General features: G+C 41.6%; 3 protein-coding genes across 7 annotated transcripts; 2 read left to right on the top strand and 1 right to left on the bottom strand.

The window, feature by feature from the left end:
* The first annotated feature begins 8,808 nt into the window (after positions 1 to 8,808).
* On the top strand, positions 8,809 to 14,331 carry LOC124115859 (mucin-5AC-like). Of its 2 annotated transcripts, XM_046477013.2 has the most exons (5): positions 8,809 to 9,019; positions 11,221 to 12,411; positions 12,836 to 12,925; positions 13,696 to 13,780; positions 14,025 to 14,331. In XM_046477013.2, exons 1-5 carry the CDS (start codon positions 8,956 to 8,958, stop codon positions 14,080 to 14,082), a joined length of 1,488 nt encoding a protein of 495 aa, XP_046332969.2. In that variant the 5' UTR covers positions 8,809 to 8,955; the 3' UTR covers positions 14,083 to 14,331. The 2 variants fall into 2 exon arrangements, with proteins under 2 accessions (XP_046332969.2, XP_046332972.1); XM_046477016.2 differs by lacking the exon at positions 11,221 to 12,411 and having other exon boundaries at positions 8,814 to 9,019.
* Positions 14,332 to 20,295: 5,964 nt separating this feature from the next.
* Positions 20,296 to 35,929, bottom strand: LOC124115031 (3-hydroxyisobutyryl-CoA hydrolase, mitochondrial-like). The gene is made up of 13 exons (XM_048382454.1): positions 35,838 to 35,929; positions 33,107 to 33,127; positions 31,337 to 31,373; positions 29,788 to 29,922; positions 28,851 to 28,935; positions 27,751 to 27,831; positions 27,130 to 27,182; positions 25,788 to 25,866; positions 25,015 to 25,160; positions 24,054 to 24,140; positions 22,757 to 22,909; positions 21,725 to 21,863; positions 20,296 to 20,684 (listed from the first exon to the last, which is right to left on the bottom strand). Exons 1-13 carry the CDS (start codon positions 35,912 to 35,914, stop codon positions 20,566 to 20,568), a joined length of 1,212 nt encoding a protein of 403 aa, XP_048238411.1. The 5' UTR covers positions 35,915 to 35,929; the 3' UTR covers positions 20,296 to 20,565.
* Positions 35,930 to 39,123: 3,194 nt separating this feature from the next.
* Positions 39,124 to 114,520, top strand: LOC124115041 (macrophage mannose receptor 1-like). 4 transcript variants are annotated; one of them, XM_046475860.2, is made up of 44 exons: positions 39,124 to 39,562; positions 58,198 to 58,358; positions 59,085 to 59,224; positions 59,941 to 60,065; positions 62,465 to 62,561; positions 63,545 to 63,674; positions 64,052 to 64,140; positions 65,215 to 65,327; positions 66,915 to 67,044; positions 67,471 to 67,553; positions 70,535 to 70,657; positions 72,362 to 72,469; positions 73,897 to 74,055; positions 74,798 to 74,883; positions 76,353 to 76,506; positions 78,453 to 78,461; positions 79,505 to 79,546; positions 80,456 to 80,626; positions 82,316 to 82,432; positions 83,272 to 83,385; positions 83,520 to 83,573; positions 86,044 to 86,223; positions 86,857 to 87,102; positions 87,574 to 87,731; positions 88,612 to 88,731; positions 89,696 to 89,811; positions 90,384 to 90,529; positions 91,734 to 91,939; positions 93,420 to 93,550; positions 94,346 to 94,401; positions 94,721 to 94,933; positions 96,504 to 96,685; positions 97,163 to 97,227; positions 99,076 to 99,188; positions 101,099 to 101,233; positions 102,198 to 102,326; positions 102,819 to 102,991; positions 104,226 to 104,328; positions 105,269 to 105,510; positions 106,124 to 106,292; positions 107,220 to 107,507; positions 108,537 to 108,710; positions 110,135 to 110,317; positions 111,783 to 114,520. In XM_046475860.2, exons 1-44 carry the CDS (start codon positions 39,508 to 39,510, stop codon positions 112,022 to 112,024), a joined length of 6,030 nt encoding a protein of 2,009 aa, XP_046331816.2. In that variant the 5' UTR covers positions 39,124 to 39,507; the 3' UTR covers positions 112,025 to 114,520. The 4 variants fall into 4 exon arrangements, with proteins under 4 accessions (XP_046331816.2, XP_046331806.2, XP_046331824.2 ...); XM_046475850.2 differs by having other exon boundaries at positions 39,125 to 39,562; positions 108,534 to 108,710; XM_046475868.2 differs by lacking the exon at positions 78,453 to 78,461 and having other exon boundaries at positions 39,125 to 39,562; positions 108,534 to 108,710.
* The last annotated feature ends 1,157 nt before the right edge of the window (positions 114,521 to 115,677 follow it).

Here is a 115,677-nt window from a genome sequence, read left to right as displayed (position 1 = left end):
CCCTTACTCTATTGTTTATTGTTTAACGTCGCACTCAGTAAAAAAACAACTATTTGATGGCGGTTTTGAATTGATCGAATCTGGACCAGGCATATCGGTGCTTGATGTTGTGAGCCGTTGGGACACAGTGACAGGACATCAACCAGATCAGCCTCACATTTGTTCTTTCAATCGCCTCTTTCGTTGCTGTAACATATTCTAACACAGAAACCCCGCAGGGATTGACATGCATTCACTCATCTCAAGTAACCCCACCCATTTCAGTTTCAAATGTGAGTACTATTTTACAGAATCATGGCTGAACCCTGTCATAGCTCTGTGCTTAGCTCTTTTTTGAAAACACAGTATTTTTATCTCCTAATTACAACTGTGGCCATCACAGTAATGTGGTTATACAACATAGAATAAATAACATGGAACTGCAAGGGACATCTTAACGGATAGCCCCCTAAATAAGATATACATTCTTATATCACACAGTCAGATGTAATACGACTACAACGAACATCTTAAGGGGATTGCTATTCCATATCTTAGAGATTATTATATCATGATTGGTTGGTTGGTTGTTTAACGCCGCACTCAGCAATGTTCCAGCTATATGACGGCGGTCTGTATATAACCGAGTCTGGTGAGTGAGTGAGTGAGTGAGTGAGTGAGTGAGTGAGTGAGTGAGTGAGTGAGTGAGTGAGTGAGTGAGTGAGTGAGTGAGTGAGTGAGTGAGTGAGTGAGTGAGTGAGTTAATGCTTTACGTCACATCAGCAATATTTCAGTCATATCGTGACGAGAAATTATACATTTTCAAATACATATATTTTAACTAAATTAAAATCTATCATCGATCGCCAGCATTGAAGGTAGATCACCATGCTAGGGTCCATGGGGACTTACAGTACTTTTGCTACCTACATGGACCCCTCAGCTGTTGGCGATTATTGACAAATTTAGCCACAATTTAAAGGAACATATATACTACGATTATAAACATGGCAGAAATAAATATACTTTGAAATACGTGGTCTTACATATCCTCTCGGGGAGACAATAATTTTACACTACTTTAACCCCCTTCGAGGATATAGCCACTAACAATCTCAGTAATTGATTTATTTAACCAATTTTAAAATGAATTTATTTATCTACAAAACATAACAATCAAATATTTATGATTAAGTCAATTTCATTTAAAAAAGCAAGAATTAAATGAAAACTTACCTGATAAAAAAGATCCTTGAGCGATGAAACTTTGAAATATTTATCACTTGTGATGGAACAATCAATGCAGTCAAGCAGGACATGCTTGACCGTGATTCTTTCATCACAAGGGATTCAAAATGGAGGATCCTCACCTGTTAACAAATGTTCATGAGTATAACGTGAGTGACCAATACGACATTGTCTTAACACAACCCCTTCAAATCTGGAATGTGTGAAGCCCATTTCTGGTGTCCCCCGCCGTGACATTGCTGGAATATTGCTGGAATATTGCTAAAAGCGGCGTAAAACCATACTCACTCACTCAAATCTGGACTGACAACCCAAGTAGGTATAACCGATATCTGCTTTTTTTGCATGTAATTTTTTTATACCCACTTGGGTGTCCCACTTCTTCTGCATTAGATCTTTGATGTAATCACTGTATGGTTTAAGAAGTGGTTTCACATATTTGTCGAGTGCTGCTTTTGCAGCAGCAGCAGCCATTGTATTACCAACAATTCCAACATGGCTTGGTAACCAACAAAAGAAGATGTCGTATGGGCCAGTAGCAAGGTTATTATGTAGTTCTATGATGTCGAGTATAATTGGATGCTGACACGAAGTATTTTTAATAGCCTGATGACAGGAGAGAGAGTCTGAAAAACATATGGTTGGTTGGTTGGTTTGTTGTTTAACGCCGCACTCAGCAATATTCCAGCTATATGACGGTGGTCTGTAAATAATCGAGTCTGGACCAGACAATCCAGTGATTGATATCATGACCATCGATCCACGCAATTGGGATCGATGACATGCATCAACCAAGTCAGCGAGCCTGACCACCCGATCCCGTTAGTCGCCTTTTACGACAAGCATGGGTTGCTGAAGACCTATTCAATCCCGGAATCTTCACTGGTCGAAAAAAATATGAATTCCTTATGTTTAGTCTGTTTATTAATAAATTCTAAAGCAGTTAAAATAGCCTTTGATTCAGCTGTGAAAATGGTTGAGTTATCAGGTTATCGAGTTGATAAAGTTCTGGATCCAATGATAGTGGCGCTAGCAACAGCATCACCATCCTTGGATCCATCAGTAAAAATAGATTTGTTAGTATCATATTCATTTCTTAAATGATTATGTTCTTGTTTATATTGTAGTTGATTAGTGTCAGGTAATCGAGTCTGGACCAGACAATCCATTGATTGAAATCATGAGCATCGATCCACGCAATTGGGATCAATGACATGCATCAACCAAGTAAGCGAGCCTGACCACCGGATCATACGGCAAGTATGGGTTGCTGAAGACCTATTCTACCCCGGAATCTTCAAGGGTCAGCAACTCTTATAAAATAGACATTATTGTATCACACACGTACAGTCAGATGTAATACGACTTCAACGAACATGTTAAGGGGATAGCCATACTATGAGATAGGCATTATATGTTCTTACCTTTTGAAGTCAACTCATGCACGACGACAAACAGGCGCTTTTAGTTCATCATGACAGCATCCGCAATTGCACTTTCCGAATCACTGATTTCAATAGAAGATAGTCAGTTAGGTGTAAGCGTACTTAGAAGAGCTGGTGAGATAGCTTTTATTTTGTGCAGCAACAGCTGCCTGTGGTCAGCCTACAAACGTCAATGTATTTGGGGAGGCAAAGGTAAAATAAAATTTACAATTTTGAAATCACTGTCACTGTCAGTGACACGAATCACTGTCACTGTGATTGCATCAGGAACTCGGTTGTATAATTTGAACTGTAACAACTCTACCTCTCACTCTCCGTGGGGTATTTTGTTTTTGATAGTTCTTAAACAACTATAAACATGCAGAAAACTAACGCATCCACAAGTGACATTTAATGATGTACCGGCTGACGCATATTAGATATGACCAAGTCATCCGTGTGGTTCATTGTGGTGAAGACTGTGGAGACCTGTGTAAAGTGCTCGTGTTTATCTAACCGAATGCGCTGAATCCGCCTGTTTAACAACGTACAACAATGGGAGTTCATTTCGACTGCCAATGCACACCCATCTTTATGCTGCCACTGACGTCAAGATTTACAACAGATTTCCCGAGCAGCTCACCCTATCGCATTGCATTGTGAATGCCTAAACAAATTGCTTTCGTATTTGCTACCACTGGGAGTTAAACATCTTTGCATCTTCTTCATACACCTTTTCTCACTCTTCAGAAGCTGCAATCACATCTTGTAACTTCAAAGCCTATTGTTGATCTTCCAGCTGCTCGCACAATCAGTGCTGCCTTTTCCACCACCAGTTTAGACCTTGAACATGCTGTGCAACTTGACATACTAGCCTGACTCGCTGAATGTTTCGTTTTCACACAGTCATTTTACCAAATTTGAACATCTGCCTTAAACGTCTGTACACTGTCATCCATGCTCTTGATGTAAGTATACAGTAAGTATTTACCTCTGTGTCCTCCTGAAATAGAAGTAAATGTTCAATCTTCCCAGCTTACTTTTCATTAGAACATGACAAGCTTTCTAACCACATGTTGTGTCATTGTATTGCCCCCTGTATTTCTTCATTTGTTATGAAAATATTATTAAAATACTTACTAAATAGCGGAACAGATACACGTGTAAATAAATACACACTGTGGCCACATTACACATTTTCCGGATTTAGAAGTGAAGATCCCGGGGTGGAATAGGTCTTCAGCAACTCATGGTTGCCGTGAAAGGCGACTATGCTTGTCGTAAGAGGCGACTAATGGGATCGGGTGGTCAGGCTCGCTGACTTGGTTGATACATGTCATCGTATCCCAATTGCGTGAATCGATGCTCATGATGTCAATCACTGGATTGTCTGGTCCAGACTCGATTATTTACAGACCGCCGTCATATAACTGGAATATTGCTGAGTGCGGCGTTAAACAACAAACAAACAAGCAAACAAAACATTCCACCCAACAAATTTAAGTTTTGCTACTTCCTTTAATATTCATAAAACGTTTATACAGCTTTTGTTTGCATCAAATACTGCATACCTACATACTTTTGTCCCCCTTGTATCCCCACATTGACACATATAAGCCGACCGCAACGGAACTTCTTACCACGTTTTGTTCATGTCTGCACGAAGCCGTATCATCTACCTGACCATCCCATAACAAAAAGGCAACAACAAAAACTCATTGAATCGTACGTAAAATAACAACTTATTGCCCTTCGAAACGAATCTTACACAGTGCTGACCTTGTGACCGATGAAGAATTGTCGACCCTGATGGCACCACCGTCTCGACACAAACTGTCTTGGCAGATTCTGGCGACAACAAGTTGGTGTTCATGTATTTTCCCACTGATACAAAATATGTCAACTCTTCTACAGCGATACAATATGCAGTGTTTATATTCACCAAGAGATCGTCTTTACTTTTTTAATTTTGTTCTTCCAAACAACGAACCTACAGCAGCCTACAGCTTAATTTTCATTTGCTTGTTCAGACACATATGACGACAGTACTGTGCCTTTGACTTGTGTTTTGTGAGCGATTCAACTTTAAAAAATTCAAACTTCCCCGTCAGTACTGTACATCATCTCTATGGCGTCTTTTTCCAAGATGGGTGCACTTCCGGTTGTGATGCATGCTAGGATACTTCGGAACCTGAAGTGCCACAATCTCGGAAAGGACGCCCTAGGACGGTAAGATGGCGATCACGTCATATTGTCCTACAGAAACCCAGCTTCGTCTGGCCTTGTCAGTTGCAGCCAAGCCGTCTCCACTTGATATCCATTCAAGTGGAATTTTGACCCCGCGCAAAATCAATCCAGCTTGAAGAACCCAGGAAAGGAGCAGCAGAGGCGTTCTCTCCGCTCAACCGTGTCTGTCAGTGGATTCTCTTTTAAAAAAGAGAGAACAGGGCAAGGTCAGGGACAGTGTCATCATGAGGCGACCTAAGACAGGCAGCACTGCCACAATAATGGGCTCATCTTCGTTTAAGAAGACGTTTTCTCCTACATGGACACATCATTGATGTCTTCTCCAAAGTGGCTTGGGTTCAACCCATGAAGGCCAAGACCAGCAACATTTTGATGGAGGCATTTCAACGGATCGTGAAACAAGTCAAAGTGTGTGTCCCATCTCAATTACAGACCGACAAACGCACCGAATTTGTCAACACACCTTTTCAGGCCCTTATCAAGGAACCAAGGCATCAGTGGTTGAGCGTCTCCAAAGAACCTTGAAAACCCGTATGTGGCGATATTTCACAAAACATGGCACATGTCAATACTCCGGGTTTTACAACTGATCCATTCCTACAACCATCTGAAACATCGTACTATTGGGAATGATCCGTGGATGTCCATCCCAACACTCCCCTGGATGACATTCGTATCTTGGATCACATGGAACAACAACACCAACGCAAACAACAGCTGAAGTGAGTGAGTGAGTGAGTTGGGTTTAACGCCGCTTTTAACAGTATTCCAGTCATATCACGGCGTGTCAGCTTAATGTGGGAGGAAAGCCCGAAGTGATGCAGGTCTCAGACGTTTACCACTTCGGTGAAACCCTCGAGCACGGGTATGGTGCTGTCAAACCTACCTAGAAACATAATCGGGACGAACCGGGATTCAAACCCACAATCATAGGTTTCTGGCGTGCCCAAGGGACGCAACTCTGCACAGCGAATCGCGGCGCCTTAGACGACTGGGCCACCCGTGCCCCCCCCCCCCCCCCCCCCCCCCCCCCCCAACAGCTGAAGAGTAACAAGGCATCAAACAAACCTGACAGTGTCTCGTCCTCTCTCCACTACATCAATCGAATGCCAGACTGTTGACAAAGGTTTCCTCTGATCAACCATTTGAAACTGCATCTGTCAGTCAGCCAATAAACAGAAAGACAGATTATGTCTGTCTGTCTCATGAAGATTAAACTACAAACTTTGCAAATTTCTCTGTTCTGTTCTCTGTCGGCCCGTAAAAAGACTGGACTCGCCAAAGCAATGCTCGGCGGTTCTTATTCACGAAACGACAGTTACTCGTATGTTTTCCTCAACAAAGGTGCCACAGAAAATATCCTTAGTACATCATGAGAGATTGATCGCTCGAAACGTTTCGGGATGGTCATGGTTCTAGACAGCTAGTTGTACCTATGTAATATATTTTATATTCATTGATTTTGTGTGGTTATGTACTGATTTCACTATATAGTGACCGCCTCCGTGGTCGAGAGGACCCGTGAAGATTCCGGGGTAGAATAGGTTTTCAGCAACCCATGCTTGCCGTAAAAGGTGACTATGCTTGTCGTAAAAGGCGACTTACGGGATCGGGTGGTCAGGCTCGCTGACTTGGTTGATGCATGTCATCGATCCCAATTGCGTGGATCGATGCTCATGATATTAATCACTGGCTTGTCTGGTCCAGACTCGATTATTTACAGACCGCCGTCATATAGCTGGAATATTTCTGAGTGCGGCGTTAAACAACAAACCAACCAACCAACCGTGGTCGAGAGGTACAGCGTCTGCCCGCATATATATCCATAACATATAATTATAAGATAGCAACGTCAAAGGCGACATTGCTTGTCGTAAGAGGCGACAATGCTTGTCGTAAGAGGCGATTGTCGGGATCGGGTGGTCAGGCTCGCTGACTTGGTTGATGCATGTCATCGTATCCCAATATGGCTGAAATAATGCCGATGCGACGTTAAATTTTAACTCACTCACTCACCCCAATTGCGTTGATCGATGCTCATGGTGTCAATAACTGGATTATCTGGTCCAGACTCGATTATTTACAGACCGCCGCCATACAGCTTGAATATTGCTGGAGTGTATTACGAAGTATCGATATATCCCGAAAGGTAACCCTTCCATATTTCACACAAGGCAGCGACAAGGTATTATCATAGGACAATGTATCTATTACACGTTCGTCAGGTGATTCTCTGTTTATCATTGCTTGAGTACTCCCAAAATCTATATTGGGTGAGGTGAGGTGAAATGGGGATTAACATTGCGTGCAAGCTAGCCCACTGAAATACCATGCTGCAGTTGAAAATCCAAATCAGACACATTACATTGACGCTTAGACGACCAGTCTTTGATTAAGCCTCTTAATGCTTAGTGCCAGGCAGGGTAACAACAGGTACCATCTTTCAACGTCTTTCGATATGACGCGGCAGCGAATGTTACCCCGTACCGTCCACTCTCCGGGAGGTCTGTACCACTAGACCACGGAGGCGGTCGTCGGAGAGCGGAAGGTCGGTGGTTTGATCCCCTGGCCGCGTCATATCAAAAGGTGTTGAAGGATGGCGCGTCTGCCTGGCACTCAGCAATCGGGGTATAAAAGATTTAGTAAACTATGGCATGATATCTCAGTGGGCTAGCACTATAAAAGCTTGTGTAAGTCCGGACCAGTAGCAGCAACACACACAAACACGCGTATGCACGTCGCTATTTTAGTGCATTAATTGTGAATGCGACCTTAATCCCCATGCACGTGTAAATAAATACACACTGTGGCCACATTACACATTTTCCGGTTTTTAACATAAAACTGTCTACCTCACTTTCAACAAGTCAAATTCCACAAGTTAAATTCCACATTCCACCTATACCCGTGAAGATCCGGGGTGGAACAGGTCTTCAGCAACCCGTGCTTGCTGTAAAAGGCGACTATGCTTGTCGTGAGAGGCGACTAACGGGATCGGGTGGTCTGGCTCGCTGACTTGGTTGATGCATGCCATCGTATCCAAATTGCGTGGATCGATGCTCATGATGTCAATCCCAGGATTGTCTGGTCCAGATTCGATTATTTACAGACCGCCGTCATAAAGCTGGAATATTGCTGAGTGCGGCGTTAAACAACAAATAAACAAAAAAAACAAAAAACTTTCACCCCATTTCACCACCACGACATTACGGGAGATTTGTGTGTTTAGTCGTGAGTGTTAGAAATGTAACGTCTTCAGTGTATTGCCCTGTGTCTAATCAAACACGGGGCGGTCGGGTAGCCTAGTGGTTTAAGCGTTCGCTCGTCACGCCGAAGACCCGGGTTCGATTCCCGACATGGGTACAATGTGTGAAGCCCATTTCTGGTGTCCCCCGCCGTGATATTGCTGGAATATTGCTAAAAGCGGCGTAAAACCTCACTCACTCACTCACTCACTCTAATCAAACACATGGGAAGTGTGTCAATCGATATCGGCATCTGTATTACAGACTCTTATCACCACACCGCCCCTTCAGGTAAACAGAGCTCCACCCACCGTCCAGGGACTCGCTACTTTCCGCCGCCTCTTATCACAAAGGGTCATACAAGGCTCCCACTGATACCCCCATCATCTATTTACATATAAGTGCAGCGAGCTACGGTTTCAACACACATCCCCTACTGACTACCTACAGCCGACGTGACGATATATAGCTCGTTTCTGTTCAATGAAACATGACTGATACACACATGATGTAATAATGACCTACACGCAAGGGAAACGTGTACAATTCATTTACATAGCATCCCTTCCCATCGCGAGGTGTCCCACCGTTGCGTTACCCGGCTGCCAATAAACGGGTGCAGTGTTTGGTTAAGGCGAAGCTTCATCTTCAACGCATATTTGTAATGAAAGGGTCGGGACAAGCCTCTCTTCATCTTTCTATATCTCCTATTTACGATCATTGTGCACAAACTGTTATTTCACTAAATATAGCTGCATGAAGTCTGGGAAAATCAGCTTGTGTAATGGCGACCTGGCAAGGATAGGTACAAGATGGCTGTGCGACTGATGCTGATTTTTAACATCTTTTCTTGCACAGTGCTATCTCAAATTAACGGTAGGTTTTTATTGTTATGTTGTTACCGCTATGTCCACATGATCAGTATTTTGTATGTTTACGAGGTTGATATGGTCCCATATCTCAGAAATGGATATGTATTCGAGGCCTAGGTGGATATTGGTATGTCTACAACTTGTCATTGTTATGCTTGTATCTAGAAGGTTGATATTATCAAATGTCTAAGAAATCGATATTATTATCCACTAAAGGGATGGATATCAGAATGACTGTACATGTGTAGCTGGATGTAGTTATGCTTCAATGAGATTCATAAGTTATGCTTCAAGGAGATCAATATAGCTATGTTTCAACGAGATGGATATAGGTATGATTCAAGGAAATTTGTATAGTGATGCTTCAAGGCGATACATATACATGTAGCTATTAATGCTTCAAGGAGATGGATACAGTAATGCTTCAAGGAGATGGAAATAGCTATACTTCGTGGACATTGATATAGTTATGCTTCAATGTGAGGAATATAGATTCGAGAAGATTCATAGTTATGCTTCAAGATGGAAATAGCTATACTTCATGGACATTGATATAGTTATGCTTCAATGTGAGCAATATAGATTCGAGGAGATTCATAGTAATGCTTCAAGGAGATGGTAATAGCTATACTTCATGGACATTGATATAGTTATGCTTCAATGTGAGGAATATAGATTCGAGGAGATTCATAGTTATACTTCAAGGAGATGGAAATAGTGATGGTTCAAGGAAATGAATAGAGCTGTCAATAGATGAATATAGTAATTCTTCAGGGAGATTAACATAGTTATTCTTAAAGGAGACATATCTATTCTAGCGCTCTATTTCTATTTCTGTTTTTTACACGATGGATATTGTTGTCTACGAGAGCAATACATCGTATTATTGTTTGCTTACGAGGTTGAGGTCAAATATCTAAGAAATGGATATGGATTAGCCTTTGAGATGGTAATTGGTATGCTACAACGACATTGATATGGTTATGCTTCAATGAGAAGGATATTCCTATTCTTCAAGAGATGGATTTTGGTATATCTGTGAAATTGGAAATACATGTAGTTAAGCTTCACCTAGAGGGATATCGTTATGTTTCAGAGATAATATGGTTAAGAGATCGATATTGTATATATATATATATATATATATATATATATATATATATATATATATATATTGTGTATATATACAATATCGATCTCTTAACCATATCCAATATATCGATATTGTATATATATATATATATATATATTGTTTGTGTATATACAATATGGATCATTTAACCATATCCAACTACACAGGCATACCAATATCCATCTCTTTGCATATTATATCTATCTCCTTGAAGTATACCTAAATTGATCTCCTTGTAGCATAACTATTAAATCTCTCTGAAACATAACGATATCCCTCTAGGTGAGGCTTAACTACATGTATTTCCAATTTCACAGATATACCAATATATATAATTAATTTTTATATATATATATATATATATATATATGCGTCAAGGAGATCGGTATTGTATATATATATGCTTCAAGGAGATCGATATAGTTATGCTTCAAGAAGATTGATATTGTATATAGATGCTTCAAGGAGATGGATATAGTTAGGTTTCAAGGAGATTGATATTGTATATATATTCTTCAAGGATATGGATATTATAGGCTTCAAGGAGATGGATATAGTTATGCTTCAAGAAGATGGACATTATATATATATATATGCTTCAATGAGATTGATTTTGTTTATTTTTGCAATGTGTCGAAAGTGTTCTGCTTTCAGATATTTGCAGATTTTTTTATATTGTTTAAATTGCTGAGAAATCATTTATGGCTGTGGTTTATTTCCAACGTTATGGATTTCGCCATGCTCATCGAGATGAATATTGTTATTGAATTTAAAAGCCATGGGACTCTTGATTCTATACTACACACATATGCGGGGGCTTACATTTCTCCCCTTTGCTGAATGCATCGACTATAAATTTATAATGTCGTTCTGAATATTATTATTGGTGTTTAAATAAACAATATTTCTTAATGAAGTATACAAGATCAAACGTTTATGACATGGATTTTCCCTGAAGGGCGATACACGTGTTACAGAGGGCATACAATGTAGGTGTTCATATGTATTTAGTATCTCTCATACTTACTGCTACGGTACGGTAGTAATCGTTACTTTTCTATTACGCCTTCAAGGACAACATACGACAGCAGTTCTTCATCCCACGCCTACGACTTCAATTCCCATGGATAATACTTCAAGAAATGCTACTACAAGAATACCAGACTCTGTCTCAAAAGCGAAAGTCGAGCAAAATAATCGGCAACACAATGGTACCATCGGAGACAAGTTGTCATCTACAGCATCAGAAAGGTCGACTTCATCAACAACCACGAATGTTACTACTATGCCAGTGACTGTATCGACGTCTTCGGCAACCACTAATATTACTATGCCAGTGAGTGTGTCGACTTCTTCGGCAACCACGAATGTTACTACTATGCCAGTGAGTGTATCGACGTCTTCGGCAACCACTAATATTACTATGCCAGCGACTGTATCGGTTGCTTCGGCAACCACGAATGTTACTACTATGCCAGCGACTGTGTCGACTTCTTCGGCAACCACGAATATTACAATGCCAGCGACTGTGTCGACTTCTTCGGCAACCATGAATGTTCCTACTATGCCAGCGACTGTGTCGACGTCTTCGGCAACCACGAATGTTACTACTATGCCAGCGACTGTGTCCACTTCGGCAACCACGAATATTACTATGCCAGTGACTGTGCCCACTTCTTCGGCAACCACAAACATAACTGTGTCAGCTTCTTTAGCAACCACGAATGTTACAACTGTGCCAGCGACTGTGTTAAACATTCGAACCGAGTCATCCTCCGTGATTATGAAAGAAGAAACATCTACCGGTTCTCCTAGTTCTGCTCTACCAGTAAAAGCGACCCCTCTTCAAACATCTGTGAAACCCGATGTCTCAACTGAAGGAGCTACTTCCACAAGAACGATACAAAATGAAAACACATCACCATCGATGCCTGTTTCTGGAGAGACATTTGAAAAGGTCAGGATGTCTACATCAAGCAGAAATAACCTAGTACCAACTAATGAACCCTCCTCCTCCAGTAACAACCCTACACCAACATCACAGACCTCGGGGACAGCTACAAGCATGAGGCCAGCTACATTTCCTAATACTTCGCCATCGCAGCCTTACGCCTCTGCTCTGGAGGAAAGGACCACCACAGTAACCACGGGAACCACTGGAACCACAGTAACCACGGGAACCAGAGGTGCTGCAAGACCAAAAGCAAGGCCTGACACCAACACATTTCCAGATACAACGCAGCTGACTCAGTCAGTCAGAAACGGTAACCGTCTGAGATACGAACTGTGTAACCGGTGTCCACTTACAACTACCTGTGGGGATTCCGGGTTAAAATTGGTCCCCAGCAACCTATGCTTGTCGGAAGAGGCGACTCAATGGATTGGGTGCTCAGGCTCGGTGTCTTAGTTGATTCCGTGCCGTACACCGACGGCGTGGATTATTAGTTATAATATCCCTGGAATATCTGGCCACGCTCGATCATTTACAGGCCGCCGTCTTACAGCTGGTGACGTTGACAACAAAGTTGTCTTTAGTTCTTTATTTAGAAGCTACTAGATATATTGAGGGCAGAGTTCATAAAAGGTCCTCTTCGGTTTGAATATGTCCTTAACACCGTTACTATATTGATTCTTTGAATATCTCCAATAGTCAAAGTCGAAGAGTCTCATAGTAATTTCCTCTTCCAGACCGAGTCATGGCGGTCGTCGAAGAGAATGGCGTCAACGCCACTGCCAGCAAAATGTCAAAGGAAAGCGTTGAAGAGAAAGAAGACAGACGTAAGTGTACAACAATCTTATGACCTTTAAACACAATATAAATTGTCTGCATTTAGCGGATGTTCTCAAAATTATACTAACAAAACATATGAATCGACAGTTCTTTAATTTAGAAATTACAAAGTGACAAAGTATAGGCCGCAGCAATCTAGGATTGTCCTAGGAAGCGACTAAATCGAGCGGTTTGCGTGTCATCTTATCCCAGTTGCGTGGGTCGATGCTCAAATGTCAATCACTGGATTGTCTGGTCCAGGCTCGGTTATTTACAGACAGACGTCCTGTAGCTGGAATAACGCTGAGTGCAGCGTTAGACAACTAACAAACTAAATGTGTGTTATTAAGTGCAGGTTAGAAAACTTTCGGGTATATCGGGATAGAATTGGACCCGACAACCTGTTTGTCGTAAGAGGCGACTTAATGTATGGGGAGGTCAGGCCCTGGAACTTGGTTGATCGAACATATACTATATGTATCAATTTTGGCAATCATTATTAGCACCTGTCTTTGCTAAAAAAAGCACGGTATTTATCTTAAAGGTGAGCTACTCTCATGCATTCATGATTGCACACAGGCCGATTGCCCAAAAATATGCCCAATATTGAAATATACATGATTTGATTTGATGCTATATGGATCGATGCCCAAATCGTTACTGGATTGTCTGCTCCAGACTCAGTTATTTACAAGCCGCCGTCAAGTGACTGGAATACTGAGTGCGATGTAAAACGAGAAAACGTTAGAAAATACCTAATTTTGCGTTTTTCTTCCAGAATTGTTTTACATTGCTATGGGCATCCTGGGTGGTACAGCTGTACTTGTTCTGGCCGTGGCCGTCATAACCTACTTCACACACAGGTGCGTCTGTCCTTCGTCATCTATTTACTATTCCACTTACCTGTATACCTAATTCATCTATAATCGTTCTATGCCTGAACTTACCTACAGCACATTCCAACATTCAACGCACCCTCTCGGGGGTTTTAAATAAAACTGTTTGGCTATTTTGTTTACATACATCTATCAAAACCAACACTACAGTTCGTCGTGCCAGAGAAATAAGTTCTTGCTGTGCGTTAATATCATTAATATTTCATTTCAGGGAATTGCCTGCTCGAGTGGATATAAGAAAATTCACGTCTTATACGTCCAGTGCTTGACTGCTCTCCACAGGCATGGTCTATATTACACAATACATTACATTGTCAGGAGTGAGACAATGGGGATGGGTATTAAGTCGCGCCGTTCGGGGCACAAGACTTGTGTGTCGTTGACGGTTGTATCAGATATGTTATTTGCTAACAGTTCGCATCACATTTTCACGCAGAATCAACATTTAAAAGAATTAGTGTTGTGCGTTAGGATCAATCTCATTAAAATCAGATCTTAGTTCTCGCTACCGCTAAACAAAGATCTGAGGACATCCCATTAAGGGTCACGTCAGGACGACCTTTCATCCAACCAATCAGAGCGTCGCTTACCAGATCATGAAAGTGACAGTCGGAATGTGTTTTCTAATCATGCACCCACGAAATATTAAACACGGGGTATTCCGAATGACAGTTACGGGTTTAATGATTATATCCATACAATCTAGGCCATCTATATAAGCCATTCCAGAATGTCCTTCTTATCAGTTTTATTTTTTTTAATCGAGAATACGTCAAAATATACTTCGAAGCGTAGGCGCCAGTTTGAAACTAGTGTCGTTAAGCTCGAGAAAGCTGCCTTCTGATTGGCTAATGTCGATTTCTTGTCAGCCATTTCATTGGTCGGTCAAAATTCGCGAAAGGTCGTTCCGACGTGACCCGATATGGGATGTCCTTAGATCTTTGTTTAGCGGTAGCGAAAACCAAGATCTGAATTTAATGAGATTGGCGTTAGGATATAATTAATATATTTCATCTTTTCTTTGTTTTTTTAAGTTATTCATCTTTACAGCAACCTATTTTTGACACAGGAACGTGTTCTATAGGTTTTCGTCTGTGCTTGACATTCTGCCTTTGTAGAGTGAAATTTGTAGAGTGAGATGTCTTCGGGGTTCAGGGTTGAGTAAATGCAATTCAGAATGGAAAATCATACGGTATTTAGGATTTAGGGTAGAGGGGATGGTACCCTCACTTATGCATTGTACATATAGTAGCCGTGAAGTGCGTGGGTGGAACTGATATGGTATGTTCCTAATGTTGGTTGGTTGGTTTGTTGTTTTACGCCGCACTCAGCAATATTCAAGCTACATGACGTCGGTCTGTAAATAATCGAGTCTGGACCAGACAATCCAGTCATTGACATTATGAGCATCGATCCACACAATTTGGATCGATGAAATCCATCAACCAAGTCAGCAAGCCTGACCACCCGATCCCGTTAGTCGCCGACAAGCATAGTCGAATTTTACGGCAAGCATCGGTTGCTGAAGACCTATTCTAACCCGGATCTTCACGGGTCTGTTCATAATGTGCCTACATCCCAAAGTGCCCACACTCTTATCAAAACCATCTTCTAGAGACAAGGGAGTTCCCACTGGACTTTTATAGTCGGTTACCTCCCTTGCCTCGGGAAGATGATCAAAACAATTTATGGTTCGGTGGTTGAGCATCATTACCGATTTACCCACAAAATATGAACTTTTAAATTATTTCAACTCCCAATGTGCCTATACATCAAACAATTTCAATATATACTCACCAACAATAGAAACGCGAAAACCATGCATGTTGGTTAATATACACTACTCAAAAGACTCATCACGATATGGCTGAAATATTGCCGATGTGACGTAAAGCATTAACTCACTCACTCACTCACTCACTACTCAAAAGAAGTTAAGGGTCACCCGATTCTTTCATATTGGTAATGTTAATCTGTCATGGCATGAGAGATTAACTATTGTAATAAGGAAGAATCGGGTGATCCTTAACTTCTTTTGAGTAGTATTTATGAAGAATTACTCATATGCAAGAGATCTTCCATTGGTTCGATGCACAAAGCACAAACGAACATGCTGGTATGCTGTGTGAATAGATGCTCATAAATGCATCAAATGTGACGTCATAGAGCCATGACTCGAGATGCACTATTTGTCTTTGGTGCAGGATTAGCCTGTTAAGTTTGGAAATCACGTGCATCATATCCTGATAAGAATAAAGACACTTCATGGTAACACTTGACTTTAGACTTTTGAATAATGTCAATAATTGGTACACATTGGAAACATCTCTTAACTACATACTTCTGTGTTTGCATTTCTTTTGGCGAGTATATTTTATATTTTACTCAAAATGGCAAGTTGATAATATTCTGATCACCTCATTACCTCACTTGTACAATATATTCCTTATAGCATTTACTGAAACTGATCTAATAAAACAACAGTCTAGTCTGACTTCCTGTATTTCTTACCCATGTTCCTTCTTTGATGCATACAGGCAGCTGATTAACAATGAAAATATCTGTTGTGTCCTAATTGTCTTCTACAAGGCTTCTGCTCATTTCAACTAGGTCAGCAAGTTCTTCACAAAGGTTACCAATATCGACTAAATGTGTAGGAAATGTGCACAGAAGTGAGTGAGTGAGTGAGTTTGGTTTTACGCTGCTTTTAGCAATATTCCAGCAATATCACGGCGGGGAACACCAGAAATGGGCTTCACACATTGTACCAATGTCGGGATTCGAACCCGGGTCTTCAGCTTGATGAGTGAACGCTTTAACCACTTGGCTACCCGACCGCCCCTGTGCACAGAAGGGGTGCAAGGGTAAATGTAGCACTATTGCAGAACACATCACATCAGTTTAAGGCCACTGTCATCCACCTACAGAGCCTTGTCAACCTACTTTGTCCATAAACATTGTGTCAGTGCACTTTATGGAACTTTACAACTTGTGGAAACTGTGAATATGTGGAGCCTGTGTTGTTATCATATAAGTGGAATAAATTATTTTTTTTAATTCATTAGCATGTCCTACATGGAAAAGGTTGTATGCACATTGGCATGTTGGCACGATGATACTTAACCGTCGATATGATTTACACACATATCACCTACTTAGTTAATTTATCGAATTTAGTTATCGCTCTTTTTTACCACATTTTGACTTCTTATTATATTCGAAAACTCCTAGGACCCCAAACATACAATTTATAACCTTCAATTCATATTTATTACAGAGCTACATAGCAGCAAAACCTTGGACTCATTTTTCAGACTTATAACTGTTCATGTAATGATTGCAGTTTTTACATATAAGGTCTGATTAGTTGAAAGTAGACATGTATGCTGAAATATTTTGAAATACTGTTTTTATTACATTATGAACCAACGAGAGAAAAATAAGTTATTTTTTAACAGTCCGCACACATAGTGATTATAATACAGTAGTAAATTGACTTCAACATCTTTCTTAATGACATCAGAGTGCAATTGTACCCTTGCATCCATACAGTCACTTTTCTCCTGATGAGTCACAATGATGTCAGAGTACAATTGTCACAATTGTTCTTCCCTAAATGTGCTCCAGGTCTGAATGCAAATGCAAATGCAACACTGTTGTCATTCGAGGAACTTCAACAAGAAAACTGTTGTACATTGATCTTGGTGTTACAAAAGACTGTGATGGGATTAAAAAAATATACAAAACATCACACTTTCTAAGTTGTTTGTAGCATAAGGTTGTCCTAAAAAGTGAGTGAGTGAGTATGGTTTTATGCCGCTTTTAGCAATATTTCAGCAATATCACGGCAGGGGACACCAGAAATGGGCTTCACACATTGTACCCTTGTCAGAAATCGAACACGGGTCTTTGGCGTGACGAGCAAACGCTTTAACCACTAGGCTACCATACCACCCCTGTCCCAGAAAGATGACGTCAAAGATAGAAATTGAAACTTTTTCATTACGGATGACGGGAATTGAACCCACAATCTCCTGATCAGTAACCTAGCTACTAAACCACAGAACTGGTTAAAAACAAGTGCTTCATCAGAAGGTACCACGTTAAGTGTGTATTTTCTGGCCAGACATATTTTTCTAGCATTTCTTTAGGCTGTCGTAACACACTTTGAACATAATATTAAACATATATTAATAAATGTTGTTTCTTTGGTACATGAGTCAGAACATGCTTTTTGGTTTGGGCCGAAAATGGAAATCCTTCCACTTGGGTTTTACATTTCAACCATAACCTCAGAGGCATGTTACATGGAGACTGGAACTACGATTTGATAAGTTTTGAGAACTGTCATTGTCATCATAAGATACAGACCTACAAAAGACACTTGTTTACAAGACTGATTAGGCTTGATTGATTTCACATAATTCAGAGTATGGTTTTACAGCGCTTTTTGTAATGTTCCAGCAATATCATGGTAGTGGACATCAGCAAATGGCCTTCACACATTGTACCCATGCAGAGAACCGACCTCGTGTTTTCAGCATGATGAGCAATCGCTAAACCATAATCTGTACATAACAGAGTCTCGACCTGACAGTCGAATGATTAATATCATTGATGATGATCCAGTGATTAACACCATGGGCATCGATACAATGACTTGAAATCAACCAAGTCACCAAAACTAACCACCTGATCCATTTAGTCCAGACAATAGCATCCAACTAGAGGTGTTTCCATGTACCGTAAACTACGGTAAAATAAAGTCAAAGGGACCAATAATTTTAGTTCGTTATTATCGTAGTTCGTTATAGGCATACATACATCATATATACAGCAAATCACCGGTGCCAAAGGACCAGTTCGTTATATCCGTCGGTTCGTTATAAGCGTGTTCATTACAAATGTAGTTTACTGTACTTGAAAACACAGAAGCAGCCCCTCCACCACCATTCAAAATTCAAGTCCTAAAACGCCACCATTTACTTCCGGTGGAAAAAGATTACTTCCAGACCTTAACTTTATATCAAGACAGCTTTATAAGTTCCAACAATTGTCCAGGGAGCAGTTCCACAAAGCGATATTAACGCTAACTCCCATTCTTTATCACTGGCTTACGACAGAAGTAGTGCTAAGACCACTCTCTGGAATGAGGCCCAGTCTCAGGTTTGTACAAGTAAAAGTACAACAGTAACTGGCAATACAACCGTGTCTTACAATAAATTTAAAGATGACCTTGACCTTCGATAGACATAACACCAAGTGGAAGGACTTGAACAATACCTGCAAATATAAAGTTACACGGCCGTAGAGGTGACCATGCCTCAGAAACTCCAAAGGACATGACCATGTTTTATAAAACCCTTAACCCTGACAATGATCTTTAATTGTTTCTGACCAAAACCTTTGCAAAGCAGAGTCCCATTAAGAGAAGGTATGCAGGTAAGTTTAATGATAAATTCATAAATACTTAGTGTTGAGTGTTGCAGAAATGTTTCCAATCTTCTGACCTGTACCCTTGACGTTTTTAAGTCCCAAAGAATTCCCCAAACCCATTTGGAAGAGGTCTTTGGAAGAATGATCTCTAATATCAATAATCTTTGTGTAGTAGTCACTAGAAAATTCACTGGCTGTGGCAGTTAAATTCAAACAAAACCTTAAAACAGTCCCGTTTCACGAGGCTGCTTATTGGTTATCACATGACCAGCACTTCCCAGTAAAATATATCAGTTTAAAAGCTTTCCCAAAAGAACAAGAAAAAATTTAAATGCTTCTATATACGTGTGTACGCTCTTCATCTGTTGATGATGGTGATAACTATCACACATATTTTGTAGAACATACCAGATTACACACAACAGGAAAAATATGCTGATTACAATACACTGACTCTCTGAGACAATATGCCCACATTTAAAATCCGTGACCTACTTTCAAAAGTCTGACACCAATCACACAGAACAAAGTTTAATAAGATCACACACGCTTACAAAATCACACATTCTGTCACCCACGAGGAACTGGCCTCCAATCTGAAGTCAACCTACACCAATACAATTTCTTAGTTGAGTCTGTACATGGAGTAGAATCTGCATGGACATTTGTTATTTAATGGCACAGCCTTTAGTAATTGCATCTCAAGCTTGAGAGTGCACACATTTCCAGTCCGATTCATACTGGTGAACGTCTCTATACGAAGCACTAGCTCACAAGAAAGTGTGACAACCCTGAATACACATACCGTATTTGACGTAATAAGCACCCTGCTCTAACAAGCGCCCACGGCGATATTTGCTAATATATTGGCTAGTGAACAATCCCAATAAGTACCCCTTCCGATTGATCAATGTAAACAAGACTTATTTATTCGTGTATAATTCGCACTTGTGTGTTATATGCACCCTTAATTATGGGCAGTTAAATTCTGGAAAAAGTTATCTGTCGTGTATAATACGCACAGACTTTTCTTTTGTATCATTTCAGGCTGTCAGCATAAACCACGAAATTTACGATCTTTCTACTCTGTGTTGTTTTTTTCACCAAAATTCTATTCTAATAGAGTCCCTATTTCTAATTTTGAGAGCGCCCTGGGCGCTTATCATGTTAAATACGGTATACTCTCTTCAATACGTGATTTCCCTGGCCACATCTCCTCTTGTTCTGATGGCAGAGTTACCTTATGTTCTACAAACATACAACACTCTTCCTTCCTGCAGTCTAATGTATTAGGTTGTTTCCACCTATGATGACACTCATAGCACCAACTCTCTGTCTGGAGGTAGAGGTGAGAAGTACCAGTCCACCTTCTCCTGGCTCACTTCCTGGATGCTGGCGGGGTTCCATGCCGGACTGTTGTCCTTGTCCACCAAAACTGAGACAGGACAGAAGGCTCATGTGCAAAGGTTTGTTTGTTTGTTTGTTTGTTTGTTTGTTTAACGCCGCATTCAGCAATATTCCAGCTATATGAAGACGTAAATAATCGAGTCATGATATCATGAGCATTGATCCATGCAATTGGGATACGATGACATGCATCTGCCAAGTCAGCGAGCCTGACCACCTGATCCCGTTAGTCGCCTCTTATGACAATCATGAGTAGCTGAAGACCAATGGGTCATGTGCAAAGGTACATAAGTAAGGTGATTATCATAATACAGTGACCACATGTCCAGACATTGCTGAATGAAAACAGAATTACTTGGTTGGTTGGTTTGTTGTTTAATGCCGCACTCAGCAATATTGCAGCTATATGACGGCGGTCTGTAAATAATTGAGTCCGGACCAATCAATCCAGTGATTAATATCATGAGCATCGATCCGCCAAATTGGGATCGATGACTTGCATCAACCAAGTCAGCGAGCCTGACCACCCAATCCCGGAAAACAGAATTGGTGAGACAGAGATATTGGTTTTACGCTGTTTTGAAGTGTATGTCACTGGGTGTCATCTTGATGTGGGAGGAGAGCCCAAAGTGATGCAGGTCTTAGAAGTTAACCACTTTGGTGAAATCCAAAGGTAAGGTGGTGACAAAACTAGAAACATAATCAGGACAGTTCTGAGATTCAAACACATGTTCATAGGCTTCTGACACAGCCAAGGGATGCAACTCTGCACAGCAAATTGCAGCCTGTTAGAGCACTGGCCTCTCACAGTGGATGTATCTTCAACCTATAAGTTGATTTCTTCTCACATCAATAGTGTGAATTCGTTTAGTAGTGACAAAACAGTACATTGCAATACATTTGATGCAATGTATGTCAGCCCAAATGTGCCTGAAGATTTATTAGCCCCAAATTGCCAAACATTCCCCACCATTCCCCACCATATAGAGTTAAACCTTGTTTATCTAAACAGTTGCTGTTTTTAACCACATCCAAGTCATGCAAGACCATGAGTATCGTGAAGTCTACCTGCTCGGACTCCCTCATAGAAGTCCCGGTCCTCGAGACAGCGCTGGGACAACCTATACTCCATGTTCAGCACCTGCTGCAGCGTCATCGTGGCCCCTTCTCGCAGCTGCCTTAATGTCACCTTCATCGACGTTGGAGACTGGGAACAGAAAAGCATAAAACAAAGCCCTTCAGTTTCATTATCTGTGAACTACTTGCACTATAGCGACATTTCCACATGGATCCTTGTGCCGTTGTCAAGCAAGACTGAATAATGTGGGCATGGTACAGAATCATATGTAGTAGGTCAAGGATTAACAGTAACAACACTTTACATACATAAAAGAGAAATTATCATGAAAGTGATAAATAATAACAACAGAAGGATAAAAATACATATGCAGTCTTGCTTGACAAAGATACAAGGACCTATTGAAGTTGTCATCCATACTTGTGTCATCCGTCAGCTTCTAAGAAATACCTATCACACAGACTTTACCACATACAGAGAAAGCAGAAATAATTTTTCCTGCTGATTCAGAAATGTATTTTGTCCTGATGGGACTTCAATCAAACTTTAACCTTTATAGGATTCAAACTGTGATTCTCTGACTGTCAAGTCACTGACATTAATTACCATTTTTCATTCTCTTAATTATTCAAGGATGCATTCTGTGAGTGTATATTACGCCACAACATAGATATCAAAACAGCATTTTTCACTCTATTTATTATTTAAGGATGCATTTTGTGAGTGTATTTTATGTCCACAGATATCAAAGCAGACATGTTATGTCCACTTCAATTATTAACATGCTTAATGTCAGCTTTGTTGTAAACATCACGTTCAGTAAAAACTTCAGCCCTGTGGGATCTGGGTGAGAATAGGTCCCTAGCAGCCGATGATAGTTGTGAGAGATAACATAATGAATGGAGAGGTAAGACTCGGTCACTTGGTTGATTGCGGGTCATCATACGTGTGGATCGATCACTGGATTGTCTGATCCAACCTCAATTATGTACACACTGTTATAAAGGCCTGCTTCACCATACCATCTTCTTGAGGAGGCCGAGCTGCTTCAGGGCCCACTCCGATCCATCCTTCTCAAGGTTATGGAATATGTCTTCCAAGGTGTTGGCCGCGAACAGTGTGTCGATGCTGTCCAGGTGAGGCTTCAGCACAAAGGCCCTCTGGGGATCAGAGCTCTGCAGCGAGATCGATGGACCATTTGATAATGTTCTCATAATGTCTGACCTACTTACATACAGCATGTGCAGAGTTGAGACCCTAAGTTGTCCCATAACCTATGATTGTAGGTTCGAATCCTGGTTCTCCCCGATTATCTTTCCAGGTTAATCACCCTACACATGCTAGTTGGTTTCACAAGAGTGATAAAGGTCTAATACTTGCATCAAATTGGGCTTTACCCCCACATCAAGGTGACATTCGGTGATATAACTGAAATAGTTGAAAGATGTAGACCAACCACATGCTGTGCAGTGACTCTTTGTTTTTATTTGTCAGTGTACTTTGACTCCTACACTACAGTAGTTAAGTTGGTCTTGCAATACATCATGACACTGAATTGTCACACTAATTGGGATAACTGCCAATATAAGATGAAGATGGATTCTCTTGGTCAATATGCAAAAAGGCAGTAAAGGTGAATAAAGATAAAATAAATAATTAAAAATTACTTGAAAGACCTGATTTGTGGTTAAAATGAGTGACTTGGCTAAATTTTGTGACAACAGGTCGAGACAGTGAGGACGATTGCTCATGCTGTCAACCACTGGTTTGCATGGCCATAGATCAATAGGCTGGTGTGATATTGAAGGATATTAGCTGACTTAGGCATTATGTCTCTTATCATTCATATCATGTGATCATATAAGATAACACAAAATCAAGCTTTCGTCAAAATTGCTTCTGATGTATAGGCTTAAAAAATATTTAAAAAAGTGGTTCTCAGCTAATGGCTTTTGAAAATACTGTGCGGGCGGCTGTGGTTTGTTTGTTTTTTAGTGTGTAACCAAATAAACAGTTGAGTATGTAAGGATTTTCTTGTGTTGGAAAATAAATACGAAACATGCGGAGAACTTAATGATGATTTGGGCGGTCCCCGAGAACGAAGACTATTTATTTTTAGCCTTATCATAATGATCATACCTACTTACACACTGGATGTGAACAGTTGCATCCCTCAGAACAATATATAAAATGTAGATAGGGAAAATGAAAACTTGACAACCCCTCTACCACAATATTATTGACCATATTTGCGTTTTATCTCATTACTTAGTTTTGACTTCTCAATACACATCTGCAGGAATTTGTATCAGTACCAACCTGTTTATGGAACTTGTTGAGAACCTGTGAAATGTCGGATTTTTGGGGCTTCTGTAGTTCCATCAGGGCTTTTTCCAAGTCAGGTAGCTGAACATGAAAAGCACACAGCATGTCAATAGAGCCAGTGTCATGGTCACAATAGGCATCTGTAACTCAACTCATCCATAAGTAAACTCTCTGTCTGTTGTTCAATAAATATATTGCTAGTGATTCCTTGGCATTTCATTGGCTAAGCAAGCAATTTTTTTGTTTTTTTGTTCCGGTTTTATAACTAAATTTGTTTAGGCCACGCCCACAAACGAACTACTATTTCCTGACAAACTGATAATATTTGTTTGTTGTTTAACGCCGCACTCAGCAATATCCCAGCTATATGACAGCTACCTGTAAATAATCAAGTCTGGACCAGACAATCCAGTCATTGACATCATGAGCATCCCTCTACACAATTGGGATACGATGACATGCATCAACCAAGTCAGCGAGCCTGACCACCCGATTCCGTTAGCTGCCTCTTACAACAAGCATAGTCGCCTTAAACTGATAATAAAATTAGCAGAGCTTGTGTTTCATTATTGCGCATACTTAATGATAAGAATTGACTTCAATATGTGTCTGCATTAATGAGGTTACAAACATAATAGAATACACAAAGAGTGCACACCGATTTTGCGTTTGAACCTCATGAGTGAGTGAGTGAGTGAGTGAGGGAGCGAGCATGGTTTTACACCGCTTTAAGCAATATTACAGCAATATCACAGCGGGGGACGCCAGAAATGGGCTTCACACATTGTACCCATGTCGGGAATCGAACCTGGGTCTTTGGCGTGACGCACAAACACTTTAACCACTAGGCTTCCCGACTGGCCCCCTTACCTCATAAACGCAGAAACATACTGAAGTCATTTCTGTAATAAAAGATGTCACAAGTATATCAGTTAAACTAAAGAGTTTGAAATACCTGCTGTGAGTTTACGAAATGTGTGGCTACTCCAGCTGCATGCACATCCTGGCCCTTCAACCGGAATCCCGTCAGTGCCAGGAAGGTACCAATCTGTCCATGGAGGCGCGGCAGGAAGTGCCCTCCACCCACGTCAGGGAATAACCCTGGCACAACAGAAGAAAGATGGCACTGAGAAATACCATCACAGAAACCTAAATCTTCAGTCAGAGTAAGGGACGGAGTTGTCTTTTACGTTGCTGTGAACAACATTTTAGTCCTAAAGATGCATGTAATGGAGACGATTACCACTTTGGTGAAACCCACAGGTATGGTGCTGATGAACCGAAGGTCCTAATGAGGTTGAACCTGGGATTCAAACCCACGGTTGAGTCATTGAGTTTTATGCCTCTTGAATCACACTATAGAGGAAAACCAAGAGCGTGGAAACATAGTATCAAGGGAGACAACTATGTTATCGCCAGAGTTTCAGAGTGAGCGGGTATGGTTTTATGCCACTTTTAGCAATATTCCAGCAATATCATGGCAGGGGACACCAGAAATGGGCTTCACACATTGTACCCATGTGGGGAATCAAACCTGGGTTCTTCGGCGTGACGAGCAAACGCTTTAACCACTAGGCTACCCCACCGCTCCATGAGTTTCAGAAGAAGCTGAATGTTATTTGTGTAAGGTTGGAATGGGTCTCATGGATATCAATGGGGTTTACATAATCAATTCTTCTACACATATCTTTGTATTGTTAATCCTGCGTATTCTGCAGCTACTCTCACCTATAGCAGTCTCTGGCATGGCAAACATAGTCCTTTCCGTGGCCACCCGGAACATCCCATGGACAGACAGACCAACACCCTGTAACATTGTACCCAAGTCATGACACAACAGCAGGACCACAAACTTCTCCCATTAGGATGAATGTAGCAATCAAAATTAAAATGCTTGACAAATAGAGAATCTCACCCGAGTGTCTTTTGATATCAAATATATCAACACGAGTTGATAAAAGTGGAAAAATTCCGAGGCTTGATATCAAAAGACACGAGGGTGAGATTTTATTTATCATCCAACATCATTCTTCCAACTTTTTCAATTTGTAGACAATAATTAGCAGTGTCTTCAGTGTAAATAGTACTGCTAACAGTTTCAGTAGCAGAGCCATTAGTGATGTCATTTGATTATGACGTCATGGTAACCAGTGACGTCACAATGGTCTGCAAAGCATCATGATGTAATTTCATTGCAGCGATATCTACAGTGTAGACATTGCTTGATCTCCTCCAAGCGATATCTCCTGTGGGAGCCAGTTTTGGATGATAAATACTTTATTATACTATAACTATAACTATTTAACATTGCATCAAAGGTAATTGCACTAGCCAATTGATATACCATGCTACAGTTTCACATGGACACTCCACTCAGACACAGTATTCTGACTCCGAGCCGACCAGTCCTTGTTTTAGCCCCCCTTTAAGCCGAGCACCAGGCAGAGTAACAAGTACCATAGACCTCTGCTCTCCGGGCAGATGCTCTATCCACTAGACCACAGGGGTTGTTGAGTTGAGTAATAAATCACATGATATAAATCATAAATGACGCCATATTCAGCAAATTCCACTGCACCCTGCTGATTCAAGGTCAAACAAACAATGTCATCAGCATAAGAAAATATCCACGCTGTCACAAATACATAGTGTAACCACACATCAGATCTTACAAGTATGGAATCTCCACAGGGCAGGTGGTGTAGTCTAGGGGTTAAAGCATTTGTCGTTACACTGAAGACCTGGGTTCGATTCCCCACAAGGGTACAATGCAGGGGTCCGGAAAATGTAAAATCCCAATTGGACATTTGCATTTACGCCACGCCCCCTTCAAATAGCATATTTTAGTACGACTTTTCAAACACATTACAGGTTGTTACGTATACATAATATGATGAAATAAACAATATAAACACTGATATAATGTGTGAAGCCCATGTCTGGTGTCCCATTTCTGGTGCAGGGTAAAACCATATTCACTCTCTCTGTGTAATCTCCACTAATTGGGATTAAATTGTGATCGTGCCATGTCAAGGATGTCATGCAGAAAATTCTTATCCTGGGTACTCACCCCTCCCATCGTAATGCCATCAATCATGGCAATGTATGGCAGCTTGTAGGTACCTGGAAGGACAGAGCATCATCATTACATCAACGACACAGCATCTTCACAGACGTCTCACTGCACACAAACACGGAAGTGAGATGTCTCACTGCATACTTGCACAGAACTGAGATGTCACATTGCACATGGCACAGAAATGAGTGAGTGAGTATAGTTTTACGCCGCTTTTAGCAATATTCCAACAACATCACGGCATGGGACACCAGAAATGGGGTTCACACGGTGTACCCATGGGGGGAATTGAACCCCGGTCTTCCGTGTGATGCTTTAACCTGGCACAGAAGTGAGACGTCACATTGCACCTGGCACAGAGCTGAGTCGTCATATTAACAACAAATATAAAATGCTGATTTTGTCAGTTAACACAGTCCTATTCCTTTCTATAAATAACTAATAAGACACAAACATACAGAGACTTGTCCTCATGTAATATTTCAGATATACCACATCCTGTCTGATTAATGTTAAGAGACAAGCCCATAGTCATACAGGTTCAATAAACAGATTAAATGAGATCTCTTATCAATAACTGAACTGGGCCATCGACAGACTGGAAACAACACTTGCCAATATGATTATTCAATATGTACTCTTCAAAGAAGAAGTCCCTCGATAGACGATCTCCGGTCTTTCCTGCTTCAGTGATGGCTGAAAAGAGAAATACATTTATGCGAGACTGGGCCAGCTGCTACCTTGCAAGTGATGGAAATTTACCTTGAAACACTACCAGTCAGAATATGATAACCATTATCTAGCCAAAATCATGATCAGAACACCATCAACATTGAGAAAAATTGCTTTGGATTTGAGAGATGCTAATGCCTAAACCTGCCTGTCACCACCTGCTTGTATGTAGACATCCCTTACTCTCCCCACCCACACCTAGACCCTCCACACTCCCCTCCACCTACCTCGCAAGTCACCACCTGCTTGTATGTAGACATTCCTTACTCTCCCCACCCACACCTAGACCCTCCACACTCCCCCCACCTACCTCGCACATCACAACCTGCTTGTATGTAGACATCCCTTTCTCTCCCCACCCACACCTAGACCCTCCACACTCCCCCCACCTACCTCGCACATCACCACCTGCTTGTATGTAGACATCCCTTACTCTCCCCACCCACACCTAGACCCTCCACACTCCCCCCACCTACCTCGCACATCACCACCTGCTTGTATGTAGACATCCCTTACTCTCCCCACCCACACCTAGACTCTCCACACTCCCCTCCACCTACCTCGCACATCACCACCTGCTTGTATGTAGACATCCCTTACTCTCCCCACCCACACCTAGACTCTCCACACTCCCCCACCTACCTCGCACATCACCACCTGCTTGTATGTAGACATCCCTTACTCTCCCCACCCACACCTAGACTCTCCACACTCCCCCACCTACCTCGCACATCACCACCTGCTTGTATGTAGACATCCCTTACTCTCCCCACCCACACCTAGACCCTCCACACTCCCCCTACCTACCTCGCACGTCAACACTTGCTTGTATGTAGACATTCCTTACTCTCCCCACCCACATGTAGACCCTCCACACTCCCCCCTGTCCCTACAGCGCACGTCACCACCTGCTTGTATGTAGATATCCCTTACTCTCCCCACTCACACCTAGAACCTCCACACTCCCCCCCCACCCCACCTACCTCGCACGTCACCACCTGCACAGAAGGCTTTGTCACCTGTTCCTTTCATTATCACCATAGAGACGGCAGGATCTGACTCCCAGCTCTAAACAGGAGAGAGTAGAGCAATTAGAATGAACAGACACCTCAAGGACATAAGTCCTAATATTCATAATCTCGCATTCCACAATTTGCACCATATATTTTTTTCACTTTTACTTATGAAAAGCAGTGCTATAAGGGATGTAAACTATTCAATGAAACCATGTCTACTCAAACCATGTACTCAAATAAGAGACCTGTGAAGATGCAGGTACAGATAGGTTTTCAGCAACCAATGCTTGTCGTAAGAGGCAACTGCAACTAATAGGATCGGTTGGTCAGTCTTGCTGACTTGGTTGATACATGTCATTGAATCCCAACTGCGTGGATTGATGCTCATGATGTCAATCACTGGATTGTCTGGTCCAGACTCGATTATTTACAGATCGCCGCCATACAGCTAGAATATTGCTGGGTGCGGCATTAAACAACAACCAAACATAAGAAGAACTTTAAGAAAATCCCAATCTTGAATAAAATAACAATTTCTTTCACAGTTTGTCTGCCAGGGGCACTAAGTAATATTTTAGAATCCAGGATAAAGACCTGATACAAAGGTTGTGAAGTATTGACAATGAGTGAGTGAGTGAGTATGGTTTTATGCCGCTTTTAGCAATATTCCAGCAATATCACGGCGGGGGACACCAGAAATGGCTTCACACATTGTACCCATGTCGGGAATCACACCCGGATCTTCGGCGTGACGAGCGAACACTTTAATCACTAGGCTACCCGACCACCCCTATTGACAATGATCACAAGGTAGCTCCTGCTAAAACCTTGATAATTGTGATTTTTTTTTCTAAACTTTATTCACCAGCATACATTCATCCCATGGCTACTGATAGACACTCACCTTCATTTGGGAGTAGATCTTCCTGGCCATGGACAAGTTGAGTGAGTTGAGGGCCTTTGGCCGATTTAAAACAATCACACGCTTGTCGCCAACACACTCAAATAACACCTCATCTGTTGCACTTGAAAACATTTTCTGGAAGAAAAGAACAAATGTATGTAATTTTCCTTTATTAGGTGATTCACTCAAATATTGTATTTACACACAGTTACTGAAACTTCTTCATTGAGTGAAGTTAAGTCTTCAACACAGTTTGTTTGTTGTTTCACGCCACACTCAGCAATATTCCAGCTATATGACTGTGGTCTGCAGTCTGCAAAAGTCTGGACCAGACAATCAATCCAGTGATGGACATCATTAGCATCAGTCTACTCAATTGGGATTCAATGACATATATGAACCAAGTCGGCGAGCCTGACCCCTCAATCCCGTTAGTAGCTTCTTATGACAACATAATCACCTCTTACAGCAAACATGGGTAGCTGAAGACCTATTCTAACCCAGAACTTCACGGGCCTTTCAAACACTGATTATCATAAGAATAACCTCATATGATAAAGAGAGTAATACCCTTTTGTGTTTCCATATTGTAAATGTCATACATTAGAAAGAAAAATTATTTTCTAATTTATGTTCCTTATATACAGCAAATAATCTCTCGCCATCCCTGGATAAGTCTGCAATCAGAGTCTATCAAATATAGATTACCAGGCAGTGGCGGCAGGCAGGTAGTGGTATCAAATATAATGCAGCATTAGAAATTGGCACTAGTGCTATAATCCTTGAGTGAGTGAGTGAGTTTGATTTTACGCCGCTTGTTCCAGCAAAATCACGGCGGGGGACACCAGAAATGGGCTTCACACATTGTACCCATGTCAGGAATCAAACCTGGGTCTTTGGCGTGACGAGTGAACGCTTTAACCAGTAGGCTTCCCGACCGCCCCTCGTACCTCATAAACGCAGAAACATACTGAAGTCATTTCTGTAATAAAGGATGTCACAAGTATATCACTTAAATTAAAGAGTGTCTTCGGCGTGACAAGCGAACGCTTTAACCACTAGGCAACCCGACCACCCCTCTATAGTCCTTGCCAAACTGCCCAATAGGTAAGATATCATAAGTACTTGTAGAAATCTGCCATTTTTATGGGTTTTGCTAGATGCCATAAAAATAAAGACTAGTAGACTAAAACAGTTACATTTTTCTATCACTGTATTGTGAGGTGACATGTCTGTGATATCTTTCTTCTAAAGTCAAAACAAAAAACAAATCAAGTCTTTGAAAGGCATTTTGAAGTCAAACACATAAGGAAGAGAATTTATGGATGTCAACTTCTTTATTTTGAGAAACACAACATTTTGGAGCATATACTTACTCCATTCATCAGGTGAATAAATGCTATGAAGCAGAGAACATATATATGTACATGTAAGAACAACAAAAGTCATAACATAACAAAGGTTCACCTGATGAAGAAGTACATATTCCGAAACATTGTGTTTCAAGTTGACATAAACAAATTTTCCTCCCTAACAAACCAATCCTTACCACATGATTTAGAATCACACGCAGTCGTCGTACAGACCTACAAGAAAAAGACATAATCAGGATACTGACAACATTGAAGAAACATCAGAATCTATAATTTCACAAAGAATCATGTATAGCTGCAGTGTGTGTTCAGTGCCACCCTAGCAATATTCCAGCTATAGGACACCGACCTGAAAACATAAACCTGAATGTTATGACTAAAATGGTTGCCAATGCGAACTAAATTTCAATTTGTCAACTGTCTAAAATTCAGAGGTTCCCAAATGACTACCTTGAAAAATATCTTGTGGTGACTAAATTCTACTGCTACACATATGTAGACACAAAAATAGTTATGTCTGCTTCTAATTGTACTCGCAAATAACCACCTAAAGTCAACAATGAACTGAAATACATAAATATTAATGTAATTAGTATTTTATTTTAGTTGATAGTTTATTGGATAAACAAGGATATACCTATGTAATCTAGTAACATAAATTGCATCATTGTTCAAGTCACAAATAACAAAACTCAAGTAGTTTCCACTAATATACAGTTCCAAGAGTTGTGCTATGACTTGTACATATAATAGTTATTTGATAAAAGATTCAAATTTCAAATGCTTTTGGCTACCTAATACTTCTTGATTTTACCACTGGCTACCTGGAACAAACTACTTGTACATGTTGTAGCCATATAGCTACTTGGTAAAAATTTAAACTTTGAGGCCTGAAACATAATGGAGTCTAGAACAATCGAGTGATGGATATCATGTTTGTTTGTTGTTTAATGCCGCACTCAGCAATATTCCAGCTATATGACAGTGGCCTGTAAATTATTTGATTCTGGACCATACAATCCAGTAAATGATATCATGAGCATCGATCCACACAATGGGGATACAATGACATGCATCAACCAAGTCAGCGAGCTGGAGCACCCAATCCCGTTAGTCGCCTCTTACGGCAAGCATAGGTTGCTGAAGACCTATTTTCCCCGGATCTTCACGGGTTGATGGATATTAAGGGGCAACAATCCATGCTATGGGTTTTCACTGACACTTAATCCACCAAGTCACCTCTTATGACCACCATAGGTGGACCAATTCCTAACTGGAAACCCTACAGGGGATTATCAGGGACAGTGTTTTCTTTTTTAGGACCTATAATCCATACTGTGAGAAATAAAACAGTGGGCTCTATATTAAAATCTCATTTAAATCAGATCTTAGTTCTCGCTACCCCTAAACAAAGATCTGAGGACACCCATTACAGATCACGTGAGATCGACCTTGCGCGAACTTTGACCGACCAATGGAATGACTGACAAGAAGTCGATATTAGCCAATGAGAAGGCAGCTTTCTCAGGCTTTATGGCACTAATTACAAATTGGCGACTACACTTCGAAACATATTTTGACAAATTCTCGCTTAAAAATTTGAAACCTGAACAAAAGAACATTCTGGAATGGCTATTAGATGGTCTAGATTGTGTGGATTCAGTCTTTAAGCCCGTAACTATCGTTCGGAATACATGTACCTCATATAAAAGTTTTCGAGGTTGCATGATTAGAAATCACATTCCGACTGTCACATTCATGATCTGATTGGTGGGATGAAAGGTTCTGACATGACCCCTAATGGGATGTCCTCAGATCTTTGTTTAGCGGATGCAAGAACTAAGATCTGATTTTAATGAGATTGTATTAAAACATGTGTCTTGGTCTTGTGTAATGTATTTAACTGGTCGACTGCCACTGTGAACAAGGAAAATTAAACCACCTACCCTCTGAACATGGCTAGAGTTCTGCAACAGAGACAAATCAAACAATTAATCACCGTATAACCAAGACTGTAGTGGTGTAACGATACAGCGAAAGAAACTGTTGAACAACAAGCTTATACACATTCTCTAGTATTTCCCAGTTGGATATATAACGGCACAACATTCACACTGCTCTCAAGCCTATATATTCCTGCCTTATAATATCCCATCTTCTAACTGTGAAATAAAAAAACAAAACAATTCAGGGTTGTAATTCACCTGAGTGAGTAAGTGAGTTGGGTTTAACATCGCTTTTAACAGTATTCCAGTTATATCGCGGCATGTCAGCTTAATGTGGGAGGAAAGCCCAAAGTGATGCAGGTCTCAGACATTTACCACTTCAGTGAAACCCACGAGCAAGGAAGGGTATGGTGCTGACAAACCTAGAAACATATTCTGGGCGAACCGGGATTCAAACCCACAATCATAGGTTTCTGGTGTACCCAAGGGATGCAACTCTGCACAGCAGAATCGCGGCGCCTTAGACGACTGGGCCACCCGTGCCCCAATAATTCACCTGAAAAAAGAATGAATATCAACTTGCAAAATATGTAACTTATTGTGACCACCCCATATCGCCACACCTCTACTAGACTTAGTGTAATTGTCACATGAAAACATACATACACTTTGCAAATATTTTCATCATGTTCATAGGTAGATATAGTAAATGTAATTCACATATTAACTCTGATAAAGAACATCAAAGTTTTGTGTTGAATACTTAATTAATCTCATTCCATGATAATTGAAACTATTCATTGGTTGCAATGTGATAACGAATGTTTACATTGTGTAAATATGTATAAAAGTTGGTGTAAAATCAATCACCATACTGACCCGAGATCACTGCATCAACAAACACAGGAAAACTATTGAATAATCAAGTACAGTCTATCATCAGACCATCACTTTTTGTTTCTTTGTTGTTTCACTCCATACTCAGCATTATTGCAGCTATATGAAGGCGGTCTGTAAATAATCAAGTCTGGACCAGACAATTCAGTGATTGATATCATGACCATCGATCCACGCAATTGGGATTCGATGAGATGCATGAACCAAGTCAGCGAGCCTGACCACCTCATCCCGTTAGTCGCCTCTTACAACAAGCATAGTCACCTTTTACGGCAAGCATGGGTTGCTGAAGACCTATTCAACCCCGGATTTTCACGGGTCCAGACCATAACTAGTCCACAGGATACATTCAATGCAATCTAACAATAACATAATGCTGAATTTACATTCAGATACCTGAGCTAGCAGACAGCAAAAACATCAGTCATGCTGATAATGCATTATGTCAGGACACATGAGTACTCGTAATTCCTGCATAGTTAAGCAGATCATGACACTTATTGGCTCTGCCTGCAAGGCTCTCACTCACAATCCACTTCGATGCTTAGTTGTTTTAGCATTTGGGTAGGCTACCCCTAACTTTGTCCATAGCCTTCAGATCCTCTTTCTGATGAAGCACACCTTCATGATCCAGAGGGTTAGGTACCCCTTGAATGATGCTTAGGGTTAGTTGTGAGTTATGGCACAGGTTAGCTATCCAGGGGGTGAAATACCAAAATAGACATCATTTGTCAAAGGTGTGGTCAGTAGCAAATTTTATGTGGTCTAGTTTACTCTGACTAACTGACTTAACAATGCAGATTCAGAATTTCAGAGCAATAGCCTGCAACCTCAGGGTATCGCTGTACTTGTTTTGTACACTAAACAGAACAAAATGCACTCACTAACCTTAATGATTATTCGTGTTCTCTATACACTGCTATATCAGATGTCATTTATTTTTCCTAACTAGACAAAAATATTCGATTTATGTTTTGCAATTTTGGTTTACTTTATTACCTAAACGAATCAAATTTTGGGAAAAACAAACAAAACAAAGCATATTTATATGTAGTGATATTTAAAACTGGCTAGTAACTTTTAACGAAAGCTAGCCAACCTGGCCAGCAATACTTTGAGACTATTTCACACACTGTAACTATCTCACCTCTTTTTAACTCATTTTCCAATGTTATTTGAAGAGAGTGTGTACATTTTTTTATTACTTTTCATGGGGGAAAATGGCTACCACAAATCAGGGTAAACAATCAAGTACTAAATATTTGTGATAGCGTCCATGGTCCAGTGGTAAAGTGTTGGCTTATTAGATAACTCATTACATTAGGATGATTGGCAAAGCTGTGCTCTTCATCCTTACAACGCGTGTTTGATCCCCACGTGCAGCAATTTAAAATCCGATAAAACGCGCACCTTGTAAATTACAGTACTTCCGTAATTTCAGCTCGAGGTGACGTGTTTACATTGTTTACATTGTGCCACCGTCTTGACACGAAAATAGGTGACGTGTCTAATATCTGTCACCATTCTTGATTGAATGTTCCATGCTCTGACCATGTAACGCTTCTTTTCTTTAAACATTACATGGAGCTTCGAACGCAGGTTACCACGTCTATGAAATATGATCAGCTGATGAATTCGTCTCCGAATACTCAGCCTCATGTGGGCTACTGATGCGTGTTGATTAATATTTGGTAGATATTGCGAAAAGTTGTTGTCTACAGTTAATGACAACAACATACCTTCTAACTATGAAAGTAATTTAACAATTGCAGAGACATATTTTGTATCAAAGCGGCTTTGTTCCAACAGTACCATACAAATAACACTATCTCACCCAAAGTCCCTGACCGGCAAAGTAGAAACTCTTCTCTGTTGGAGGAGAGTTTTATCTGCACAGACTCGATTATCCATCCAGTGTAAAGCTGGTTATCCAAAATCACTATCATATCAGCGGCGTGTTTTGTTGTGTTCACATTTGGAAGAAAGACAAACATCACATCATCATCCACCAGTAGTGTATCACTATATGTTTCACCAACATTGCTTGTTACAGCTATTGTGAATAGGCCTGACCTGCACCTTCAAATGGAATGAAGCGGACCTAAAATCAGACGCGTCGTCAAGTTCTTGTAATGCTTCACGTGAAAAATATAGACTATATCCGACACGAGTCAAGTGCCTCTATGCGTTCTGCACTGATAAGAAACAATCATAACATTACCCGTATTGTAAAGTAAACAATTATATAAGACACAACACAAAACACAACCAATACCCGATACATCAAATCGCTTGTTTATTTTTGTTTCCATATTTCTAAACGCAAACGCATGTGTGGGATGAAGGCATACACTATTCTTTAAATATTTCTTAAAAGACAATATACGTTTTAAATTATTCGTTGAACAATAGATTTGCCTCAGTCAAAAAAGCAAAATGTATCAATTTAAATTAAAGGGAGGGGGAAATGCTCTATGGGCGTAATTTTCATCACTTAAAGGGGAATTGGTCTCCAGTCAAGCGGTTCGAGTCAAATCCTCCATAACCTACTTTTCACAGTTGAAATTGTATAATGCGTTTTGGCCCGGACACCTTCTTAGGATTGCCGACCTGGCCATGGTAACCTTGTAATCTGTGCTTTTCGTGAAATTGAAACGATGTAATGTAACAATGAGTAGTGTAAGGTAACACTATAATGTTCAATGTAATGTAGCAATATAATGTAACAATATAATGTAGTAATGTTATGTAACAATGTAATGTAAAATGTAATGTAGCAATATAATGTAACAATAAAATGGAAAAATGTAATGTAACAATATAATGTAGCAAAATACATGTAACGTCACAATATAATATAGCAATATAATGTAACAATAAAATTTAACGATACAATGTAACAATGTTATATGCAACAGTATTATGTAACAGTGTTATGCAACAATGTAATTTAACAATATAATGTAGCAATATAATGTAACAATAAAATTTAACGATACAATGTAACAATGTCATGCAACAATATAATGTAACACTGTTATGTAGCAATGTAATGTAACAATATAATGTAATGTAACAACATTATGTAGCAATATAACGTAACAATATAATGTAACAATGTTATGCAACAATATAATGTTACAATGTTATGCAACAATGTAATGTAACAATATAATGTAGCAATATAATGTAACAATAAAATGTAACAATACAATGTAACACTGTAATGTAACAATATAGTAATGTTATGTAACAATGTCATGTAAGTAAGGATAAGAATTTATGGATGAACAACTTCTTTATTACAATTAAGAGCGACGTTTATAGGTGCTGGGCCGTATTGTAGTGAACAGTGTCATTGGAGCAGACTAGGAGACGGGCTTTGACGGGGTCTTTGTGAATTTTTATGATTGCCCGGGTATAAGGTGGCTTAGGGTGAGGGGTGATGAGTTTTTTGTGGAGGGTGGGGCCGATTTCATTGCTGTCCAGAAGTTGGTTGAGTAAGGTCTTGTGCTCTTTCTGTAGGCTGTTGGTGGGGTCTTTCTTTAGCTGCTTATAGGTGGATTGATCGTTGAGGATGTTGTCGGTTAAGGTGTTGAAGTGGGTGGTGTCCATGACACTTGCTTGATAACGGTGTTAAAACCTACACCGAAACGTCGCTCTTAACTGTAATAAAGAAGTTGTTCATCCATAAATTCTTATCCTTACTTAGTACTCCAACTTCTAAATGCCTATCAAAGAAGTTAAAACAATGTAATGTATCAATGAAATCAAACAACATAATGTTGCAATATAATGTAACAATACAATGTGACAATATAATGTGACAATGTTATGCAACAATGTAAATAATGTAACAATGAGCAATGTAATGTAACAATATAATGTAACATTGTAATGTAACAATGAGCAATGTAATGTAACAATATAATGTAACAATGTCATGTAAAATATGATGTTACAATATAATGTATCAATATAATGTATCAATATAATGTAGCAATACAATGTAGCAATATAATGTAATAATGTAATAAGGGTAATCATTTATTGATATCGGTAAAAAAAATTGTAAAAGCTTGTTGGGGTGGGGAGGGGGCTGTTGTGGAGGGGGAGAGGTGGTTGTGGAGGAGGAGGTGGTGGTTGTGGAGGAGGAGGTGGTGGTTGTGGAGGAGGGGGTTGTTGTGGAGGGGGAGAGGTGGTTGTGGAGGAGGAGGTGGTGGTTTTGGAGGAGGAGGGGGTTGTTGTGGAGGGGGAGAGAGGGTTGTGGTGGAGGTTGTTGTGGAGGAAGAGGAGGTGGTTGTGGAGGAAGAGTAGGTGGTTGTGGAGGAAGAGGAGGTGGTTGTGGAGGAAGAGGAGGTGGTTGCGGATGGGGAGGAGGAGGTGGTATAAACCCTAACGCCGGACGCATTCGGCTCTTTGTATAACACCTAACGACTAAAAGCTACTTGTGCCCCGAGTGATACTGCTACAAGTTATATGATTCAGACTCCCTGATATAGAGAACACACCAAAAACATGATTAAGAAACGCATTGAAGTATACCAAATAGGATTGTTAAGAGTACTTTAGTTCGACATAGATCTGAGCTATACTTAAAGAAATATATTGTGCAATTAGGCTGGCGCGTTCTTTTGAGGGGTTCATAATCAATTTTAGAAGAGATTTTATTATTTAATTGTTAGTGTAAGATATGACGGCCCTTCCTGTCAGAGTTATAGATAGTTCACGTGGAACTAGATATTTTGTGAAAAAAACACCTTAACAAATACCTTTGATGTATTAATAGAACATATCCATTCTGACAATGCTGATTCTGACGTCCCTGGGAACAACATGCGCGGTGACGGCATACCAGCGTAGTTGGGAGACTTACACATTCCACCCTGTAGTTTTAAACTTGTTATTATTAGTCAAACGCTTTTTTAACAGTTTCTTCATAACAGTTTAGAGGTTACGATCGATTGTCGCCATTCGTTTCCAGAGAGAGAGAGAGAGAGAGAGAGAGAGAGAGAGAGAGAGAGAGAGAGAGAGAGAGAGAGATTACGCGACATTTAATGGGTGGTACGGAAGGCTTGTCACCGATGTTGCACTGTACGATAATATGCGCGTACCAGTCACATGTCAACAATCTGGAAACATGTTCAGCCTGGACCTCAGATAGTAAGACATAAAGTCAGCAGTACGTTGTGAACCAATCATCAAAAGACGTCCAAGACAAGTAGTTGAACTTCGTAATACATTATTCTGATAACACACCCCTTCCACCTCTTTCTCGGGATGTGATCATCGAAAGCCCCTTACAGCAGAGTCACTTTGACACAAGCACACGGAGAAACAATACAGCGTTATCGCAACCCTATCTGCGGTGTAGAAACGGACTTTGAGAACTTCTGAACTCGGCTGGACGGCTGCCGCGACACGAAGACGGAGGCCTAAGAACAGTCACTTTACACCACCTTCCGCCTGGGGCGTTCGCTTGGATCAATACTCTAACAGAAGCAATGTGCATTATTTTTACATTCTTCGGTTTATTATGTATTTCATCGATTCATATAGGTAAGTATATTTTGGAAGTTTTCTTTAGTATCTCGCGATAACAGCGTGAGGATCGTGAGATCGGTGATAGTAGATGATATCCACCCCCTACTTCAACACTTAAGTGTGAAGATAACCGCCCTCCTACACGTGTTACTTGTTAACTTAATTTAATTTATTTACAAATAGTTTACTAAGTCACGAGTTGTAAATTCATCTTTCATAATTTTCAACGTGTTTCTTTGAAAACAAAATGTATAAAATAGATGTAAGCTTATTGCTTCGGCAGTATCTTACGCCCTGTTAATGCTAAAACGTATATTAGTAAAGAAGGGGGTGTTTGACATCGTTATTGATGCTAAGATAACAGAGATATACCGAACTGACTACTGTAGTTCTTACCTGGATATTTCATATGGAAATAACTAGTTACCTCAACGAGAAACCTTGAAACAAAAAAACAACCCTTTCCATATTCAAAAGAAATATCTGCAATAAGCAGAGTCGATTGTACAGAGCATAATTATCGTGAGCAGGCGTCCGCGAATCACCTTCAAATTGTGATGATTGCAGGTCTTCGCGAATGTTTCAGATTGTTTTTTGCCTTACTTATTCCAACGTTTAAATATATGCAAAAAAATTAAACGCACTCAAAGCACTCGTGTATTAACAAGTTCACGCACTCCTCATTGTTGACATAATGCAATGTTGACGTCTGATGTTGTAATGTCAAAATATATGATGACATAACGTTTCATCATTGTTGTCGTAATTGTATCCTCATGACACGATATGAATAAAGACGACACAACTTCTTTACTACAGCTAATTATGAGATTATTTTGTAAATCTTTCTCTCTCTGGAAATTAATTACAGACATTCTAATTATGAAACGTTAATGCTAGATAATAATCGGTCTCAACTATCGCAAAAAACATATTTTTTATTCCATTGGGAGTAAAATGCAAAATAGCGATGAAAAGTTTATGAATGGATGACTGAAAATCAACGATAACACCAGGTGTTCGCGAAAAGGGCTAGCATGTCCTCCCCTACCGGTACTAAAATTCTTGACTAAAGTGCCAGTATGGCAACACACTGTTGTTACTGGACATACATATAAATACATGTACAAGTTCACCGGTCAGTCTGATCACGAGGCCTCGACAGTTGACAGACCACTTGTATATTGCTTGAAACGCGAGAAGCTGCCACTCCAAGTGCCACCATTTAAGTAGGATCCAAACAAACTTCGTCAAGTCAATTTTCATTCTTTAATTAATTGCACGATCGACAATACGAGTTGATAAACTTTGGCAATATTGACCTATTAGCTATTCTTAGAAGTAAAATAAGGGAAGAAGCATAATTGTAGAATATCAGTTTAGAATTGTATGAAGGCATTTAACAACACCGTGTGGCGTGTTGGTTTTTGGTGACAGATTACATTTTCTGAACGAATATGCGTTTGTGACACTTTGCATTACCTGGATGGAGACGCCAGGGCACGTGTTGCCCTTAAAGTCACGCTATTGTGTAGAGCATCGCCATTTCTACATCATAATTGACTGCCCTCAAATCTGTTTTACCCATGCTCAAACGCAACACTCACATCACATAATACATACCACCTAAACAACGTACACGTCACACATCGCATGACACATGCCTAAAAACATAACGTGCGCAACCCACATATCGCATAACACATGCCCAAAACCTAAGGTACACAACACACAGATCTCACAACACATGCAGGACACACAACGTACACAAAACACACACACACACAAAACACACACACACACACACACACACACACACACACACACACACACACACACACACACACACACACACACACACACACACACACACACACACACACACACACACACACACACACACACACACACCATATAACACATGCCCAAAACAAAACGTACACAACACACACATCACAAAAAATGCACAAGACACACTGTACACAACATACACATCACATAACTCTGGCACAAGACACAGCGTACACACACAACACACACATCACAAAACTCATGCACAAGACACACTGTACACAACACACACATCACATAACTCATGCACAAGACACAACGTACACCACATACACATTACATAACTCATGCACAAGACACAACGTACACAACACACACATCACATAACTCATGCACAAGACACAACGTACACAACACACACATCACATAACTCATGCACAAGACACACTGTACATAACACACACATCACATAACCAATGCACAAGACACAACGTACACAACACACACATCACATAACTCATGCACAAGACACAACGTACACAACACACACATCACATAACTCATGCACAAGACACAACGTATATAACACACACATCACATAACTCATGCACAAAACACACTGTACACAACATACACATCACATAACTCATGCACAAGACACAACGTACATAACATACACATCACATAACTCATGCACAAGACACAACGTACACAACATACACATCACATAACTCATGCACAAGACACACTGTACACAACATACACATCACATAACTCTTGCACAAGACACAGCGTACACACACAACACACACATCACAAAACTCATGCACAAGACACACTGTACACAACACACACATCACATAACTCATGCACAAGACACAACGTACACCATATACACATCACATAACTCATGCACAAGACACAACGTACACAACACACACATCACATAACTCATGCACAAGACACAACGCACACAACACACACATCACATAACTCATGCACAAGACACACTGTACATAACACACACATCACATAACCAATGCACAAGACAAAACGTACACAACACACACATCACATAACTCATGCACAAGACACAACGTACACAACACACACATCACATAACTCATGCACAAGACACAACGTATATAACACACACATCACATAACTCATGCACAAGACACACTGTACACAACATACACATCACATAACTCATTCACAAGACACAACGTACATAACATACACATCACATAACTCATGCACAAGACACAACGTACACAACATACACATCACATAACTCATGCACAAGACACAACGTACACAACACACACATCACATAACTCTTGCACAAGACACACTGTACACAACATACACATCACATAACTCATGCAGAAGACACAACGTACATAACATACACATCACATAACTCATGCACAAGACACAACGTACACAACATACACATCACATAACTCATGCACAAGACACAACGTACACAACACACACATCACATAACTCTTGTACAAGACACAGCGTACACACACAACACACATCACATAACTCATGCACAAGACACAACGTACATAACATACACACACATCAGATAACTCTTGCACAAGACACAGCGTACACACACAACACACACATCACATAACTCATGCACAAGACACAACGTACACAATATACACATCACATAACCAATGCACAAGACACAACGTACACAACACACACATCACATAACTCTTGCACAAGACACAGCGCACACACACAACACACACCACATAACTCATGCACAAGACACAACGTACATAACATACACACACACATCACATAACTCTTGCACAAGACACAGCGTACACACACAACACACACATCACATAACTCATGCACAAGACTGACCGTACACAACATACACATCACATAACTCATGCACAAGACACAACGTACACAACATACACATCACATAACTCATGCACAAAACACAACGTATATAACACACACATCACATAACTCATGCACAAGACTGACCGTACACAACATACACATCACATAACTCATGCACAAGACACAACGTACACAGCATACACATCACATAACTCATGCACAAGACACAACGTACACAACATACACATCACATAACTCATGCATAAGACTCAAAGTACACAACACACACATCACACAACTCATGCACAAGACACAACGTACACAACATACACATCACATAACTCATGCACAAGACACAACGTACACAACATACACATCACATAGCTCATGCACAAGACTCAAAGTACACAACACACACATCACATAACTCATGCACAAGACACAACGTACACAACATACACATCACATAACTCATGCACAAGACACACTGTACACAACATACACATCACATAGCTCATGCACAAGACTCAATGTACACAACATACACATCACATAACTCATGCACAAGACACAACGTACACAACACACACATCACATAACACATGCACAAGACACACTGTACACAACATACACATCACATAGTTCATTCACAAGACTCAACGTACACAACACACACATCACATAACTCATGCACAAGACACAACGTACACAACACACACATCACATAACTCATGCACAAGACTCAATGTACACAACATACACATCACATAACTCATGCACAAGACACAACGTACACAACACACACATCACATAACTCATGCACAAGACACACTGTACACAACATACACATCACATAACTCATGCACAAGACTCAATGTACACAGCATACACATCACATAACTCATGCAAAAGACACACTGTACACAACATACACATCACATAACTCATGCACAAGACTCACCGGACACAACACACACATCACATAACTCATGCACAAGACACAACGTACACAACACACACATCACATAGCTCATGCACAAGACACACTGTACACAACATACACACACATCACATCACCCATGCACAAGACACAACATACACACACATCACATAGCTCATGCACAAGACACACTGTACACAACATACACACACATCACATAGCTCATGCACAAGACACACTGTACACAACATACACACACATCACATAACCCATGCACAAGACACAACATACACACACATCACATTGCTCATGCACAAGACACACTGTACACAACACACACACACACATCACATAGCTCATGCACGAGACACACTGTACACAACATACACACACATCACATAACCCATGCACAAGACACAACATACACACACATCACATAGCTCATGTACAAGACACACTGTACATAACACACACATCACATAACTCATGCACAAGACACACTGTACACAACATACACACACATCACATAACCCATGCACAAGACACAACATACACACACATCACATAGCTCATGCACAAGACACACTGTACACAACATACACACACATCACATAGCTCATGCACAAGACACACTGTACACAACATACACACACATCACATAACCCATGCACAAGACACAAAATACACACACATCACATAGCTCATGCACAAGACACAACGTACACAACATACATGACGTCGCATGTTTAATTACACCATTAGTTCCAATCTCTTTGTTGCGTTTATCAAACAACTACAAATGATTTTAATTCCATTTTTAATTTGATTAATTGTGTTAATCATTTCCCCAAACGTCCTAATGATATACTGTACTAAAATACGACCGTTTAAAGGCATGCACATTCCTGGTGAAGTCGTATGTAGAGCATTCTATATATAGAACATCCGTCACGGCAGTGGGCGGAAGTGCTGTTACGTGAGGTTCCCTGGTAGGCGAGTTGCCTGGTCATCACAACTGGACGCTGTCACGCTTCCGGTGATTCAAAGTGCATGCAACATGGCACTACATCACAGAGAAGTCAGTTACACGTTCAAGGGAGTACCACGTACGGCGGTTCCTTTAGCTGAATTTAATGGTTTGGCAAATCGTTCTGCATGTGTCCTACTGATGCATGCAGATATCACATGCAATAAATAATAATAGTAGTGTACGTAAGTATTGAGGTGAGGTGAAATTGGGTTTAACGTCGCGTCCAAGATTATTGCACTTATATAGCGACGTGCATGCGCGTGTATGTGTGTGTGTGGCTGCTTGTACTAGTCCGGACTGATGCCGATTTATAGTGCTAGCTCACTGAGATACCATGCCGCAGTTTAACATGAATACCCCACTCAGACACAGTATACTGACTCCGAGCCGACCAGTCCTTGTTTTAGCCCCTTAATGCCGAGCGCCAGACAGGGTAACAACAAGTACAATCTTTTAACGTCTTTTTGTATGACGCGGCCCGGGATCGAACCCTGGACCTTCCGCTCTCCGGGCGGACGCTCTACCACAAGACCACGGAGGCGGTCTTGTAAGTATTGAGAGCATTGCAATGTGAATATAGGGAACTTTGTCTTGTCATATCATTTATAGCATAGCCAGCTTCACCATACTCCAAATGCAGAGTTGCTTCCCTTATCCGTGCCAGGATCCTATTTCCGTGGGTAGTCACAGATAACTATGTCAGCACTATACCATGCTCGTACATTTCACCAGAGTGGTAAACTCAGAATCTCAGAACTGTCCTGATTATGTTTCTAGTTTTGTCACCACCTTACCTTTGGATTTAACCAAAGTGGTTAACTTCCAAGACCTGCATCACTTCGGGCTTTCCCCCCACATCAAGCTGACACGCCGTGATATAACTAGAATACTGTTCAAATCAGCGCGAATCCCAACTCACTCAATACAATATCTTGATCAATGGGATTTGTATTTGGCTTGACATCCCATGTCAGCCGCCAGCGACCAGATGTCCTGTAATCAGTATAAGGTTGCCATACTCTAACCATCTTCCCGAGGCAAGGGAGTTAACTGCCTATAACAGTCCAGTTTCCACCCTTGCCGAACTAGGCTGCAATTATGGAGTTACATTTTGGCTGGACTAATGAGTCTATGCATAGTCCAATCAAAATCGCGTAAGGAACCTGACATCCGGTTCGTAAACAGCGAGCAGATTTCTGTCGACTGCAGGATTTACAAAGCATGTGTACCACCAGAATGAGAGTGTGAGTGAGAGTGTATGGTTTTACGCCACTTTTAGCAATATTCCAGCAATATTCCAGCAAAATCTCGACAGGGACACCAGAAAACCATGATTAAACATAGTGTGAGAGTGGTATTTCAAGCAAAAGAACAACTCATTGTTATATATATATTAAGAATATGTTGATACCAAAGTCGAATTCAGCGTGAATACGCCACTGGCTTCTATATACTACGCAGTACAGACCTGCCTGTGAAGTGTTGACAATGAATCGGACTTGGGTCTAGTGTTTAATTAACACCGACCTAAGACCTGCTTGCAGATTACGCCTGCTATGATGGTGCCCTATCGAAGTTATTATAACATAAACACACAGATAACCGATTAAACTTTGACAAAAGAAAAAAAAATGATTAGTTAGATCAATGTTCATCTGATTTTAGAATGAAGTTTGGCCTTGTTTATTTTCTGATACTCTGGTTGCTTGCAGTACTTCAAGGCTGCGGCGCTGTGTAGTTTATTTTTGTATCGCCCTGATCATCTTCATCACATCAATAATAATATAATAATCACAATTGACAATTTAATTCGCCGAATCCGGCCAGTGATGTAAGTCAACAACTCTACATTATTATTATATACCCCAGGTAATAGAAAAAGTGTGCACTCGAATTACATTCTTGAGTCCCTGGGGAGTAAACAGCCCAAGCTAGAAGGTTTAAATCCACATTGCCGTCTCATCGTATCGGGTACACCTTCATTGCTGGGTGAGCAGAGACTTCGAACAAATCTTCCTAAGGAGGCAAAACATGTAACATGAAATTAATTTTGATGCACGGCTAAAACTTTCTCAAACTTGTCGGACCAAGATGTTTAATGTAAACTTCAGGTATATCGATGATCTGATATCGTTCAATAACCATCAAATAGCCAACTTCCATTCTACAGAATTACCCATCTGAACTATAAATAATGGATACATGACATGATAATAACTTCTTTTATTCTTCTATAAGGTGAATTCTGAGTAAATGCATAATAAATAAATAAAAATGTATAAATAAAATCATGATATGTTTACACATCACAAGTGCGATGAATGTACAAAGATAACATTACAATGACAAAGTCTATTTAATCCTGTTAATCTTCGTCGTTATATTGTTATCGTTAACGTTCCTATCTCACTGGTTTTGTCATTATATTGTTATCTCTGTACATTCATCCCACCTTGTGTTGCTTAAACATATATATGTATTAACTCTATGCACTTGCTAAGCATTCACCTGATGAAGGAGCAAGAAGCAGCTTTGAAACGTCGTTTGAAAGTTTCCTGCAGCTCCATCCTTTCGAGCATGCTCTGTCTAGGAAGATTCCAAAGAGCGTCATACGAATCTTGCTCCAAATCTGTTTGATCAGTGCTACAGCTGGCCTCTGTAAAGCTTTGAAAACGTTTTCTAGCAGGAAGTTTTAAAACATTTCCAAATCTGACGCATCAGTAACAAAAAGATTATCCGATGCAATTACCTATTTTGACTTGTACCATGTGTTTTCTCATGTTAACAATTGACTTGACCTTGTATGTGTTTGCCACCGCTCTAGCAGGATACGCTCACGTTTTAGCGAACACCTTTTATCGTGATTGTGTTTTATAGTGATTCATAAACACATGCTTATGATATAGTTGGAATCCTACCATGGACTGTGATATTAGTACACATTTGTTGTGATTATGGAAATGGATTCTGTCCCTTTTATTTACCAGCTGTCTTGGTTGTGACTATGGCCATTGGTGTTGTTATCATACAACGACTCAGAATAGATATATGAGCACCACTGCCTTAACAATGCAGCGTAATCCACTGGCGCCAAGACACGAGCATTTATAGATCAGGGAAGTCTAAATGATGTCCTATATAAGCAGTGCATAAACATACTTGATATTTCAAGGCCAAGATGAAGAAAGACCGTGGCCGCGTGTGGGATATGTGAGATATCACATGCTAATGGTCATGTAACTGACAAGGTCACTGGTGATAAACTACATCCATCATATGATGTCGCTTATGAATGACTCTCATGATAGTCAAACCTGTACATTTAAGCATTGCATGAATGAGTTAACGCTGAACATGCACTCTAAGCTTATCTCACATGTTCATATTTTACTATGTAGCAATATATTGGATGTGAGTGAGTGAGTGAGTTGGGTTAAACGCCGGTTTTAACAGTATTCCAGTTATATCGCGGCGTGTGGGAGGAAAGCCCGAAGTGATGCAGGTCTTAGACGTTTACAACTTCGGTGAAACCCACAAGCACGGGTATGGTGCCGACAAACCTAGAAACATAATCGGGGCGAACCGGGATTCGAACTCACAATCATAGGTTTCTGGCGTGGCCAAGGGACGCAACTCTGCACAGCGAATTGCGGCGCCTTAGACGAATGGGCCACCCGTGCCCCCTCACCATAAGGTTATGACATTTATTGACTATTGTCACAACTTTAACCAAACTTTTTTACATCAACCAATAATTTCACATCATTTAAGGATACATGTCTAACCTCACTCACTCACTCACTCACTCACTCACTCACTCACTCACTCACTCACTCACGCACGCACCCACCCACCCACCCACCCACTCACTCACTCACTCACTCACTCACCCACCCACCCACCCACCCACCCACCCACCCACCCACTCACTCACTCACTCACTCACCCACCCACCAACCCACTCACCCACCCACTCACTCACTCACTCACTCACTCACTCACTCACTCACTCACCCAACCACCCACCCACCCACCCACCCACTCATCCACCCACCCACCAACTCACTCACTCACTCACTCACTCACTCACTCACTCACTCACTCACTCACCCACCCACCCACCCAACCCACTCACTCACTCACCCACCCACCCACCCACCCACTCACTCACCCAACCACCCACCCACCCACCCACCCACTCATCCACCCACCCACCAACTCACTCACTCACTCACTCACTCACTCACTCACTCACTCACTCACTCACCCAACCACCCACCCACCCACCCACTCACTCACTCACTCACTCACTCACTCACCCACCCACCCACCAACCCACTCACCCACCCACCCACCCACCCACCCACTCACCCACCCACCCACCCACCCACCCACTCACTCACTCACTCACTCACCCAACCACCCACCCACCCACCCACCCACCCACCCACCCACTCACTCACTCACTCACCCAACCACCCACCAACTCACTCACTCACCCAACCACCCACCAACTCACTCACTCACCCACCCACCCACCCACCCACTCACCCACCCACCCACCCACCCACCCACTCACTCACTCACTCACTCACCCAACCACCCACCCACCCACCCACCCACCCACCCACCCACCCACCCACCCACTCACTCACTCACTCACTCACCCAACCACCCACCCACCCACCCACCCACTCACCCACCCACCCACCAACTCACTCACTCACTCACTCACTCACTCACTCACTCACTCACTCACTCACTCACTCAAGACGGGAATTTAGTTCACTGGGTGAATGGAATTCAAAACCTCAAGATGTCAGCTCCACGGAATTCGTTTTCAGTCAAACATGTACAAATGTGCCCTACTTAAATCGCTCGTGTTTCATTACTCTGCTCATTGCTATGGCCACAAGTGAATTGTTCCTTCTGCTGAAGGCGACCTTAATTAACAACCTCGTTATTCCGTGTGTAGCGCATGCACGTAATACAGGACATCCGCTGCTCACAGCGTATGGCCACTTTATCCAACGAGATGGCTGTTGAGCACAGTGAGGGGGTTCGAGAAACATCTAATTAAGAAAGGAACGAACACAATGAAACCCTTTTAAACTTAACACTCAACTTTGATGTCAAAGTCCGAATGTGACCCTCCCCTTCGCAGCCACCGTATTGTAAACAATTTTGTTTATGTGATCAGAAGGAATTAGACCATCAGTTCTGTGTTGCATCGTCACGATATGGCTGAAATATTGCCGATGTGACGTAAGCATTAACTCACTCACTCACTCTGTGTTGCATATTAACTGCCGGGCAAAAGAAAGAATACGCCCATGTTAAATGGTGGCTAAAATATAAGAAACAAGAAAAAGTTTTTCGATGGTGATTTATTTGATTCAGGTTTCCTAGATGTGTTTTGGACACTAGTAACGTTCGTAATTGTTTGGTTATTTTCCAGGTGTATATTTGTCAGTATATGATTAAAGTGACATGTACACATGGTTCGTAAGCCCTGAAAAGACCAGGTAGGATAAATCTTTCTGTCCATGAGATATGCACGAGTTAGGAAATCCTTCACAAGTCATTATGGAATATATAACGGTAAAACCATTTCTGTAATCATGAGAAAGAACGACTATATTATAAGCATATATTCTTGAGTCATAGACACAGTTATTGATAATGTATAATTGAGCGTATCCTGCCCCACCGGTAAACAGTCATCAGATGGGTTTTTTGTATGAATGAGATTTAGACTTTTTTTCATTACAACTCTTGGAAGTTTTGTTACCGGAAAAACTTAACTACAGTAAACTACGGTTATAAAAGGACCACTTATGTTACTTCGTTATAACCATAGTTGGTTACAGGCATACATACATACATACATACATACATACATACATACATACATACATACATACATACATACATACATACATACATACATACATACATACATACATACATACATACATACATACATACATAACGAACTCGCGGATATAACGATCTCTTTTTGGTCCCGTCCGTTTACTATATATACCAAAAAGAGATCGTCATATCCGCGAGTTCGTTATAAGCGTGTTCGTTATAAACGTAGTTTACTGTATGTCGAAAAGAGTGATCTTAGGCGTTTTCAGGAAGCCAACTTCTTATTCAGGAACATGAACAAATCTTTGAGCCAAGTTGACTTTCTACGGAGGTGTAGATAACAACAGTACAAACATATGTTTAATGACCATATCATAAAGGACGTCTCTGAAAAATCAACCTTTTCAATTCAGTTTAGCAATATTTATGTATTTGACCATGTTAGAAGTAAAAGTTGGTCGTCAGCCATTTGAACATATCTAAAAATATACTACCAATATTTCACAATTTGCGTAACGTAAAAAAACGACATTTTTAGTGGGCCAAAAACAGTCGTTAACCCACCATCTCCTTAGTTAATCCGAACCATCTAACTGGGTACGGAAGCTGGGACGGACAGGTGTAACTGTTGACCTGTTGAGAAGTTGAGGCCGCCGATGTGTAACCATACTACCATAAGTTTAGTTATAAGAGATGTTTATAAAGAGGCCAAAGAAACTCAAGATGAACTGTTATACCCCAGGCCCCGTATTCGGTTATATGATAATATATGGTATGGGATCCTAGAAGGGACATCGTCTCGTTGTCGCATTGTCGCCCTTACACAAAGTTGTGAAAATTAACCAAAGCGCAAAAATGCGACAACGCGGCATTTTGACCATTTCTTGCATTGTCGACCTCTGGTAAATGAAACAATATTCTTCAAAACGCGACAACACGACAATGTCACTTCAACAATTCCATAATGTGATCTGTTCCGGATATGTTATGTCAACATTGAAATGAGCTTTCTATCGTTATGTTTGAAGTCCTAGCATCCTGCAGTTTGCACCTCAAGTACAAGTTAGTCTGGCAAAGTTAGTCTACGTCAGTTCATCATGCACATCATGCATGTTTTCATTTTGAAAAGGAAATGTATCATGACGTATTACGTTCTGTTTCCAAATACTTCTGAAATGGGCTTCATGTATTGGCTGTTAATTGTAACAATCCGCCTGATTTTTTTCCCTTGCTCTATTGACCGTTTTCTCAGCCTGCATCCTCCCTTGTGGTTTGATATTATTTCCGACTTTCTCTGATCCCATTGGTGGCTATCTGTAACAGCATTCCTGACTTTCCCTTTTCTAACTGGCCGCTTTCTGTGATACCGTTTCAATGGTTGTATTTTGTTCCATTTTCATTGGTTGCTTTCTGTAACACAAACATTAGCCACGGACCAATTCATTCAGATACCGTTTTCATCACAGCACTTGGTCCAGGTTGCTTCAGATATTGCGTGTTCCTTGTGTCCGTCAAGAAGAATTCCTGGCTTTTCATTTAGCAATGGTTGCCACCTAATCACATTTAACATTATCTTCACATATCCTTTACTGTACTCAGTGTGTATTTACTTTATCACAGAAATGTCACAGGTTATTTCAGTACTTTCAGAACTTATTGCAAATATTGATAAACATGCCCTGGAGGTTTTACGTACGAAAGCTTCTACCAACGTAGTTGATTCCTAATTAAATGCTCGCAGGCATCTGATTCCCAACCATATACGCTAGAAGCTGTTAAGCTTCTTTTTTTCCAGGAGAGTCAAGGATTTGTGTAACATTTACCACAAAGTCACTAACCTGAGTGACAAACGTTAGGTGTACACAGAAATGTTAAATGTGTGTTTGTTGGTTAACGTCGCACACAGTAATATCCCAGCTATATGACGTCGGTCTGTAAATAAGTGAATCTGAATCAGACAGTCCAGTGATTGACATCATGAACATCGATCTACGCAGTTGGTAACAATGACATGCATCAACCAAGTCTGCGAGTCTGTCCACCCGATTTGCCTTCCTTGTATCTTTTAGCAGAATTCCCGCCACAGGGGTTCACGTTGTACCTTGATGGAATGTGGTGTGAGTGAGTTGGGTTTAACGCCGCTTTTAACAGTATTCCAGTTATATCACGGCGTGTCAGCTTAATGTGGGAGGAAAGCCCGAAGTGATGCAGGTCTCAGACGTTTACCACTTCTGTGAAACCCACGAGCACGGGTATGGTGCTGACAAACCTAGAAACATAATCGGGGCGAACCGGGATTCGAACCCACAATCATAGGTTTCTGGCGTGCCCAAGGGACGCAACTCTGCACAGCGAATCGCACAGACGACTGGGCCACCCGTGCCCCAACCTTGATGGAAATCAAACCCGGATGAAGTAAGGGAGCAAACACTGACCTCCCTAGTTATGATGACCAATTAACTGAAATAAAGGAGGCCAGTGAAACCATCTCATCTGTTTCCTATTTAGATCTATGCTAGATTCAGAGTGACAGAAACCTATCCACAAGGCTGCATGGCAAGAGGGATGACATCCAGTGGTCAACTTTCCCTTTATGTCGGACAATATTCCTGTAGATCCATCCTTTGTTGTCTTGATTTCACAATTTTTGAGGTACATTCGAGCATGCTCCTTCTATGAAGATTTCAGAGAGAGTCATACGACGCTTGCTCAAAATATGTTTGATCATTGTTACAACAGGTCTCAGTAAAGCTTTCAAAACGTTTTATGGTAGGCAGTTTTAGGACATTTCCAAATCTGACGCATCAGTGACCAAACGGATATCCGATGCGATTACCAATTTTTACTTGTACTATATGTTCCAGTGTTTTCTCAGGTGAGTGAGTGAGTATGGTTTTACGCCGCTTTTAGCAATATTCCAGCAATATCACGGCGGGGGACACCAGAAATGGGCTTCACACATTGTACCCATGTCGGGAATCGAACCCGGGTCTTCGGCGTGACGAGCGAACGCTTTAACCACTAGGCTACCCGACCGCCCCTTTCTCAGGTGAACAATTGACTTGCCCTTGAATGTCGCGAGTGTCATCGATGTAGCAGGATACGCTCACCTTTTCCCGAACACCTCGTATAGTGAATCATGAACACATGAGTTTAGAAATAGTGGGAATCGTACAGTTTACTCTGCTTTTATAAAATAGTTCTTTCTTTGAGTACTTTCTTATTCCCACCCCTGGCGGCTTACAGTCTTCACTTGATTCAGTTCGATTTTATGCCCCAAAATGGAGACTCATCCATTATGTCTCAAAGAGTAAATCACCCGTATTCTGTAAATAACGTCAGCCTCATAATAAAGTAAATATGGCGGAATAATCACCAACAGTAGTCATTTAGACTACTACATCAAGGATTAAACCGGAAATGGGTCATTCTAAACTACCGTTTGGCAAGCTCCTGCAATCATACGCCTGTCAGAGAATTAGCAAACATTTGAAGAGAGAGAGAGAGACTGGCACAGAGACAGTACCTCTCACGGAACACTTACAAATAGATGCTCTTTATTATAATGCATCTCTATCCACACTTATGACAACGCCTGCGACGTTATATAAGTATCGACCCAAGAGTGAGTGAGTGAGTTGGGTTTAACGCCGCTTTTAACAGTATTCTAGTTATATCACGGCGTGTCAGCTTAATGTGGGAGGAAAGCCCGGAGTGATGCAGGTCACAGTTTACCACTTCGGTGAAACCCAAGAGCACGGGTATGGTGCCGACAAACCTAGAAACATAATCGGGGCGAACCGGGATTCGAACCCACAATCATAGGTTTCTGGCGTGCCCAAGGGACGCAACTCTGCAGTGCGAATCGCGGCGCCTTAGACGACTGGGCCACCCGTGCCCCCTATCGACCCAAGAGCAGAAGTGCTGAAAGAATGTAACCATTGTTATTGACATTACTATGGCAATAATTGCCTCATTACTTTGTATTGTGAATCGTTTGTGTCTGACAGAAATAATTTCTTCTCATCTCTGATTGATAATCTTTATGTTGATGTATATGAAAAAATAGATATGCTTGAAGACGATGATATGCTTTCATTGTTTTTTGGTGCGTGTGTTCATGACTTAACTGACTGCAATTGATTATATATTCAATTGATATTGAATACATATTGAAAACTTTGAAACTTTGTATCAACTTGAATGACAAACCCTGGATACCACAAATGGTTCCATATCTACATAAAAGCAAATACATTTTTTGTAGTTTTATCATAAAAAATGGAATCGATCGTGTTTGGCGCCTGCATCAATCACAGTGGGCGGAGCTTATTTACGGTTGCGCTTTAAATAGCAAGGCACGTGGTCATGTGTACACATTCAATGCATTTGTGGTCAAAGTGTATAGTGCTGTATATTTTTATGTGGAAAGAAACATGTGAAGCATATCCACGTGACACGTACGCCCTGCTGCTCACAAATTGTACATTGTAAATTGGATACTATGAGCACTGTAATTTATGCCTTCGTTGTGAATAATTTATTGGAAATCAAGTATGTTCCTATGTGTGACCTTCGGATTGAACTTTTGAGGTAACATTCATTCATTCATTCATTTATTCATTCATTCATTCATTCATTCATTCATTCATTCATTCATTCACTCACTCATTCATTCATTCATTCATTCATTCATTCATATTCGGTTGGCTTGCACTATCTGTATGTGTCCGGGTCGATCATCGACGTTACGTGTATATTGGTATCGGGCCCATGGCAGATTAAGAAACATGCAGCATTTGGGAAACACAATTCTGACGGGTACGCACCTGCAACATTCCTGTGGCACGTAACGTTCAGCACGTTGCAGACGTCGCCTGATCAATGTTGTTGCTTCATTAATGATTAAATGTGTTTAATAAAGTGCCTTTGGGCGTTTGGTTCCAAGAAAACAATATGCGTCTGCTCACAACCGAGTCTGAGTGACAATTGAAAATCTGGCATGCCAAGTGCTGTCCGAGGTCACGTGCGTCATGACTGTCACAATGTCGTATTTGTGATCTTGACTTCATCGGAAATGTTCCTGTCCTATAAATCACTTGTTTTCATTGCCAGACGTGTGTGTTCTTCCCATTGTTTCACCTCAAAACAAAATATCCCCTACTTCTTTTGCATAGTGTATATATGAGGTGTTCGCCACCCAGCACTCAAACACTTTTTTTTATCGAAAATGAAATGGCGTAGATTGAGGAGGAGTAAACGGACCTTTTAAAGGTCATGGCCAGACTTGCAAACAAGGCTTCTGAAAACAATTGAGGTTCATCGAGTGAGGTCTACATACGGACTATCCTACTGATAACACTCATCTACCTGACTGTTTAACTGAGACATACCTGTAATCAGGAGAACCAGGTAGCGACAACGCCGGTTATCAACATGTTTAGACAGCGGACCCTTTTGTTTGTTTGTTTGTTGCTTAACGCCGCAACATTCCAGCAATATTCCAGGTGTATCACGGCGATTAGTAAATAATCACATCTAGACGAGATAATACAGTACCTGACAGCATGAACATCGATCTGCGTTCATTGCAGTGCAGTGGTACACAATACACCATGTCACTGAAACTGACCACTAGGTTCATTTAGTCGCCTTTATACGACCAGTACAGGTTGCTGGGGGCGTATGTTATCACCTGAAAATCCACACGGACTATATACCCTTCAGTAGGGTGTTAAACGGAATATATATCTTTGCGTGTGCATTGAAATTTATAATTCATAAAATGTCTACGCTTGTTGTTGCAGGTATATCTAAACAACAGCATATCTCTGTGTATTGCCCTGATATATATCGAACAACATAATGATTGCTGTAGTGCTGTTAAATGAAACCGTGCTGCATCTGCCTCCGTGTTGTACAATACCATCTTGTTTGGTTATTGATACCAAACAATATCATGCCTCAGAGAATAATGCCAAACTGCATTATGTCTCAGTGGATAATACCAAACAGTATCATACCTTAGCGGATAATACCAAATTGTAAGCTACCGTAGTGAAAGATGCCAAACTGTATTATACCTTACTGGATAATACCAAACAGTACCATGCCGTAGCAAATAATGCCAGTATATCATACCTTAGCGAAATAATGCCAAACTGCAGGATACCTTAGTGGATAATGCCAAACTGTTTTATACCTAAGGGGATAATGTCACCCTGTATTATACCTTAATCGATAATACTAAACTGTATCAGACTTTTCTATTTTGATAAATATTATACTGTAAAATATGGTACCACATCACACCTTGGACACTGTGCTGGCGATTAGGTGCCCCACTCTGGAAGTGTGGGTTCGAATCCCGGTCGGGACTCAACCCCCAAAAAAGTACGAGAATCTGTACTTTACTAAGAAAGTGTTATCCCAAATACAACATTTGTTACACTTGTTGGCAGTGTCCAGTCAAGTATGTCTATATCATACCTTGTTGACAGTATCAAGTTAAATATGTCAATATCCCGCCAGGAATGTTTATATCATACCTTCTTGACAGTATCCTACCGAATATGTATATATCATACATTGTTGACAGTATCCAGTCAGTTATGTCCATATCATACCTTGCTGACAGTATCAAGTTAAATATGTCAATATCATACCTTGTTGACAGTGTCCAGTCAAGTATGTCTCTATCATACTTCGTTGATAGTGCTCAGTCAAACATGTCAAGTATGTCTATATCACACGTTTTGACAGTGTCCAATAAAGAATGTCTATATCATACCTCGTCAATATTATCCAATCAAGTATGTCTATATCATACCTTCTTGACAGTATCCAGTCAAGAACTTGTTGACAATATCCAGTCAAGTATGTTTATATTATATCTTGTTGACAGTATCAGTCAGGTGTGTCTATATCACACATGTTGATAGTGTCAAGTCAAGTACGTCTATATGATACCCTATTTCACAGTATCCAGTCAAGTATGTCTATATCATACCTGGTTGACAGTATCCCGCCAGGAATGTTTATATCATACCTTCTTGACAGCATCCTGCGAAATATGTCTATATCACACCTTGTTGACAGTGTCCAGTCACGTATGTCCAAATCACACCTTGTTGACAGTGTCCAGTCAAGTATGTCCATACGGGTGGATTGACCGACCCCGGGGGGACAGCTGCTACAAGATCGTCATCAACAACATTCGGGATACATGGATAGGTTCCCGGAGTCAATGCCAAGCGCTGCAGTCCACTATGTATAAACTGGACTCTGTGCAAGAAAGGGTGAGTCTTCATTGATCACTGCGCACTGGCATCTCTATGCATGTTTAGCTCAGAAGGGCCAAAGGTCCAAGTGAGCTTATTGGCTGGCGCCTTGTTCGGCGGCTGTCAGTCAGTCCGTCGTCCACCCGTCGTTCTCCCATTATCCTGAACTGGCGGAAGGTTGAGAACCAAAACAGGTATTTTGTTCGTGGCGTTAAATCAAAAGTGTAGTTTTATAAAAACAAAAGGAAAAAATAGGATCATCTTCTCGGCAACCACAAGGTCAAGATAGTTCACATTCCACGAAGATGTGAAACAATACTGTGACTTTGATTTGTTCATTTACTTGCATCTTTTTTTAAACTTGCCAAAACATAACTGTGTAAGGTTGCTGTAAGCTACTCCATGTAGTGTTGTAGGCTACCCCGTGTCTCGTGTTTTCGGTGGCTGTGATGTAGACATTGCCGGACTGTTAGCGCAGACGATTGAGAGTGAGTATGGTTTTACGCCACTTTTAGCGATATTCCAGCCATATCACGGCGGGGGACCATAGAAATGGGCTTCACACATTGTACTCATGTCGGGAATCGAACCCGGGTCTTCGGCGTGACGAGCGAACGCTTTAACCACTAGGCTCCCCGACCACCCACAGACGATTGAAGTTTAGCTAGAAACAGAAATATATGTTAGCGTGTTTCCCTCAACACTCGAAGAGGTGTTTTCATGTCTTTGTGTTCTTTTGGTAAGGACTGGTTGATGAAAACATTGCGAAACGCCACCAGTGTGTTTCCGGATGTGACGGACTGGTGGAGCGGTGTGTACAACAGAGGGGACGGTAAAGGATGGCTGTGGGCTGCTGACGATACCCCGATAGACAATTCACTCATGTGAGTTATACGTCGTATGTCTAATTTTCTGTTTCATCGAATTACGTGATTGTCTTGGATGTTTACCGGCTGACCTCACATAAAAGGATTACTGCTGTGCTGCGTCAGGCATTAAATACTTACTTTTTATGCACATTGTATGAGTGGCGGGTGCTACGGGTAGGGCAGGACGTACCTACCCTTGTCTCGAACACCTGGTGTCATCACTGATTGTCAGTGGTCCATTCATATAATTTCCCCAGCTATTTGCTCTTTACGCCTTGTGGAATCTGTTTAGGCAGAAAATCTAGGCTGGTTATTCTCTTGCATTGACAGTCTATATTGTTTTCTTGGGTGACGCTCGAGAGTAGTTGGGGGTGAATTAACTGTGTCTCATATGCGGTCCCATAGGTATAAACATAACGGATCTTTCAAATAAACGTATTGTACATTTGTTTAAGGATTTGCGCCTATATGTACCCAACGGAGACCAAGATGAACCAGGTCTTCCGCACGTTATTGCCTGTTGTCGAACCCGATAACGTGGGGTTGCTCATCTTATCAATCACTGGTTTGTCATGCCCAGGCTCTATTGTTTACAGTTCGCATGATGTAGGTGAATATGTCTGACTTCTGACGCCATTAAGTCACGTCATTCCACGCATGCAATTTTTGTACTGATTCCAAGTCAGTGTTTGTAATAACGTAGTAGTCTTTGGCTCGATGGCTGTTTGTAGACAGTGGCTGGGAGGGACGGCTCCACCAAACGACGGTAACAAACACTGCGCCATCGTCAACAGCCAGGGCTACAACTCATCCAACTGTGTGTCTTGGCTTCGAGTCATTTGCGAGAGACCAAAGAGTACGTACAGAATTATTTTTATTACGATATGGCTGACGTCTCTGTGTGGAGACTCAAGAGTAAGTATGGAATCTTAGTATTACGATGTGGCTGACGTCTCTATGTGGAGACTCAAGAATAAGTATAGAGTCTTATAATTACGACGTGACTGACGTCTCTATGTGGAGACTCAAGAATAAGTATAGAGTCTTATAATTACGACGTGACTGACGTCTCTATGTGGAGACTCAAGAATAAGTATAGAGTCTTATAATTACGACGTGACTGACGTCTCTATGTGGAGACTCAAGAATAAGTATAGAGTCTTATAATTACGACGTGACTGACGTCTCTATGTGGAGACTCAAGAATAAGTATAGAGTCTTATAATTACGACGTGTCTGACGTCTCTATGTGGAGACTCAAGAATAAGTATAGAGTCTTATAATTACGACGTGACTGACGTCTCTATGTGAAGACTCAAGAATAAGTATAGAGTCTTATAATTACGACGTGACTGACGTCTCTATGTGGAGACTCAAGAATAAGTATAGAGTCTTATAATTACGACGTGACTGACGTCTCTATGTGGAGACTCAAGAATAAGTATAGAGTCTTATAATTACGACGTGACTGACGTCTCTATGTGGAGACTCAAGAATAAGTATAGAGTCTTATAATTACGACGTGACTGACGTCTCTATGTGGAGACTCAAGAATAAGTATAGAGTCTTATAATTACGACGTGTCTGACGTCTCTATGTGGAGACTCAAGAATAAGTATAGAGTCTTATAATTACGACGTGACTGACGTCTCTATGTGAAGACTCAAGAATAAGTATAGAGTCTTATAATTACGACGTGACTGACGTCTCTATGTGGAGACTCAAGAATAAATATAGAGTCTTATAATTACGACGTGACTGACGTCTCTATGTGGAGACTCAAGAATAAGTATAGAGTCTTATAATTACGACGTGACTGACGTCTCTATGTGGAGACTCAAGAATAAGTATAGAGTCTTATAATTACGACGTGACTGACGTCTCTATGTGGAGACTCAAGAATAAGTATAGAGTCTTATAATTGCGACGTGACTGACGTCTCTATGTGGAGACTCAAGAATAAGTATAGAGTCTTATAATTACGACGTGACTGACGTCTCTATGTGGAGACTCAAGAATAAGTATAGAGTCTTATAATTACGACGTGACTGACGTCTCTATGTGGAGACTCAAGAATAAATATAGAGTCTTATAATTACGACGTGACTGACGTCTCTATGTGGAGACTCAAGAATAAGTATAGAGTCTTATAATTACGACGTGACTGACGTCTCTATGTGGAGACTCAAGAATAAGTATAGAGTCTTATAATTACGACGTGTCTGACGTCTCTATGTGGAGACTCAAGAATAAGTATAGAGTCTTATAATTACGACGTGACTGACGTCTCTATGTGAAGACTCAAGAATAAGTATAGAGTCTTATAATTACGACGTGACTGACGTCTCTATGTGGAGACTCAAGAATAAATATAGAGTCTTATAATTACGACGTGACTGACGTCTCTATGTGGAGACTCAAGAATAAGTATAGAGTCTTATAATTACGACGTGACTGACGTCTCTATGTGGAGACTCAAGAATAAGTATAGAGTCTTATAATTACGACGTGACTGACGTCTCTATGTGGAGACTCAAGAATAAGTATAGAGTCTTATAATTACGACGTGACTGACGTCTCTATGTGGAGACTCAAGAATAAGTATAGAGTCTTATAATTACGACGTGACTGACGTCTCTATGTGGAGACTCAAGAATAAGTATAGAGTCTTATAATTACGACGTGACTGACGTCTCTATGTGGAGACTCAAGAATAAATATAGAGTCTTATAATTACGACGTGACTGACGTCTCTATGTGGAGACTCAAGAATAAGTATAGAGTCTTATAATTACGACGTGACTGACGTCTCTATGTGGAGACTCAAGGGTAAGTATAGAGTCTTACTATTACGACGTAACTGACGACTCTATGTGGATTCTCAAGAGGAAGAAAAATGCGTTAGTATTACAAAGGGTCACGTCTCTTTGTTGAACCTCAAGGGTAAGTATAGTGTATTGGTATTACTATGTGGCTCACGTCTCTATGTGGAGACTTAAGAGTAAGTATAGTGCCGTCAGAAAGTGGTTAATTGTAACAAATGATATATTTTGGATAACCCTTTCTCAGTAAAGTACAAATTCTAGAACTTTCCCTTCACCATTCAATACAGGATACTTGGTTTATAGAAGCAAAACAACGCCTACATTTATATGATGTTGATGGTATGAAAGGCCCTATGACCCTCTGTCGTGGGGCTGCTACCTTCTCTATAGAGGTGGTTGTGCCCACTCTGACATCAACATGGTGTTTCAGGCCAACCCCTTGTGTGTGACGTAGATCACGACTGGGTGTACAACAACGGCAGCTGCTATAAGCTCATCACGGAGAAGAGGACCTGGTCTGATGCTAGGTAAGGAGATGATGGAGCTGGAATGAGTGAGTGAGTGAGTAGGGTTTAACGTCGCTTTGAACAGTATTCTAGTTATTTCACGGCGTGTCAGCTTATTGTAAGCGGAAAGCCCGAAGTGATGCTCGTCTTAGACGTTTACCACTTTGGTGAAACCGACGAGCATGGCCACGGTGATGAGAAACCTAGAAACATAATCTGGGCGAACCGGGATTCGAACCAACGATCATAAGTTTCTAGCAAGACCAAGGGACGCAACTCTGCACTGCGAATTGCGACGCCTTGCACCACTGGGCCACGTATCCGTGTCCCCCATGAACATAATAAGAGAGAGGAAGTTTATAATTTAGTTGTTTGGTTGCAATTTGATGTTGGAGGAATTAGAGTTAATCTGGGATTCGAACCCCAAACTAGCGGACCTATGCACATCTAGGCCTTGGGTCCGTTGAACCACCTGTGCCCTGGACACATTTACAATAGTCTATATTCTATACATTTGCCTGTTGTTTTACAAAAATATAAAAAACTACAGGCAAATAGATTTCACATTTACATTAAGAACAGATGCCTTTTTGCCTGTAGTTTTCATAGTTTGTTTTGACCCGTGAAGATCCGGGGTAGAATAGATCTTCAGCGACCCTTGTCGTAAGAGGCGATTATCGGGATCGGGTGGTCAGGTTCGCTAACTTGGATTATGCATGTGAACCTATTGCGTGGATCGATGCTCATGATGAGCCATGGATTGTCTGATCAAAGTGAGGTAACCCCTTTTGTTGTTGTCGATGATATCGTAAAGTATATTTGAAGTGTGTCTCTTTGCCACTGAGTGTGATGTACAATATTTGTGTGTGGTTGTTTTGATAATATTTTGAATATGTACTTTATGCTTAAGACCTGTGGGACTGAATAAATCTTGAACTTGAACACGAAATAAAATAGGACATTGGTTCAAACAAAGACAAAGTCGCTTTGTGTTCTGTTTCCAGTACCCACTGCCAGACGTACAGCGCCCGGCTAAGCAAGATTGATGGGGATACCTCCCAGGGCTTCTTGTCCAACATGGCAAAGTCGAAAGGGAGTGATTTGTGGATAGGCCTGAAAACAACCCAGAAACAGGTGTGTGCAACCTCTTAGTATCTTAGTATCTCAAACAGGGGGCGATGAGTAGTCTGGTTGCTAAAGCATTCGCTCGTCACGCCAAAGACCCGGGTTCGAGTTCCCACATGGGTACAATGTGTGAAGCTCATTTCTGGTGCCCCAAGCCGTATATTGCTGGAATATTGCTATAAGCGGCTTTAAACCACACTCACTCACAATATATTTGAGTTGGATAGAAGGATAGTGTAGGATAGTTACATGGTTATCACACTAAAGCCATCCAAGGAATCGAATACGTGGTTATATATGCTTCGACAATTAATGTTCAATAGTTCACCTGTTGAAATATCCCCCTTGTATATGATCAAGTTCGCTTTGCTTTTTTCTATCTTCAGGCCGGGGTCACGTGGACGTGGGATGGTGGGGCGCCCCTCGTTTCCTCCATCACCTACTGGGCTACAGATGCCCCTGGCACTATAGCAAAGTGAGCGCGGCATGTTTTGTTTTGTAAATTATAGAACTGGAGAAATATGTCGCGAAGATATTTCAGTCTATCTATCACAAAAGAAGGCCGTGTTGTCCAGGCGGTTCCCTGTGTCCTCAGAGCTTGGGTATGCATGCAGATGTCAACTGCAGTCCGTTTAGATCGAAATGAGAACAATATCTGCTGTTTGTTATATTTATTCCTATCACTGGTAAAAGATGTTCAAGAAACTATCATGTTGTTATGTGTTGTTAAGTTCACATCTTATACGGAGGGAGGCACAACGGTAGGAATAAAAATAACAAACAGCAGATATTGTTGGGTGCTGTGTATGCATTTCCGTGTACCATATTGACATTTAATAGACTATTCCCGATTTTAAGTTATTTTGCAATTCATCCTTCTCATTTGGAACCAAACGGACTGTATGTGTTGTTGCAAAGCTTCAGGTAGATCGCCGTAGTTCCTGACACCGGGGATCGAACAGAGGTTGCTGTTGCAGGTTGTTGATCTTATCAAATGCACGGTTCTCCGCCAGTCAAATAGCGGTGAATAATGCATTCCTCTGTAACATATATTCAGCTTAAAATATACTTAAACAATTGCCCACACAAAATAATATTATCAATATCATATTGATTTATTCATTTAATCACTCAGCACACACACACACACACACACACACACACACACACACACACACACACACACACACACACACACACACACACACACACACACACACACACACACGCACACCCGTCTAATCTCACGCATGCACGCATACAGGCACGCACACAGACATTCGCACAAGCACGCACAGGTGCACGCATGCACACGAGTGCACACACATGCACACACACACACCCTTTCAAAACGAACAATGGTAGTGGTATTTTACAGTGAGTAAGTATACTTTTACGCCACCTTTAGCAATATTCAAGCAATATCACGGCAGGGAACACCAGAAATGGGCTTCACACATTGTACCCATGTCGGGAATCGAACCCGGGTCTTCGGCGTGACGAGAGAACGCTTGAACCACAAGACTACCCGACCGCCCCTATTTTACAGGAATGAAAGAAACTCTACCTGTGCCATTGTGGACAAAGGGATGCGGAGGAAGCTATCTTGGGTGGCAATCAACTGTGACCAGTTAAACAACTATGTTTGTCAGAAGCCACAAGGTAAATCATAAAATACCACTGCACAGCTGGGTGTGCCAACTATACTCATTAAAATGGTAGTTTTGAGATGTGAAACTTGCAGGACGCCACATATAATGGTGTATGTGACTGTACGTACATGTATTACAGGTGTGTGTCAGGGCGGGTGGCTACTGACTTTATTATTCCTCAAAGTGAGATTGACCAATCAGAGAGCAGAACTACTGACCCCACATAAGCCACATAAGATGGTTGTTACTGACCTAATATGAGACGTATACCGTCAGTAACAGCCATCTTGGATTTTCCAACTCCCACTTCAAATCTTTCGCATAGAAATTCTGGTATAGAAATTCGTTATTCGACACTGTTTTGTGTTTTTATGTCTTTAATTGTGATGTGCAAGGACATTAATCTTTTAGATCATGTTCGTGACTTTATTGATATAGATTATAGTTAAAATTGTCAACAATGTTTGGCTTCTAAGGTGTGAAGAGTAGTCTCCCTTTGACCCTTAAAGTCAATGGTTGTACATGTCAAGTTTTTATTTTGACATGAGGTGAGGTGAGGTAAAATGGGGTTTAAAGTCGCGTCCAAGATTATTGCACTTATATAGCGACGTGCATGCACATGTATGTGTGTGTCTGCTTGTACTAGTCCGGACTGATGCCGATTTATAGTGCTAGGACACTGATATACCATGCCGCAGTTTAACACGAATACCCCACTCAGACACAGTATACTGACTCCGAGCCGACCAGTCCTTGTTTTAGTCCCTTAATGCCGAGCGCCAGACAGGGTAACAACAAGTACCATCTTTTAACGTCTTTTGGTATGACGCGGCTCTCCGGGCGGACGCTCTACCATTAGACCACGGAGGCGGTCTATTTTGCCATGACATGTGCGATATGGATACCAGTTAGTAAAAACTTTTAGTCATAATAAATTCGTTATGTTATCTTAAGTTGTCGTATACGGTGTCATGTTAGGTTACCAGAAAAAAAAAACATATGTTTCTGCTAACCTAATATAACACCGTTTACGGCAACGGAAGACTCCATAACTAATTGTATGTATTACAGGTGTGTGTCAGGGTAGGTGGCTACTATACAATATGTGACTATATTTATAACAGGTGTGTGTCAGGATGGGTGGCTACTATACAATATGTGACTATATGTATTACAGGTGTGTGTCAGGGCAAGTGGCTACAATACCATATGTATTACAGGTGTGTGTCAGGGTGGGTGGCTACTGTACAATATGTGACTTTATGTATTACAGGTGTGTGTCGGGGTGGGTGGCTACTATACAATATGTGACTTCATGTAATACAGGTGTGTGTCAGGGCGGGTGGCTACAATACAATATGTGGCTATATATATTACAGGTGTGTGTCAGGGCGGGTGGCTACTATACAATACATGTATGTGACTATATGTAATACAGGCGTGTGTCAGGGCGGGTGGCAACTATTGAATATGTGACTATATGTATCACAGGTGTGTGTCAGGGCGGGTGGCTACTATACAATATGTGACTCTATGTATTACAGGTGTGTGTCAAGGCAGGTGGCTACTGTAGTATATGTCACTATATTTATTACAGGTGTATGTCAGGACGGGTGGCTACAACATCAAGATTCCTGCTTCGCCTTCAACCCTCTATTCAGTCTGCCCTGGGCGAGGGCGAAGAAGTTTTGTAGTGATCAGGGGGCGTCTCTCCTCAGCCTCAAAAGGTTAGTAACTCAAGGAAAACCAGAACTCTTCTAACCTCTCGAAGAGGCACATCAAGCATGGGTGTTACGTATTCGTCCTTACAAGCAAACTCTTTACCCACAAGGCCAACCAATCCGATGTTCCATTCTGGCATGTGTGGCTATTCAACCCATTGTAAATTGTAAGCAGAACTGCTCTTCCACACACTGTAAACAGTAAGCAGAACTTTTAACTGAAACCATTATGTCAATTGTACGCGAAGCACTCAAGTCGTAAAGTCAATATCTTCTCACCCACAAGAATATTAAATGGTCGTTCCGTAAGCTGACACGTTTGACAAACTGAAATAATATTAGAAGGCAGTACGTGATATTGGTTCTTTGGTTGTTCTTTCACTATTGGAGCATGATGGTGTGGCGCACTGTTTGCTATGCTCTATGTTTCAGCGCATCTGACCAGGCTTTTATACAGTTGTATCTCAAAGAACAGGCTGGGGCTGGAATATCAAGTATCTGGATCGGCGCAAGTGGTATGCCGAACAATTGATATTACCATGTCTTTAAGCTTGCATCGGGGTAAACAGAAAGTTGGAATAATAGTTACATCGCATGATGTATGCGGCATATAAGGAATTATGTACCATACTTTTATTTTAAAATGTTGATATATTTGCAAAGTCAATTGGCAGGTCATTGATTAAATGTCAAAACGTATGTTCTTAACGTCTCGTTTTTGTAAGAATGAGAAAAAGGTTTTATGCTGAAATTTAATATTCTTTGCCTACGTAATTTTCAGTTGTGTACTGATGATACGGTATTTGTATGACAGTTAGCATGGTGGCGTTCTCTTGTTGTGTGGGATGACAAGGGGATCTCGTTGTGTGTGATGACAAGGCAATCTTGTGTGGGATGACAGGGTGATTTTGTTGTGTGATGACAGGGTGATCTTGGGTGTGATGACAGGGTGATCTTGTGTATGATGACAGGGTAATCTTGTGTATGATGACAGGGTAATCTTGTGTATGATGACAGGGTGATCTTGTTGTGTGTGATGACAGGGTGATCTTGTGTGGGGTGACAGGGTGATCTTGATGTATGGAATGACAAAGTGATCTTGTTGTGTGATGACAGGGTGATCATGTTTTATGATGACAGGGTGATCTTGTGTATGATGATAGGGCGATCTTGTGTGTGATGACAAGGCAATCTTGTGTGGGATGACAGGGTGATTTCGTTGTGTGATGACAGGGTGATCTTGTGTGTGATGACAGGGTGATCTTGTGTATGATGACAGGGTAATCTTGTGTATGATGACAGGGTAATCTTGTGTATGATGACAGAGTGATCTTGTGTATGATGACAGGGGGATCTTGTTGTGTATGATGACAGGGTGATCTTGTTGTGTGTGATGACAGGGGGATCTTGTTGTGTATGATGACAGGGGGATCTTGTTGTGTGGGAATACAGGGTGATCTTGTTGTGTGTGATGACAAGGTTATCGTGTTGTGTGGGATGACACGGTGATCTTGTTGTGTGTGATGACAGGGTGATCTTGTTGTGTGGGATGACAGGATGATCTTGTTATGTGGGATGACACGGTGATCTTGTTGTGTGGGATGACAGGGTGATCTTGTTGTGTGAGATGACATGGTGATCTTGTTGTGTGGGACGACAGGGTGATCTAGTTCTGTGGGATGACAGGGTGATCTTGTTGTGTGAGATGACAGGATGATCTTGTTGTGTGGGATGACAAGGTTATCGTGTTGTGTAGGATGACACGGTGATCTTGTTGTGTATGATGACAGGGTGATCTTGTTGTGTGGGATGACAGGATGATCTTGTTGTGTGGGATGACAGGGTAATCTTGTTGTGTGTGATGACATGGTGATCGTGTTGTGTATGATGACAGGGTGATCTTGTTGTGTGAGATGACAGGACGACCTTGTTGTGTGTGATGACATGGTGATCTTGTTGTGTATGATTACAGGCTGATCTTGTTGTGTGAGATGACAAGGTGATCTTGTTGAGTGGGATGACAGGGTGATCTTAATGTGTGGGATGACAGGGTGATCTTGTTGTTTGGGATGACAGGGTGATCTTGTTGTGTGGGATGACACGGTGATCTTGTTGTGTGGGATGACAGGGTAATCTTGCTGTGTGGGATGACAGGGTGATCTTGTTGTGTGTGATGACACGGTGATCTTGTTGTGTGTGATGACACGGTGATCTTGTTGAGTGGGATGACAGGGTGATCTTGTATATGATGACAGGGTGATCTTGTTGTGTGGGATGACAGGGTGATCTTGTTGTGTATGATGACAGGGTGATCTTGTTGAGTGGGGCGACAGGGTGATCTTGTTGAGTGGCATGACAGGGTAATCTTGTTGTGTGGGATGACAGCTGAGGGTAATCTTGTTGTGTGAGATGACACGGTGACCTTGTGTGATGTGACAGGGTGATCTTGTTGTGTGAGATGACATGGTGATCTTGTTGTGTATGATGACAGGGTGATCTTGTTGTGTATGATGACAGGGTGATCTTGTTGTGTGGGATGACAGGATGATCTTGTAGTGTGAGATGACACGGTGACCTTGTGTGATGTGACAGGGTGATCTTGTTGTGTGAGATGACAGGGTGACCTTGTGTGATGTGACATGGTGATCTTGTTGTGTATGATGACAGGGTGATCTTGTTGTGTGAGATGACAGGGTGATCTTGTTGAGTGGGATGACAGGGTGATCTTGTTGTGTATGATGACAGGGTGATCTTGTTGTGTGAGATGACAGGATGATCTTGTTGAGTGTGATGACAGGGTGATCTTGTTGTGTATGATGACAGGGTGATCTTGTTGTATATGATGACAGGGTGATTTTGTTGTGTGAGATGACAGGATGATCTTGTTGTGTTAGATGACAGGGTGATCTTGTTGTGTGAGATAACAGGGTAATCTTGTTGAGTGTGACGACAGGGTGATCTTGTTGTGTATGATGACAGGGTGATCTTGTTGTGTATGATGACAGGATGATCCTGTTGTGTATGATGACAGGGTGATCTTCTTGTGTGGGAATACAGGGTGATCTTGTTGTGTATGATGACATGGTGATCTTGTTGTGTGTGACGTGATCTTGTTGTGTATGATGACACGGTGATCTTGTTGAGTGGTATGACAGGGTGATCTTGAATATGATGACAGGGTGATCTTGTTGTGTGGGATGACAGGGTGATCTTGTTGAGTGGTATGACAGGGTGATCTTGTTGAGTTGTATGACAGGGTGATCTTGTTGTGTATGATGATAGGGTGATCTTGTTATGTGGGACGATAGGGTGATCGTATTGAGCAGATTGTCAAAGGTTTTTTTTGTAATGTTGCTCTCTGCAGCATCAAGTCCCTGCCTTATCAGGTGGTTGCAAAACGCATAAACAGATACAACATGCATGATAAAATGTCGCATAGAGGTTTGTTATAACAGTGTCATATCGTGGTTTGTTGAACAACTCCAATCTCTTACAGATAACAATAAACCTGGGTCATTCCAGTGGGTGGACGCGACGAGTATTGCGGGGTACAAGAACTGGGCCCCCAGCAACCCGGTCAACAAGGCCGGCACACAGGACTGCGCTTACATCGACACCAGTACGGCACACCGTGTTGTTTTTTAAACCGCTTCCTTCATGGAATGAAGTGTTTAAAGCTTGAAAATGGAAAACTGGCACAAGTAGCAAAGAGTGAGTGAGTGAGTTGGGTTTAACGCCGCTTTTAACAGTATTCCAGTTATATCATGGCGTGTCAGGTTAATGTGTGAGGAAAGTTCGAAGTGATGCAGATCTCAAACGTAAACCACTTCTGTGAAAACCACGAACACGGGTATGGTGTTGACAAACCTCGAACCATAATCGGGGTGAACCGGGATTCGAACCAACAGTCATAGGTCTCTGGCGTGCCCAAGGGACGCAACTCTGCACAGCGAATCGCGGCGCCTTAGAGGACTGGGCCACCCCTGCCACCAGTAGCAAAGAAGATTAAATAACATATGTGCTAGAGGAAGAACAGGAACTAGATGGAACTTAGTTTCGTAAAATCCAGATCAGTTGATTTGTGTAGCCGCTGCAATGGGGAGTATGTGTGTATATGCATATTAAGAAACGTGTGGATCGTTGCATATATCTTCAATAACAGTCGTGTTGAGTATGATTATATGTAATACCCTTATTTAGCTGTAAAATATGAGCGCTACCGCCTTATTTGGCATAGAAATACGAGCTGTAACGGCTTATATTGTGTAATCTATTTGTGGTAACAACCTTATTTAGTTTTACAGTATTTGCGGTGACCACCTTAATTAGCATAAACATGTATGCGGTAAACGACTTATTTAGCGCAAATATATGTTCGGTAAGAGTCTTATTTAGCATAGATAGATATATAAGTGTATAGCTCCTTATTTAGCTTTACCATATTTGTGCTTATCGCTTTATTGGCATACATTTTATGTGAGGTAACAATTAAGATCCGGGTAAGAATAGGTCTTCAGCCACCCAAGCTTGCCGTAAAATGCGACTACGCTTGTCATAAGAGGCGACTAACGGGATCGGGTGGTCAGGCTAGGTGACTTGGTTGGCGCATGTCATCGTGTCCCAATTGCGTTGATCGATGCTCATGGTGTCAATCACTGGATTGTCAGGCCCAGGCTTGATTATCTAGAGACCGCCATCATATAGCCGGAATATTGCTGAGTGTGGCGTTAAAGAACAAACAAACAAAATTAAGCATACATACATGTCCGGCAAGAGCGGTATTTAAAACACATACATGTGGAGTATTCATCTTCGTGGAAACCTCCTTATGTGCATAAAATACATTTTGTTTATTTATATGTGTAACATACCTCCTTTGATCGTAGTGCTGTGAGCAACTCGTGAGTCATCGGCATAGTTGCGGAAACAGCAAACGGAAGCTGCAGTATGTGTGAGTGAGTGAGTTTGGTTTAACGCCACTTTTAACAGTATTCCAGTTATATCACGGCGTGTCAGTTTAATGTGGGAGGAAAGTCCGAAGTGATGCAGGTCTCAGACGTTCACCACTTCGGTGAAACCCACGAGCACGGGTATGGTGCTGACAAACCTAGAAACATAATCGGGGCGAACCGGGATTCGAACCCACAATCATAGGTTTCTGGCATGCCCAAGGGACGCAACTCTGCACAGCGAATCGCGGCGCCTTTGACGACTGGGCCCCCCGTGCCCCCCTGCAGTATGTGTGACATCATTCATGTGTTGCAGGTGTAGTTGCTACTCTTCTCTGCTCATCTGTTTGAGTTTGTATTCTTTCTGATTCAAGCTGACATCAGTGGCTTGTGGCAAACCTCGAGTGACTGCACACAGCTCAAGTCGTTTGTGTGTATGATTCCCGTCAACAAGCAAGTCTTCCAAATCACCACTCCCAAACGTAAGTAGCTGGAGTGAGTGAGTGAGTATGGTTTTACGCCGTTTTTAGCAATATTCCAGCAATATCACGGCGGGGGACACCAGAAATGGGCTTCACACATTGTACGCATGTCGGGAATCGAACCCGGGTCTTCGGCGTGACGAGCGAACGCTTTAACCACTAGGCTACCCGACCGCCCCAAGTAGCTGGAAGTAACTCTCAAATGTTCGTTTTTCATTTTCATATTTATTTTCGTTCTAATGTACAAATATAGACATTTCACCGAGTTTCGGCATAGTGAAGAAAGGCTGTTATAGTCAAGTTGCTCGAGACTCGATAAAACAGACGTTAGTCTGAATAGTATTAAAGGGAAAAAAGTCCGTGTGGGAAAGTGTTAAACTTTTATTCATGTTATGAACTTTTGGACTGTAAAATACTTTAAAATTATCAATAATTGTGTTCATATTTTCGTGAACGGGAAACGGCCGTCGGGGCTGCGTGCACTGGTTTTTAGCCTAAGTGTTTGTCCCATTTTAAGAACCAGTGTCGCCCGGTGCATTGTTGTAATTTGCATGTTGGATAACTTTCTCGTTACAACAGGCTCTCAGCTGTTGATGAAACGCAGAAGGCACTGTGTATCTGTTTGAAGCATTCCGATGCTATTGGACATGTTAAAAGTTATGAAAATGTAGAAAACAAAATTTTATCACACAATGTGAATATAATTAGTAACACTCCAAAGTAGGATATCAAAATATGTTTCCACTGTTCGAATTGCCAAAGTTAAGAATAATCAGCTAAATATCATGCGATAAGTTTGAGTTTGAATTTAGAACAGTTGATGAGAAAATAGCATCCCCTGGTTTTTATAAGGGCTTTATCTAAGGGCAAACTGCGCGAGGAATAACCCGACCATAGGCATGGCGTCATTGTAGATTCATAATAACACGTCAGTTATTTTGTCAATTTTGTAACATGCCACTGACTCCTCTTGTAATGAGTACATGATTGCACAGAGTTAAAATAATTTACGCATCCGTGATAGTTGACAGAGCGTCTGCCCAAAGAAGGGAAGGCCTGTAGTTCCATCCCCGGCCGCGTCATACCAAAATACGTCTACAGATGGTACTTGTTGTTATCCTGTCTGGCGCTCTACTTTATTGGGATAAAACGAGGTCTGGTCGGCTCGGAGGTAGTATACTCTGTCTGAGTGGGGTATCCATGTTAAACTGCGATAAGGTATCTCAGCAGAATAGCACTATATAAAAGCGGCATATAAAAGCGGCATATAATGCGGCATTAGTCCTGACTAGTACACGCGGACACACATACACACACACGCGCGCGCACGTGTATGCAGATCGCTCTTCTAGTGCATTAATTGCAACCTGATTTCACATCCCCGTACCTTATTTTAATTTCTTAATCTATCCTTGTCTTTCCATCAGCTACGTTTTTTTGTGATGACGGTTGGCATGACTACGGCGGCAACTGCTTCTTCTTCAACAACACCGACTCGACGTGGATAGTGGCGAGCGACACGTGTCAAGTCAACATGGCGAACCTTGTGGTGATCCCTGACGAAGGAACTCAGGCCTTTGTCCATAGTGAGTTTGTTTTTACGGTCTTTTAAACGGTATTACTGTTAAATCACGGCGTGTCACGGTGACACTGAAGGTATAGTCCTTCAGGGCAAAGTTATACTATATGACACACACTACAATCCAGGGCCCCGTTCCACAAAGCGTTCGGACAGCTTTGACCGTTGTGTATAGGAGTCGCGATCACCAAAGCGCTACGATCACTTTGTGGAACGGACTCCAGCTTCCAAGCTTGCGCTAAGGTGATCGTAACTCCTATACTTTAACAAAGACTTTAACAACTGTCGTAGCGCTAAGATGACTTTGTTGAACGGGGCCCTGATGTTGGACAAACAGTATTTCTCAAGTAGATGTATATCTATTGGGGAAATGTTGCCATATATGGAGAGAGGGGAAACTATTAAAACTATTAGACAAAAAGGGTACACATTCACATGGATATGAGTCAGTGTGGTTTTACGCCGCTATTAGCCATATTCCAGCAATATCACGGCGGGGGACACCAAAAACGGGCTTCGCACATTGTACCCATGTGGGGAATCGAACCAGGGTCTTCGGCGTGACGAGCCGACGCCTTAAGGGAGGAGGGTGTCCACACGGTAGCTGCAAGATCATGTTGCATATGTATGGGGAAATATTCGCATGTACATTAAGGGGAAATATTCATATATATATAGGAGAAATAATTTTCACACAGTATCTGTAAGATCTAGATCACTTTGCGGTACGTATCCCTGTCGTTTCCCAGGTCACGCAACGGATGCGGACTACTGGATTGGTCTTCAGGACAGACGCAAGGAAGGTGGCTGGACGTGGATTGACGATAAAACACCAGTAAGTACCAACAGCTATCGGATCACACAACCTGTTCTGAGACTCATTCAGAAAACATTATCCGGATGGGATGATAAGGTAGGCATGGAGGGGTTGGGTGATGGGCGTGGATGGATAGAAAGTAGGGCGTTGATAGATGCCAAGATGGGCGTGGATTGATTGAAAGTAGGGCGTTGATAGATGCCAAGATGGGCGTGGATGGATAGAAAGTAGGGCGTTGATAGATGCCAAGATGGACGTGGATTGATTGAAAGTAGGGCGTTGATAGATGCCAAGATGGGCGTGGATGGATAGAAAGTAGGGCGTTGATAGATGCCAAGATGGACGTGGATTGATTGAAAGTAGGGCGTTGATAGATGCCAAGATGGGCGTGGATGGATAGAAAGTAGGGCGTTGATAGATGCCAAGATGGGCGTGGATTGATTGAAAGTAGGGCGTTGATAGATGCCAAGATGGGCGTGGATGGATAGAAAGTAGGGCGTTGATAGATGCCAAGATGGGCGTGGATGGATAGAAAGTAGGGCGTTGATAGATGCCAAGATGGGCGTGGATGGATGGGATGATGGGCGTGGATGGGTGGAAAGGTGGGGTGATTTTGTCGAGCGATTTGTAACCATAGATGAATCTTGGATTCACCGCTATCATCCAGGGACTAAACAGTATTCGAAACAGTGGAAACATCTCTTTGGGCAATGTCTGTTACATCAGCTGGCAAGCATGGCTTCAGTGCTCAATTCTGTTGTCACCATGGCTGCAATATATGATTGTTGCTTTGAACTCACTGAACATGTCTGGCACGAATTATGCAAATGATGATTAGGTGATTTCTGCTGAGAGGAAAGCTTCTATACCAGTGAGATCAAGACATTCCAGCATCGTGGATAAACGTGTGTGGACCTCCGAGGGGATTATGCGGACAGATAATTAGCAACCAATTCATCAACGTTTTAACCAGCCCCGTACTCAGGCCTCACATGCCTCCATAATGTTGCCTATTATTTATCTATTTAGTCAAATATAAAATATAAAAGTCAGGTGAGCTACATACGTACGATCACCAAGGTATTAGCAGAGCTGGGGCCCGTTCCACAGAGCGATCGTAGTGTTACGGCCGTCGTAAGCATATGTGAAAGTTGGGGAATTACGACCGTTTTAGCGCTATTATCGCTTTGTGGAACGGGGCCTGGGTAAATAATAATATCAGTAATATTCCAGTATTATAACGACTGCCTGCAAATACCCGAGCGAATCATTTACTGACAGTATGAACAACAACTTTTCAGGCCGCCGGGTATGACCTTTAATCAGCCATCCCACACAACCCGATCCTATTTTCAGTGTGATCGTACGACACAGGGTGCTGAGGGCCTATTCTGCGAGTTGTGTGTAACGTTATTTTGCAGTATGGCGGCATCTCAGGAGAAGAAGAACATGGCGTAGTGTGTAACCTCAAATTCCTTACACTTCAGTTTAACTACTCACAATGGAACAAGAATGAACCTAACAACCTAGGTAACGAAAACTGTGCTGCCATCCTTGGAAACTGGGGGGCAGACCAGAACGGCAAGTGGAATGACTATGCATGCAGCAAACCGTACAGCTTCATCTGCCAGAAGGCTGCAAGTAAGTAATCCCTCTGATTCCCATCCTCCCGAGGCAAGAGAGTTAACTGACTATAAAAGTCCAGTTCCACCCTTGCCTAACTAAGCTGGTATTATGGAGTTACATTTTGGCAGGACTAACGCGTCTATGCGTAATCCAATCACAATCGCACAACGAAATCGAAATCCGGTTCGTAAACAGATTTCGGTCGATTTCATGATTTGCAAAACATGTGCACCGCCAACTCGTTGTGAACAGATATTTTCCAAATCTTTTCATGTTTTTAATCAAGGTGCTTACGTGATTTGATGCACTCGGTGATGTAAGACCCGTTTTATCACAATATAGATCTTGATTACCGATCAGATCGTCTTGACCGGGCGCCGCCATTTTGTTTGAAGCAAGTGATACGAGAGGTTGAATCTGATTGGTCCATAGGAGAGGCATGGAAGGGACATAACTTGTAATAGCCACCGGTGGCGCTACGATCGAGCCTAGGAATTCCAGCCTAGCTCGGCAAGGGTTGAAACTGGACTTTTAAAGTCAGTTAACTCTCTTGCCTCGGGAAGATGTTTGATTCCTAATTGCATTGTCAACTCAGATAAATTTTATATTCTTTCAAAGTTAGGCGTATAAACGTTTTCACCCGAATCATGGTAGGGCGTCTCTAGTCACTGTTTAAAGTGACCCTACTGGAAATACATATACTTATGCAAAGGTAATAATTATCATAATCTGTTGTTGCAGTAGGGCGTGAGGAGGTATATGCTCTTGGCTTATTCAAAGAGCAAAAAGCAGTCATACAGAATTTACATATATTTCACTTAGTGTCAGCTAAATGGGTACGGCATATGTGAAACCCATCAGCATGGGTTTGGTGGTGTCACACAAAGCGTCATTATCAGGACGAATATTGTGTTCCAACACATGCTCAGTGGGTCTTGGCACGGCTATGGGTGGCAGTTCTGAACAGCGAAGTAAGGTGCTTTACACGACCCAGCCACCCGTGCCCTCGCTTTACCGTTGGTTATCCATACTTTAATGTAGGGGCAGCTAGTTTGCATACGTATACGTAGTACGATAGTTGACAAATCAATTGTGATAATTTTAAATTGAGTTTAGTCAAACTTGTGACTACCATTTAAAATGTTTCTTCCAATTTTCTGGAGTCTGTAAAGAATTCTCTCATTCCATAACATCACTCGGGTAAAAGATAACTTCATTATTTATGTATTGTAGTGTTTATATGACAGGTAAAGCCCTTTGATGATCCATATTATTATTTATCTCCAATAATCCGTGCTTTCCGTAAGAGGCGACTAACGGGATCGGGTGGTCAGGCTCGCTGACTTGGTATTCTAATTGCGTAGATCGATTCTCGTGATATCAATCATTGGATTGTCTGTTCCAGACTCGATTAATTACACATCCACCATTTAGTTCGAATATTGCGGTGTGCGGCGTTTAACAACAAACAAACAAAATATAGGTGAAACCTGTGACCATAAGCGTTGTTGCATGTGTAAAAGGTTGAAGATGTAGATGTACACGAAGTGGGTGACTGTCTTACTGTCTAAAGCTCGTCGTTCCCGTGAAGATCCGGGGTAGAAAAGGTCTTCAGCAACCCATGCTTGCCGTAAAAGGCGACCATGCTTCTCGTAAGAGGCTATTAACGGGATCGGGTGGTCAGGCTCGCTGACCTGGTTAATGCATGTCATCGATCCCAAATGCGTGGATCGATAATCATGTTGTCAATCACTGGATTGTCTGGTCCAGACTCGATTATTTACAGACCGCCGTCATATAGCTGGAATATTGCTGAGTGCGGCGTTAAGCCACAAACAATCAATCAAACTAAAGCTCGTCTAAGACGAACACATTGCTATTGATGTACGTGTTTGGAAGACATGCCAGGAGTATGCAATCACAACTGTAATGTTGACACGAAACTTGATTTCTAATTTCAGCAAGTGTCGGTGAGGGTATCACTTTTAGTCTTGGTGTTGTAGCTGTGTAATGATATGTGCATGCAGACTTTCTCCAATTTAATAAAGAAGACATTCTGACTCATCACAGTTATTGAATCTAGACTTGCTGGCACCCTCGAGTCTTCTCCTTCAGAAACCTCTTTGTTCTTTGTGTTGTTTGTTCTAGAGATGGCATGACCTGTGACGCTGTACAAAAGAGCTTTCATTTCAAAACCAACCTACCAGTCTAAACATGGAATTATGTTTCTTCAAAACACATTAAAGAGACAAATTATATAAGTGCTTAACTGCAAATACCCAGAGCAACCCAAAACGAGTCGGTGCAATCCAAACGCAATCAACTTTTGGTAATGTTCACGGAAAGAAAATAAGTGATGTTTCGAAATTTGCAATAAGAGGTCACTGCATAAACGACAAATTTGGGATGAGCGTTCCTTTCAAGTTCTTTCCAAGTTTCGAAATAGAGCTTTTTCTTCTAGTGATATTGCATTCTTGACCGCTGTGTCTCGCAGCATCTCTGACTATTAAAAATCTATCTTTGTCTAGAATTGCTTATCATTAATGTCCACTCGATTCATCATAGTATAGTTCTTTCACTCTTGATGTTCCTGTATGTGGAAATTTATGACGGCATTTTGAATTCTATATTTAAATACATAAAAAAATTGTGACCCCCGTGTCCTAAGAGGCGACTTAATGGATCATGTGTACAGGCTGGGGGACTGGATTGATTGTGTGTCATACCCCGATGCTGTGGATCGTAGCTAATAACATCATCCCTGGATTGTCTGGTCCCAACCCAATTATTTATAGACCGCCGTCGTATAGCTTGAATATTGCTGGAGAGGTGTTAATCAACATGCAACTGAATGTGACCTTTATTAAGTATAAGGTATTATGCCTATTGAAAGCTAACTGTCACAGAATTCCTACATCTCATGCCTAATATAGTTTAAGGTATCACAAAGCCTAATGACATTCCCATGCATTTAGGTATTAGTATAAGAATGTATACTGATATTTGCTTACAGAAAATGATCCCAATCGGTCGACTCTCGCACCAACACCTAAACGTGAGTATCGCTGTAACACTGGTCGAAATATACGACCACAATAAGTTAAAGCACACCCTATTTTATCACATGGCTATAGTTTATCTGCCATATCATGAAAAACACTGGTGTTTTTAATTTCTGTTGAGTAGTATCTATCAAAGAGGTGGTAATCAAACAGTCTTGTCTATTCGAATGAATACATCACGACATGGGGAATACTGAGTGAGTGAGTGAGTGAGTGAGTTTGGTTTAACGCCGTTTTTAACAGTTTTCCAGTCATATCACGGCGTGTCAGATTAATGTGGGAGGGAAGCCCGAAGTGATGCAGGTCTCAGACGTTTACCACTTCGGTGAAACCCACGAGCACGGGTATGGTGCTGACAAACCTAGAAACCTTATCGGGGCGAACCGGGATTCGAACCCACAATCATATGTTTCTGGCGTGCCTAAGGGACGCAACTGTGCACAGCGAATCGCGGCGCCTTAGACGACTGGGCCACCCGTGCCCCCTCGGGAATACTGAAGTAATGGGTACACAACGCAGTGATTTCCGATGGAAACAAATAATATGTGTTTCTAAACTGGTCTTCGTTTACTACCAACATCAAGACATGATTGTTACGTCATCTACATAGTTTTGCATATTGTTTTATACATGACATTCCATGTGAAGATCAGGGTTAGAATTAATTTTCGGCAACCCTTGATTGTCGTAAGAGGCGACTAACGGGATCGGGTGGTCACTGGTCAGGCTGTCAATTACTAGTAAGTAGATCGATGCTTCTTATACCAATCTCTTAACTGTCGCTGAGTGCGGTGTTTAACAAACGAACAAATTAAACGGGACTTTTTGGCTTGGACAATAAACATTGACGCTGCTTTAAAATGAGACTGTTGTAATTTTACTGACTAGGAAATTTGTTTCAGCCGTATTCAGCAAGAAATGCGGTGCATATTGGGAAGAGTCTTCTGTGTCGGACTACTGTTACCAGTTCAACACCGCCCTGTTGTCGTGGATGGACGCACGAGAGATGTGCATGCACCGTGGTGGTCAACTTGCCAGCATCACCAGCCTCTCAGAACAGTTCTACATAGCTGGTAATAAAATCTACCCAACTTCTGTATTAAGGTAGCACTGGAGTAGCCCAGTGGTTGAAGCGTTCGCTTGTGACTTCGAAGGCCCAAGTTCAAATTTCCAACTGGGTACAATGTATACAGCTCATTCTTAATGTTCTCCTCAGTGACTTGTAATATTGCTCAGAGAACCTTCTGAGTCACATGACTGATTGATTCTATTGCCGATGACTATTGGTAAAGAAGTCGGTATTAGCCATTATGATATCTTGTTGTACCTTTGTGAGATTGACACGTTATCCTGCTCTAATATTCTGATGATTGTATCAGTGTACCTGCTACAAGACACAACCTTCAGGCATCTATGGGTTGGACATAAAAAGATCTTCATCAGCATGAATCAGCTGCAAGGTATCGCAAGCATGTAACGCGTCCCAACACCGATTTGCATTCATGGAGCGTTGCTTTACGGTGTTACAATTACGAGTACCATATTTTGAACGGAGTCGCATTCGCCACCTAAAATATGTCCAAAATTAGTAGTAAACACATATATTGTTAACAACGTTCCATCATTTGCGATGTGACGTATGGTTATGCAGCGATCGTATTTCTGTAATATTTAAGCTACTACATAGCAAAATACTGGTGATTTCGTAAACTGTGGACTGCTCTACAGCGGTTTCAGTTTTACCTGCTTCCTATGCACTCTCTTCTTCCAGCCCTTCCACACACTTTTTATTCCAAATGAGTGACATCGAATCCACAATAACAATCTAGCAAAGAGACCCGTGCCTATGGACACTTGGTAGTCACAAGTCACTTATCAAATAATGCCACACATAACGCCAGTATCTTAACGGAGGAAGAAATGCATCAGCACTATCAACTTTTGACTTGACTCTAAAACCTGAAGATATGACCATTCTTCTTTTGAACTGGATTCCAAAGCTCCATAAAAATCCGTACAAAGAGAGATACTAGTATATTGCTGGGTCAAGCAACTTTTTTCACAAAATCCCTGTTTCAAAGATTAACCATAACCATCAATACAATTAAGGAAGGACTTTCTATATATTCACAGAAAGTATTTGAGACAAGTGGAATTAATACCATGCGGATTCTCAAAAACTCAAAGGATGTATTTGACTTTTTACAATAACATAAAAAACAGGTTCAATTTAATTTTTCATCTTTATACAAAATGAGTGACATCGAATCCACAATAACAATCTAGCTAAGAAACCCGTGCCTATGGACACAACCGTTGTCATTGAGAAGTATGTTCAAGCTGCTGGTATTTATCTACACATGACTTCATGGTCTGGCTCCACTATACCTCAGAGAACTTACAAGGTTTTACCAACCTCAACGGGCATTACGATCTGCCTGCCAACAACAGATAGTGGAACCACTGGCTCGGACAACATTGGTTTGGAACAGAACCCTACAGCAGACCTGGCGCTGCTCTATGGAAGTAGCTTCTAGTGGGTGTCGGGAGATCCAAGGATGTAAGCAGCTTACGGACAACACTCGGGACCATCCTCTTTGAAAGTGCACGTGACTTGTGCTCTTGAAAAGGGACTATTTAGATAAGATGCACGGTATAAATGTTTAAATTAAATTAAATTAATTGCCTTTGAGGACTGTATAATTGATTTTATTGTGTGCAGATTTAACATGATCTAGGTTTACTGAATTTACGCATTTCAGGTCGCATCAGGGGCATTTCCATTGTGGGACTTTGGATTGGGGCTAACGACCGTGACAGCGAAGGAGGATGGGTCTGGGAAGATAGAGCCCCTTTCGCCTACATGAACTGGGTGCCAGGTCAGTGTGCCAGGCTGTGTGTAGGGGATAGCAGAGACCCTAAGGAAAGACTTGTCTCCCAGGAAAACTCTCCACTTCCGGCGCGTATAGACGAATCGAAACATGACAGATGATGAAAACGTGACTCTTGTTTATGAATAACAACCACGTTTTCTTTAGATCGACTTTTCAGGGTGCCTTTATTAGATTACCTCCATTGAGTTAATAAATAGACATACTCTTATGTTTACCAAAGGTTGGAGTAATGTACAAAAATAACGATATCATTACCATTCTTAGACTACGATATTTGCTGGCAACAAACCAAAATTCACCATACCAACATCAATCACTGGAAAAAAGGAAACAGCAAGAAATTATTGAAATACATAGAAAGAAGCACGCCATTCACAGAGACCAATGCCAACTTAAAATTACTAAATAGCATTTCTCTGTCGTTGGAAATATTAACAAAAATTCTTCTCATCATCATGATCATGAGAGATACACAATCATGAACTACTGAAGATGACCTGTAGAAACCTCGGTGAACCATAACAATGCTTGAAGTAACACCCTTTTCTGTGTGACAATAGTCACTTATTGCAAATGACTGGAGCGTGTACGCGCCATAAGTTATAATCGCCTAAACATCTGCCGCTTAACGCATGCGAATCAAGAGCAGATAAGTATGACCCTACTGTCCATTCATTGGCAACAAGTTTTCATACTCTCTTAAGTTTTCGGCTAATATAATCCGAATCATTGACACTATGTTGAAATAATGTTCAGAGACATATATGTTACAGACCTATTGGTAATTGAATCCTCTATCTTAAATAAACACACACGTCTTACAGGCGAGCCAAACGATTACGGCAACAGCGAGGACTGTGGATTCGTCGTCACCAACAATGCCAGGTGGAACGACTTCAACTGCCAGAGGAGGAATGGTTACATTTGTAAAAAATTAGGTACGTGCTTCAAAATAGTGTTCTGTTCACCTGTGTGATGACAATATATTTATTACAGCATACATCCTAATCAGACAATGATTATTCTAATATCCAGAAAGTGCAGGGCCTATAGTGTTACATTTGTGTTTCAGGAAATATCCAGGCCACCACTGTACAGCCAACGACATCACCAATGACTCTGCCAGGTAGGGAACGATGGAAATTCGTTTCCTCGTCGTCACAACCCTCACCATGAAATAGCCAATAATATGAATAGTTACACCCGTCAAGTGATGAACGAGCATTTTGCTTCAGCTATGTACCCTCCATACCTGATTCTTCATCTTGATGCTGCAGCTTCCCGGAAAGAGAAACCCCCTTCATGACCACTACATAGATTCAGTAGATAGTGTTCATTCCTACAGATTCCAACAAGCGTCATACGACTATGGCTAAAAGGGGTGTTTGACTAAGGTTACAACATTTAAAACCCTCGGTGAAGCTTTCAAATCGTATTACTGTAGATAGGTGGAGATTATTTCCAAAACTGACGCATCAGTGGCAAACTAATGTCCGATGCGGTTACCTCTTTTGGCTTTCTACCATCCGTTTCGTATTTGTGCTGGTAACCCTTGACTTGTGGAGCCTTTGTATGTGTTTATGACGGGTGCCACCGCTGTCACAGGATACGTTTACATTTACGCGAACATCTGCTATAATTCATAAACACATGCTTTTCTAAACTGGAATCACAACTTTAAAACCATTTCTGATGTTGTCGAAACATATCTCAATAAATGGGCAACAAGGGATGAAGAAACTGTTGAATGTCTTTAAGAGTGGGTTCAATCAGTGCGTGATGATGTCATTGGTAGAATGCACAAACTCAAAAAGAGAAAACAGAAATGGAAACAAAACACTCTGTCCCGGCCAGCTGTCATCCAAATTCTCAAATAACATATTAATCATTATATGTAAGCATCACTACATAAATTGTTTGATCAAACAACTTGGTATAAGTCACATATCAAATAATGCCACACATAACGCCAGTATCTTAACGGAGGAAGAAATGCATCAGCACTATCAACTTTTCACTTGACTCTAAAACCTGATCACGCTGAAGACCCGGGTTCGATTCCCGACATGGGTACAATGTGTGAAGCCCATTTCTGGTGTCCCGCGCCGTGATATTGCTGGAATATTGCTAAAAGCGGCGTAAAACCATACTCACTCACTCACTCACTAAAACCTGAAGACATTACCATTCTTCTTTTGAACTGGATTCCAAAGCTCCATAAAAATCCGTAAAAAGAGATATATATTGCTGGGTCAAGCAACTTTTTGCACAAAATCCCTGTTTCAGAGATTAAACATAACCCTCAATACAATTAAGGTAGGACTTTCTATATATTAACAGAAAGTATTTGAGACAAGTGGAATTAATACCATGCGGATTCTCAAAAACTCAAAGGATGTATTTGACTTTTTACAATCTCATAAAAAAACAGGTTCAATTTGATTTTTCATCTTTATACACCACTATCTCACATGACAAACTTAAGGGAAAACTTCATTCCTTGATCCATAGGGCTTTTGTTACATAACGTGGTAATCATGACCACAGATGCAGTTACATATCTATCTTCAGAGGTTCAGGTCAATTTGTCAAAAATGAACGCAAATGACATCTGAACTTTACTGAGAAAACAACATGCAAAATGTTGGACTTCCTCGTTGACAACATCTATGTACATTTTGGGGGTAATATATTTAGGCAAGAAGTAGACATCCCCATGGGAACCAATTGTGCTCCCCTTCTTGCTGATCTGCTTCGTTATGCATATGATAGGAAGTGAACGAATCTGGCCACGTAGTTTAACGTAAGCTTCAGGTATATCGATGATCTGATATCGTTAACCATAAAATAGCAATAACCATCAAATAGCCATTCCCTTCCACTGATTTACCAACCTGGACTAGAAAAGAGGAGATTAGTGAGACCGCTTCATATGTTTCATATCAAGATCTATGTAGAAAGATTCAAGAATGTATGACAAAAAAACTTTCCTTTACCTTATGTGGAGTAATATTCCAGCAGCTCCGGCCCTCAACTTTTGAGATACAATTGAGCATGATCTATCTGCCATTATTTCAAAGAGCGTCATACAACATTTATTCAGAAGTTCTTTGATCAAGGTTACAAAATCCAGGGGTTTTGTGGTAGACATGTGGAGGACACGTGGCGGATCATTGACAAAAATCATGTCCAATGCAATTCACTGTTTTGACTTGTACTATATGTTTCCGTGTTTTTTCAGGTGAACAGTTGACTTGCCTTTGCATTTGTTTGAGGCAGGTACCACCGGTTGGGCAGGATATGCTCACCTTTCGCGAACGCCTGGTCTCATCACTATTTGATAGTGATTCATAAACACATGCTCATGCTGTATACAGAATGCAAGATATAACTTATGAATTTGGAAAGAGTGTTGTTGCTTTTATTTTGATAGTCGGAATCGTAAAGTGGAAATGCCTCATGGTTATAGAAAATGTATTGTCTCTTTTATATTCATTTATGTAGCATTTCAAACCTACCGCTGAACATTTATTTGAGCAACCTCCCTTATATCAATTTACCCTGAATATATCATTGTAGTTCTTTCTCCTTCTCAGCCGGCAAGTTTTACGGGTGCAAGCCAGGGTGGAAGCCATACCTCAACTCGTGCTACCTCGTGGTCAAGACGGAAGTCACGTGGCAGGCAGCGAGGACAGCCTGTCGAGCCGCCGGAGGAGACTTAGCCAGTGTCGCAAGTAAAACAGAAAACCAGTTCATCAACAGCCAGATCCAAAAAGGTAAAACTTCTTGACGCAGTTGGCATGTTGTTTCTTTCTGCTCATGATTCTCAAAGGCATTACCTCGAGTAGCCCTTTACTTTTGAACGCCTTACAGATTCTTACCTAATATAACGATAATATAACCATAGTATGACCATCTTCAGTGGCATGTTTGTGTAGTTCTCACTCGCCGGCAGCTAATACATATCTATATCTGGAATTGAGAAACAGTAAGACGCTGGTAGCTAAACATCATGATTGATGCCATCTAAATATTTTGACACTGTTCAGTCTTACTTTAAATAAATAATGACAAATGCTTATTGATCATTCGCATGTTAATATGCGAATAAGCACTTGAAATGTACCTAGGTTTTGTTTTTATCAGTATGTGTGTTCCCGTGTAGTCCACTACATCTCTCCATTACCTTTGCCCTTCTTCCACCGCTGCTTCGGCTATATAACTTCAGAACCCTCCTCCAGCAGGCTAAAGCATGACTGAATATTGTATTTGAAGTAAGTATATGCATGTCTGTGCAACCATGTCTTGCAGCCCTCGATCATATATGATCACCTCGATAATGCGAATGCGCATGGTTACTTATAAACATACCAGAGATATGAAATATTGAAGCCATGTTGTGCCCCCAGAGAAATGCGTGAATGCGTATTCCAACAACACCAAGTGCGAGGTATGGGCTGAGAGTGGAGAGTGTCAGAAAAATCCAATATGGATGGCGGCCAACTGCAAAGACGCATGCGCACTGTGTGAGTTTGTGTGCGCAGATCGACACACTCTTGCTGAGTGCGCAGCATGGGCGGACATGGGCGAGTGCAGGAAGAACCCTGACTGGATGCACGTGCACTGCGCATTGTCATGTGGCCGCTGTGATCTGGGTGAGTGGCGGAAGTCGTCGCGAAGTGCATGCTGGGTGTTCGCCATAAAAAGATTATCTCGGAAACGCGTTCTTCATTCATATTATTTCTGGGATATAGGTAACTATTTATATAGGATGAATTTAAAGGCCAATAAAGTATGTGTAGTTCATTTCCAAAACCTTCCCCGCATTGCTTTAAGTCCGCTTATGTCACAGTTACCTCCCTTTGTATAAAATATCCTCACGTTTCACAGCGTTGTCTCCCCTTAGCGAAAACACTGTTCATCGTGCGAGATCACGTTAAAGCTAAAACTACATGTGTTTCACATCTTATAAGGCTGCATTCGGAGAACGCGTCACACGTACGTATCGTACATGTATGTATCATACATGTGCCATCCGAAATACTGTTCAACAGTGGAATATGTCTGTTTCAAAACAGACATATAATAGCCATTATGGGGCGATAAACGTTTGTGGTTTGTTCTAGGTTTCAATGACGGAGTCTGGATTGGTTTCAACGACCTCAAAAACACAAACTCCTTCGTATGGACCAACGGTGACGTTAACAAGTTTACTAACTGGGCCCGGAACGAGCCTAACAACTACCAGGGCCATGCAGAAGACTGCGTCGTTCTCTACAGCAATGTGAGTATTTCGGTAGCATCCAAGGGGAAACAACTCGGTGTGTTTTCGAATTGGATAGGGTTAATGTGTGAATGGTTATTAAAGCTGCAGACAGCTTTTTCCAGCTATACCACGGCGGCCTGTAAATATTCGATACTGAACCATACCAGACCGTGAAAGCATGACCAATGATCGACGCCATCTAGTTACAATGACACGCAATTGTTAAACGTTATGATATAATTCCGATTGCATGACCGAACAGTTCCGAATGACAGACCGGATATTAAGGGAGCTGACGGGCTATAGATCATGGCAACCCGTATGTACGTCTTGATGGAATTAAGGTGTCAACATTAATAGACGACTTGAGATGATTTGTCCTTTCCTGGTGGTCAGGAAACGTTATCAGCCAAAGAAATTCGTGGATGGCCCGGGCCGACATCTAGTCACTAAAATAAAAATATTTTACAGAATAAAACAGTAATGTTGTTGTTATCTTAATAAAATATATAAAAGGAGCCCAGCGACTCCCTACATTTCCAGAGACCCTGTAACTATAGTTGTGTAGACTTCCAACTATTGTAGACTTGCTTGACTGTATAGCTACTGTGTTACTGTGCCTGGTGTGTTTTGTATTCATTCAACGTTGTTTCATTACGATCATTATTATCGATGGTCTGTCAGCACCATATCCATTCGCTGGATTCACTACCATGACCTGCATCGCCTCGAACGTGGCATGTTGCAAGCTTTGATATATGAATGTTGAAAGTGGCGTTAACTAACGTCAAAATGTCTTCAACCAACAGGCAGGCCCTGGCACGCATGCGCTCTCAATCTCCGACCACATTGGTTTGTCAAGTATGCCTCAACAGAATTATGTGTTGTTTGGTTTCAGGGAGCTCAGTGGAACGACGATTCCTGTGACGCGAACCACGGCTATGTGTGTAAGGCCTCCAAACAGGTGACGGCCGTCACGCAACAGTCGCCATTTTCTGTGGGCTGTTCCAATGTCAAGGTTAGCGTCGCTTGGATCGTAAACACATAATACTGTTAGTTAAGAAATATACGACTCGTTTATTTCTTGTATGAAATATAAACCATACGTACAGCCTCTTTGTTAGTAAAAAGAACACGTTTTAAAAATATTAATCCGTATATAAATAATGATGACTGCCTGAATATGATCCTATCTCGGCAATGGGGAAATTTGGTCTTTCGCATATTTATTCTCACAATTTCAACGTCGATTATCTGTACCTTTTCTACCAATATCGACTAACATGTATCGCCCACGTTTGGAAGCGGCCATTCGGCCATTGCGTTTATCTACGTTAAACAACTCACTGGACTCTTCCCTCTAAAAAATAACGTCGTCCAATTAACGACGTCATCAAGTTGCGAGCGCATGTTCGAATCTCCAGAAATGTTTTTTTCAAGGTTTTTTCAATCTTATATAAGCAACTGAACACGTGACTCTAGGTAAAATGTCCGAAGCCCTTCTGACAAATATATTATTCCCTTGGATTGAATTTCATTCTTAAGTTTAAAACATGAGTCCATATGCATGTACAGTTAACAGTAAAGGTTAACTGTTTCTAAATGTGCTGTACATGAATCCACATGCATGTACAGTTAACAGTAAAGGTTAACTGTTTCTAAATGTGCTGTACATGAGTCCATATGCATGTACAGTTAACAGTAAAGGTTAACTATTTCTAAATGAGCTGTACATGAGCCCATATGCATGTACAGTTAACAGTAAAGGTTAACTATTTCTAAATGAGCTGTACATGAGCCCATATGCATGTACAGTTAACAGTAAAGGTTAACTGTTTCTAAATGTGCTGTACATGAGTCCATATGCATGTACAGTTAGCAGTAAAGGTTAACTATTTCTAAATGAGCTGTACATGAGCCCATATGCATGTACAGTTAACAGTAAGGGTTAACTGTTTCTGAATGTGCTTTGTCCCTTCCAGGGCAGCCTCGGGTATCAGCACTACTGCTACCAGTTCAACAACATCCCCTTGGCGTGGCAGGCATCGGAGAACATGTGCAAGACACGGGGAGGTCATCTGGCAACAATCAACTCGTAGTGAGTTACCTTGAGTTTCCCAACTGCCTAGACCGGGTACAATACACTGTGTTCATTGATGTACTAGTAAAATATAACCACCATGTTCCATGTTCTACTAAAATACAACCACTATGTTCGTGTTCCAGTAAAATACAACCACTATGTTCCATGTTCAGGTCAAATACAACCACTATGTTCGTGTTCTAGTAAATACAACCACTATGTTCGTGTTCTAGTAAAATACAACCACAATGTTCCTGCTCTGGCAAAATATTTCCACTATGTTCGTGTTCTAGCAAACTACAACCACTATGTTCCATGTTCAAGTAAAATACAACCACTATGTTCGTGTTCTAGTAAAATACAACCTTAATGTTCCATGTTCAGGTAAAATACAACCACTATGTTCCATGTTCTACTAAAATACCACCGCCATATTCGTGTTCCAGTTAAATACAACAACTATGTTCGTGTTCCAGTAAAATACAACAACTATGTTCGTGTTCTAGTGACATACACCCACTATGTTGTGTGTTGTGTTCTAGTAACATATGAGTACAGTATTACAGTGAGATCCTGTCTTGTTCAAGTGACGTCCAGTCATTCATTGCATCCGAGCTGACCAAGAGGGACGACGTGTACTGGATCGGCCTCACCGACGTCGCCGACCCTGGAAACTACACCTGGGCAACGGGGGACAAACTGCTATACACGCCCTGGGACAAGAGTCACAACGGTGGGTGTTCAAGTAGCAGTGTTCTCTGGCATGAGTGGTGGTGTAAGTGTGAGACACACTCAACACTATTCCAGCTATGGGTAAATATACGAACAACGACAAATGCCATCGGGGTACGATGAAACGTTATCATTCCGTCTCGACATGACCACCCGATCCACTTGGTCGCCTAATACTACAAGCATAGGTTGCTATGGGATCATTCTAACCCGAAATCCCTAAGGCTCCACCATTTTGTAATGTAGATAAGTATTGAAATCAAAATGCCGTCACGTATTGTCACATACAGGAACATCAAGAGTAAATGTACCATACTATGGTGAATTGGAGGGGCATTTAGAAAAGGTAGATCACAGCAATGTCAAAAAAACAAGAGACTTTTAATACTTTATTTAAATGCTTTTTTTTAATGCAATATTACTAGATGAAAAACTTGGACAGAAAATGAAAGAAACACTCATTCCAAATTTGCCGTTTATGCAGAGACATCAGTTGATTGCATCTGCATTGCACCGACTCGATTTTGGTCGCTTTGGGTTTGTGGAGTGACCTCTTATTCCTTAATTTGTTCTTGAGCCTTCGTGTGGGGGGGGGGGGGGGGGGGGCAAACAGACGCTTCACACAAGGTTGAAGTGGTGACAATAATGGTGTCTCAGACGTTTACCCCTTTTCGGAAACCCACGAGCACGGTATGGTGCTAAAAACCTAGAGGAGGGACGGATGACCAAGTCGTCTAAGGCGCCGCGATTCGCTGTGCAGAGTTGCGTCCCTTGGACACGCCAGAAACATATGATTGTGGATTCGAATCCCGGTTCGCCCCGATTATGTTTCTTGGTTTGTCAGCACCATACCCGTGCTCGTGGGTTTCACCGAAGTGGTAAACGTCCTAGACCTGCATCACTTTGGGCTCTCCTCCCACATCAAGCCGACACGCCGTGATATAGCTGGAATAATGTTAAAAGCGGCGTTAAACCCAACTCACGCACTCACTAAAAACTAGAAACACCTCTGCACAGAGACTTGCGGCGCCCAAGACGACTGGGCAGTCCGTGCCCCCACACCTGTACATTAAATGTGATTATGCATGTGATCACATCTATCAACGCAAATCCCTTATGTTATGTGATTTTCTTTGTTAAAAGGCTAACAGTTTCAAATTGTGGCCCTGTTATCCATTTAGTTGATGTGTTCTATGTTGAAACAGGCTCTGAAAGATCAACGTGTGTAGGCATGAGGACCACCCTGCCCACTGGGCTCTGGCAGAACCTACAGTGTACCGTCATCAAACCCTACATCTGTCAGCTCCCGAGGCAGGGATTCACCCCACCGCCGACAACCCCCACCCCCACCACCTCCGTCCCGCTCCCATGCGCATCTGGGTGGAGTGGGTATCAGTCCTACTGCTACAAGGTAATGTAGGCCACACCCAGCCTCACAGCGGGATCCCAGAAGTTGTAAGAAATATGCAATGGAAGCAGACTTGACATAGAACTTCTTCATTCTTTCTTCGTTTCTGTACATGTGTTAGTACTCTATCGGCCGTTGTACAAAGCGATCTTAGCGCTAAGGTGATCGTAGCTCCCATACCTTAAAAATAGACTTACGAGAGTCCTAGCGCTTAGGTTGTTTTGTACAACGTCACCCAGCTGGCGATATAGCAACGATTACATATGCAAATTAACAAAACAGCATACAAACAAAGGTGATTAAGTGATCATAGCGATGAAACCTATACCCGGCTGTGAAGTGTGGCGGGGATATAGGTTTGAGCTGTGTCTGTCCGTCCTTCTTTCCGTTCGTTCGTCCGACATTCATGGGGATACAAAAATGAGAACATTTTTCATCATTAAGGGATACATTTACAGTTGATTTAGCCCGAAACAAACCATCGAAAATTCCTGTTTTACAGTTCTATCAATGTCTTGGAAACATTTTGAATACGTCATTAGTTGATGAATAAGTTTGAAAACCGCCACCAAGAATGAATATTTTACAGAGTTATGACAATTTATGTAGAGTTGGATTCGCTTCAGGAGCACGACTAATAAAACCGTTTGGTATATCTTCATGACACTTTGTATACCCAACAGACAATACTTAGTGCTGAAAAAGTGCCTTTGATATCATGGAATTTTGCAATTTGTTATTGTTTCGATGGAGAGTAGTTCTTGTGCAAAAACGTTCTCCATGAAACCGTTCTACTGTAGTTGCTTATAAATACATGACTCTTTTGAATGGATAACAATTATATTAATATTTCTTTATTCTTTGTAACGACATTTTAGGGCTACGTCTTGCCATTTGCCATTGAGATTACAATAAAATGAGGTAGCTAATGAGATTAACGGGAGAAAGCCCAATGATGTACAATGAAGAAGGGACCGGTTACGATAACAAAGAACTGACTGTAGTAAAGCTAACAATACGGCAATCAAGATATCCAATTGTGGATACTGATGCTTAGGATTAAAGCATATTTTGTTGTTGGTCGTTTAACGCCGCACTCGGCAATGTTCCAGCTTTATGACGGTAGTCAGTAAATAATCGAGTCTGGACCAGACAATCCAGTGATTTACATCATGAGCATCGATCCAGGCAATTGGGATACGATGACATGCATCAACCAAGTCAGCGAGCCTGACCACGCGCTTGATAGATGCCTTGGTCTCAGTCTGTTAATAGCTGGCTTCTTTCTTTTGATTTCAATAGTTTCTTGTACTGGTTAATTAAGGCATCTGCCTATCGCTCTCCCAGACATCGAGCTATTTGTTCACAAAGGCGGGTATATAGATGAACCTGTTAATTTTGGACCTGCTCCAGGACGAACTGTGGTACCTTGTGACAATTCCATGTCATAAGCAAACCTAAATGCAAATCCCGTGTCCAACAGGCGTTCAGGATGAGCTCCAGCCAGCGGAAGACGTGGTCGGAGGCGCTGGTGTACTGCCAGGGTCTGTCTGGGAGTTTGGCCAGCATCCACAGCAAGGAACTGGAGAATTTCCTCCTCACCAACCTGCTTAGGTAACGTCTACAATAGATTCTTACGAAACCACCCACGGCGGCACAAGATATTATGTGGTCGTTGTGGCAGATACCGATTAAAGCTTGATGGTGGGACGTACACTATCAATCAGGTACACTTCCAGAATACCGGATACCTTTCCGCCATGTTTGGCTGATGCTACTAATATGGCAGCTCGCGACATCGTGAATATTTAAGATAGCACGATGAAGCTCAACATAAGCAGAAAGAATACTCCGCTTGCGTTTGTAAGTAAGTGAATTTGGTTTAGAGGGCGCTTTGATAAAAAAGAAGGGCGGCGAAAAGGTCACTAGACACACTCCTTACAAATGAGGCAGAAGGTATCCGGTATTCAGTATTCTAGCCGCCAATACATATGGACACAAGGACAATTGGAGGAGATAAACAACTTCTTCATTATAATAGGTCAATACTTCTTTGATAAAAGTGTTAGAAACGTCGCTGAAATTGTATTTCATTAAATAAAGAGTGAATGAGTGAGTGAGTTGGGTTTAACGATGCTTTTAACAGTGTAATAAAGAAGTTATCCATACCAACCTGTCTTGGTTAATCACACCGACTGCCTCTCAAAGAAGAATTGTGGATATATTCCTGATTTCAAAGAATTCTATTTGAATCCGAGGAGTTCGGGAGACGTCTTGGAAAAAAATACTAGCCTCTTCAAGCAGTTCATTTTTTAAGAAATTAATGATAAATTAGATGTATGTATTTAGTCCTTTCTCTCGACATTATCGATTGAAACGTCATACCAAATTCAAACTGCTCTGTTGCAGATTTTACTACAACGCTAACTTCTGGGTGGGTCTTAGTGACAGATCCGTGGAAGGCAGTAAGTAGAAATCAACTCATCATGTTTATCATAATATATATTATTTCCGTGTATATATAAGAAATATTTCACATTAAGAATACGTTGTATAACAGTATGAGCTAATGCGGAGCCCAGATCATGCGATAGTTGACCGCTAGATATTAAGGGATTGATCATTATCATTTTACCTATCTCTTTCGACGTTATTTTTAATGACCCCCTTCCCCTAATAGTCGCAACCCCACCATAATGAACATAATAAATAATAAATCAGTCCTTAATGGTGTTCATTTTCATGTGTCATGTCCATTACGTACTGACGTACTGCACTCTGCAGGTTACGTGTGGTCTGACGGCACCCCCTTCGACTACAACAACTGGTACCGCGGCGAACCAAGCAACTCCGGCGGCAACGAAGACTGTGTGGAGTTTAACGAGTTCACCAAGCAATGGAACGACAACAGCTGCTTTATTGCCAAAGATTTCATCTGTGAGATACCTCGCGGCACCACCGTCCCAACGACGACGATACAGACGACCACGCCGATTGGTATGGTACTTTATTTAAGTACTTTAATATTGTGTCCTTGGTGTTACTGCCGCTCAAAAGAAAGTATATTTTAATAGTGGCTAAAAATTAAACAAACAAGAAATGGTTATTCGTTGGTGATGTCTTTAACACGTGTATCATTGTTGTGTTTGGAACCTTACGTTTGCATAGTAACTTTTGTATAATGTTTTTTGGTCAAATTCACTTTTCTTACTTCTTACTGTGTGTGTGTGCTTGTACTAGTCTGGACAGATGCCGATTTATAGTGCTAGCTCACTGAGATACCATGTCGCAGTTTAACATGAATACCCCACTCAGACACAATATACTGACTCCGAGCCGACCAGTCCTTGCTTTAACCCCTTAATGCCGAGCGCAAGACAGGGTAACAACAAGTGCCATCTTTTAACGTCTTTTGGTATGACGCGGCCGGGGATCGAACCCCGGACCTTCCGCTCTCCGATCGATCCGGGCGGACGCTCTACCACTAGACCACGGAAGCGGTCCGTTGTTTTGGGTAAAAATGAAGAACCATTGAAAGATCTCGAACTAATGTCTGAGTGCGGCGTTAAATAACAATCAAACAAATAGAGCTAATGTACCTACCTAGGTGGTCCAGTTGACGTCGAGACTCTTTTCAGATACTCTGCGCAGGATTTGTTGGGTCATGTGTTAGATTCCCAAATTCACCCGAGTAGTAATTTTCTTGCAGCTCTTATGTTGTTATGCAACGAAGTTTACCCATTCAGTTACGTGTCTATCATCTACCTCACTGTAGAAAGAGGGCACAGCCGGTTGCGGCGCCACAATTCACTTTGCACAGTTGCGTCCAGTAGCTGTGTCAGGATCCGCTGATTTCTGGTTCGAATCCAATAGATTATATTGAAGCATTTCTTTGGTTTGTCAGTACAAATGCCGTTACTTTGGGACTTTCACCAACAGTAGTTGGTTGGTTGGTTTTCATGCACATATCATTACACAGCTACAACACCAAGACTAATAGTGACACTTGCTGAAATTAGAAATCAAGTTTCGTGTCACCATTACAGTTGTGACTGCATTGTCCTTGCATGTCTTCCAAACACGTACATCAATAGCAATGTGTTCGTCTTGGACGAGCTTTAGTTTGATTGATTGTTTGTGGTTTTACGCCGCACTCAGCAATATTCCAGCTATATGACGGCGGTCTGTAAATAATCGAGTCTGGACCAGACAATCCAGTAATATCATGAGCATCGATCCATGCAATTAGAATCGATGACATGCATCAACCAAGTCAGCGAGCCTGACCACCCGATCCCGTTAGTCGCCTTTTACGAAAAAGCATAGTCACCTTTTACGGCAAGCATGGGTTGCTGAAGACCTATTCTACCCCGGATCTTCACGGGTTCACCAACAGTAAGTTGACACATAGTGATCTAACGTAAATACTGATAAGAGCGGATGTACAGCGACTCATTGACGTGGGTATCACTGGGGACCTACAACCTCTAAAGTAACGATGCGTTTATTCCTAACCTCGGGATATACTGTGCCTTGATACCTGATATGTACACTTGTCCTCCCCCAGTTGCATGTGCGGGCACCGACAGCGGCTGGGACTACCACGCGGGCAGCTGTTACTTCATCTCAGCGCCGTGGGGTGCGGACGCGAAGAAGTCGTGGTACGAAGCCCGACGATACTGCATGGGTAAGGGTGGTGACCTCGCCAGCATTCACGACGTGGGCGTCAACAATTTCCTTACATCACTGGTAAGTATATGTGGAGCTGCCACCTAAAGCTGCATATTATCATTGATCAGTTGGTCAGGTCAATAGCGGCAACAGCAGAAGGGTAGATGATGTCACTGCGTGGATAGATATATAGATAGATAGATAGATAGATAGATAGATGAGCTGTATAATTTACTCAACCGGTAATTTCAAGAGTGCGGATAGATAGATAGATAGATAGATAGATAGATAGATAGATAGATAGATAGATAGATAGATAGAGTGACAGAGTGATAGATAGTGTATGTGTCAGAGTCAAAAAATATATTAAACGTATTTTGATATGATGCGACCGAGGAAAGACCCAGCGACCGGATGAAGTTGATTGAACTAATCATGAAAAGTGATTTATTCACAACATTCATAAACTTTGCAAGTCTGCCAAAGTTGATATTTTGATTAAGTGTTGCGTCAACGGCCCTATTGTTACATGTAACATGTTTCTGTTGTTTCCAGATAACAAAGAGGTCGAACGGTATTTACTGGATAGGCCTGAACCAGCTGGGAATGGACAGTTATGTGTATGTTCTGTAGTTCACCCCTCTCAGTTACTCACTAATTCTGTAAATGGCAATTTGTATCTTTCTAAGAAGTTCATGCGTAAATTTTCATTGTCCTTCGTTTATTCTTCGCTTTGTCAGCTGTCAGCAGAAGCAAAAATTCAGTTATTCCCTCACTTCGTCAGCTGGTCGGAAGAGTTAATTCAGTTAATTCCCAGCTTCGTCAGCTGGTCGGAAACAGTAATTCAGTTTTTTCAGTGCTTCGTCAGCTCGTCGAAAACAGAAATTCAGTTTATTCCTCACTTTGTCAGCTGGTCGGAGGCAGTAATTCAATTTATTCCTCGCTTTGTCAGCTGATCGGTAGCAGTGATTCACTTTATTCCTCACTTTGTCAACTGGGCGGAAGCGGTAATTCAATTTATGCCCTCTTTGTCATCTGGTCGGAAGCAGTATTTCAGTTTATTCCTCGCTTTGTCAGCTGGTCGGAAGCGGTAATTCAGTTTATTCCTCGCTTTGTCAGCTGGTCGTAAGCAGTTATTCAATTTATTCCTCACTTTGTCAACTGGTCGGAAGCAGTAACTCAATTTATGCCCGCTTTGTCACCTGGTCGGAAGCAGTAATTCAGTTTATTCCCCACTTTGTCAGTTTGTCGGAAGCAGTAAATCAATTTATTCCCTGCTTCGTCAGTTGGTCGGAAGCAGTAATTCTAGTTTAATTCCTCGCTTTGTCAGCTGGTATGAAACAGAAAATCACTTTATTCCTTGATTTGTCAGTTGGTCGGAAGCAGTAATTCTAGTTTATTCCTCGCTTTGTCAGCTGGTATGAAACAGAAATTAACTTTACTCCTTGATTTGTCAGCTGATCGGAAACGGTAATTCAGTTTTTTCCTTCTTCGTCAGCTCGTCGGAAACAGTAATTCAGTTTTTTCCTTTCTTCGTCAGCCCGTCGAAAACAGTAATTCAGTTTATTCCCCACTTTATCAGTTTGTCGGAAGCAGTAAATCAATTTATTCCCTGCTTCGTCAGATGGTCGGAAGCAGTAATTCTAGTTTATTCCTCGCTTTGTCAGCTGGTATGAAACAGAAATTCACTTTATTCCCTGCTTCGTCAGTTGGTCGGAAGCAGTAATTCTAGTTTATTCCTCGCTTTGTCAGCTGGTATGAAACAGAAATTCACTTTATTCCCTGCTTCGTCAGTTGGTCGGAAGCAGTAATTCTAGTTTATTCCTCGCTTTGTCAGCTGGTATGAAACAGAAAATCACTTTATTCCTTGATTTGTCAGCTCGTCGGAAACAGTAATTCAGTTTTTTCCTTTCTTCGTCAGCCCCTCGAAAACAGTAATTCAGTTTATTCCCCACTTTGTCAGTTTGTAGGAAGCAGTAAATCAATTTATTGCCTGCTTCGTCAGTTGGTCGGAAGCAGTAATTCTAGTTTATTCCTCGCTTTGTCAGCTGGTATGAAACAGAAATTCACTTTATTCCTTGATTTGTCAGTTGGTCGGAAGCAGTAATTCTAGTTTATTCCTCGCTTTGTCAGCTGGTATGAAACAGAAATTAACTTTACTCCTTGATTTGTCAGCTGATCGGAAACGGTAATTCAGTTTTTTCCTTCTTCGTCAGCTCGTCGGAAACAGTAATTCAGTTTTTTCCTTTCTTCGTCAGCCCGTCGAAAACAGTAATTCAGTTTATTCTTCACTTTTTCAGCTAGTCGGAGGTAGTAATTCAATTTATTCCTCGCTTTGTCAGCTTGTCGGTAGCAGTAATTCACTTTATTCCTTGATTTGTCAGCTGGTCGGATACAGTAATTCACTATATTCCCTGATTTGTCAGCTGGTCGGATACAGTAATTCACTATATTCCCTGATTTGTCAGCTGGTCGGACGGATCAACATCGAACTATGTCAACTGGAAGCCGGGCGAGCCGAATGATGCGTACGGTGGTCAGCTGTGCGTGGACATATACGGAGGAGTCACCGCAGGACCAGGTGAGTGGGGAATGAGTGGATGGAATTTTACACAGTAAGGATAAGAATTTATGGATGAACAACTTCTTTATTACAATTAAGAGCGACGTTTCGGTGTAGGTTCTAACACCGTTATCAAGCAAGTACACAATAGTCCGCTCTGTTGCAATCATATGACGGGGACATGTTATTATCGAAAACCAGACAGGCCGACTACCTGTTTACAAATTAACCACACAGTTTCGAAAGCGACCACAAACACAAGCCTAACATCACGAACGGTAGTCAATGACCAACATATCGACATGTACTTACAATATATCCACCAGCTTATTTGTCCATCGTATGTCAAGTTACGACAACTATATCTCAAAGCAAAGTTCTATTGTCATCCTAACGTTCATAAATTTAATATGCTTCTGTCATCACCAGATACATACATGTATATTATTACAAATCTAGCAAAATATCTATATTATGCAAATGAAGTAAGAAATGCGAAATTGAAAGCTTAAAACCTGTCTGTACTCACCTTTTGTACACAAAGTCCCGTGGCCTATATGTATTGGAAATACAATGAATGAATATCCACTTGCACCTACAATTTATGAATATGTACCTACACTATTTCTACATCTATATACATGTACACTATATGTATGTGTCCATCACTACATCTACATACCTACACTACATCCACATGTACCATATCTGTTCAACCGCCTTCGTGGTGTAGTGGATTAAGCGTCTGCCGCGGAAAGCTGAAGGTCGGCGGTGCGATCCCCTGGCCGCGTTATCCCGAAAGACGATACAAGATGGTTCTTGCTGGAACAAGAAACACCAAGCTCGAAATCGGTATAATGTGGGGTTTCCATGTGAAACTGCAGCATGGTAACTCAGTGGATTTGCATTATAAAACCGGCATGCACGTCGCTATGTAATTGCTATAATATCTATATGCACCTACGCTTTATCCACGTATGCCTAAACTATAGCTACTTATGTCAAAACTAAAGCAAGCGTTCTCTCGTTCGGTCCGGGTTCGATTCCCCACATGGGTACACGGTGTGAAGCCGATTTCCGTTCTTCACCGCCGTTATATTGCTGATATTATGCTGGAATGAGCGGCGTAAAACTATACCCACTCACTCACCCACTCTCATATACCTACACTATTGCTATATATGCCTACACTGTTTAGGAGATTAACATACTGTATTTTCAATGTAGTGTTAGGTTACCTGTAGATTCAACCGCGCTAATTTGAATTTGGACCCGAATGCGCTGCGCAAGCTCCGACGTTCATACGGCTTGGCCCTCACTCTGTGAAGGTTTATACTCCAGTGAACTCACACTAAGTGAAAGTCAGTTCTTAAGTGCCTGCACTATATCTACACGCGCCTACACCACATCGAGACATGCCTTCACTTTGCCTACATGTGCATACACTATATCTACATGTGCTTACATGAAATCTACATGTGCCTACTCCACATGTTTCCCCTCAGCCTCCGTGGTCTAGTGGTAGAGCGTCCACCCGGAGCCTCGGCGGAAGGTCCAGGGGTTCGATCCCCGGCCGCGTCATACCAAAATACGTTACAAGATGGTACTTGTTGTTACTCTGTCTGGCGCTCGGCATTAAGGGGCTAAAACAAGGACTGGTCGGCTCGGAGTCAGTATACTGTGTCTGAGTGGGATATTCATGTTAAACTGCGGCATGGTATCTCAGTGAGCTAGCACTCTAAATCGGCATCAGTCCGGACAAGTACAAGCAGCCACACAAACACACACACGTACATGCACGTCGCTATATAAGTGCAATAATCTTGGACGCGACGTTAAAGCCCATTTCACCTCACCTACTCCACATCTAGATATGCCTACTCTATATCTACCTGTGCCTACACTGTATCTACTATTTCTGCATACAGGGTTATGGAACGACGACAACTGCATGGACAGCAACGGTTACATCTGTAAGAAATTCAACGGCACAACATCCACGGTAACACCGCCACCAACACCGACACTGGCGGGAGGATGTCCATCGGGGTTCTCACCTCTTGGTAAGAACATGTTCATGTGTACCATACTGCACCGATCACATGCACTAGGACTCTCTTACCAACATTTGTAAACTGTCACGACAATATGTTTCGTCGGCGTCATCCGCATATTTTCTTCATTAAAAAACATTACCTGATTTGAAAAACCGGGGCGACCCCTGAGAATCCAATTAGAATTCTCATGAAGGTTCCACTGAAGGATCGTCAAAATACCATCGCTGTTTTATCCGTAATCTCGTTCTTCCTCAGTTGTGATCGTATAGGTGTTCGGTATCTCAATCTCCACATTTTGCCTCTAACCAGTTGGTTGGTTGGTTTGGTTTTATTGTTTAACATCGCACTCAGCAATTCTAGCTAATGACGGCGGTCTGTAAATAATCGAGTCTGGACCAGACAATCCAGGGATTAATATCACGAGCATCGATCCACGCAATTGGCATCGATGACATACATCAACCAAGTCAGCGAGCCTGACCACCCGATGCCGTTAGTCGCCTCTTTCGACAGGTATAGTCGCCTTTTACGGCAAGCATGGGTTGCTGAAGACCTATTCTACCCCGGAATCTTCACGGGTGCCCCTAACCAGTAACTGTTGGTGGTACAGTAAAACATTTTTAGCTGGACCCTGATATTCCGAAAACCTTACATTCTGGAAACCTCCTTGTTCCAAAAACCCTCATTTCGGAATCCCAGTTATTCCCAAACCTCTGCATTCCTGACATGTGATTTCGAAAACCTTGCATTCCGGAAACCCCTTTATTCCTGAGATCCTGCATTCCGGCCGATTACTGATAGAAACGTCCAAATCTCTACCCAGGGCATTACTACGTATCCATGATCCCTTAATCCGGAACTTACTCCGGATGATGTTTTTCGGAACGGAACTACAGTTTTAATGTGCACAATAATTGTAGTAGTAGTAGTAGTAGTAGTAGTAGTAGTTACATATACGTTCTTAATGCAGACAACAAGTGCTTCAGCATTGGCGGGAGCACTCTCGTGGATCAGAAGAACTGGACCGAGGCGCGTGACCAGTGTCGTCATCTTGGGAAAAACTACGACATCGCCAGTATAAGCAGTTATATCGAACAGGGTGAGTCATACTTGGGGGCATGGGGTTTCACCCGTTCACACTCTATGATTGGAACCATCGTGATGCATGTACACGTTGCAGGGGGGCACGGGTGGCCCAGTCGTCTAAGGTGCCGCAATCCGCTGTGAAGAATTGCGTCCTTTGAGCACGCCAGAAACCTATGATTGTCCGTTCGAATCCCGGTTCGCCGCGATTATGTTTAAAGGTTTGTCAGCACCATATCATTGCTCGTGGGTTTTACAAAAGTGGTAAACGTCTGAGACATGCATCACTTCGGGCTTTCCTCCCACATTAAGGTGACACGCCGAGATATAAGTGCAATACTGTTGAAGGCGGAGTAAAACCCTACTCACTCACACATCGCAAACTTGTGGAAGGTACCACCATCAACCTAGCTTACACGTATATGTGATTTTAGAGATTTTAGAGGTTTTTTTATTAAACATATGTCATTATAATTTCTTGCAATTGTTGTAATCTCTCTTCTCTCAGCGTTCTTGTTGATGCTAATGAAACAAGTTGGAATCACCTCCACCATATGGATCGGGCTGAACGACCAAAGCACCAACGGCCATTATGTATGGCAGGACAACACGGAAGTGACGTACACAAACTGGAACAAGGGCGAACCTAGCGACCGCTACACGTACTCGCATTACAACAGGGTGAGTGGGAGCGAGTGAGTTACACAGTATTCGGGCTACGTGTCAGCTTGGTGTGGGAGGTAGGCAGTCTTGGAAGTGCACCACATTAGTGAAGCCCGCTCAGTCACCAAGGCTTCCTCGAAAATGAAAGTCCGACAACTGGTTGTCCAGATCGAGTACCTTGTCTACCCCTCGAAAGCTATGAGCACACAGTGCCATTAAGAAAGTGGTCATATATAACAAATGTTATAATTGGGGTAACACTTCCTTTGTAAAGTACAAATTCTAGTACTTTAGTACCATCCGGGATTCGAATCCACGATCTCAGTGTGAGGCATCACACAAAAAGTACTCGAATGTATACTTTACTGGGGATGTGTGATCCCAAATACAACATTTGTTACATCTGACCACTTTCTAAATGACATTGTTAATTCATACCTTGTTTATCATTTACCACAATAGGAAACGGAGTTTGGCAACTGAGTCTGTCAATGTAATCAATTACCCACGCCGATTCGCTGTAAGGAAGTAAGATTGCCGAAATAACAGACATCGAAAGGGTTTGGCAAAATGCCTGGTGCCATGATGACGTTGTAGCTGGGAACATGGTAATTTATCCTGACGCGATTGACCAATACAATTCAAATATTTTTTAGCGTCAGCGTCACCTCCTTGTATCACGCACTCCTGATCATGATAAACCCACCACTGCATTGAACTTGGAGAATAGATGACAGTATCATTTACAAATCAAACGTGTTATTATACCAGTGGCCCATATACAGTGCATATGTACAAGTTGGTTGGTTGTTTTACGCCGCACTCAGCAGTATTCCATCTATATGACGGCGGTCTGTAAATAATCGAGTCTGGACCAGACAATCTAGTGATTGCCATCATGAACATAAATCCACGCAACTGGGATACGATGACATGCATCAACCATGTCAGCGAGCCTGACCACCCGACCCTGTTAGGAATTTAAATACTATTCAAGTGGTGTCACGTCGAGTCAGATTCATATTGGTCGTCTACACTCTAGTAGAACACGGATATGATTCTGACGGACCAAGGATCGTATTCGGGATTCGAACTCAGGACCAACAGGACTTCCCAGCTTCGTTGACCCAGAGTTAGGTTATTGCTTACGCCACACAAAAGAGTACTGACAGTAGTTGAGACAGCTTTCCTAAGGGAATCTTTAATTACAAAAGGGTGATGGGTGATTGTGAGTTCCGTATTTACTTTGCAGGAGGACTGTGTGAGTGTGCTGAGCCAGCAAGGAGTGGGACTGGGCCGCTGGAACGATGAAAAGTGTAGCGAGAAGAAGGCTTTCGTCTGTCAAACGTATAAAAGTAAGTTACATAGTTGTATGAGTTGTCGTCTTCTGAGGGGCGGTCAGGTAGCCTAGTGGTTAAAGTGTTCGCTCGTCACGCCGAAGACCCGGGTTCGATTCCCGACATGGGTACAATGTGTGAAGCCCATTTCTGGTGTCACCCGCCGTGATATTGCTGGAATATTGCTAAAAGCGGCGTAAAACCATACTCACTCACTCACTGTAGTTTTCTGGGAACATTCATTGTGTAATTACTGTATTTGGAAGGAATTTGTAACGCACAATAACGCATGCATCTTGTAGTTTGTTGTGTTGGACGGTTGAGACACACTTTAGCAGGTAAAGTGACGCTATCAACGTAGGTCGCTGCACATGCAGAAATCGTACATTGTTTCGGAGACTGTTCAGCCTAGTAACGTTTTGATGTTTTTGTGTGTACTTTCTTTTGCCAAGCAGTTTATATAAAGCCCGTGCTCTGTGTCCCAAGCCAATGTATCGCCTTAATATTTGTTAAACTGTTTTATAATGTCCATCGATTTGAAATATACATGATCAACTTTCTGTCTAATGTATGCTTCATCTAGTATTTGATTAATTTCATTACACACATAGCGTTTTTCCTCTCTGTTTGTCAACTGCAGCAACAACCCATGAACAGATCGCCGTCATGTAGCTGGAATGATGCTGAGTGCGATGTTAAACAAAAAACAACAACCAACCAACTGGTTAGAGGCAAAATGTGCAGATTGATATGTAGACGGATGACTATACATCAGTCATGACATACCGAACAACTATAAAATCACAAATGATGAAGAACGAGATTATTGTTTTCTCTTTGCGGATAAAACAGCTCAGCGTCGGTATTTTGACGGTTATTCCGGGGAACCTTAAGCGTTCGGCGTTAAACAACAAACAAACAAACTCAAGTATCTGTATCGTGATATATATTCTCCTAGGTACCTCCTATACGACCCCCACAGCCCAGACCACCTGTAAACCAGGATACCAACATTTCGGCACGAGCTGTTACCGTGTTGTGACGTCACCCGCCACGTGGCAGGCAGGACAGACGGCATGCCAGGCCGACCAAGGGAACCTTGTGTCCATCACCGACCTGTACGAACAGTCCTTCGTTGACACCATAGCCCATGTCGACAATGTCATGAGTGGCTTCTGGATTGGACTTTCTGATAAAAAGGTATGTTTAGCTGTTCCTAAAGTAAGCGTCAGGTCCAGCTTGTAGAACTGTAACCATCAAATGTACGTATGATTGTATGATCAGTGTGATTGTGATTGTGGAGAAGACGCGTACGCTTCCAGTTTATGCTCATTTCGCTCTCTTCGTAATTTAGTATTTGTTCATTTATAGGGGAGTCTGGTACTAATTTCCTGTCAAAGTCTGGACATTGGTTACATGTGTAAAGTAAATCATTAACTCTTAGTTTGTTATATATCATAATGTTGGACGGGGTTTGAGTAGCCCAGTCGCCTGGGGGCTGTAAGTTCGCTGTTCCTTGTTGCGTCTCTTCGACGTGCCAAAGAGTGATCCCAATGGCAAATGGCAAACTAATATAATTCGAAATTATTTAAATACTCGCGTCCTTGTCTGACTGTCAAATGAACCCCATCCATCCGAAATCAAAACACACTTACTCAGTCATATTATTTACGTTAACAGGGAATTAACTAGGTTGAATGACCTGGCTTTCTAGGATTGCCAATTGTCCAGAGCCTAGTTCACCTTCCTCAGTATTGTTCCAGTGAGGTGTCATCGGATGCCCTTCCATCTATGTCTGTTTCTTCATCTGCAGACTCCTGGTATATACGGGTGGTATGACGGTTGGCCTGTTCTATTTACACGGTGGGGTAAGGACGAACCGACTCGTAACGCCATGGAGGGGTGTGTGGCACAACAGAGCCTGACCTGGAACGACACCTTGTGTGCCCGGAGTCTCCCTTTCATCTGCGAAATAAGCTCAAGTATGTGTGCATAGTTATAATCGACATGTATTTGCTGAAATATGTGATCCAAATCTTTCTAAAATCTATTTATTATACAAGGTTACATGATTTCTGGACCGGTGAAGATCCGGGGTAGAATAGGTCTTCAGCAACCCATGCTTGTCGTAAAAACGACTATGCTTGTCGTAAGAGGCGACTAAGGGGATCGGGTGGTCAGGCTCGCTGACTTTGTTGATGCATGTCATTGTATCCCAATTGCGTGAATCGATGCTCATGATGTCAATCACTAGATTGTCTGGCCCAGATTCGATTATTTACAGACCGTCGTCATATAGCTGGAATATTGCTGAGTGTGGCGTTAAACAACAAACAAAACAAAGCAAAAACATGTTTTCTGATGCCATACTATATCGCAATTTGACATACAGAATGTTGATGTGTGTTTTTAACATGTGTTTAAATGTATACATTATTTCCTGTCTCCTGTATACAATTTAGAGAACAGTTCATATGATGACTTCATACACATTTCACTTCATTTCATTTCATTTCTTTTCAAATCGCCCTTGGACTGGTATAATAAACTGTCAGCAACAGAATGTATAAACCCATCTCTGGTGGTGGCTAAAAACGAAACCAAAATAAAAGGGTATTCGATGGTACGGGTGTCATAGTTGTTACACTAAGCTTACATTGTTTCGGAAACTGTTCAGCCTAGTTAAGGTTTAATGATGTTTTTGTGTGTACTTTCTTTTGCCAAGCCGTTTATATAAAGCCCGTGCTCTGTGTCCCAAGCCAATGTATCGCCTATTTGTTAAACTGTTAAATAATGCTCATCCATTTGAAACATACATGATCATCTTTCTGTCTAATGTATGCTTCATCTAGTATTTGATTAATTTTATTACACTCATAGCGTTTTTCCTCTCTGTTTGTCAACTGCAGCGACGCCCCCACCGACCACGCCCATTCCCCCCGGCTTCTGTCCCGACAGGACGTGGACTGCCCATGGCGACTACTGCTACTTCGCTGCCCCGAGTGAGCGGAAGTCGTGGCCAGAGGCCAACTTTCTGTGTCATGAGATGGGCATGGAGCTGATGACCGTTCACAGCCAGGCGGACCTAGACTTCATAAAAACCCTGCTTGAGACCCAGTCGACGACCCCTAAATACTCTTTCAGCTTCATCTTCAGCAAACCCAACGTGTGGCTTGGTCTTAGAAAATCCCAAGATGGTAAGCAATTGGATGAGGAAACGTTGCCCAATAGAAGGGGATGAGTTATCGCAAATTGGTAGGGGCACCGGCGACACAAACCCAGTTACCAACGATTCTTGTATGTAAAGGCAGGGATATTTGACTAGTTTACAAAGTGATCGTAGAGCTATGCCTGTCGGTACTCTCGCTATATAGGGTGGTTGGGAAGTCTGGTTAGAGCCTTCGTTCTTCACATTGAAGACCTACTTTCAAGAAATGCAATCCATTTCTTGTATATACCTGCAATGCTGCTAAAAGAGGCGTAAAGCATCACTCACTCACTTACCTTCGTTATGTAGGGAAAGGTAGGTGCAACGAAAGATGGTTTTAGATTTGGTTTAATAGCAGATCCTTCATTGAAGTAAATCAGAGGCGATTAGGACGAGGAAAAAGGTGTGTTGGAATTCTAATTTTCGGTGGCGGTGTGCGCGCGTGTGGTGGTGGGGAAGGGGTGCGTGCGTTCAGCCAGACAAGGATGAATATTTCAATAATACGAAAGTTGTTTAGCGTTTTGACATTGGGATCTATATTATAAAACGATGTGTGTTCGATCCGCATCTCCTTGCCTATTATTTACCTTGTCATATCATCGATGTAACTTCATGGTGCCAGCAGGCTTTGGTCGAACTGCCGACAACTCGATATATCGTCGATGGTTCCATGCACGTCGAGTTTCCCTGTATATAATTGTTGAACAAAAACATCTTACAGCGTCCTTGGCCATTTAGGGTAATGTACAAGCCATGTCCTCCTCACACCTAAACGTCACGCTAACGTTCGTTGTGCTTCAGAATAGCCAAACACGTCGATGAATGATGATAATATTCATTTATATGCCAGGTGTAGTGACAGAATATCTCAGGCTTGTGTTTTCGTACTTGAGAAAAAAACATTTCATGGGTTCAATCTGGGGGAAATATTTTATCATCACTCGCCAACAAGCCTAATATTCTGCGCTTGCTGTGGTGGGATTGTGTAGTTCTATCACACTCTAATTATTCCCAGGAGGGTTTAGATGGAATGACGGGACGCCAGCCAATTTCTTCAAGTGGGCGCCCGGGGAACCCTCCGACGTGAACGGGACGAACAAAGAGACTTGCGTGGAATACTACCGCAACACCTACACCTGGAACGACGTCTCCTGCTTCAACGACAGGTCGTACATTTGCCAAACAAAGAAAAGTAAGACATTTCACAGCTGTGTCGAACCTTTTCCAAACGCAATCAAACGCTCTCAGTTAGACCTCGTAGTCTGGTAGTCCCTTCTTCCAGACGATTACTTTAAGGAACGTCTGTTCATATTAAAAAAGGCATGATGGGTACTCGTAAATATTTGTCGAGAACTGCACCATTGGGATTATTAAGGTTTCGCTATCGGCGATTTTCTGGAACTAAATGCCCAATCCTAACTTTTCTATCGAAGTTGTGTTTATAGGTATCGAATTCAAGTCGATTATTTCTGACGAAAGCAACATTAGCAAAACCTGATATATACCTATTCGTCTGTCGTGCTTAATATACTACACATGGTCAGTATGTCGTTTGACATTTCAGCTGTCCTATTGATCATTACGATGGAAATATCAAAAGCTCCATATCGCGTATTATTCTTTTTGACGAGGGTTAATTGATAAGTTCTAAACCTAACAAGAAATTAGTTAAATCTTTTGGTGTGGACATTACATAATGTCTTAGAGGTATATCAACAAAAACCTGAGTCAATTGAGCAAAATTATTTCACTGTCACTATCAGCATGAGTCTGTGACCTTTGGAAAAAAGACAAAGTTTAGGGACGTGCAGCGATCAAGTACTTCTACTGGTGGGGGGGCACGGGTGGCCCAGTCGTCTAAGGCGTCGCGATTCGCTGTGCAGAGTTGAGTCCCTTGGGCACGTCAGAGACCTATGATTGTGGGTTCGAATCCCGGTTCGCCCCGATTATGTTTCTAGGTTTGTCAGCACTATTCCCGTGCTCGTGGGTTTCACCGAAGTGGTAAACGTCTGAGATCTGCATCACTTCGGGCTTTCCTTCCACATTAAGCTGATAACGCCGTGATATAACTGGAATACAGTTAAAAGCGGCGTTAAACCCAACTCACTCACTCACTCACTTCTATTGGTGTAAAAGGCAAAATAGTCGTGACAATCATATGAATCGATCACTAAAAATCATTGATGACACCAGGTGTTGAATGACATGCCCTGCACTACCGGGGCTCTCATAATTTGAAAAACGCAACGCCATTTGATTTACTAGGGCAATGCTGCTAACGATAATTAAACATTATCTCTTACTAACGGACAGCTCTAACTCATTGTTAGATGTGACCTTTTTATGTCGTGTCATATTGTCATATTTCCTTAGTGACACATGGCCAATACAATGCAGTCAAACACCATTGTGTCGATGTGTTGGCCCTCCCTGCGTATTCCTTTTTTCATCATTTTCGATTGTGTCGAACTTGTTCCCTGCGTATTCCTTTTTCATCTTTTTCGTTTGTTCCGAACCTCGGATAACTCGAATTATTACGTAGGTCCCTTCAACTTCGACACAACGTTTTTTCACTCTATGTTACCGGTAATCATGTCTTTTTCTGTCTTTCAACAGCTATTCCTTCAACAACCCCTTCTTCAACTACTACTACTACTACTACAACTACTACAACAACTACAACCACACCAATAACTACAAAGCTAGATACATTCAAGCCGAACTTTAACGTTGGTTCTTCTACACAATCGACCCGGATCATACCCCCTCCGATATCACGTCATGAGAAACTACACACAGGTATTGACAAATAGAGATCTTTATAGATGTGGTGTCCGTATGCAAAGGGATCCGTGAAGATCCGGGGTAGATGAGGTCTTCAGCAACCCATGCTTGCCGTAGAAGGCGACTATGCTTGTCGTGAGAGGCGACTAACGGGATCGGGTGGTCAGGCTCGCTGACTTGGTTTGATGCATGTCATCGATCCCAATTGCGTAGATCGATGCTCATGATGTCAATCACTGGATTGTCTGGTCCAGACTCGATTATTTACAGAGGGCAGTTATATAGCTGGAATATTGCTGAGTTCGGCGTTAAACACCAAACAAACAAACAATATGCAAAGGGACATTACCAACACAATTACACCAAATGTTATTATCTGGCTGTACGTCGGCAACGTAGTTTGGCAAGTTGTACCCACGAATGATGACACCAGCATTTGTTCAAGGGAACGCATTTTGTTTCCAGTATGGCCGCTACGGAAGCCATATTAAATACCACATTACTGACCCACCATTTAATATTCGAGGGGGCTGTAATTTTGGTGAGAGTCAGAATATGTTTTTCACAAATTATTTGCTCAAGACATCCAGTTGTAATAGGGAGGTGGGGGTGGGTGGCAATAACGTGAGGACATATTGTCTTTTTCCGTATTTTCTGAAACAAAGCTCTTGGAATCAAAGCACAGGGTCAATACCAATGTGTCTTTGTGGAAACACTTTCTCAAAAGGTATTTATGTAATTATCACCCAATATATGACACCTCTTGGACGACACTGCAAATAAGTTGAATCACTCGCGACAATACTTGTAGTTAAACGTTTGTGTTTGTGCTAAACCAAGAAATGAGTTTTGGGCAAAAGAAAATTTGAAAGTCCATGGAAAGTGGTTGCAAATTTCCAACTACAAAATTATTTGTCTGCCTCAGTAGAAACCCACGAAAACAGCATTTAGAAACTTATTTTGATTGGAACAGCTCACAGGAGACTTTCAGATCAGGTGGGTTTTCAGAATTAACACAGGACACATCTTACTGCTTTGTTGCATGTATGAATGACAAATGTTTCAAAGTCCCAGCGGTCCGCCTCTGTGGTCTGGTGGTAGAGCGTCCGCCCGGAGAGCGGAAGGCCCGGGGTTCGAGAATACCAAAATATGTGAAAAGAATGGTCATTGTTGTTACCCTGCCTGGCGATGTTTGTTAGCCCGGCCAGACCGTGTAAAATTTTGACGACGTGAAACTACATTCACTCACTCACTCACGTAATCTACACCACCTGGGGCGGTCGGGTAGCCTAGTGGTTAAAACGTTTACTCGTCACGCCGAAGATCCGGGTTCGAATCCCGACATGGGTACAATGTGTGAAGCCCATTTCTGGTGTCCCCCGCCGTGATATTGCTGGAATATTGCTAACAGCGGCGTAAAATCAAACTCACTCACTCACTCACTCTACACCACCCACTACTCTCTCCGTTCTTATTCTAGGCGCAGGTCAGGATCTCACGGGCGGCCAGATAGCTGGGATATTGATCGGAGCAGCCGGTCTCATTACCATCATCATAGTCATCGTATTTATCTTACGGCGTCGACGTGCACCTCCGCCCTCCTCGCCGACGTCAGGGTTTGACAACGCCCTCTACAGCAAGGATGCAGAGAATGTGTCCATGTCCAATGGGACAAACAAGAACAGTGTGTATGTGAGTGGGGTACCGTCGGGGGAATGCTGACAGTGACGGCCGACGCTGTTGATGGAACTATTTTGAATAAGCAACGCCGAAATAAGGTTATATTAAACTAACTTCGATAGGGTTGACATGAGACGTTTTTTTTGTCATTACATGGACTACTTTTAATGTTGTCATAGAACAGTTCGAGCCCTTTACGTTTTTCATCTACAACTTAACAATTCTCTGGAGTTTTATATCCCCCCGAGAACATCAGATACAAGATTTAATACTATCGGCTTAACGATGACGTTTGAGATTTTACGAGTGCTTCCGATGACCCTGATTTCTCACAATGACCAGCGTTCATTTGCCAAAACCAAATGTACTGATACGAGAGTGATTGTGTATGGCTTTATGCCGCTTTTAGCAATATTCCAGCAATATCAAGGCAGGGAAATGATAAATGGGCCTTAAACATTGTACCCATGTGGAGAATTCAACCCGGGTCTTCGCCCTGACAAGCGAACGCCTTAACCATTAGGCTTCCCCACTGCCCCCTGAAATATAAATTCCTGACAGAGATGGTTAGTGACTTATACCCAGAAGGCAAATATATAGGTATATCTGTCTACAATGAGTATTTTTAAGAAAATAGTTTTATACCAAGATATTTAAGGGTGATATTACGTTAATTTGTTTTACGGTATGTTATTAATATTCATTGTTATGAGGGCGTTATGAAATAGTTTAAGATGTAGATAAAGACTTGAAAAGGGGATTGAAAAAACGGCAAAATAGAACAGGTATGTTGTGCTTGTCAAACAGTATTGATTTAGACATTCACATTTTCACATTTAATTGTTTTTCGTTGTGTACTGTCAGACAATATGCCTGACTCTTGAACCTGGTATCAATCTTGGTATGCTACTGTTCATGGTTAGGAGTGTGATTTTGGAGAATGGTTGGGAATTACCAAACAGGACAATTGTGAAAACAATTAAGTGATAATGGTACATAAAAACATGTCGTTTTTGTGGAATGGTTTCAATTTTGTTAACAATGTTTGTGACAATGGAAACATTTTCTCATAATCGTAAGTTGTATCAAGACAGAAAGTCCATTTAATGTTCACCTGCTTTTTTATGTCCAGATGAATTTAATCTCACCACCTACGTTTTCAGTGTCAATCATCATGTACCTTATCAGCAATCATCACACCCTCTTTCAGTATCAGTTGTATTCCCAGATACATGGTGGTGTAAATAATTCCTTTATTAGTCATACGGTAAGTGTTAAATTGATTCTATTTTCTACAGTCCCGAACTAGCACCGACTGTGTCACGGAGAAGCATACCACTGGGGCGCTCAGCCTGAAGCACTCCTGACGTGTCCAGATAGACATAGTATAGTACCTCAAAGGCACCTATCATTTGATAGGAGGTATCGTACGGGTATAAATGTTGGACATGGTCTTAGTATTGAACATGCTGAGAAATATATGTTCCATAAAAAACATACGGTTCCTGCTTTCAAATAAAAATATTGTATATCTTATCATATCTTATTTTAATAATAATAATAATAATAATAATAATGATAATAATAATAAAAATAAAAATAATAATAAAATAAAAGCGACAAAACCATTTCCATATTCAATAGAAACAGTGACCAAAAAGCCTTTTGAAAAAAATAGAAAATCCCTCCCACTTATCAATGAAGTGGGTTTTTTTTATTAAATGGAATTGTCCTCAATGTCTCACTCAGTATGAATAACCCAGGCTCTGAATAGCGATGTTTTACATTATACTATTAAAACTAAGTTGAGGATTTCTTACTTAATACTGAACTTAATCTGTCATGGCATATGACTGCCACATACTAGGAACATTGTTTTTTACATTATATATGAAGGGTCGGAGTGAGGAGAATCCGTTTTTTCTTGTTCTGTATACAAAAGTTCGGTAGAAGAAAAATACAAATTATTAGTATATACCTCCCTGGTGAATATATCATTTCACATCGGCACCCATCGCACGTGTCATTCTTCTGTGCATATTAACAAGGGTTATGTTGCACGTGGGCGAGTGAAAGGTCGTGGTATAAACGAAAGTGTAAATACCGAATGAATGTGAACATTTTCCTGTGCATTCCCTGAAGGACCAAACCAATAACCCGTCTGTGTTTGTGTCATTCGTTTCCAATTTGTGAACAATTTCAGTACTCACGAATAGCTCCCCTTTTGTAAATTTCTAGCTAGATTTGCATGAAACGTGTAACACCTGTCACGAGTTTGTCCATCAAGTTCTCGAAACCTTTTGTAAGGGGGATAACTCTTGATAACCACAAAGAGCCATCGTCCAATTTTTATTCGATATTAGATGCAGACGGGTGACTGTTCCTAGCGTTATAGATATTTAGTTCGGAGCTTGTTTTTCTTTGCATTGTACATAGCATTTAACTTACTATTTTATATCATTAACATTATTCTTTATGTACATTTATTTCCTTGGAAACTTTGTATGTTATTCTCTTATTAAAGACATGGATTCTGTTGTTGTCTGTTTGTTTGTTTCATTGTTAACGCCGCGTCAGCTATATAACGGGTCTGGCCTGACAATCCACCAAGTCAGAAAGATACTTTACCCTGACGGCACTGATCATACTATCGGCCGTTGGTTTTCCCTAGCCACATTCGGCTATATACATGCCACCGTGAAATAACTGGAATACTGCAAACAACAAACCAGGGCACACAATCAACGAGTAACTGCCCCATCTTTATTTTAGGTCGTCACTTGGGCGATTTGGATCTTTTCAGCCCCAAAACGTTCTAACCCCTACGAAAATATAACTGTTATGGTATAACGTTCTACAGGCATGACGTAATGTGTCGACAGGACACGATGGAGCTCTTTGTCGCTGTGTTAGACTGACACTAAGTCTATGGAGACATTTCTTCAAAAATAATTGTAATTTTGTTCTTCAAAAGAACCTTTCCTCTTCTGCTGTTCAATGAAACAAGACTTGGCTTAGTTTGATCTAGACTTGCCTAGGCTTTAAGTAACATATATACTCTCTCTCTCTCTCTCTCTCTCTCTCTCTCTCTCTCTCTGTATATATATATATATGTGTGTGTGTGTGTGTGTGTGTGTGTGTGTGTCGATAGTCATGGTGCAGGACAATAGTTATGCAAACGCCAGTCATTCCGGCATGCTTTAAAACACGTGAACAGCAACGAAATAATTCGCAACGAAAATTGACTAGGAATTACTTGGAATTGTCAGTATTATTTTTAAAGTCTACCTGTCGTCCTACCTCCGTTACCTCATCACTTGTGATTACATTTGTCCACACAGCTGTGTATAAGAGACCTGTGGCTATTCTTAGTCACCTGAGGAAAACTTAAAACGCACTGATGTCAAATGAACTCTGCACTGCGAATCAAGGCGCCTAAGACGGACGACTGGGCCACCCGTGCGTTGGATAAAGTATGGATCGTACAATCGAGATTTCTTGTGGCTAGGAATAGGGTTTTGTCGCTTTTATTTTGGTAACGCTGGATTTCTTTGAGAAACGTTGGATTGCAAATGAATAACGTTGTTAGGTTGTCGCGGATTGGGTTGGATAACGTTATGTTGTCGCGGATTGGGTTGGATAACGTATTGTTGTCGCGGATTGCGTTGGATAACGTTAGGTAGCCGCGAATTGGG

The sequence above is a fragment of the Haliotis rufescens genome, unplaced genomic scaffold (genome assembly GCF_023055435.1).
Source record: "Haliotis rufescens isolate VD_foot unplaced genomic scaffold, xgHalRufe1.0.p SCAF_4, whole genome shotgun sequence".
Taxonomy (NCBI): Eukaryota; Metazoa; Mollusca; class Gastropoda; order Lepetellida; family Haliotidae; genus Haliotis; species Haliotis rufescens.
The sequence above is the reverse complement of the archived record's forward strand: the minus strand, read 5'-3'. Positions and strand labels throughout refer to the sequence as shown.

Bases quoted from the DNA above. Each gene is read 5' to 3' on its own strand.
- LOC124115859 (XM_046477013.2), top strand. From the start codon at position 8,956: ATGGCTGTGCGACTGATGCTGATTTTTAACATCTTTTCTTGCACAGTG. The intron at 9,020-11,220 runs GTAGGTTTTTAT...TACGCCTTCAAG, and splicing joins AGTGCTATCTCAAATTAACG to GACAACATACGACAGCAGTT. The intron at 12,926-13,695 runs GTAAGTGTACAA...TTTTTCTTCCAG, and splicing joins TGAAGAGAAAGAAGACAGAC to AATTGTTTTACATTGCTATG.
- LOC124115031 (XM_048382454.1), bottom strand. From the start codon at position 35,914: ATGGATAATCGAGTCTGTGCAGATAAAACTCTCCTCCAACAGAGAAGA. The intron at 22,910-24,053 runs GTTGGTACTGAT...ATCTCGCTGCAG, and splicing joins TCAACAAGTTCCATAAACAG to AGCTCTGATCCCCAGAGGGC. The intron at 20,685-21,724 runs GTAGACTTCACG...GTCCTGTCTCAG, and splicing joins CTATGAGGGAGTCCGAGCAG to TTTTGGTGGACAAGGACAAC.
- LOC124115041 (XM_046475850.2), top strand. From the start codon at position 39,508: ATGTGCATTATTTTTACATTCTTCGGTTTATTATGTATTTCATCGATT. The intron at 63,675-64,051 runs GTGTGTGCAACC...TTCTATCTTCAG, and splicing joins TGAAAACAACCCAGAAACAG to GCCGGGGTCACGTGGACGTG. The intron at 96,686-97,162 runs GTAAGTATATGT...TGTTGTTTCCAG, and splicing joins ACAATTTCCTTACATCACTG to ATAACAAAGAGGTCGAACGG.